The sequence below is a fragment of the Patagioenas fasciata genome, chromosome 2, assembly GCF_037038585.1.
Source record: "Patagioenas fasciata isolate bPatFas1 chromosome 2, bPatFas1.hap1, whole genome shotgun sequence".
In the NCBI taxonomy this organism is placed as follows: Eukaryota; Metazoa; Chordata; class Aves; order Columbiformes; family Columbidae; genus Patagioenas; species Patagioenas fasciata.
In genome coordinates, this window is record NC_092521.1 from 25297074 (window position 1) to 25440423 (window position 143350).

At 43.5% G+C, this 143350-nt stretch overlaps 4 protein-coding genes across 10 annotated transcripts; 3 read left to right on the plus strand and 1 right to left on the minus strand.

Moving 5' to 3' along the window:
- Window positions 1-6645: 6645 nt before the first annotated feature.
- On the minus strand, window positions 6646-39661 carry PTDSS1 (phosphatidylserine synthase 1). Of its 3 annotated transcripts, none has more exons than XM_065831529.2 (13): window positions 39419-39661; window positions 32849-32940; window positions 31272-31316; window positions 28973-29097; window positions 25667-25825; window positions 22049-22200; window positions 19955-20096; window positions 18817-18929; window positions 17179-17244; window positions 13192-13291; window positions 11971-12039; window positions 11376-11445; window positions 6646-10035 (listed from the first exon to the last, which is right to left on the minus strand). In XM_065831529.2, exons 1-13 carry the CDS (start codon window positions 39595-39597, stop codon window positions 9926-9928), a joined length of 1422 nt encoding a protein of 473 aa, XP_065687601.1. In that variant the 5' UTR covers window positions 39598-39661; the 3' UTR covers window positions 6646-9925. The 3 variants fall into 3 exon arrangements, with proteins under 3 accessions (XP_065687601.1, XP_065687600.1, XP_071660026.1); XM_065831528.2 differs by having other exon boundaries at window positions 6646-10038; XM_071803925.1 differs by lacking the exon at window positions 11971-12039 and having other exon boundaries at window positions 6646-10038.
- Window positions 39662-39748: 87 nt separating this feature from the next.
- On the plus strand, window positions 39749-54428 carry MTERF3 (mitochondrial transcription termination factor 3). 4 transcript variants are annotated; one of them, XM_071803926.1, is made up of 8 exons: window positions 39749-39940; window positions 40509-40845; window positions 43028-43180; window positions 44154-44343; window positions 47497-47644; window positions 48882-48953; window positions 51745-51906; window positions 54177-54428. In XM_071803926.1, the coding sequence occupies exons 1-8, from the start codon at window positions 39938-39940 to the stop codon at window positions 54369-54371; spliced, it is 1260 nt and encodes a 419-aa protein (XP_071660027.1). In that variant the 5' UTR covers window positions 39749-39937; the 3' UTR covers window positions 54372-54428. The 4 variants fall into 4 exon arrangements, with proteins under 4 accessions (XP_071660027.1, XP_065687415.1, XP_065687414.1 ...); XM_065831343.2 differs by having other exon boundaries at window positions 39902-40016; XM_065831342.2 differs by lacking the exon at window positions 39749-39940 and adding an exon at window positions 40023-40216.
- Window positions 54429-57151: 2723 nt separating this feature from the next.
- Window positions 57152-61895, plus strand: UQCRB (ubiquinol-cytochrome c reductase binding protein). Of its 2 annotated transcripts, none has more exons than XM_065832733.2 (4): window positions 57152-57264; window positions 58500-58571; window positions 60394-60560; window positions 61663-61895. In XM_065832733.2, exons 1-4 carry the CDS (start codon window positions 57246-57248, stop codon window positions 61738-61740), a joined length of 336 nt encoding a protein of 111 aa, XP_065688805.1. In that variant the 5' UTR covers window positions 57152-57245; the 3' UTR covers window positions 61741-61895. The 2 variants fall into 2 exon arrangements, with proteins under 2 accessions (XP_065688805.1, XP_065688806.1); XM_065832734.2 differs by having other exon boundaries at window positions 57228-57275.
- A 33734-nt stretch (window positions 61896-95629) lies between these two features.
- GDF6 (growth differentiation factor 6) lies at window positions 95630-113087 on the plus strand. The gene is made up of 2 exons (XM_065832483.2): window positions 95630-96066; window positions 105838-113087. The coding sequence occupies exons 1-2, from the start codon at window positions 95730-95732 to the stop codon at window positions 106701-106703; spliced, it is 1203 nt and encodes a 400-aa protein (XP_065688555.1). The 5' UTR covers window positions 95630-95729; the 3' UTR covers window positions 106704-113087.
- The last annotated feature ends 30263 nt before the right edge of the window (window positions 113088-143350 follow it).

The following is a 143350-nucleotide window of genomic DNA, read 5'->3' on the forward strand; positions in this document are numbered from 1 at the left end:
CTATTGTTCTTGAATTAGATATGAGAAAAATAACATTGATCCAATCCTTTTTTTATTTTTACGCAGTGGAGTTGGAAGGCAAGTGGCTTTGTAAGGGGATTACGCTTGTGTTAATCCTCCTTAGCTATGATAAAGTTCTCTGCTTCCTAGTGAGATTGTTTAACCCTCTTCTAACAGCTGCAGCCAGCTCCTAAAGAAAGAAGCTGCAGAAGATGATTTACAGCTTGGCAGAGATGAGAGAAGGGAGGGAGAAAGAAAGAAAGAGAGAAAGAAGGGAAGAAAGAAAGAAAAGTGTCTCTTTTCCCATGCTGAATATTGCTTATCATACTAGTAGGGAAACAGCCTCAAATTTAGCAGGTTCTATAAGAAAGCAGGTGGAACAACATGTTCATTCCAGCATGGATCCCTTCATTTCCCTTTTGATGCTGTAACAGGCTCAGAGTATCTGTGGCATCATAAAAGCACACCATGGGGAAGAGGTGAGACAGTAATTCCTATCCCATCAGATGGGAATTATCCATCGCTTGAGTACAGTATTTCTGCATTTGGAAAAGAAAATCACGCTGTGAGGACCAACACGGAAAAGAGACTGATGGCTCAAATCAATGGAGCAACACATGACAAGAGCCTGGACTCATCCCTTGTAATTCAGGTGCTTCCAGAAGGTGCTGCAGTGAGAATGCTGGTGTAGCTACACACCTGCTGCCCACAGTGGAAGCTCCTTTGGAGGTCACCTGAGACTCCAGAGGGTGATTAAAACACCCACAACCTCCCTTGATCTTTGAAGGTACCTACTGAATAGGCATCTGTGGGGACTCCGCACCTAATTTAGGCTCTTCCATCAATTGTCTCAAGTGGAAACAAACCCAGGTGTCCTGTCCTGCTGCTGGCAAGGGGGAGGCTGGCTGTTGCATGAGGGAAGGTGATATGGCAGCTGAGGGAGAGGAAGAAAATGTAATTGTGAGTGAAGCAGAACAGAGGCTGAACCAGACTGTCACCAGGACACCTCTGTCATCCGCTGAAAGCTGAAGCCTTGTGGGATCACATTAGATGGAAGAACAGAGATGAGCCAAGAACCCAGCTCAGAAACAAAAGCTGTATTTTTTTTTTTTCACTTTGAAATGGTTGGCATCCTCCTGTCAAGTTCCAAACGTAATTAGTCCTTGATGAAAGATCTCTGATGTACCAAGGCAGAAGAGTATGGCTGATGGAAGGAAACACCAGAGCCTGGACAGGTTCAAGAACAATATTTAAACAGCAGAAATTGAAACTTTTTAGCCTGGTCCAAACCCACTTGGGTCGTAATCTCTTTTACTCTTGCTATAACAAAACAAGGAAAACAGTATGATGCCAAAGTGATCACCTCACCTGGCGATTTTGATAAATGCAAAACCATGAGGTCTTTAAGGTCCTGGTATTAGTGGCAAATCATGTACTTCTACAAATTACAGTTTCATCATGCAGGTGCAAGAAGGCAATGTGTGCCTGGCCATACAAACCCACAGCAAACAGGTTTCTCTGCAAAAACATGGAGCTGTTCAACAACAGAAAAAAAGATTTGAATTTACGTGGTGGCCAGACTCCTGCCTTATCCCAGCTCTGGGCTTGGCAGACATCAAGGGCTCCAGAGAAGCAACTGATGTTTGAGTGCTTGGTGCTCCAAGCGATTTACGGCAGTATATTTCTGAGTCAGCAGTTGCTTGGAAATACTGTGGTTGTTTGGTGTGGAGTCATGACCCATGCCAGTTTTAATAGTCAGTGGTGCACAAGGAATATTCATAGCCATCTCCAGAACCAAACTAATGAGAGTTAAATTTTAAAGATTCACTGTTGAGAGAGACACAGGAGGACTGTGTTGCCAGCTAATCACAGCAGCTTTTCTCAGAAAGGTCCTCTGGAAACTTACTAGGGGTCAGATTTCAGATAAGCAAGAATCAAGTGATGGTCATTGTGGAGGACCACAAGAAAGACAATCTTGCAGTAAGCTGAGAGATGAAACTGGCTTGAGCTCATAAGAAATGGACACACCCAAGAGAAACAAATGGTCCAAAATAATCTCACACCCCAAGACAGATGTGGAGCATCTCAACAGAGAGCATGGATCTGCAGGGAGAATGGGTACAGCACCTGCATGTGCTCAAAACAGCAGCAAGGAGCCCATGGAGATCAAAACACTCTTTGTCGTTTTATTTATTTTAGAACAGTTCCAGCTGCTATTTTTTCACGTACATGGGGGAACAGTCTTCCAAAGGACTAAGATTTCCCTTTGCAGCCCGTTCTGATTCAAGCGCAGGATGAGAATCCCATTCCCAACCTCTGGCTGCTGTCCTTTCTGCAGCCCTGGTTCAACCAGGATCACTGGACTTGGTGGACTGTGAAGAAGGCAAACGGGCCTGTTTCACTCCTTGGGAAGTCAGATGTGTTGGACTACAAGCACTGAAGAGAAAAGCAGAGAGCCGCTACGTTGCTTCAGAGCCACGGTGCCCCAGCATGCCTTGAAGATCCAAAGATCTTCCACTTTGCTCCACAAGTGTTGACCTACCTTTAGGAAACCTTAATTTTAAATTAACAGCTGAGGTGTTGGTCATGAAAGCTCATTGGAAAAGGTAAGTAAATTGAAGTCAGCCAGCAAAATGAAATGAAGATCAAAATATATGAATGGGGGGAGGTATCACCTCACTCCTGTTCTCCCTTTCTGTAACACAATATGTTTTCAGTTTTAAGGAGTAAGAGACACAGATAACATTCTTGGATTTACTACAGAAGCCCTTTTTTTATCAAGTCTCACAATAATTTTCTGGTAACAGCATGGGAAACTAAGGTCTGGGATCCTACTCTTCTCTTTGTCTTCAGCTTCCTGAGGAAACGTAGACAAGCCACTTACCCTTTGTCCCCATTTCCAATCTTAACATCAACTTACTGACCATGCCGCCATCAAGTTTTCAACGTCCTATGCATTGTTTCAGAGAAATTCCTTCAACATGGATGCAGTGGAAAAAGAAAACTTCACAGCATGAAAGTTCATTACTGGTAATCGTGTTACCATCCCTGTGAGAAACACCGGGACTGAATGAACAGCATGTGCTTCTGAAACATGAAGTCAACAAGTAGAACACTTTACCCTGAGAGATATTTTGGGATGTTTAGAGAACATGTCGCCAGGAAATTGCAATTCAGCTCTTGTCTGGTTTCTCCACCCCCAATCTCTGTCCTGCTATTCCAAATGCATTTTAAATGTGGGCAAACAGAATGCGCAGATCCCGATTTGGGATCCGAATACAACAAAGTCAGCAAATGGGCAGAAAGAAGACTATTTAAAAAGTTGTAAGCATCATTATGCATCACCTACTGCTCTTGCAACACATACATAAGGGGGAAAAATCCTAAATATCTCAGCTAATTTGATAAAAGGTCCTAGTTTTCTTCCAGATTATTTACTTGATTAATGGAAATATATGTCCTTCAGTGGTATTTTTCACTGTATTCTTTTTCCTTCCCATTAAATACCAAAGTCAGGCTCCAATAAAACCATTACAGGCTTCTACTAGTGGCCACCCTGTCCAGAACCAGATTGAGAAGAGCAAGGACATAGTGTTTCCTCCTGCAAGGAACGAGGGCTGCAATTTCTTCTCTCAGATGGCCACACTCAGAGCTCCATTGCTACCGCCAGAAACTCAGGCAAGCGGGCAGCAAGGAGACTGCCGCTGCTCCAGCTGTTTCTGGGAGCACAAACCAAACAAACTTCTCGAACGGTGGCTGCACCGCCCCACCCCAGTGCCTTGCACAAAGGGCAGTGGGAACAGGAGGGAAGCCAGAACGCTGCCCAGAGCGTCATCCTAAAGATCATCTGGAGAAAGTAACGCTGCCTTCAAATGGGGAAGGTACTTCGCAACAAATTGGTAGTCTGTGTGTTTGGTAGAAACCAAAATAGAAGTCTCTTGCTCTCCAAAGACTAGGGCTATCATTTAAGATTTTAATTAAAAGCCTCCACAAAGCTGCTCATTTGATTTTATTTTGCCTTGGTTGTTCTGCAGCAAGTTTGACAACACAGGCACTTTGCAGGCCTGTGTGTACAGCACATGTAATTAAAGTCAACAGGGGTTATGAAGTCTTTAAAGCCAAGCCAGGATGGCTAAAGCCAGTAGCCCAAAATTAGAAGCAACATTTGAAAATCCAGGTCACGTTCTCTGGGTGTTTGTGTTACAGCATCACCTAGGGGCTGCGGCTGAGATTGGTCCCTGATTGCCCCAGACCTTATAGCGCTACATATAGATTTGAGTGTTTCCAAACATCCAGGCGCACAGCACGCATCGTCACAGAGACTACACTCAACCAGGCCCTGAGCATTTTGATGAGAAAGTTCATCTGGTAGATATATGTGTATATATTCATACACACGAGTATTTTATGCTTTTTTAAAGCAAGAACCACCAAAATACTTAACTGGAGGGTACAGCAATCGTAGAACATACTTTGGATCACAGCCATAGGAATGCTACTGCCATAAATTCCCCTACTCTAAAAAACATTAAATAAGCCATCCAGTTATTTCATGATCATCTGCAAACTGAGATCCATTAAAACTATGAAAATTAAACCCATGTGTATGTTTAACATAGTCTGGCACTTATATTGTTGCTGATTATAGGAATTCAATGTTTACAATTCACATTCTTTCCCAGACTTTTTTTTTAATTATTTTCTGAATTGAAGTTAAAACTCACTTGGTCTTACCATCATATAACTGAGAGCACTGAGGGCAGACAGATGGCTCCTTTGCAAGGCACACCTGCAGCTACAGCACCGATAGACAAGCAAGCAGGCACACAGGTAACAGACCACACATCTCGCTGGGCACAAGCTAGCAACCTGGCTGTCCTTGTGCATTCAGCCCAGAGTATGAAGAGTTTGTGGCTGCCCAGTCCTACTTTCTTTAAATAACAACGTATGTTCTCAATTCCTGACCAGCCACACAAAAAGCAAAAGCAAAGTGAGTAATGTGGGGGGCGTGTGTGTCCAAAACACGCTTCCAGACGATTGTGAAATTGCACCTTTCGGTAACGTAATTTGTTAAAGTAGGAACAGTCCCTTGTCAGGGCTCCAGAGAACAAAACTATGTGGTAGCAATGGGTCAATAATGTAGACTAGACCTAGAGGAGATGTAGACAGAATATTGCAGGCAGCATTGGGAGCATACGAGGCTTAAAATCAGCTCAGAGACCTCCAGTTAAACCTCAGCCTGTGATCGTGCAGCCCTTAGTATTCCAGCACGGCCATGTTTCTCCAGAAACACCGGTGGAAAAACAGCGGCACAGGAGAGCAGTGCCCAGGCCTATGGGCATGTTGTCTGTGTGCAGCTGAATTGAGTGCTCAGGTATCTGAAAGAGAGAGCACTGTGCTCCTCTACCTTCTCCATGCAAAACAGCACACTGAAGCAGCAGTTCCTCAAACACTGTGTACAAGGGAGAACTGGTTTAGTGCTTCCAGGGTAAACAGCCATGACAGTGATAAAAACTAAATGAGCTGCACATGTCACAGTAGGCATGGACACCAATACCTGTTTCAGTCAGTATCATACCAGCTTTTGGCTCTATTATATAGTCCGTGCCAAATCACACTATCAAAATGGTGGGCAACCTGTGTTACAGGATGATGGAGCAGAAATGCAGTTGGTCACATCACTCGACCCTACTCTGATCTTGAAGTCAATAAATTAATTTCCCCAAGTTGAGTCTGTTTTGCCTGTGATGGTGATCACGGAGTGATAAAACCATGAGCCTTTCATTATATTTTCTCTCCCCTGTCCAGCTGAGGAGGGGAGTGATAGAGCAGATTTGGTGAGCACCTGGTGTTCAGCCAGGGTCAACCCACCACACTCAGCTCTCCCATCCAATAGAAAACAAATCCAAAAAGAATTATAGAATAGTTTGGGTTGGAAGGGACCTTCAAAGATCCTCTAGTTCATCACCCCCTGCAATGAGCAGGGACATCTTCAACTAGATTAGGCTGCTCAGCCTGGCCTTTAATGTTTCCAGGCATGGGGCATCTACCACCTCCCTGGGCAACCTGTGCCAATGTTTCACCACCCTCATTGTAAAAAATTTCTTCCTCAGGTCTAACCTGAATCTCCTCTCTTTTAGTTTAAAGCCATTACCCCTTGCTCTATCACAACAGGTTCTCCTAAAAAGTCTGTCCCCATCTTTCTTATAGGCCCCTTTTAAGCACTGAAAGGCCACAATAAGGTCTGCCCGGAGCCTTCTCTTCTCCAGACTGAACAACCCCAACTCTCTCAGCCTGTCCTCACAGCAGAGCTGTTCCAGCCCTCTGATCATTCATGTAGCCTCCTCTGGACCCGCTCCAACAGGTCCATGCCTTTCCCATGCTGAGTGCTCCAGAATAATTAAGATTAAGACAAGACATATCTCGTATACTAGAGAAACTTCAGAAGGCATAGTATAACTGTTTATATTATCAGATCTGCTGCTCTGAAATAACAAACTACAGCATAACCTTAGTGTGCACTGTGGGCTGTTGGGAACCGCCACATTTGTCAGCATGCAATTACATAGAATAAAATGTAATATAGCTTCTAAGGGCAGTATGTAATAATTTCCTACACCTTGCAAGTACAGACAAACACACATATGGTGACATGGGTTGATTTACTGAGTTATTGCAAAATACAATAATTTGCAATCAATACAGAGCAAGTCTATTCAAAAACTATTAAATAGATGGTAACATCTGTGTCCTCTTGTGGTAACAAAGTAAAAAATACAGTTTTAACAGCTGGGACATCAAATGATGATCTTCACAGAAGAGTAACAAAAGCATTGGTTGAAATCACACTCCATATATTTAATTAGATGCAGTGTATGATCTATGCGGCTGCTCTAGTACTGGAATCCAGTACTCAAGGCTAGCTCTGGTTGGCTGTATACCTGCATTTGAAAAACTTGCATTTTTATTTAATCCACTAGTTAAAGTTCTTGCCACTACCCTCTGCTTACACCACGCTGCCCTGAATCAGCCTCCCTTCAATGGCTGACACCACTGATGGGCAGCCTCTGGAGGGCCAACTCCCATCTCTGCACAGCAGCAGGGGAGATCACCAGAGGACAGAGACAGGAAAGAGCATCAGAAGCAGGAAAGTAGAAATGAGAGGCCGTGACAGAACAAATACTTAAAACCAGGACAGTGCCTCTGTTACAAATACTGTTCAAGCAGCAGAATTTGTACATGGATGCTTGTTGCTCAACAGCTCAGTGATTTGTCATTGTAGGTGTTACACACATACAGAATTCAGCAGGAGTGCACTAAATGATAGAATTGGGATCACTAGTTTTACAGCAGCAATCAAAAGCACCTTTCCAAGGCCTGCCTGTGCAAAGCTCACATCCAGACGATGGGGCTGAAAATACAGTTGTCAGTCAGCAGAGGACTTGAGAGAACACATGTGAATTCCAGCCAGAACTGCTGACAGAGGACACAAAGTGCCATTTTCCAAGCAGCGCATTAATAGTTTACTTAAGTTTCCCCTCTCCCTAGCCATCCCTCTTCTAAAGTATCAAAAACAAACAAACAAACAAACAAAAACCAAAAACACAACCCAAGCAAACACAAAAAAATTAAACTAAAAAGACTTCATGGGAAATATTTTTAAAGGTGTTGTTAAACAACACTTCTTCAAGGCCAAGCTGTCGTAATAGCATCCAGAACTCAGCTTCAAACAAGATGACATTTCATGTTTGCCTTTTCAATACTTTTAGGGTGCAATTCCACAGGGTGAGCACCAGGTCTGCATTTATTATACAAAATGTGTGCTTGTCCCCACAGGCAAGTAGATATTGTACTTCAGCATCTGCTTACACATGTAAGCTTTGTATACATAGTGGGTGTGTATACACCTTGCAAGTACAAAACGGGCTCTCACCTTTGAAAACCACAGTACTTAACATATCTAAACCATTAGATTTCCAACCTCTTGCTTTGGTATTGAATCAATAGAAAATTTACAATGCCATTCTTCAGCCTTACGCAGACTGAGTTATTAACAAAGAAAATAAACTTAACAAGTCTGAGTATCCAGAGAAACGTACATTCGTCAACATGTAGTACATTACAAATAAGGAGACAATACATGGAATTGCTATAGTATGAGAAAAACAAGTAGTTGTAGGAAAGCCTGAAAGTCTTCCTAACATTTTTTCCCCTGTACCATTTGATATCACTGTAGCAATGATGATGTAGCAGCTTCTACTAAGTTACTTCCCAAGTTGTAGACTTTATGTTTGATTGAAAGCAGGGTGAGAAATTAAGGGCCTCTGAGGAGTTCAGCAGCAACACTTAAGTGCATTGAAAACATTGATAATCTGTGGCACATTGGAATTAATGGCTTACACAGGATACTTCTATTTACAGTATCATACACTTGTATGAAGTCTCTGCTGCATTTTTTTTAGTACTTAGTCTGTGGCAAATCACAGTAACATTATCCATAGAAAAAGGAAATCCCATTTTCTTATGAAGACTAAGTAACTAATAGGTATTAGTTATTCTTGCTTGAGCTACCTACCCCTCTGAGCCCCATAAATCCCAAAATCTAATTGGCACAAAAACATTTTGATAAGTTAATACGGGGACTGATTGTTCTTGATTGTTTACCTCCTGACTTAATAATTATATTCACTGCTGGAGAATTATCTGCTTTGCTAGATGTCAGAATTAATACATTAAAAAAAAAAAACCAAACAACACCCAACAACCATCACCATACACAAAAAAACCCTGCAAAGAAAGAGTGACTTTGCTGTTGAGTATCTGACTGCATGACAGGAAATACCAAAGCAATGGGGTATATCACAGCGATATCATGCTGCCTCTCAGACACCAAAGACTACAGCAAGCCTCACAAATAATTATGTTTATGGCAGTAGTAAGAAAAAAACTGCCTTATCACCAGGCTTAGTAGGGCAGAGCCTTCAAAGCAGTTTCTGATACCAGTCTGAAGACACTGGGATTTCTGGTTCCAGCTGAGGCAAAGGCAAATTACAGGGAAACAGGAAGGAACATTGTACACCATGTGACATAGCTGAAAAAAAAAATACATATTTCCACTTGAAGATGCAAAACACACTGCAGTAAAGGAGGAAAAACAACTAAATGACATGACATTTGTCTCTGAGGGCAGAAAGCACAGCCCTCTACTTCGTAACAGGTTTTTATGTCAGTATTTTAAATACTTAAAAGAAATAGAATACATAGCAACCAAGCAGAAGGACAATGCGGAAAAAAAGAACCATGTTTGAAGGCCAATTTCAAATACTTTACAAGAAACCTGGACTCATTTCTTCATTGGTAAAACCCTGTCACCAGGTCTAAAGAGCCTTTACATAAAAGCAAGCAGCTGGATACAAATATGGAAATATTAAATATTTACTAACTGTTGTATAGAAAAGTTTCGTTGTGAGACTGATTAAGAAGGGCAGTTGCTCTTAGTCAAAGGATTGTGTACTCTTCTAGAGAACAACAAAAACAGTAAAAAAGAAATCCAAACAACTATGCCAACTGATTATCAGTTTACTGACTTTTGTGTTTAAGTCCTCAACTGAGATATTAAAAATGCACTTGCAACACCTGAACACAAAACAGCGTGTACCTGCTATGACAAAATTATTTCTCTTTCCAGCATACTCTTCATTAGCTTTTGGTGCCACATGCTGAAGAAATTAGATTTAAATCAGTGAATGGCAAGTGTCAGCAGGCAATGATTGGCACTACACTGGTGGCTCCATCTTGATCATCGTTTTCTTCAACACCTCCTTTTTTAAATTTAAAAATCAATCTTCCATGTGGAAATTCAGAGCCAGGTCTGATTTTCTTTGTCACCTCTGGTCACACTGTAGGCTGTTGTCAGAGACCATTCTTATTTCTTGCCAATGCCATTTGTTACTTTTGATTTGGAGTGCCGGTTCCTTCTTCGCGATGAATGGCTTTCACTATTGACTGTTTGTTTGGCTGGACTATTGTCAGCACCTGCTGAGAAATAAATATATATTTTTTCACATATATATATATTTGACACTGTTATGCTCTTGTCTAAAAGACAGTAAGGCTTTCTAGAGCTATAATGTGTTTACAGTATGGACTACTTCAAGCTAATACAAACTGGCTGATACTCGTACGCCACCTAGTGACCTATCTTTAAAAAAGGCAATTCTTAGGACTACTGTAAAATTCTTTCTCTTCCAAAATATTCAGAAATTTGCTAAGACAAAATATAGTGGTGAAACACCCTACATTTTAAATGACATCAATAATTAAACCTCCACATTTTTATTATTGGCAGGCATCACTATCAGAAATTAAGAACGATGGAAAGTCACAGATCCTTGTGAGAGTGCATTTCTTCTTTTCATTTTTACATATGACAGACCATGTTTGACTCTGAGAAAGAAAAGGAGACAATGGGGACTGAAACAAGAATACAAGAGCAAAACACAAAGGAGGATGAAGTTTGTAATTAATGAAGTAAGATTAGAGAAATATTTGCTTGGCCAGATTTCTCCAGCATATATAACTAGGAAAAACATTTTGAGTGCAAACATTTTTTCTCCAAAATATAAAAATCTACACATTTACTAAACTGAGAATAAATTAATATCAGCATCCAGGAAAATAATGTATGAAATACAAAGAAGCTCTGCTGTAGGTATTTCTCGAGCCTACGACAAATAAGAAATATTTTTAGTAATACAAACACCTGGAGCATAAACTCTGACCGAGATAACTTCCAGGTGTGAGATGTGGATCTTGCTATTGGGTCAATAAGCAAGAACCCACTGAAGAGTTAACAGATGAGGTGGGTAACTTGACTGACCTCTAGAGTAGGGAAAAGAGGTCAGAGAATGAGGCTGCCTTTGCTTAGGACAGAGAAAGCTGTCTACGACCACGAGCACTGCATTGACTAGGCAAGCATCAGTAAGAACACAAGGTCCAGGGCACATTCTTGAATGTTTCTTAACGAGTAGGAATAAAGGCACAATTCACTTTCATATGCTTCAAATCAAACATGCAACATTCAGAGAGAGAACCTGTTCGCAAGAGTTATGAAATGCATAATGTCCTAAACTCACAATAATGGCCTGGAATAAAGGCAGAAAAATTCAGGTGCTTCACTGAAAAACAAATATATTTCCAAGAGTTAGAAGAAAAAAAGGCAGTAAATCCAAATAGCTTTGCAGATGATTTATCTGTATAGCTCCTGCAGTGATGTTTATATAAGTCCAGTTGTCGCCAAGTTTCTCAAGCACCATTTCCTAGTACTGAGCCTTAATGCTACCACTTCACGAATATAGGTACAAAAGTGCCAATACCTCTGCTGAATTTAGAATGAAGCCAGGAAGCATCTGGACTGTATGGGCTGTCTTCGCTTTCTGATAAGGTCTGCAAAAACAAGAAAGACACATGTCATTGGGATGCTGATTCTTGTGATCAGCATGTCAGATCGAAATCAGACTTGTAAATTTAAACTGTGGCAGAAGTCCTCATAAAACTCAGCCACTACTGAGGACTTTTCCCTTCCCAGATAGAAGGTGCAACACAGATGATACAGTAAGAACTCACCCCTTGCCATGTGACCTGTTGTGTAACCAAGTATTCTTAATATTCCCCTAGCATTCCACCTGTACAATGGGAACATTAGCTAACCATTCATCCCTGAATGCTTTGCTAAAATTACAGCCTCATTTTGAGTAACTAAGAGGACAGCATTCTTTAGAAACCACAGTGTAATTTGGGATCTGTCCAAGGCCTGCTGAATTCAGAGTTCTTTCTATTGACTTCAGTTAGACTCTGGACCATCCCCTTTCACCCCCATTTATACTACTTCTGGTAAAGAATTCTAATATCTAGGAGCATTGCAGTTTTAACACTGGTATTAAACAAAAAAAAGGCTTCCTAATAAAGTACCTTTTCTCGGTGGCCATAGTATTCTGCGTACCAAACCATACCATATAAACACAGGAAAGTTGTAAAGGCCTAAACAAAGGAAGAAAAAAAAAAATCTGTAAAAGTTTTCCTATATTCCTTGCTGGTTCAAGGTCCCAGAGTACCTGGAGATTCTGCATTCAGAAACTTTCAAGCTCTGTTTCTCTCTGCATCTTTTGTCAGGACAAGTAAGACTCATGTTTCAACTCCAGGATACCATACGCTTTGCCACCATGGGGTGTGCAGAGCAGTTCTCACTGGGAGCATGAGAATACATACAGATCGCTCACATACATGCAGGATACATGTCAGTATGATTCCTGTCATCACCCTGCAGATCAAAGGCAGCTGGTAGGCATTCGCAGGTATACTACCAGGAATAACCAGTCTGGGAAAAAAACAAATTCTTTTCCCTGCCCCATGCTTCAGGCTGGGTTACGTGTTTGGTTTTGTGGTGCTCTGATCTGGGAAGCAATGCAACAATTTTCCCCTCTGAAGTTTTTGGAATAAAATCATCATGTGAAACAGGAGAACAATAAATTCTGACTCCCTATCACCTGTTTGAACTGTGTTCCCAGCTAAAAGGGAGAAGTATTTATCCGCCAGCCCATTATAAATGCCTTATTTTTCACTGACCATTAAAAATGTGTTTGGCATCAGAGCTACAAGTCTGGCAAGACAAACATCCATTTACTGTTATAAAATGGGCATTTCATGCTGTATTTGCAGTAATCACACTGAAGTACAGAAAGTAGCAGGCTGAGTGAGAATGATTTGCCTGATAAAGCAGGGTTGTGTATGTAGTTGTAAGACTTCAGTGTGAAACAACATGCATTACTTACTAATGCTATTCATTAACTTCTGTTCCTGTCAGTGGGCACTATAGTGAGCACCAAAGTCAGCCTCAATTGAACTGACATTTTCTCTCATAAAGCTCCCTGTAACTAGTGTTTGTCTCACTGTTAAGCACTGGTGAAGTTGCTATATTCTGCTATGTCAAGAAATAAGAAAGAAAAGTAATGTAGTCCCTTCGAAACGGGTTCTAAACAATCTAGCATTTGCTTTTCCGAGGTCATGCACAAGGCTCTTCCCCAGCATTCCCACACAATGATCCCCTGCTGCCAGTGTTCCAGGGAGGAAGCTATTGAGATGCTTTCAATGCTTTTGCCATGCTTCACGTTTCACATAAGAAATCTCACTTACCACACAGAGAAGCCAAAACACAACATACAGTATTTGTGTTTTGGAAAAAAGATCCTGTCCAAACTTTATGCACACAATAGCTTCAAGGAAAGCAATAACCCTGTGGTTAAATGAAAGAGAGGGAGGGAAAATGTGGTTACAAATACTAAGGGTTTAACTCACATGTTCCCAATGCAAGCTGTTAGCTCTAAACAAGCACTACTCTCTAGCCAGCACACACCTCCCCAACACCACTGTTAACTGAAATTTATTTTTCTTTCTAAACTTTTCTTCAGCATAAACAGCATACAAGAAGTGACCAACTGGCAGTTCACAATTCCACAAGCCTTTGCTTGTCCAGGGAACAAGCAGGAACATGTGCCAATAGCAGAGAATTTCTGTTTATACCTACTACTGTGTTTCAGTCCTCACCAGATAGAAATTTCTTTTCCATGCTGAACAACCAACAGATGCCCTGTTGGGCAAACTAAAACTGTGCTTTGGATGTTTCTCTACTGGATGTAAATTTACTAAAATTCTAGGTAGGCTTGCTTCAGATGGATTTTAATGAGAAAATCAACATGAAACAGCATTTCAAATTCTCTGAGAATCCATGCATTTGCTCCGGTTTATGTGTAAACTTAAGTCCACACCACAGCATCAGATAATTTAAGGAGAAATGAGAGAGGAAAAACTGCAGTATTTACTTTCCCTTCTGGCATTTTAAGAACAAAATCAAGTATCCTCAGCTCTTTCCCTGTAACCAGATGTTTACATCTTTTCAGGCTCAAAGCTAAGGAGGCTTGCTCACCACTTGAAGTGTAACAAGGGATTATGAACCCAAAGTTTCCATTACCTTCCATGGAAATATATTTAGTTGGTATAGGTCCTGGACCCAAAATTACATATTTCTAACAAATACAAGCGTAGAAACATGACTAGTGGAGCAAAAATGTAGAAAACTGACTCTTCAAGCTAGAGCTTGAAGAAAACTATTCAATTTCTGCAAGTTTAATATTAAACTTGTTCAGTAGTGACTTTGAGGCTGTACATATGAGCACATGCATGAAAACTCCTCGTCAAACACAGGTACACTTAACATCGGGTCAAATGTTCCAGTCTCCCAAGGTCGATGCTGCAGGAACACATTCCCTGCCAGCGCTGACCACAACCAGGGAGTTGTTAAAACCAGCTCTACTGCCTGGCAAACAGGACCCTGCTCCCTCCATCAAAGAGGGAGTAAAGATGCATGCATGACTTAACCACTGGTATTGCAGAGATGGTCCTGGTGTCAATAATAAATTACAGCTTTCTCTGTACCATCTAACATGACTTGCAGGATGATGAGTGGGCCCAAAACTTAGAATTGTGGAGTTAACACCTAATTGGACAATGATGCAGATTAACAAGGTACATATTAGTAAAAACTTGAGAGCAGTGTTAGTCTGTTAGGTCACTGACTATTTTAATTTTGGTTTTGTGTTATTTTTCCTGATCCAGCTGCAGATTAAAACATAGTTAAACTAGAAGTACAGCAGTGGGAACAGAAAGGCCACCATCAGGAAACAAACATCAGTATGAGGGTATGATATACTCAAAGGTCTAAACAAAACAACAGTCTATTTTCAGCAAGGACTCAAAAATCATACAGCTGTTTGTGCTGTATTTATACATTCTTACCATTATTCTTTTCAAGAATACTTGGGTTAAGTGCATTGTACAACAGGACAGCTATTACAGCTACAGAAGTGGTAAATCAAAAGACAGAAGATGCCACCAGTGAAAAGTGTTGGTGTTCTACTGAAGGGTCATGAGCATACTAAACAGAAGACACTGTGAGCTTTTATTCAGTCCAAATGATCTTGTAACATCCTAACACATACTCCTTTTTGAAAGGCTTCATCTTAATGAAAATGGTGCAATTTCCAGCAGAGCTGTTGCTCTGGCCTTGTTCATGCGTTACATCACTTACTGTCCACCTATTGACAGTGATTCTAGAGTATCTGTAAAGTCACAGAGAACACAGTTTCATGCTAACACAAGGCACTAATTTTAATTATTCCTATGGTTTTGCTGTTACATATTTCATTTGTGCCTTTATAAGTGTTTCTTCATCACCATAGATATGAATATTCTATATACTTGCTTTTAATTATTTCAGAAATTAGATTCTGGATAGTTTAGTTACTGGAAGAGTGCTGCTTTTCCAACAGACAACAGGAACTCCTGATGTTGCTCTTTTTTTCTTGCAGACTACAGATGTAAGCAGTATCGAGGATAATACTTCATGCACATTTCCCACGATCAGATTGGACTATAGATTAATATTCTATTGCAGTTCTTGTTATAGGATCATAAAGAGATATTTGGGCTTCTATTTATTGACATATATTACACTAATGTGTTTAGGGAGAGCTTTAAACCAAGGATGATGGTTTCTGTAAACCGTAACAATTTTTTAGAGCCAGAAGGCAAACATTCAGCATCATATTTCCCTTCAGTTTGCAAAAGAATACGTTTACATTGTTTCTCTCAGATGAAACAGGTTACTCTGCCATGATAATAAAAAAAATTCAATGCCCTTTTAACAATTGTGTACGTTACAGACTCTCTTTAGGAATAATAATGCAGGAGGTTTAGGCCTATGGAAAAATATTATCATCTCCTACCAAGTAGCAGTAAAACTAAAGAGAATTACTACCTTTTGTATGTCCACTGGGTGTTACGGTCATGAGTTGAAGACAGTAACAGATCCATTGAGGAAGGTGTTAAGTCAGTGAAAGAGGTGACTATTTAAGTCTAGCCAAACCCAAGGAGACATGTGTCATGTTCTCCAGGGTACATCTAAAACAAGAGTAGAAATACCTGCAATTACATTGCAGTATGCTCTTCTCTAACCTCAAACGCTGAGATAAGGGTATTCTTTATGATGGTGTATTGTACCTGGAAACATGCCTTCCAGCCCAGCACTCCTCTTAAAACTCTGTAACATCCCTAAGCCTAAAAGTAAAGGTGAGATAAGTTTGCCAGAGCACTGTGTCTAAATTAGATCTGAGTATTTTATGGCTCATTTAAATGCTATTCCAATTTAAAACAGCAATAGATTCTTCTATTAAAGATGAAAATGGTTCAGACAATTCTGGAAATAAGACAGACACTGATATTGACAGAGAGAATGAAATGGCTGTTTTAATTTAAAATCATTGCCATCAAACATTAACATCTTGAATAGTTTCTTAAAATACATATTTTTTTCTTTAAGATGTGATTTAGGATCTTTTATGTTTTCCCATTTGTAAGCTTCCAAGTCACAAATCAAAAGAGACACTATTACACTGCTTATTTATAGAAAACTTTTACAACGCCACAACAGGATATGCCTCAAGTTTACAGAACAGTACATTTGAGTCAAGCCATCTAGAGAAGGAAGTCCTCACCAGAATCAGTCATGCAAACTCTTCATTTAAAGGTCTCCTCCAAGAGACTTGTTGAAAGAGATTATAGCCCAGGTAATCATCGTTTATAGCATTATTGTTTTCCCTCTTCGAGAACAGAACAAAAGTAGTTGATAACTATGGCTTATTTCATTGTCTTTAGTCGTGATTTCGCTAACAGTGTCAATGCCACCTTGATGGCCAGGTAAACATTGCCTCAGTGATGGGCAAGAGGTAAAGGCAAATGTTTTATCCCTCTCACCTGACTGAAAACATGGGCTGCAAGGCCAACACTACTTTGAAGCAGCCTAGCTTTATCTTGCAGTTCTTAGTTCTTCCTTCTGTTCTTTTCCTTACTCATTCCACCGCTTCCCGTATTCTACCTCCAAACCCACAATTTTCCTTTCCCCTGAACTTGGGAAAAAAAAAAAAAAAAAAAAAAAAAATCTCCATACTGTTCTTTATACTAAAACCAACACAAGACAAGGACGGGCTTCATGCAAAGCCTGATTCTGTGCTGGACTCAGGCTTAACACTTGTCCAAGTGCTACAAGACTGCAGCAAGAACACTTACCCGAACACCCAGCACTGAGTTCCCACCCTCTTGCACTGTGTATCTGTGAGGTACGCATAGTATTGCCTGAGAAGGGAAACAAGAAAATTCCTCAGCAACCTTTAAAGTCCCCAGAGTATTTACATTTAGAAAACAAGTTTAGGTTACAAATCTATACCTATACTGAAAATGGCGTGCTGATGGTTAAAATCACATGCAATCATGCTGGATGTCTACCAGATGGCTTCAATTCTAGTAGGACAGATTATCACATCGATCAAGTAGCTTGAAGCAACACAGAAAACAATCCTAAGAGCAAGGACTGGGAAAGTACCCAAACTAGTAAAATAACAAAGTGAATTTGTCTCCTGCCTCTCCACTGAATCTCCAATTCTTTCAGGCAAAGTGCAACAGCTTTGAAAGAATTAGAGAAACCCCCACTTTTTCCACAGTTTGTCTTCAATTTATTAGCAATTGCATATTCTTGAGAGGTGTGGGTTGGAATCTTCAAAGAAACTGAATACAGCTATTCCATATCCTGGGTGAGTGCTCTAACTACTGGCATGTTTTCCTCTCAAGAACAGAGGAGATTTTCTCACTATTTTGGAAACAGTCTGGAGACTGTTCTGTTCTTCATGTTCTTATGCTCCTAAATTTTAAGAGCTTTGAGTGGAATTCCAAAGAATCGGGACCAAAATTCCTTTTCTCAGTCTCTGAATTCCACTGTGGGGGGGAAGTCTCTGAATTCCAGGTGGGGAAGACAAGTGTTATTAATCCAACAATACAAGGATTGTTTAAGAATAAAGACTTCTACAGATTATCAAGTGCCATAAAAATACTCAAAAGCTCATCTGTACAGGATCTTAGAAGATGTTTAAGGTGATTTAACTAACAGTGTGGAATCAGTGCACATAACTTCAGACACTAACAGCTGTATTTCAGGAATAAACCAAGGTATGGTTGCCATTTAAGTGTCCAGGTAACACAACTTTACTCATGAATAGTAAATTCCCTGCCTCTGATTTCAGAACTGCATGCATTCTGTCTACCTCCTGCTAGTTCACAAGAATATTAAAGAAAGAAAAAAAAAAATCAAGGGGACTCTGCTAACAATGTGAAACAATGTGCATGACTAAAAGCAGGTTAATATTTCTATATGACTGTTAACACAGCATATATACTATTCAGTCATTCAGAATATGGCAATGCTCTATCTTTTCCTATAACACACTAATAGTGCCTGTAGATAAACAGAATGACAGTCTCAGTCAGAAAACCCAACAGTTATATTTTTCCTCATCTACACTTTTGTGAACACCCAACTCATCAACTTCGATACTTTCACATATAGTCCTTGGGGGGTAACACACACAGCGAACCCACAAAACAGGGAGGTGCTATACAAACAGAAGATGGAACAGACTGATTCTGCATTCCTGTGGAAACACAGATGTTTATATACATTTTACTTTTTTAGTTCACTTGTCAGAGAATACACTTTATTAAAAAGTGATAATCATTTTGCTTTTCATGGTAGAGAAAGCATACACTTCTTCAGATGTGCTATACTTACTCACAAACTAATATATACAGTTCTTGGGTGCCTAGAAGTCAAGCTACCTTAAACTAAAGAAAAAAACAGCATGGCAACAAAATTACCTTACAGTGGGTGCTGTAATGATTCCTATGAAGAGAATCCTCCCCCAACTTAAAGGGTGGCTTGCTTGGAACACAAAGATATGTTTTAAAAAGAAAGTGTTCAACTCAGTCAGCTAAAAAAAAAAAAAAGAAAAAAAAAAAGTCAGTGTTCAACTTCATAACTCTTAACAAGTTACTACAGAAAATGTACAAATATTAATATGAGAGCTAAAACACAGAAGTAGAACTATTTATGCTCTACTATAGCCCTATTGGTTAGATCAAGGCTTGAAAGAGTCTGAGATTTCTGTTCTAGGACAGGCAACAAATATACTAGTAAAACAAAGAATTCTCCCCTACAAACCTCTATGAAAGTATTTGCTCTCCTTCCAGAAACCCATTAAGGGATCAGACACTAATTCACACTTCAGAGGTCTTCTGATAGCTTTAATATCCTAAATCAGGTATGAATGACTAAGGTAAATTTATTAAAGGAGTAGAAAAGATCATATTAAAAATATATATATACCAATATATGTACACTAATAGTTCTCCTTTTAAAAACTAAATTCAGCAAATTAAAAAAAAAAAAGTTTTAGTGAAGTCTGCTAGCATTTGTATGATGAAATATTGAAGCAGTTGAGACATATTATGGAGTCCTGCTGGATCAAGACTCAGACTACCAGTGATCCATCCAACAGTCAATGGAAAAGAAGAACAAAAAAAAAAACCCAGAACAACAACAACAACAAAAAACCCACACACTAAAACCCCACTAAAACAAAATAATAAACAAAAAACCTCCCACCAACCAACAAAAACCCTCATACCACAAAACAAAAAAACAAAAGAAAAACCACCAAAAAAACCCAAAACAAAACAATTAAAAAGCCACTGTCTAGCCATTTAAAAAAAACCCCTATCAATTGCAAAAAGCAATCTGCCACATTTTTTTTTTTTTTTCCCCACAGATTCTGTAATTACACTCCTGAACTATCACGTAACTGTCACGAACAAAGCCCTGACCAATTCTGTATTATCAGTTCACTTAACTGCGTATTTCAATGATGGACATACATTGCATTAGAATATCTTCCAGCCAAACACAGCCAATAAGTAACTGAGCTGATGGCAGCTTTGATTTCACAGACTTTCTTACCTGCCAAATGATCATGAAAAGGTAGATTCCAGCCACTCTTTGAAATGAAGACTTAGGGTCAAACCAGCGGACATAGGTCCAGCTGGCTGGGGTAAATTGTAACACAGCTCTTTTGATTTTCCCTGTGGTTGTGTGAATGTCCCTAGAAAAAGAGAACGGCTGGAATAAATAAAATGAATATGCAAGCAAAAAATAAAAGCAGCACAATAGTCATGTTACTGATGTTTCAGAACAATCACACTTTTTCACTGGACAGCAGACATCTTCACAGACACAACTGTGTAGCAGGAAAGGGTGAATTAAGAAATATAATATAACCTATTAAGCATTTCAGTGAGTGTGCATTCTGCTATGCAAGTCCACCCTCTGCTCTCCTCAGCCAGTAAATAACTACAAAACATATCTATCATTCTCTCCATGAAGGAAAGAAACAAGGATTGTGATTCTGCACCTCCCTTGGAAGATGTAAAGGATATTTCTTCCTAGTCTATGATGCTATTGCTCTTATCCCAAAGACTCTTTGTTCTAGAGCTCACTGACATCAATACTTCAAGAATTTGTGAGATTAATTATTCATTAATTGTATAAGGGGCTGGCTTCACAGGTTTGAAAATACTGCACTTCCAGCACACACAACCCCCGCTGCTCTGATATTAGATGCACACAAATCTTCTGGAGAGATGTGATAGCACTGTTAAAAGCTAGAAAGCTTTTAAATTCCCTTTTGAAAGGTGATATGAATGGAGCTTCATCTGACAGACATGTTACTGGTTCTTGCTTTTGATAACATTAATGCAGATGAGCAACAGCATCCAAAGGCCAGGGAATGTAAGAAAAACTCAGTTTGCTTTTCTGAAGGAAGACTAGGATGGTTACAAGTCAGTTTTCACCCTATTATTTCCCTGGCCCTTCTGGACAAAAAAGGAGATTTAGATTTTATTTCTGATACTTGCATTCTTTTAGGCTAGTGTGATCTTATGTCAGGAGGAACCTTCTAATCTTTAAGACCTGTGCTTATTCAAAAGAAAAAAAAAGAGAAAAAAAAAAAAAAAAAAAAGGACAGAAGTAAAAGCTTCTAATTCTATGCAGCTCCTCTTCATATTAAAGGACAAAAAAATCTACTTTAAAAGAACATGACGAAAAGTTATTCCACAAAGACAGTAAAGACTAGTCCTGACATAGATATTCTGCTCATTATTGTTCCTGAACTGAAATGCAGGAAAATTGAATTGAGACTAAAGGTTGGATGTTTCTCAAAGCAATTAACAAATTTGTGAGTAATAAAACAAAGCAGTACTGAAGTTAATGTAGAGTACAAATTTAGAAGTCAAGATCTGAGCTCTTTTTCCATCTCTCAAGACAACATTGTTTGGCAATTCATTGTATTTGATCCTATTTGATCTATATCATTGGTAACACGCAGATAACCATGCTCGCCACCAGCTGGCAGGGAAGGAGGAAAGATGAGGGCAAAAAAATATGGAAGAAACCATACCTGGACAGCCAGGACCTGACACTTGCTAGGCCGCAAGCCGTTGACCCTTTACACAACAAATGCTACTTTATTTTGCAATTACTCCATTTACTTTAGAAGGTCGGCAATGGGGTAAGGCAATTCACAGCACAGGTACAATCAGCCTAATTCCTCTTCAGCAATTACAACTAGCACTGGCAGATTGCCATGCTAATGCCTCAAAGTGAGCCCAAATCTAGTTCAAAAACATCGTATACTGAGAGAACTATTACAACTTGTTTTTTTCACAGCCTTCTTCAAAGTCTTGCTCATACCAAATAAACTGACAAGGCAAATAGCTTTACTACTTTATATTTTCATTTGGCATCAATGCTTGAAACTTAGATTGCAAAGGAAAATTATATATACATATTTACAAATACATGCTATACAGTCACACTACTATGAGATGGATTTTTATCATTTAACGTAAATTTACAGCATTGTTAGCACATGTAGATTGCATGCTATTTCTATACCACATGAATTTTACATATTCAAAGAAGAATGTATATTAAATTCATTTCCTTGGGAAACAGAACACCAAATATAATGTTTATCAAGCTTTAATTTAGACCTACTTGAAGCTTGCCCAGTGATAGGTCCTCATCTCCAAGAAACGACAAACTACCATGCCCAACCAGATGCCACCCCCGTTACAAAGCAGGATGTCCAAAATGACTTGATCCCACCAGCATTCAGCAAAATTAGGCAGAAGGTGCATGAAGAAGAGCTACAGAATACAGCAAAAAGATTCTGGGTGAGGAACAGAACAGAACTCATATAAATAAACTTTTAAAATACACATTCAAAAATCAGCTTTTCAGTACTTGTCATACTTCGAGGACACGAGCCACAACCACTGATATTTGATGGGGATCCTTCCATTAACTTCAGGAGGTCTTGGATAGAACCACATGAGACAGAGGTTTCCTTCTCATCATTTCCTGTTGGGACTCTGTTGTGTACAAGGATATCACGCAGCTCTTAGCCTCTCAAAGATGCTACACAGAACATTCATAGAAATGCATGAAACAAGCAAAACTACTGCATTTCTTGGAAAAAGGAAGATATCTTGTGCTTTAAGAAAAATAAATTGAAGAGAATCTTTGTTTTATTTCTTGCTAAGTAGTTTTAAGAGATCTGTTTTCTAAACCAGCAACAAGATGCAGTAAGATGAATGGATGCATTTGTAACAACTGTCAGTACTAACGCATGTTGGAGTTCAGGAGTTAACACTTGCTCTATTTCAAAACCCTTTCTTTCATTTAGTATTCTTAGAAAATTTAGTGACCGTAAAAAAATAAAGACTTCACCAATATTTCAGACACCACAAGCTCTGCTGCTATGCTTGATCCAGAATAGCTCAAGAAGTTAAGAGGATATTTCACTCTCCCTTCCTACTTGGTCTCTGCTAAGCACTAATGATGAAGGTACTTTCATGAAGAAGATAATGAAAACTAGGTCAGAAACCAACCAATATCAGACTGAGAAGCTGACACCATCTGGATATATCAAAACATATTCAGTCTCTTAAAGATTTCCCCTGGAAAGTGCACATATCATTTACCTCTGAAGCAATCTTTTCCTTTCCAAATACTCAATTAAGACCATAACAAGGCATTAAGTAAGGCAATCAAATATATTTATAGACACATTTGATGACTTTACACTTTTGATAGAGTGAAGGAGGTCAAGTAGCTAGAGCTAAGGCAAGATACAAACATAATTTAACTGAGAGCTAGAAATGGATTCAGCACCTCTCATTCTCCTTTAAAAGAAAACTGTATTCTCTCTTCTACAAGAAAAATCACAGCAACCCAAAAAATAGACCGAAAAAGTCAGCTGCAGACTGGAAATCAAGGCAGTCATGTGTTAAGCAGTCCTTTTGGAGTATTCAAGAAGACACTTAACAAAACACATAGCAAGCTTAAAAATATTCATCCCTCCACAAAAACAGCACAATTTTTGTCAGTTAATGTACATACACTGTGTCTGTTGAAGATTATTGGTATAATTTTGTAAAGTATCTTCCGTTAACAGATGCGTAAATAAAATAATGGAAAAATCAGATGTGAGAAAAGGAACAAGAAAATGTTGTCTGTATACAGGAAGAATGAATACTGGTCCATTTATAATAACCACAGTTGCTTTGAAAACTCTTGCAGAAGTATATCAAAGCAACTCGTTTTTCTTTGACAATGCTATGGAATTTTCAATGTGGGGAAAATTTGAACTTCTCTTCAGGACCCAAGCTCACTACCCTGCTACATTTTCATGTTTTAAATTAATTTAACCTGAAAGGGAACTAGGCTACGAATCTCAATCTGCAATAATCCAAAGACACCACAGTTACAAATAATAAGGCAGCAAAAGCCAGAGGACCAGTGTTAGCCAGCCCATCTCTAAGGTGCTAGCTGTTTTCTCAGCATGAGAGACCAAGTTCTGTCTGCATCCCAACTTTAATCCGATAGCATGGGGCACGAGCCAAGGGTCCCATTTCAGAATGGGGAGCCAGCTGAAATCCATTAATGCTAACAGTAGATGCACAACTAAATCCCTGTGTAACTGCCTTGATAACTTGGGTAGGTTTCTAATGACTTTCCTGAATTAACGAATTCATTAAAAATCCATTTGAGTGGTGATAACCTTTCTATATGTTGAACCTTACCCAGTGCACTATCTGTTCCAATAACATGCCTTTCAACAACAGGGAATACTAGACACCCCATGCGGTGTCAGGTTGAAGACGATGGTTGTGCGATGATCAACTGACTGATAAAAGTGCGAGTGAAACAAATCCAAATTCATTCTTTTCCAGCGGGAAAAAATGAGTACAATAACTAGTAAAGTTGCTTTTTGTGGATGGGTACTTGTGAAATCCCAATCTTAAAGAGTTTCAAAATAGCTCAGAAAACAGCATAACCTTCAATGCCACAGAACAAAAACATGTTTTGAAAAGGAACTCATGGCACCAGTATTTTCAAACCCTGAAGTTTAATTTTAGACAACTAAATCCTTATCTATGTTCCTGAATTATACATGACTTGTCAGATGAGCCAAGCATTCTCAAGACAGCAAGCTCTACAAAAAACTACGATTTTAAAGACTAAATTCAGGTGTCTATATCTACACTTAGTATTTTAAGTGTGACGAGTCAGTCTGCACTGTTCCAAAAGCTGATACAAACTGGACTTTTTTTTTCTCTGAATTGTCCAATCAAATAATGTAATTAAATTAAACTCATTTTTATAGAAACATATCCTTGGATTTTAGGTGACATATATCCTACTAATGAAGCTCTAGGTTACATCCAAATGAAAATATTTAGAGTAGCAATTAATCAGCTTGAATTCTTAAAATAGATCTAACAATAACGAGCAGCAGTCCAAGCAAAAATCAGCTAAGTCAAGTACCTGTATTTTTAAAATCCAAAATCAGATTTGAAAGTGCCAACTGTCAAATGAGCTAAGCACATGCTTGGGAAAACTGTGGTAAAGCTGGATAACAACAGTAAGTCAGTGGTCCTCCAAAACACGATGCAGGGGACTACACTGTGTGTGAACTAGCTTAGATCCACGCCTAGTAAAAATCACATTTGTATACCAGTGAACATGAATAAACTAGCCTCGTGCAGTACAATTTAACAACAAAAAAGAGGGCCTCATGACAGAAAACAACACACCAAATGGTGTCTTGCCATTCCATTTGGAATTCTCCTCATGGGTTCTTACACCTTCCTCAGGCATCCCTTAACTTCCTTTCACCGTACAGTACGTACAACTATACACAATATGTAATACTGCTGTATTTGGGGTAGGGGGATCGTGACAGTAGATCAGAGATACTACAAAGTGGAAAAGGAGAACAACCGCTCTGAATCAGGGAATATTAGTCAACTTTTGAAGTAGCACAAGCATTGACTCCTATAACAGCAGAAAAACAAAGTATGGATGGCACCAACAGGCTGGCCTAGACTTCTCTCCTATTTGAGTACTAGTAAGCCACTTAGCTAAACCACAGCTTGTTGTTGTCCATTAATGCAACCACATCAATTGCTCAGTATCTGGTTTATAAGGTTTAAAATGTAAATCTATACCAAGAACCAGTGAGTCATCCTTCTAGTAACATGCACACTTCCCCTGAAGAATAATTCAAGTCTCATACATTTGCTTAATTAAGATAAATGGGTGGCCTACCTCAGTGAGTTCCCAGGTGATGCTAATAGTCCAGCACAGCCCATAGCTGCGGATCAGCAAAGCCTTCATAGCCCAGCCCCAGAAATGCCCAAACGCAAATATATCAAAGTGGCTAAGGATTCTCTCCCAGGTGATAACATGACAGTTGACAGCATACTCCTGTTAATACATACACACAAAAAAAAAAAAAAAAACAACCAAACACACAAACAAAAACAAACCTCAATGAAAAGGCATCTTCAGAAAAACTAGAATGAAGAAAACTCTTTCTGTCCAGTGCAACAAGCCTGAAATTATACAGATATTAAAACATTATTCCACTTTTTGTTCCCTCTAATCTTTGTAGAAAACTTTCAGTGTTAAGACTCAGTGTCTTCACAGTACAGCTCTAATTCAAAGGGAGATAGAGTAGACCTTGGTTCCTGAAGGAGCACATATTTCATATGTGACAGAGGAACAGCAGGAACAATAAAATCAATAACAATAAAAACAGCAAACAACACTGCAGAAAGCAGTTATTTGTTTTGCTTTGGAGTCGTGACCTGAAATAACCACCTTTCCTCATTTTCATGCTGTCTGGTGTTCAAATGTGGCTCATGAGTGGCTAATTCTCACCAGTTTGTGATATTATGTTATCATCTCAATGCTCATCTGAGTGTATTTTGTGTCTCATTTTCCTCACCAAAGCAATCTCCCAGATCACGTTCATATTGCGTAAGTTTGGTCACAGGGCTGAAGGTGGAAAAAGAAAAAAAAAAAAAAAGGGAAATTGCAAAAGTTCTGTTACAGATGAGTGGCAGATTCCTTAGGAATATTAATTAGTATTCTAGTCATCAATAACAAAGGAAACATGTTCATAATGTTGTACAGCAAGTGCCAGAAATCACTGCTCAATTAAAAAAATATCTGTATGCCATCAGGAAGCTGTATTTGTGGGGCATCTGTGTCTCATCACTGGGCACAAACTGAACTATTCCCAACTGGAAACACACATTTCTAAAAAATCCCTTCTAAAATATATATTGCCACCTGCAGGTGACAACACATCACTGCTCAGTGCTGTTGAATTAAGAAAGGATTCTCCTTCAGGCCAGAGCTATTGCTAATCCTGTGTAAAGGAACCATGATCAAGTTGAAAAGGAGATGGCAGAGAAACATTTAAATCCTGGTCTCTACATAGAGAAGAATGCACAATGTCACACACACACTCCTCTTATCTCTTATGCTTCCTATCAGGAGGCAGTTAAGTCCTACTATGAAAATGTTAAGTACCCCTTACCGCTTGTGCTCCCTGAAATGAAAGCACAGTACTGCTTCTCACACATGCCAGTGCTGCTGGACATTCCGAAAAAGATGTAGCACCTGTCCTAGGGATGGCAAAGCTGCAGCTCCAGTGCACATGTTCACAGAGATCTGAAAGTGGCACATTCTGCTGTATTCCCAGTACAACTGGTAACACCTTGGCAGAATGGCGGACAAATCCCCACACACTAGAGCTTCCTTCCACATTTCTGCTTCTTTTACCTCATATATAAATGCAGAAAAACATCCATGTTCAAGTCTCAGGAAGCTCCAATTTGAATTCACTACAGGACCTGGATCTACATGTACAAAAAGTGTTATAGCCACTATGTTTAATTTCCTAACAAAGGCATGAGAAGCACTGAATGCACCATGGAAGGTGCAGGCTCCTAGCTACACCATGATACCTGAAATTCTATGATGCGTGAACACAATGAGGTTACTCCAAAAGTAGACTTTTTTTTCAGGACTCTTGCTTTTTTGTTTCATTTTTACTGGGGCTTTTTTTGCCCTCTATCTCATCTTGCCAGCTGCGGCTCTTTCAGTCATACAGTGAAATATGTTAAACTTTGTTTAATATTCAAGGAACTTTGCCAGCCCTGTGCAAAAGATCAAGCTGCAGTCTTCATTACAGTTGCACTTTAAAAATTTACTCCAACTTTAAGTGACAGTATCAGGATGGCAAAGTAATACAGCGTGCTCAGTGTCAGGAAATCTCCTGCACTTTGGTTCTGTGCTAGTAGCAATACCAGTCCTCCCCTGACTTGAGTCTACTTATTTCTAACTTAAACGACAGGAGAGCCAGGTGAATCTGACTTGCTTTAGCAACAGACTCCTCGTGTCAGCTCCCTTTTGTTGCTCAGCAACATCACTAACCCCCCTGCTCATGCTCTACTTAGCAATGTGTCCTCCTACCACCTAACAGCAGGCTGCCCACGCCTCACCACCACTGCACGGCTCCTGTAGAACAGAACATCACAGCCCAACTCTGGATGCTGCAGTTGCACAACACGTACTGCTGATCAGCTGAGGTGCAACACCTGAAGCATCCAGAGTTTTCCAGGCAGGGAGCCCTGACTATCAATCAGCCAATGTAAGCTTACTGCACTACAAATATTGCCATTCACTTTTAGGTGCTACACGGCAGGAGTTTGAAGCCACTGCTGATTAGGTGTTGTGTAGGAGTTTGCATATGCAGTAAATTGCTACTTGCCAAAGATAATCAATTATATTTCCTTCCTCTTGAGGCACGAGTCCAATAACAGTACATACTACACATCAGGTGGCCACAGTGCACTGATGCGCAAACCCAAGGGCAAGGAAGCACGCTGGTCAGGTGGTGGGCAGTAACTTGATGGGATAGACAAGAGGACAGGACTGGCAACTCTTACTTTACCCTTTTCTGCCTGTCTTCCAACATACCTCACATACTTCTCCCAGCCTCCTTTCACTACCTCAGCTTCCTGTGCTGGAGGCCTCTCCTTAAGGCGAAGACCAAGCCTGGCCTTCCACACCACTCCAGATCATGGTCTGTGGAAGTAACTTCCCAACAGCACCAGTACCAGCCATGTACTAAGTTCACAGCAAGAAGGCAAGACCAAAGTTATTTGAGTACAGCATTGTGGCATCAAAAAAAAAAACAAAACACACAACTGATCTGGGGGACACATACTGTACAGACCTCATTTAGATACTACCTTGCTAAGCCTATTTTCAGTATCCAGGCTCATATCTGTTAAAGGAATCCAAAGCCATCCCAGTGCAAACATATCTCACACTCCTGACTGCACACTCATCTGAGCCATCTGCATTAGAAAAAAATAGAGAAGACTGTTTTCCACACCAATTGATTTCCATGTAAAGAAACAGTAATTGATACAAAAGGCTCATTGAATCTGTCAAGTAGAGACACAAACTTGCATCACTTATGATTTACCCCTTCCCACTCATGTAAAACACGCCTGAAGTAGCCAAAACGTCCCATAAAGTGCCATAGATACATACCATGATATCTGCTTCCCTTGTGGCATATCGAAGATTAGGATCCAGCCAGTACATCACAGCTTTTACCTGCTCGAAGTTAAGGAAGAGCACAAACACCAGGAACAGAAAATAGAGCACACTGAGACCTGCAAAAAGAAGAACCTTTTAAATCATGTTCACTCACAAATCTCCTTGGGACACAGAGAGTCCAAAAAGCTGGTTTCAAACTGTTGCTCCATACATGCCTGGTTTGCACAAACAAGTTTTCCACATATAGTGGCTACATGCAAAAATGCTCAAGAGACGCAAGTCACATGACAATCTCTGAGCACTCAGCCCTTCATATCACCTCCTGTTTCAAGTGATACATGCTCGACTGCATGAACTCAAGACACAGTAGCACAGGGCTGTGATCAGGAAGCTCTTTATTAAGAGATACATTAGGACTCTAGGATTGCATTAGCTCTTTCCTTTGGCTTTTAGTATTCTTCGACTCACTAATGCAGGTGCCTATGCCTATATGCAGATTTCAACACAAAGATCAATTTAATAATCCCGCCTGACAATTCTGAACTACGCTGGCAATAAAGAATAGTTATAAATATAAACTAATGCATGCTTGAATTACCTGTGAGCTAGAATATTTACTGTTGGAAGCTTTTAAAGAGAAAGACAATTATGATTTGTTTTCACACCATTATAAATTATGAAACACTTCTGCATTTGGGACTACTGCCTCTCTCCTCCCAACATCTGAATATGGATTTTTTTTAAAAGAAAACAAAAACTCATTAGAAGATGAGTAGATGAAACTGCTGTTGGGAGCATATCTTTATACTATTCACAAGTTTACAGATATCGAAGACCACATTTCGAAGAGGCATGTAAATACTTGTTCCATACTCTAGCACTCAAACCCACTTGTGTCCTGCCGCAACGTCAAGGAAGGCAGAAAGATTAATGTGAGTAAACTTAGAATCTGCCATCCAAAATAAACTACGGCAATTCTAAAAAGTTATTTTAAACTATAACCAGAACTCACATGTTATCAATCTACAGTGTATGCTAGAGAACAACTTCCGTTCAGCTACACACACAAACAGGAAGTATATATAGTGTACTCGGCAGTACATCCTAAAAACACATCAGGTAAACAGATGTCAAACTACTACAAGTACGGCCTGCAGGCAAGGGTACATCCTGAAATGCTGAAAACACACTACTCCTGCCTTCCATCTACTGAACAGGTCCAAGACCTCAAGCATGGCTAAAAAAGCAATGCCAGAAGAAGCACAATTACACAGGGAAAATGTGGCTCTTGATTTTGCACGCAGTCTTTGGTTGAAAGTACAGGGGGGTCCAGCTCTAACAGTATCAACATTGAAAATGACCTTTTAATTTACATTTGCTGAAACGAGCAGTAGGACCTTTGTTTCCCAAACTTCACAAGGAGCAGGAATCTTTAACACGTACTATCTAATCAACAGTATCTTCTCAATGTCAACAGATGAGTAATCAGCTACTTTGGGAGGCTACTTATTTTTAGCTATATAAGGTGGCGGGAGAGAGAAACATTCAGTCCCCCTAAAAAGAAACAGATCAGCTTTTAAATCAAATGTACCTAGTTCTCTGTAAATGTACTTGAAGTCTAGGATATGCTCTGTGAACACTGAATTATTTAAAAATAAAATTCCTCATGTTTTTGTAATGTAATTCAGATGTCTAAGAAGCAGGATATACCTCAGTAAGTTCCATAGTTAATAGAACTATTTTCCAAACTATTAATGCAACTATTATTTACAGGTATTTTTGCTGAAATTATAAATTACGAATATGAATATATACACTGAGAATATCAATAAATATATGTTAAGCTACACAATGATACAATTTAATAAACAAGCAATAGAATATTTTGCCAATAATGAAAAGAAGCACCCTGCTAAACTGGACTTAGTTAGAATTCAGACAGTAAATGCAGTAGCTATAAAAAATTTTTGGGGTGGGAAGAGATGACAGCAGGAAGGGCATGGGGGAGATTAGGCAGCACAAACACAAAACAGAATTAAAATAGGGTATCAGAATGAATGATCCCTTTCTGCTGATTTAATTTACACCATCTTGACACAGAGTAACTACAATGTCATTCTCAAACATAATTAAGAACAGATTATTAGCAACTGCTCAAAAGTGGGAGGGAAGTGACATTCACATAAGTCTGACATACAATTATGTTTCATGACAATTCCATTAATCTGAAAGTTAAAATGGTCAGCCTTGCAGAAGCACTGAAAAAGTCAGAAACACAACTTAAACTTACCAAAAACCATTCTCCATATTGCAGGGTGGGGGCGTGTAAAGGGTCCTGTGGGCAGTAAACAAAAAGCCTATTAGATGACAGTCACTAAGAAACACATAATCTATTTTTGAGTATATCTCATACAAGGATTTGGCATGGATCAGTTCTCCATCAAACTACGTAATACACCTGAAGACTGGAGCTCTGTTAAAAAAAAAATATATATATATGGTCATGGCAGATTTCAGAAAGGAAAAGAAGGCTGCCAGTTAGTAAGGTGTAGACAAAATTCTCCATTATTTTGATTGACTTGTTTCCAGAGCAGTAATATGCTGTTTGCTCAGCAGACAACATCTCAGTTGTCACCTAAGGATCTCCTGATCTGGTTTCTGGCCTACAGCTCACACACACCTTGCTTCCAACTAAGACATAAAATACAAATTTAGGTGTGTTAGCAAAGCAGCATGGTGCTAAGCCTTTAGGTGACCATGATATGTTAGCAAACAGGCCTCCTAAAACTTCCAAACTGAGTATCACATATCTGACAAGAAGCAAGAAACTTGTGCTCTTTACTTTAGAGCCAGTGATTAAACTGACTTTTTAGATTAAAAACCTCTCCGTTAGTGTGAAGAGCAGAGAAGGTAAGTCTGGTGAAACTGGAAAACCTCTAAAAATGAATCATATATTTAGGTAGCAAGAAGTGGCTGAACAGATATTTTCAGCAGACACTGTACACCGCTCTTTCACCACTGTGTGTATAAAGCTCATTCTTCTCTGACACTCTTTTCCAGGGATTGCTTTTTGAAAAGTAATGTATTTTTAATTTTCTTTTAATGATTTTTAAACTATGAGAAAAATATGTCCCAGCTCTGAACTACAGAGCTGACATGAGCACCATCACTATCTTTTCCTGAACACTGCCAATCCTGACATAGTTCATATTTGCCCCAAGAACTTTGCTCTTGCTGCCACCAGTAAGTCAAAATTAAAAACGAATAAATAAATGAAAATAGGAAGATGGCATTTTCTCCACAAAATGAAGTGTCACACATGGTTTTTTACCTTTTTGCACTTTCTGCTCCTCACACAATTACCAGAACTTTCGTTCAACTTAAATTTCTACTGAGCAACTGTGGTTTTACATTGTAATGCAACTCAGAACATTTCTAACTATCACTAGCTTCTGGTACGGTGATTTATGTAAGATGTCACATCTCTGAGAATTTGTAGAATGACACTTTTGTTAAAACACACTGAGAAAGACTCCTTTTAAACATCATTTAAGGATCTGGCAGTATCATTACTTAGCAACCTGTGCTGAAGCTGCTCACCTGTCACCTGCAAATAGAGACACTGGTTTGGAAAACCTGACTTCCTGGTTAGACACAGACAAGCTATAAATAACTCGCATTTTACTGTTATCTCTGCTCAGTATGATTGCAACCCATTTTTAGACTGCTCCTTAACATAAAGGAATTCAAAAGCATAAAAGAAAAAACACATTTTAAAGTAGTACTTCAATAAAAATAAAAAAAATATAGTGGCAATAAAAATAAATTCAAATGAAGTGAAGTTTAAACAGTATAAACCTTACTTACCGTTAGGAAAAGCTAGAACACTGATGATTAGAAAGAAGAAAATCACAGAAAGGATACCCCTCCAAATATTGTCCTCCGGGACAGAATCATCCCTGAAGAGACAGACAACATCAAAGTATTAAAGACCACTATAAAGATGGAGTTAAAAGGCTCTGAAGATATGATGCTATTTAAATAAAGACTACACAGAAATAAGTATAAGAAATAAGCATGCTGGTTGTATAACAAGTCAGGATAGTAGCTGCACTGAATGATTTTCACTCCGCACTTCTGGGCATCCCTTTCTTATCAGAAAGATAAACATATCATCAATACACACAAGCCATAAGCATTGTTAGAAGTCACAGAATCACAGAATGTCAGGGATTGGAATGGACCTCGAAAGATCATCTAGTCCAAAGATCATCTAGTCCACCAGAGCAGGAACATCTGGATGATGTTACACAGGAATCTGTCCAGGCAGGTTTTGAAAGTCTCCAGAGAAGAGACTCCACAATCCCCCTGGGCAGCCTGTTCCAGTGTTCTGTCACCCTCAACGTGAATAAGTTTCTTCTCATATTTAAGTGGAACCTCCTGTGTTCCAGTTTATACCCACTGCCCCTTGTCCTATCATTGGTTGTCACTGAGAAGAGCCTGGCTCCATCCTCCTGACATTCACCCTTTACATATTTATAAACATTAATGAGGTCACCCCTCAGTGTCCTCCAAGCTCAAGAGGCCCAGCTCCCTCAGCCTTTCCTCATAAGGGAGATGCTCCACTCCCTTAATCAACTTTGTTGCCCTGTGCGGGACTCTCTCCAGCAGTTCCCTGTCCTTCTTGAACTGAGGGGCCCAGAACTGGACACAATATTCCAGATGCGGTCTCACTAGGGCAGAGTAGAGAGTGAGGAGAACATCTCTTGATCTACTAAACACCCCCTTCTAATACACCCCAGGATGCCATTGGCCTTCCCGGCCACAAGGGCAGAGTGCTGGCTCATGGTCATCCTGCTGTCCACCAGGACCCCCAGGTCCCTTTCCCCTATACTGCTCTCCAACAGGTCATTCCGCAACTTATACTGGAACCTGGGGTTATTCCTGCCCAGATGCAAGACTGCCCTTATTATATTTCATTAAATTTTTCCCTGCCCAACTCTCCAGCCTGTCCAGGTCTCGTTGGATGGCAGCACAGCCTTCTGGCGTGTCAGCTACTCCTCCCAGTCAATGGAGAAGTAATGACTAAATTTAATATAAGATGGGGAAAAAAAGAAATCTTCTTGCTTTAACATTCACATAAACATAATCAAAAGTACTTTTACACAGTCAACAAAGACCTAGACCAAAAACTCTGGAAGCCTGGCTTCAATTCCTAGGTTTTCCTCTGCTCTTTTGGTGCTACTTGCAATCCTTTTCCCTTCCCTTGGCTTGGTCCCAATGCCAAATACCTGAAGTGAGTGGAGAGAGGGGGGAAATAATGATTACCATCAGCCTTTGGAAAGTATGATTACACAGTTTAGAATCCGTGTGTAACAGAGAAGCCAAAACTTAAAAGAGCCAGGGAAAAATACGGACTTGCTTTCAGACCTATTAAGCTAAAGCTCTGAATAAAATACAATGTATTATTTGTGCTGCTGTCATATTATGGCCAGAGGAGAGACCTAAGAATTCAGTTTGGAATGCCAAGACAAACATGACTGAGCTTTCTTTTCAGGCAGGTAGAATATAGTGCACAATGGTGAGATTAACAGAAAAGCCCAAACAAGTCTTCTAACCAGCAGTCAGCTTCTAGGACACTTCAGTAATACAAACAGAAACAAACTTCAGACTACCATAATATGCACAGCTAATATTTCATAATGTATCTCCCACTACAACTCAAAGTTTTACTATATGGGTAATCTTCATGTACTTAAGACCAGTTTATCTATTTAAATATATTCCTGTATTTATTCCCAGTCCACGATACCAAAAAAATCCCATCAAACTTCAGAGGGATAAAGCTCTTCCTGGCACAGCATGTCACATTTCTAGATGGTTCAGTAAAGAATCTGTGACAGCATAAATGCACTCCACAATAGATATTTGCTGCACTTACAAAATATTTCTCACTCTGCCAAATTATTTCCCTTTCCTTCAAAACTGAACCTTAACAGCTCCACCACAGACTTTCATAATTGAGAAGCATGTAAGCACTGTGTTAGCTTAACTGTATGGCAGGAAAAAAGTCCACTAAACATGAATGGTTTCTCTGCAGGACTCAAGGGCCCCCCACAGCAATTGTTTTTAAACCAGCTCAGCACAGATTTACCAATCATTTCCCAGCAGGTGTGCTGCACCGGCTGACACTTTACACCAGCTACAAACCCCAAGTTCCAGAGCTTGACTCTGGCACCTCTGGCAATCTCAAGAGCCTCATGCCATCCTGTGCACTTCCCAGCGAGAACCTCAGGCTGTGATGGCTCAGACAGCAAAGCCAGGTTCCTCTTTTAACATGTGCAAATAACACACACGCACATGCTGCCATGAGTGCTACCAAGTGGGCCAAAAAAGAGGACACCATGATCACATCACTTAATTGTCACACCACCTGATGTGGGTCCTCACCTTTGCACATCAGGATTCTTCACTTAGCTTCAGGAAAGCTGTTCTAGTCACATCAGCACCAATTCTCCGCAAGATCAATACGGACGTATGCAGCGTTAAACTGCACTTCGTTCCAAGTGAGTGGTGGAGACATTTCATTTTGGCTTGCAGATACCTTTCAAAAAGGATAGACATCCAACCTTCTTGCCAGAAGCAGATAAAAACAGGTGGGGGCAAGAGACTCACTATTGTGCCCTACTTAGGATAAGAATTATAGTGTTTGCCTGGAAGAGCTATTTTGGGGAATGCGAAAAGAAACAGGGAAGCAAAATAACTGTTGGAGGAAAGACACCATCACAACAAGCTGCAATGAGGAAAATGTGCTAAATCATCTCCTCACTCAGCCTTAGGAACTTTGATGCTGACTTTGAAATATAAGCAATCATGCAGTAAAAAGATTTCTAATGCTTGTGTGGGAGGACAGATGAAAATTCTCTCAATTTAAACGCACTTTACCAGCACACTTTCCAATTTTGTGGCATTTTGGAGAAGAAATACTAAAAACAACAAAGCACATAATAACTGCATAACCTTTTTCTCCCTCCTGCTCCTCTCCTTGCTCCAGAGCACTACATTACACTGGTACATTACAAAAATGTAAACTAGTAAGTTATTATACCATGAATAAAAAAACATGAGGATAATCAACTGAGGAAAAAATAGTTAGGACACTGAATTTAGAGTGTGTTTGGGGAGAAAAACGTTCCATAAACTCCCCAAATCAAACCTAAATGCACAATAATCCAGTTTAATCAACTCCATTAATCAGGGAACATGAAAAACAGCCCTACATCTTCATAGGTCTTACTCCTGCATAAACCCCTGCAACTTCACACCAGAAGTTACCAATCTGTCACCCTCCTCCATTCTGTTGTTGGCTGTACAAAATATCCCCTCCAGCACCCAGCTGCCCTCCTGCTGGCTGCCTCAGGCTCAGAGAAGGCCACGTCCCTGTCTGTGGGAAGGAAGAGGACAGGGAAAGCTGAACCCGCTCCATGCCTCTGCTCCAGGGCACAGCCTGGAAGCAGAGCATCCTGCGTCTGTCTCATTTAGCAGGAAATAACCAAGGCAGCTGCAGCCATTGTCAAAAGCACTACAAGGATGTGCTTTAAAAAACAGAATACCCTCTACCACCCACTTTAACATGGAGAAGTTAAACACACTCACGTTTCTTTTTCTGGATAATTATTATTACTGCTACTTGAAGATTACTGCTATCTGAAGTTCAGCTTCACCCTTATCTATCAGCTCCAAGACAGCATCAACTGCTCTCAGTGATCCCAAGGGAGACCCTACCTTCTGGCTTGGTACATCCACGGGAAAAGCATTTTCTAAGCTCATTTGAACCCCCACATATTTCTGACATAAAACAATTATAGAAGAAACAATAAAGGCTTTAGGGGAAGTAGAATTTCCTCTGCCTATGCTGAAGTTCCTGAAAAAAAAAATTATTTAACAAGATCAGTATGAATGTATCATAGAAAACCCCCTGCTTAACAAATTGACCAGCTACGGAACAACTGACAGCACAGGGGAAGAAAATAATCACTTGTCACACCTAACTGGCAAGTCTACAGTACCTTGTGCCCAAGAGGTAGAAATATGAACCCAGTCGCTAGAGACTCAAAGCAATAAACTGATGTGAATAGAGGGACCAGATCCAGGACCACACACTGTAAGCATGTGGGGAACTAGGTCCTCCCCCAGCTTCTCAAAGAGTACATATGGTTTGGGTAGCATCCCAAATAAGACAACAAAGGCAGCACTCTGGTATCACCCAGGAGACTTAGGAAACTTCTGCAACAGTTGGAAATAGCAGAAGGCAAGGGGGTGAGGGAAGAAGAACAGGAGAAAAAAAAAAAAGTCAAAATAGCTTCTACAACCTGAGAAGATGAGAAACCAAGAAGCTAAAGAGAAGTCAACCAGTACTTAAACACAGGAAGTGACGCAGAACAGAAACAGTCAGAGGGAAGGAAATGAAACTGAAGAAGTCAAAGTCAGAAAGCTAGCAAGACAAATGGAAAGAAAAGCTAGCAGTCCTCTTGGAAAAATGCAAACAAATGCCTCAGAAGTGAAGCAATGTTGCTTGGGCCTAAAAGACCCTGTAATTCTGAAATTGCTGCTTGGCTTATCCTCTGCTTGAAAGAATTAACAGCAAAATTACTTTCCACCCCCAAAGGTGAGCAATCAATTCCGTTAATCCTTCAGAACCATACATAGATGACAATTCCTTAGTAACTCACAAGCTTGACCTAAATTAGCCCTATAATGACAAAAGTGATTGGGCACCAGGAGACAGGACAAGTGGAGCACTTGTAGCAAAAGTCTCTAATTAAACACTGTATTACGAGCACAGAAACACAGAATCATTGAACTGTTTTGGCTGGAAAAGACTCTTAAGATCATCAAGTCAAACTTCTAACCTAACGCTGCCAAGTCCACCTCTAAACCACGTCCCTAGGAACCTCATTTACACATCTTCTAAACACCTCCAGGGGTGGTGACTCCACCACTTCCCTGAGCAGCCTGTTCCAATGCCTGACAACCCTTTCCGTGAAGAAATGTTTCCTAATATCCAATCTAAACCTCCCCTGGTGCAACTTGAGGCCATTTCCTTTTGTCCTATCACTTGTTACCTGGAAAAAAGAGACTGATACCCTTGTCACTACAACCTTCTTTCAGGTAGTTGTAAAGACTGATAAGGTCTTCCCTCAGTCTCCTTTTCTCCAACTAAAGAGTTAAGAAGGGATCCCTGGGATATTCTACCTTAGCTTAGATCTTGTTACCTAAGTAGAACAAAGGATGTGTTCACCAAAAATATCTTCCTTGGGGGTCATACACAAGTTGAAACAAGAAAAGTCACACTTCAGACCATTTGAAGCTACACTATTTTAAATTTTCTTATTCTCCTTCCTCAGCTCAAGACAGGCTTGACCACTATTGTCATAACGGTGACAAAAACCATACATTTGGATTTTCAGAATAAGATAGAAGATTACATACTGAACTGTACTTCAGGCCTAGGGACAAATACTCTTCTGTCAAATGCACAGTTTAATCAACAAGGATGTTGAAATCTGTCATTGTGTACAGACAATATCACAGAAGTGTAAACGAGCCCAAAACACTAGCACAGCTCAGCTAAAACCTCTCAAGAATCAGTTTGCTCAAGGACTGCATGATTTAGCCTAAAGGAAGATGATGTCATCATCTTCTTCACAGCCCTTTTCAGCAGAAGGCAAAACAGAAAAAGTATGCACAACTTAGCAAAATACTGCAAGATACCGTTCAGACTGCACTGCTATACCCTTTGTTTAAAAATAAGGTTCGTGGAAATAATTGTGCCCATTCTTAGCTTTATTTCCATGAATGACCGCAGTGGCAAAGTCCACAGAGCTGCTCCTGCGGTGAGGAAAGGATGTGGCTAAGCATGTCAACACTGGGGTCTAAGCCAAGGTGTGACGGGCCTCAAAGCGTGTCGTAAAAAACGATGACACAAAACAGTCACTCCTCGTAAATTATCTACTTGAGTGATGTCATTGTTAAGCTTTTTGATAGCCTAATAAGAGCTATTGTTGGCAACTGATTGAAACACACACTCATTTTGGTAATGCCTTTAACAGAGAGCCACAAAATGATCAACAAGTTCTCAGGAAAGGCAGCAGAGGAGGACAACGGCTGTCCGAAGAGAGGGCGCCCGGGCAGGCTGTTCCCCAACCCGCAGCGATGCAACAGTCCTGCCCGCAGCGCCTACAGAGAGTCACGGCCCCACACCAGCCCTGCCGTTAACCCGACCCCAGCAGGAACCGCCGCCCGCCAGCGCCGCGCTGCTCGTCCTTGACCCCAGGGGACCGACCCCGGCCCCAACCCCGCCCCAGGAACCCCCTTCTCCCCGGGCCGCTGCGGGCAGCACGGGGGAACTCCGTGGCGGCGCCAGAGGCCGCGCACCTGGTGAAGGCGAAGGCCATGAGGCTAAGGATGGTGAAGCTGAGGAGGGTGATGGTGTGCGGCCGGTAGAAGAACTCCAGCGTGATGTCCTCCACCTGCTGCTCATTGATCATGCGGAAGTGCAAGCGGTAGTTCACGTCGTCCTTGCTCAGGGTCCGGCTCCCCACGCACGACGCCATTTCGCCCCCTTTCCCCTCAGCTCAGCTCAGCTCAGCTCAGCTCAGTTCTGGCTCCCTTGGGGTGGGGTGGGGTGGGGTGGGGTGGGGTGGAGTGGGACAGCGCGGCCCAGCCGCCCGCGCCGCCGCCCGCTGAAGCGACGGCGCTGTGGTGAGAAGCGCCGCGCCCGCCTCGCCGGGGGGCGGAGCTTTCCCTGCCGCTCCCGCGGCGCCCCGCGCCCACGCGGTGAGGGAGGGTAGAACGGACAGAGGGCGGAGGGGGGAAGCGGAGCCACACCGCCCCTTTCGAACAAGCAGTGGGAAGGAACCTTTTCAGCCTGCTCCTCCCTCTCTGTACTCCCGAATGGTCTCGCCTGAGTTGGGGCGGGGAGGGGGTACACGCACGTGGGCTGGGCCGCGCGCAGGAGCGGCGTGAGGAGCAGGTGGGGGGCTGGCGGGTTCCTAGGACTGGCCGGAGAGGCCTAGCCTGGCCTGCGGCCGCGGTTGCAATCGCCTTCCCGCGGGCCGGGCTAGTTGCCTGTGGAGCGGTGTGCTCTGACGCAAGCCTGTACGCAGAGGCTGCCGGCCTGGGGAGGCCAGCAAGGGCTGGTGAGCACGGCGCGGCCCTGTGGCGGCATGTGAGGTGACGGCTCTGCGCGGGGCGCCCCGTCCCTCCGGGAGGGTTTGGGTCCCGGCTGGGCTTCCCCCGTGCTCCCAAGGGAAGGGCTGTCGGACAGGGCAGCGAGCTGTGGCGTTCGGAGCCGGCTCCTCAGTTATGGCTTTTCTGTTTATTTAAAGTCTTAAGGCAATTACTGAACATTTTGAAGGGAGTAATCCCCGCTTTAATGCTCAGGGATTTATCGCTCGCACTCCCAGCCCCGCGGGCGCGGTGGAGCAGCGAACTCTGTCACCCCTCAGCCGTTTCTTTCCCGCAGGATGCTGCGCTGAGGTGCAGGATGGCGGTGTGGGCTCGGCGGGTCTCCCGCTGGCGCTGCCTGCTGCGAACGGGATGTCCCGGGAGGCCGAGGGGCCGCAGCTCTGCAGAGGCGGGTCGTGGGTTCGCCAGTTCGGCTCTGCTGCCCTCTAGAAATGACGTTCTTCCGTGGAGACTGCAGGCGTGCAGGCTTGTGTCTGTGGGAAGTTGTTCTCCACCTGACAGTGCCAAGGATGGATCATTTTCTTCTCCTGAAAGTAACTTGCTTTCACCAGTAAAACAGGAACAGCCAAAAGCAGAAATGTTACCTGATCTGAATGCGAAAGTACTGTATGAAGGTAAGAGGCTTTAGGGATACCATTTCTCACAAATCTCCGAATCATGCTGTCAGTATTTATATTGGTTCTCCTTTTGTGGCCTGTCTATCTAAAATATTTATCTGAAGTTCCTGACTTTCACTTGATTTTAGTCCCACAGTTAAAGCAGAATTCCTGTGGTCACTCTAGCATATAAACAATACCTTTAAGCGAAGATAAAGACATAATGTTTTGGGTAGAAATGTCAGTCTGGAGCTGCTGTTTCAAGGGCTTTTCATAACTCTACCTGCAGCAGGCGAGCATGTGCCTTTACCGTCATGGTTGCACTGGTACAAAATAAATTGTTTTGTTTGCTGAGTTTTGGGGTGGTATTTTTGAGTAGGGGCAGGGAAGGCCAGCCCTGAAACAGCTCGCAGGACACAGCAGTGTAAACTATCGAGATGAACAACAGGAGGCGGCAGAGTGTGAAGCCTGCTTAAGCACTGCCTTGATGAGAAATGCCTGTCAAACTGTTTTCTGAGGAAAGAGATACAAGGTCACCTGGGTGTTGTTGCTTTGAGGAAATTGCCTCACTTTTCTCTACTTTTATATCTAAGGGAGAATAAAAAAAAAAAATCATCCTCTGAAAATAATTCTAATATGCTGAGGAAATTTGCTCTGGATTACCAAGCAGTCTTGTATGTTCAGTTTCATCTTTGAGCCCAGCCAACTTGGATCCTGCAGAGCTTATTTTTGGGGTGGCTCAGAGCTGCAACTGAGATCCGTGTGTTTGTGCAGCTGGTTCTGGAAACAGTGCTGCACCAGAACTGACAGGTCAGCCAGCTTGTATGTGTCTGCACCTGCGGTGCCTGTATGTGTTTGCACATGCCAGATTTTTAGCTGCCAGCAGGCTTACTGTTGTGTATGTGTGTGTGGACCATTTTGCCCAGTTGGCAGTGTATATAATGGAATAAACATTATTGCTAACTTTTCTTTTTTTTTTTTTTTTTTTTTTAACTTGAGGTATGTTTCCTGATAGGTCTAAAGAGTGGCGAAAGGAGGGCATCTATGCCCCTGGAATGGACATTGGTATATATTGGTTTCAGTCCTCAACAAGTGGAAAGAAAATACTTGATATCCGTACAGATTCCTAGAGAGTTCTTATTACTGTTTAAGGTGTAAATGTTGCTGAAAACATTTTCTTGTGCTTTTGCTTCTGAGGCTTTGTGAAAAAGAAGCAGCAAGACCTTCAACAGCTATTGAGCTGGTCTGTGCAACTCTTCCTAAAATATTAGGATCATCCTACTTATTTTGGAACCAGACTTGGTAGTTCTGGTGTGGCTTTGTTTTCTTGACATGGAAAAATGTTATCTTAGTTTCTAGGAAGTCATTGTGTGAAGGTTCAGGGCACAGATCCCCATGCTGAAGAATTTATAATTAGGGCTGTTGATCAGTAATCAGTTTGATAATTGAGGTGGATGCTAGCAGCCAGCCTGCAAACGGTAATCTTGATCTAGCTGCTGCAAGCTTCTGTCAGTGGAAAAATAGGTCAGTTTAGAGAAATATTTTTTTAAAAAGACATTGAGCTCTGTGACTTGGAACACTTAAAGGGAAACAAGCATAATGATGTCCACTTGGAAACCTTAATGAATGGGAAATGGAGCTTGATTTCTTTAGCTGTGAGAGGTGGTGGCAGTCAGCAACCATTCTGTAATGGATAAGACATGATAGTTTGGTTGGAGCTGGCTGTGAAATGCCTTGAAAATTAAAACAACTGCAGTTCAGGTATCATATTCAGAAGAGGCATGAAGTAGTGGCCTTGTCTGATTAAGAAAAATAGTCTTTGCAGTAGCCTTTGATCTGGATATGATCAGGCAAGAAGCCTTTGTGAAGACATGAAAGCAGATTCTTTTACAAGAAGGTGATGTGATCTGTTGTCTGCAGTGATCAAGGCAGCAGACTGAAGGCAGGCTTGCTGAGTTCTGTGCTCAGATTGACCACATAAGCAAGAGCTGATGTGCAGTGACAAGGAGATGGAATAGAGACAAGAACTGGGAGTAGAGTTTGTTTTCATACATTTTCAAATAATAATACATTGGCTGTTCATCTCATGCACAGTGTTCGTGTGGTTTTAAATGGATTTTAAGAGATCTGTGTAGCGTTTGGTGGGAGCAACTTTTGTCTTTCACAAAATGCATTTGGGTCTTCTATATTTGTTTCTTAGACTGGGATGATGTCCCACCTTCATCTGCTTTGGAGGAGATTTCTGAGGAAGAAGCTGTAAAGATCATTGCAGAACCGCTTCTTCCCCTTCATTCATCCACGCTCCGAGATTATGTTGATCACTCAGAAACCCTGGCAAAACTTGTCCACCTAGGTATGTGTGATTTTTGTTTGTGTGGTTTGCCTGTGTCTGGAGCTTTGTAGATTCTATAACTTGTGTTTTGATCTTACTGGTTGCTTTGTAAACTTGAAAGCAGGAACAGTGACCAATGGCTAAAAGAAGTAGAATGTTGTCCAGGGTAAACAGAAAAAGAGAGAGGACTGCCTGACTCACTTGCAGTGCCATATTACTTGAAGATGAAGCTGACTTGTTTTACTCCCTTAGTGCTGTAGATGTTAGAAGGAGACATCTCGCACAGCTTCCAGAGATGGGGAGGACTTTGTGTAACTTTATTGATCTTTGTTCTTTTGTGCTGGTTAAAGATGCTTTAAAAAGGAAGGAAGGAGTACAGAACCGTAGAAGTGGGGACAGTAAACTGGAGAGGCAAGAAGAAAGGGATGGAAGAGAACCTTCTCATCAAAATGCACTTGGACTGTGCAGGGATAGCTGAGCTTCAGCTTGCTGGCCACCTTGTTTCCCAAAAGTGCAAGGAACACTAGAAGGGGGTTGGAGAAATAAATATTTCAGAGAAGGACATCTGACCCCACGTAGTAACCAGTTGCTGTGTGTGAGCCACTATCCAAAGGCACTTCACTGCAAAATTGTCCCTTTCCCATGTAAAATGGAGTTGGGAGTTCCTTGCATATGGACTTCTATGCAACAAGAGCAGGTTTCTATGTGTGGCACTAGCTAGTATACTTGATTCCTCACATGCAGGATTCACTGCAAATGTCTTCCTTAAAAAAAAGCAGTCATTTTACACTCTTCTGCTGCATTTATTTTTTGATCTGGAATCTTTCCACAATATTTAAGGTGGTGTGACCTTGCTGTGTTGAGCAATTAAAGTATGCTAAATCAGTCCAAAAAATTAGTAGTCCTATAAATTTCAATGTGCCTTCGTGAAACACTTAGAGGAAGTAGGGCCTGTGTTTTTAATTAAAACAATTTCTAATTTTGTTTGCTATAGGAGTTGACTTATCCCAAGTGGAGAAACGTCGAAAGGCTGGTCAACTCTTACTGACCTTGGACTTTGAAAAAGATATAAAAAAGATACTTCTGTTTCTTAAGGATGTGGGTGTAGAAGACAATCAGCTGGGACCATTCCTAACCAAAAATCCATACATTCTTGGTGAAGATCTAGAAGCTTTAGAAACCAGGTAAGCCTTTCAAACAGAAATTCAAATGACTTGAAGATCTAGTTTCCCAGTTGGCTTAACCTTGTCTGAACCTGTGCTCCTACTCCTTCTTTTCTCACTGGATCCTTGGCTCTCTGTAATGGTGTCATGAGTTGACACTGATACACCTGAAAACTGACCCATTAACAAATTTTACTACTCATCCCTGTTTCTCTGCCACAGAGGGAGCAGTTTGCTATCCTAAGCCACATGCTTTACTTGTGTCAGCTTAGATTCCAAAATGTCAGTCCCTGAGGCTTTACCTAAATTTGTAGAACAATGTTAACCTCTTCAGTCATGCTTTGAAACTGCTCTTCTAGATGATATGTCTACCCATACCTTGTGAATTCTGCAGTAAAAGAAGCAGAACAGATCTCTTCTGTGTTTACATCTAACAGTAGCAGAATGTTTTGGTGACCTTTTTGTTCCCTGTTGTCCAGCTCAAACTGAACACAAGACTACAATGAACTAATTTTTGTGTGTGTTCACACTTGCATGGACCTATACTGTTCCTCAGTCCATAAAATTGGCTTTTATTTGTGAAATTACTCCAGACAGGCTTGCATTAATGCAACAGTTCTTTTACAAAACTTGTGTGTGTGTGTGCACACTTTGTAAAGAACTCAAAACGTCTTGGTATTTAAAAATTCCAGAAAATAAAGTCTTGTCTGCTTGGTTCTTGCATGTAGTAGCTGTCCAAGACAGAAATGTGAAAATATGTCTTTTTGGAAACAGGCACATTACTAGACTCATGTCTAACACAGATCCAGTTTTCTTCTTTCTCCTCTCTTCTTCCATCTTCCTGTTCAGTAAGTGGCCTTTCAGAAACAATATCTAAAAAAAACTTGTGTCATTTTTCAGCAGTAGTTTTGAGTCTAGATGTCAGAGTTGCTTATACTCTTCTGAAGAGACTGGTTTTTGCTATGATAAACATTCTAACTGTCCTGTGAAGTCAGATTAGCTTTTCAGTGAGTGTCCTGTGACACTGCCTGGTAGTAGAGGCTGAACAGGACAATCCAATTTCTTCTTCTTTTTCTGCGGCTTGATTCTTCAGTAAATTTATCTCTGGCACTGGTGAATGGTTTTCTGCAAGCTTTAAAGTAAGTGTGCTGCAGAGGGTGTATGGCAGGCTGTGAAGTGAATGTGTCTCGGATAGCTGTCTTCTGAAAGCCGAGTATCACCTTTGCGTAAACATTTCGGTGCAGATGGACATGGTATTGGTTACATCACTCTGGAATGTTTTATTGGATTCCACGTTGCCAGGAAACAAAACACAAATTTCAATAGATTTGGCGTTTGACTTCAGATAAACATTGTAAAAGTCAAAACATTCCATAATTCATAACAATTCTGACAGTTGCAAATCAGCGTCTGTACTGCAGCTGCACCAGATGCTTTGTTTTACGGTATTGTTAATGATGACTTAAAACTGTTAACATACCACATAGAACTGCTGACCCCTGTAGTAGACCAAAGGCTAACCTTGTTGCCAACACTCACAAATTTATTTCAAACTTTGATCAGGTTGGATGATTGTACTTCTTTAATGTACCAGTTTCTAGAGCCAAGTTATTACAATTTTGCCATCCCTCTTTTAAGCTTCTTTTATTTCCAGGATGCAAAGAAATGCTCCAGGTGTGAATCTTAAAATGACTTGTTAACAGAAAACAAGTGGAGAGGAGTCAGGACAACCAGAAGGTTTTGGTTTTTATCTGCTCAGTTAGCTATGTTTCTAGGATATTTGGCAGTTGTGCCCTTGAAAAAATGAGTGTCAGAAGCGCAGTGTAGCCAAGCTGCAGCATTCAAAACATGATGGGATATTTTTTGAAGGGCCAATTGTTTATTGTTGTGTTCTGCATTTTTCTCTCTCTCCTAACCTCTGCTTGTCTCTGAGGCTCCTGCAGTAAGTTCCCTCAGTGGAACTTGTCTGGTGCCAAGGCTGTTACCTTCTGTGTTGGCATACCTGCTCAGTTAGGAATTAGTCCTCTAGAGCTTGTTCTTGCATATTCTGTCTAGAGGTTTTTTGCTTGTAGTGACTTCATTTTCGAGAGTTTGTTGAAAGAGAGGGAGGTTGTAGTGACTGGAATGCATTTTTATTTTTTTTTCTCTCCACAAGACATGATTGAACAATATAGCCCATCTTGTGCTGAATATCTGCTTCTGCAGGATATTCTGCAGTCTATTTGGTATCTTAATTACTGCCATATAAGTCAGTTCTTGTATACTCTTAAGTTCATCTGGCAGCAAATACTTTGCATATGCTTATCTATAACCAAAGGAAACCTCTTCAAATTGTAGTTTAGTTTTGGATTTTCTTTGTAAAAGGTGGCATGTGGGTTAATTATGTCTCTTTTTATTTTGTGTGCCATATTTCTCCCCCCATTTGTTTTTCTCAGAGCTGTGGTAATATTCTACTGCACTTGAAATAGGATTTCACTTTCACTAAATTCAACAGAGTTTGGGAAAAGTTTTGAGATGGAAGGAAAGAAAGCTCTGTTAAACATAAAAACTTTAATGAGCTCCTTCTTCTTTCTGACAACCAGATGTTTTGTAATTAAATCCTTGGACCAGTGACTGAAAGTAGGGACCTAGTAACAAAAGTAACTTCAGCTGATTTAGAAATGTCTTTTTGGACAATGTTTCTACAGATGGCATTCTTGTGTGATATTTCTACTCCAGTGCTATTGGCAAAACAGGGATGTATGAGGTATAGTACTCTGTTCTTTCAGCAGTAGAAATGGAATTCATTAAAATAGCAAAAAGCTGTGTATATCTTCTTGTCCATACTCTGTGATGATCTATTAATGTGTTTGCAATCTAGGAGACAGGCTGGTAGTTAAACATAGGTTAACATAGTTATCTGCTTAAGTACAGCTGGAAGGAATTAAAATCTGTCTTCAGTATTGACATTCTGCTCTGAGGTTTATTTTACTTCTAATTAATTGGAAGGGATGGTATTTTGCTTTTATGATAACTGCAGATTTCCCCCTAATTATTTTTGGCAAAGTTGTATGTTAATGCTAGAACATCTGTCCGTTTATAAGATATCACTGAGGAATTTAAGCAAGTACTGAATAAATGGAGGCAATAAAATTTTCATCACTGGATTTTATTTTGTTTTTGTTCTCTTTCTAGAGTGGCTTACCTAAAATCAAAAAAATTTGGTGAGGCAGAAATTGCTCAGATGGTCTCAAGAGCTCCATATTTGCTGTTGTTTTCAGTGGAAAGACTGGATAACAGACTGGGTTTCTTCAAAAATGAACTTGGTCTTAGTATAAAAAAGGTAAAGATACTGAAGTCTTTAGGTACTTTGTTAGTGACAACCATAAGGCCTTGGAACATGAATACTTCGAGTATTTCAAGGTTATCCACAAACAGCAGTGACATTACTGGTGGTAATACAGAGGGTTACAGGAGGATAGCTTGATTTTTACTGTGTGTAGAAGTCATATGGACATCTAACATTCAGAGGTCCTGAAATACAGTTCTTGAAGATCTGCTGCAGATTATTGTCAAACAAGCATGTGAGTGTCCAGTTTTATTATCTGAGGTGGATCAGGCGAGTGAATCCATTGTTGAAACTTTTAGAAAATCAATTTGCTCTCTTCATCTCTTCAAGATCCTGTAACATACTTAACTCATTGGTGAAAAATTGTCTAATCTGCAAATATCATATCAAACTAAATGCCAAATCATACGCTCTGCTCACCAAGAGTAACTCCTGGGTTTGCTTGAGAGTTCTTACCATGTTACATGCTTGGCAGGTATTTGGCACAACGCCTCAGGATCTTCAGAGGAAGTAGTAGTTAGAATTTCCTGGAATAAGTGGGCAGTGTTTGTTGTTTCCTGCAGTAGCTGGGGATTTTAGTAAATGTCCAGTTCCCAGTGGAATCTGGTGTTCCTCTGTTGGCTTCTGTCAGCTGCACAATCATAGCTGTCACAGTGCCTGTTGCTGGCCTTGCAGTGTTTGAGGTGAGACATCTCTCTGGAAAAGGGTTTAGTCACTGCCTTGTACTCAAGGCAGATTACGAGTGATCACATAGCTTAGAGGATGTGGAGTAATTTCTTGTATTACCGTAATACTATGGCCTAACCAGATCCTGAGGTAGACAAATTCCTCTGCAGCTGAAAAATCCTTTTAAAGCCTCCATCAGGTAGTGTTTTGTTTACTTTTTTAAAAATAGGCAGGAAGAAAGAACTTGAGCACTGAGAGAGACTGGGCACTTGAGCATGCTTTCTACTTCTGGGGTGTGCTTTCACTCCCTCTTCCTGTCTGTTTTACAATAACTGTTACTTTTTGTTTTCAAAGTGAATATTTTTGAGTAACTTTTTGCATCTTAATATACTGCTACTTCATGCAAACTCATCTTTGGGGTAGAGAGAAAATGCAAGTGACAGTGCATCCCTCTTCCAACTAAGGAAAAAAAGTTTATATGAGATCTCTGTCTTTCTTTCACAGATGGATATACAAACAAGCTTTCTGTAATAATCTTTCCTTTGTGTGTTTTCCCTAATTGTAGACAAAGAATCTGGTAATCCGTCTTCCAAGGCTACTGACTGGCAAATTAGAGCCTGTAAAAGAAAATCTTCAGGTGAGCTTATTAGTAGATACTAAAAGTGTATTGTGTATCTACATAGTTTAAGAGTTGTCAAGAGATAAAATGCTTGGAGAATCCTGCACAGAAATAATTCAATGATGTCATTTCAGTGGAGATAGAAAATAACCGAGGATTTTGTTAAACAATTCATTTCCCTCTATAGCTTGCAAGCTTACAGCATATGTGGAGCAGTATCTTTTTCTGTCATCTACTCTGATGTATGTTAGAAACTGCATCTGGGTCCCTTCCTGCCAAAAGTTGCTATCTGATGACACAAATGGTTACCCATTTCTTTACAACAAGTGAAAAATAGTGCCTGCTCCCTCCTTCCTGCCCCCCCTTAATTATTATGTTTTTTTGCTAACTTGGATTGTCCATGAGGATTTAGGAACAAGAAATGTGCAGTTGATTATTTTCCTCTTGGCAGGTAGCTAGTCTGCCAAAATGTGCATTTGACACCTATTGTCTGATAGCAGATGGTCGTTATTAACAACTGTTGAGTAAATAACTTCAGACCCACAGGGACTCCTTTCCCTTTTGAAAATGTAACTGTGTATTGGTTTAATTATTGTGCTGTAAAGCCATCTAGGCCAAACAGCATGATGTAGTGTAACAATTTGAAAAATCCCATTATCCTATAATACATAACTATGAATTAAAATATATGATTTTCAGACAGACTCACTGCTCTGAAACTATTCAACACTGGAAATCTTGCAATGTGAAATGTGTGTGTGGTAAGGGAGGAGACTGGAAAGTAGCAGACTGTTTCAATTAATAGTGCTTTCTTTTTAATGAACATTGTTTCCATGAGCTAGGGATTCAGTATATTATAATGGATGTGTTTTTAAGATCTTCAGTTCTATGTGACTATCTTGCCTAGCCACCAACAAGCATATAGTGTAGCATCCTTATCTTTAACGTGCTCTAGAGAGAGAAAGGATTTTTGGGTCCTCACTATTAGAATTTATTGATACTTAGATGCCTCCAGCCTTTCAGGAGGTTGGATGCCTGGGTTCAGATCTGTATGTCCTAAGCTGGTGGTGGACAAGTAGTACTCAAAGTGGAACCATGTACCAGCAGTTCAGAAGTGATCTGCTGGTATCCGTCATTCTGAGTGGGCTGTTGTTTAGAAACGACTGCTGCAGCTGATACTGGTTGTCAGAAGGTACCAATCATGGACTAAATGAGCAAAAGGATGGCTTATTCCATCCTCTGAAGGTTTCATCAAGCACAATTAGAGATTCACTTATAGGGTAAAACTGAAAAGCTTGCATTATCACTGCCTATTGATGGAATCATACAGAGTATGTTGAATATTGCTTGGGCTTACACAGTAGGGATATTAGCATATGTGTTCTGGAGAGTTACTGGGTATTTAATGTTTGCTGTCAAGCTGAATGCAGTCAAAGCAATTTACACTTGAGCTCACCGTTCATGTCAAGAGAGAGCTGTTCCACTTCACAGAGTAGAAAAGAAAAGCTCAAGATTCTTGCCAGAATTACCTCTACAGCAGGGCCAGCTATACATCTCCACTGATTTAACATCAGACCTTACTCTCAGCTATGCATCCTAATGCAGTAAGTTAACACTCCCAACTCAGATCTGTGGAAGACACCACTATAGTGCAAACACATCTCTTCATACTTGAGTGCTGTCTTAGTTGATTAGTATTTCTTGTGATATGCAAATATTTATAAAGCAGATAAGGAAGAACCAGGAGTTGAAGGACTTGATTATAGACACCTCTACAAACAATTCCATGTAAGGATCTGGAAGTCCTGAGGTACAATAGCTTCAAAATGCAGATTCTAAGCTCTTCCCTTTGTATTTGCCAGGCAGTTTTGGAAAAGAACTGCAGTCTTAGCACTTTAAAATAGAAAAAATACCACCTTTTTTACTAGCTGAAGAAGTACCTGATTTGGATTTTAAAGTCTGGTTATGTTGACTGGCAAGCACACCCACTTCATGAGTGAAAACAAGCTGCTTGTAAATGTCACTGGAGGACAGAAGAAATGGCTGAGTTACCAGACACTCTTGTATGCTGAATTCCTTTCTCAACAACTCAATGAACTGCTTGTCATTCTGCACTTTGGGAGGAGTGCTCATGATTTTATTGAAAAAATGTGCTTTGCTTTCCTTTTGGGAAACCATAATTGAAGTCAAAGCAGTCTCTGAAAAAGACATCTTATTTTAGACATTAAGCAACTGTAAAATAAATTGGAAACACTGCATATTTTACATATCTTTCAGGTTCAACAGACTTCAGGTGAAGACTACAAAACTGAAATTATACTCCCCAATATAAAAATATAGCTTGGATATGTTAACAAATAACACATTAATAAAAGTAATCACTAGCTATTTGGTTGCTGTGTTTTACAGAGCTCAACAGCTCCACAACTAGAAAGTCAGTCTCTTTTGACAGCTTCGTTTTGAAACTGATAAAAGACTCTTGGGGGAGAATTTTTACACTTGTAACTGCCATGCATACAGAGACACAGCTTTTTTGTTCATATCTCAGACAAGCTGAAAAATGTGTTGCATTCACAGAAGTCATCTTTACTTCAGGGATAAACAAATTACACTTTAATCTTGAATGATAAATAATTTGCACTGTCTAACTTAACAAGAACTGGAGTGGCAGATATTATTATGGGTTCCATTCTTGTTGCTGTGTGACAAAAGACAGAAGAATTTTGCATTCGTTTATTTCAGTGGCATGTTAAAAGAAGCTAAGTTTGCTGTAGCTGACTTTTGAAGATAAAATTGTGCTCTTTTTCAGGTTTGTCAGATTGAACTTGGTTTTCAACGTAATGAAATTCAACAGATTGTATTTAAAACCCCCAAGATTTTAACTGCAAGTAAAAAGAGACTCAAACAGACATTTGACTACTTGCACAACATAATGGGCATTCCCCACCACATGCTTACTCGTTTCCCTCAGGTGAGCTGTTAATCTGGGAATAAACTGTAGGTGCTTTTTGCACAGCTGTTTCACTAGTTCAGTGCTGAAGGTGGGGTCTTATGCAGTTTACATGTGAATTTTTCAACTTGTCTGTGTCTTTACTCTAACTGGGATAACTTTTATTAGCAATTCAGCAACTATTGAGGATGCCAGTGTGGAAGTGTCCTTCTTTTCTTTCTGACATGTGTGGCTCCACTATACCCAGTCTTGTGAATTTTTAAGTTTTTCAGTGAAGTAGTCATGCTCACCTCTTCTGGAGTAATGCAAGAGAGATGACTGCCTGTTTAAGGATTCCTTATCCTGAAATCTTACCTAGTTAAGAAACACATAGGAAGACAGATCATGCAGAAGATCTGTTCATTAGATAACATACATATAAAAACATTTATTTCACATTTGTCTAGTTTAAAAATAAATGTTATAGATTCTAGGATCTGAAAATGTCTTTTAAAAGTACAAGTTCTGTCCATTAGGTAATCAGATTGTCATTGAACATATTGTTGCTGCAGCAATAGCTAAAAAATCAGAGGGGTGAAAATAGATTAGTTTCTTGATGACTATTTTGCTTTTTCCCTTTCTCCTTATTTCTGTTATTTCCTCACAAGTTCAAAGTTGAAAGCATTAGTCACATCCAACACTGACATGGGGTCACACCAGCTTCTTAAAAGGCTAAAAAAGAAAGCACATACTACAACTTCTGAACTGCAATGATTTTCTTCCTAAAGCAAGTCTAGTAGGGAATCTAACTTAAAATTTTATGGGGAAATAAAACTACTCCCCAGCATTTTGCTAATTCATCTTGCTATTTAATATATTTTTACTTAACAAGGATGCTTGCTATAACTCCTGTCTATATGTCACTTTTGCCCTTCTTGACCAGTAAGTGACCACAAGTCTTGTTCACTTCCTTCTCAGTTGTCATATTGTTGGCTTTGTGGTGGTTCACCTCATTATTTCTCTTCCCTTTGTGTAGAAGCGGAAGTGGAGAGTTTCCTCTGTTACTTGTTCTTGGTACAGTCACCTATTTTCCCTGTTCTTCTATCCTCAAAAGCTCTGAGTTCCAGGATATGGCTTAGTGCAACTCAGTCTGTATGTAGTCTGGCCATTAATTGGCGCATTCAGAATTGCCTGCTTATCTCAATCTGTTCTTGCTTCTATCCTGAATGACAATAATGCTGAAAATAGGAGGCATATAGAACTTTTTTGTCAAATCCTCAGTGATGTTACAGCTGCTGTTGTAACTACCCTTCCTGTCAGCTAGCTCCATAAATGGTGGTTAAGGTTTTTTCCCATCTTCTGACTCCTCCTTAAAATTTAAGGAAGGCAGAGGAGGGGACCAGTAGGTTTGCTTTCTGTCCTAGTTCAAATTAATTTGTATCCTTATGAAATCCTTCAGTAGTTTAGTCTCTCCTTTTTAGTAAAAACTCTGCTCACTTTTATTGCTTTAGCATTAATGTTTTCACTATTATCTTCTCTAAAGCAGTGTCTCTCTTCAGTTGCACTGTGCAGAAATGCAGATCTCTGCTGTTAAGACTAGAATGTACATCTCTTGTTTTCCCTACTTCTCTGTTTTTAGATGTTCCAGTGATTTCTTTGATGTTTCCCTTACCATTGTTCTTGCCTTAGACTGCCTAGAATTCTTTTTATGACAAATATCTTGAAAGGTAGGCATTGCTGTGTAGCAGAAGTGGTTGTTTTGAACCACTGCACTGTGCCTTTTGGCTTTGTTAATGACAGGAGGTGCAGCCACTCACCTTTTCTATTGCTGCTGTGCAATTCACTAGTTTGTATTATGCCATGTGGTCACCTGCTGGTTTCTTCCTTGTAACAATGCTCAGCTGAATCTGACTGTGTATATAAACACTTCTGATAGTATAGGGGAAATACTTAGATATTCCTTCTCCCTGTTTCTGAATGGCTCCTCTCCACTTTCTTTGCTATGGTTACTCAAAAGTGATGCAGTTACATAAACAAAAAACCTAACATGCTTAAGACAATTGTATCACTCCCCTATTTCCCCTGTGCGTGTACCTCAGCATATTGTATTGAAGCATTTATTTAGAATTTAGATAGTTTATATATAAATGTAACCCTACCTGGTGTTTGATATTTAAATGAGAAAGGATGCAAATCAGTTGTTTTCTTCCTAGATCTTCAGTTTGTCTAAAAAATGTTCTTCTTTTAGATTAATGAGAATCTGAAATTTAAGCAGCCTAAAACATTCTTCCCTTTCTTTCTTTTTTTCTTAGGTTTTCAACTCAAAACTATTACGAATCAAAGAGAGACATATGTTTCTTACTTTCTTGGGAAGAGCGCAGTATGACCCAGCACAACCCAGCTACATCTCTCTGGACCAGCTAGTATCCCTGCCCGATGAGGTGTTCTGTACAGAGATTGCCAAAGCTTCTATACAGGACTTTGAAAAATTCTTAAAAACACTTTAATTAGTAACACATGTAAAAAGGAATAAAGTTATGAAATAAACATATTTTATAAAACTACTCCCCTTTATGGTCTCCTAACGTCTTAATTACTAGTTTAAGAAGTTGTTGCTTATGAAACATTTGTAGGCCTTAAAGGCTCACAGTAATATTCTTTCTGGTTACTTAAAAATATGTTTCAAAAGGATTGAGTAAATATGTTGATTGCTACTGATGCAATCCTTGTAATTAATTGCTAACTTAATTCAGAGTGAATGATGCAGCACACTAACAGAAAAGTGGATTCTTCTTTTATTTTTTTTTTTCTTTCAATAACTTCAGAGTTTTGGGAAATGGAAAAACTGGCTTGTGACTTATTGCCTGTCTCGCCCTCTGTCTTCTACCCTTACCCTCCCAAAAGCTAGAAAAACAAGCTAATGCAGTAGCGAAGAAGTGACGTGTTTACCTGCTTCTATCTTAAGAGCTAATAATGTTATGGCAGAATGAAGTACTCTGAGACATATGTGAAGCCTCATACAACAAGGCATTTTTCAACAGTTTACAAAGGTGTTTCTTTGTGAAGATGGCTGCTGAAGTTAATATGCTAAAGGTTTTGCAATGAAATTTTGTTTGAAATAGCAAAGGAAATCAGCAAACCGAATCTAGGCAAATTACAAAAAGAAAATAAAACATTATACGTGCCCCTGAAATCTAGAAGGAGCTCATTTTAGGTCATTTTTTGCTTTTTTCCCCACCCCAATGAGATTTGTATGGCTTTAGTATACAAGTAACCATATGAAAAGATGCTGTAGTATATACTTAGTTGACGGTTATCTTGCTCAGTTATAACAATTGAAATAAATTTTAATATTAGGAATTGTGGGATTATTAAAAGTACTTAATCCTATCAGTAAGCAAGTCACATTAATACAGAATTACCAAATGCTTCACAGTGTATTTGAGCAAAGTAAAGAAACTGACTAAACCCAAATGCAAACTGTCCAATAGTTTATTGTTTAGAAGTTTCCATTCTTTCAGTTAAAACAGTTCAGGAAACTGAAATCCAGATGTTTTATTTGGATTTAAGTTTAATGAAAATGTCTCAATGTTTTGAAAGCTCAGTGTTGGAGCTTAAAATACCAATTTGTATGCAGATACCAGAATAAAATTGAAAACATTTAATTCCCCTGATACAGGGAATTTAATAGGTGGGAAATATAAGTAAGGTTAAGGAGGCATTTAAAGAATGAGAATAGTAGTGATCTCTGTATTACAACTTGGATCTTTTATCCAAAATAAAAATTTGGAATTCAGATTACAACACCCAAGAAAAAGGAGTGTTGTCAGAACAAGCAGGGTGCAAAATAATTTACTGGGGCATCTTCACTTGAAACCCAGTAAAAACCCACATTCATTGTCTGCAGTACATATCTGAGATGCTCTCTTTTGTCTTTCGTTCTCATGTTTCCCTCTCCATTGGTCTGGGAAGATCACTTGAAGTCCTCTAGTAAGTCAGATGTTCTTGGTGGAGATGCATGACAAAATTTATCTGAAGTGTGATGGCGAAGTACTTTCCCCCATTCCCTCATTTTAAATAAAAATATCTAACACAATATACTTACTTAGATTTTGAATGTATTAGATGCTAATAAACTATAATCTTCAAACAATCTGATAAAATTAATGCTTACAGTAAAAATTAATGTTAATAGAAAATATGCCAGTTCATAATGCCAAAGTAGAGTTTGTTTTTGCAGATTTACTCTGCTGTCCTTATGATCTATATTACTATGTGACAAAACCATTATCGTATAAATTATGTGATAGAATGTGTATATTTTGAATGTTTCAAACCTTGAGCTTTTAATTCCTTTAATATTTTTAATGCAAAATTGATTGCTGTCAGAGCTGAACTAGTTTCTTTGAAATATTAAATGAATAAGCTTATGCCAAAATAGCTTCCCAGAAGTACCATGAAGAAAGGAAGCAGAAGATTTTATGGGAGTGTTAAAAGGGGAGCGAGAAGAACTTCTTGAGGATTGTGCTAAATAGTGTTTTGGATTTAAGATAAAAATCTTTAGATGAAACATTTGGCCCAGAATTACACAATGTACTGTGGTCTGCTGTTCTTGATAAGGGCTAGCAGCCTTTGGTGGAGCATGATGATTAACTGAGGCATGCTGGGTATGATATGGCCAAGACCCTTTGCGGTCTGCGCACACGCACTCTGAGCTGTGCTCTTTGCCTGCGGATCACATTCAGCTGCGTGCTCCTCTAATTGAAATTGCCTACTGTGACAATATTTATAGAATAATTCCACATATTTTATTTATTTAAAATCGCAGTGGTCTGTGTGCGAAGAACTGCTGGGGAGAGGCAGGATCTGTGCCTCAGAAACCAGCCCTTCACCCGGCAGCTGCGGTACCTGAGCAGAGGTTCCTGCTGCTTTCTGTGATTGACTTTGTGCTTTGCTTACTGTGCTTCACAAACGTAAATTTATTCTTAGCTAATATTCAGTTTTACCCCTCAGTTTGTAGTTGCTGAAGACTCCTCACAGCGCAACCAGTTAGGCGGATTCAGCAGCTGTGATTGACAGTGATTGACAGCAGGATGATCTTACGCTAAGCCAGTGTTCGCATCAGCTCTCCGAGCCCTGAGCTGCGGCCGTGGCCGCGCAGGGGACAACATGGGCACCGGCAGGAGAGGCAGCAGCTCGGGGTACGGTGGCAAAATATGCCAACGATCGAGCCTCTGCAGGGGGCTGGTGCGGCGGAGGAGCCGCCTTCCCTCGCCGCCCAGGGGCGCATGCGCCTGCGCTGAGGCGGCATTGGCGGGCTCGCCTCCGCCCCGGGGACGCCGCGGGTTACCCAGGAGGCCGCGCGCCGCTCCGAGGTCAAAATGGCGGCGAGGGCAAGCGGTGAGGCGGCGGTGGGTGGACAGGGTTGTGTGTGGGGGTTGTGCCACTCGTATTTGCGGCTCTGGGCTCGCCTACCTTGTGCTGGGAGACGGGCCGGGCCGTGAGCCGATGCGCGCTGAACGCCCTTGACGGGGGTAGCGCCTTCAGCTCCTGTCCCGCCGGCCCCGGCGGGCGGGTGTCCTCCCGCCCTTGCCGAGCGGTGCCCTTCGGCCTGGGCCTCAGCGGAGGGAGCGTGGCTCCAGTACCGACGTGTTTCAGGAGCGGTGGGGCAGAGGGTGCTCGGGAGCACTGGAAGAGCCCCTGGACTGCTCCACACAGGCCCCGGGGATCGTTGTTCTGGTACTGGTTCTGGGCTTAGTTGGTTTAATGTTCTTCCTTCTCAAGTCCTAAAGTAGGGAGGAATAAGGCCTGACGAGGCAATGTGCCAGTGGGGTACTGGTATCACACGTAGCACTGGTTTTGTGGGGTGACTTAGTAAGACAACTTATGTAAAGTCATGTTGTGCTGGTTTTGGATTTCTACACCCCTTGTTGAGTAATGATATTTGATACTGCATTGTCCTTGATTACATGTAAAAACACCTTTGCTATCCAAAATCACAGTTAAGGAAAGATGAACATTCTACATGTGGTGTATTTATTTTTTCCTTTTAAAGACAATGGGTTTTTTTGTTTTGTTTTGGGGTTTTTTTTGAGGGATCAGTGTTGGCTTTCCAGTTGATTTTGGCAGTTCTTTGGAAAAGGAGGATCTGAAATAATATTTAAGTGACTGGAGAAGACAGTAGAAGGTTGACAACATAATAATATGCTGGTCTTTAAATTGACTTAACCCGTAGTGGAGCAGTGGAACTTAGATGAGTGATTTGAAAAGCATGATGATTTTGCTTTATGTAGAACATAATGTTTTTAGTTTAAATAAGAGTTATGGAGGCTAAAACTGCTGGTCCTGCCTTTGACAGTGAACTGCTAGCATTGCTCCAAGTCTTAAAGCAGTCTAATGTTCAAATTGAGTGAAACAGGTCAAATTATTGTATGTCATAAGCACTCATTCTACCTGTTCAGTGTCAGTTCAGTGATACTGAAAACCAGAAAGGCCAAGTTATGTATGTTCAGATTCAAACTTGATGTAGTGTTGCAATACTGCATTTAAAGGAGGCCAGCAAATGTTTGTGTACTGTCATAGTGTGTAAGTGTTAAATTTTATCTTGTTCTGCAACTGATGATGGTCATGTTCAGTTGCAGGAGGTGGTCGCCTGATAGACAGGATTCGCAAGTGGTATTATAATGCAGCTGGATTCAACAAACTCGGTAAGTGTTTAATTGAGCTTTAAAAACTCTGCAAATGTAACAATGCTCAAACTGGTTATGGTGCATAACTGATGTATCTACATGCAGTTTGGCATAAATCTTTTTGATCAAAATTAGCTACTAGTTTTGTGGGGAAAAAGTCAGCAGTAGCTTCAGTCATCGTGATTACTACCTGGTAATTAATCAGTAATTATTTCTGTGTTTGCTCTTGTTTACAGTGTCATAACTTCTAACAGCTAAGGTTAAGCAGGAGCTGATTAAAAAATCTTTCACAAAGCAGCCCTGGAAGCTTGCTTATTTGCCATTACCCACCAAGTCACTTTCACTGGCTAGTATCTTCTAACCCAAAAGCTGCTCTTGAAGCTGGAGAGATTCTCACTGATAGCAGTCGGTCTGTCTGCAATACCTATGCAATGTGCCCAAAGTGCAAAAAAGGACTTAGTTAGTTCTACCCTTTGTATCACCATAACTTCACTTGGTGTCTCTCTGGCCTGCACAATGGTGAAGTAGGTGTAACAATAGTGTTTCCTTGAAGAGGGGAGGTTGCCTCAATGGTATTGTCTTCATTTTGTTCAGAGTTGTTACCAAGTTTATTTAAACTACTTAGGTGGTGGAATTGTTCCTGAATGAGAAGAGAATCTGGATGTTCAGAGGTTGTAATTCACTGCTGACCGCAATATGAGTAAATCATTTAAAGGAAGTTAACACACGTGCCTTGGGGAAGTTAGGAGAAAAAATGCAAGACAGCTGTAGAGGAATAAGCTTGGGTCTTTCCTCCAGAGATGCAGTGCTTACCCCCTCTTTATATCTATTTGCTGAAGTTCTTAAAGGCATTAATACTTTTTGCTGCTTTTCTGGTAATGTAGCTAAAAACTGAGGAGAAACACAGAATTTAATCTAGTGATTAAAATAGCAGCCATGCTCCCTGTGCTTTTGAAATAAATTACAAAACTGAATTCAAGAATATGAGCTCGAAAGAAATTTCTGCTTTATTGGGACACTACTGCCAACTGAGTCACGTGAGATCAAAACCTTTAACCACAAGTCGGGAGGTATAGTCTTGTAATCTGCATCAATCTTGGAATGTTACAGAAGTGACATCTTGTCCTGTGTTGTTAATACTGAAGCTTAGAGCAGGACTGGTTGAATTTCAGGAATCTTTTGTTCCACAAACAATGTGGGGATGTCCTTGGCTTTGAAAAGATGAAGTACTTTTCCCTGGTTTAACTTCTTATTTGGGACAGCAATGCAGGGAATCAGCTTGGCCACAAACCTCTAGGTTCATGTTTCCATAGCTTAATACAGTCAATGGAGATCTAGTAATTATGCACAGTGGAATTTAGAGAATAATTCTTCATTACTGAAGTAGCCACTTCTGTGGTTGACTGACTAATGGATTTAGAGCTCTTAAACCTTTTACCTAGACAGTCATCATTAATACAGATGTAGAATTAGATGAGCTTAAGTCCACTCGTCAAATCCAGAATAGTTATTGTTCTGTGTATGTATGTGTATATATATGTGTGTGTGTATACTCTTGTGAAACACATTGGATTAAATACACATTTTCCCTCTTACTCCTTAAGAAAAGGAGTAAAAACAAGTAAATACAGTATGTGAAAGCCGGTGTTTAGTTTTTGTTCTCTGTGAGCAATTAGTGGTTCTCTTCTCCTGGATTATTTTGTTGTTGTTGTTGTTGTTTCTTTCTTCATAATTTTACATTGGAAGTGTTTTGCCCATGTTATGTAGAAACACTTGTGTCAATCCTAAATCTTATTTAAGAACTTTTAGTCCCTCATATTGTAAAATCTTCTTGATACAGGGTTAATGCGAGATGATACATTGTATGAAGATGATGATGTAAAAGAAGCACTGAAGAGACTTCCAGAACATGTTTACAATGAAAGAATGTTTCGCATAAAGCGAGCCCTCGACTTAAGCCTGAAACATCGCATCCTTCCAAAAGACCAGTGGGTGAAGTTTGAGGAGGTATGTGTACAAAGTGTTTCCAAGGTGGACATCTTAAATAGTGCTGCTGTGACCAGTCTTTGGCATTTTCAGTCTCTGAAGAGATACGCGCCTACATGTTTTTTTACAACGAGTAAATGAGCTTTTGATCACTGTTTGAAAATCTCTGGGTTTCAGTGGAAATTACAAAAATCTTTCTCAAGATGACAGCAGCTTAAACTACAGCTCAGAGCACATCATATTTAGACAAAATATTTCTTCTAAGCCCTCAGGTAAAGAAATATGCTCTAACTAGCTTGGAAATTCTTATAAAGGGTCTCTTGTTTTGCTGACGAGTTTATTAATTTTATAGAAAAGCTAGAGCCAAATCTTCTATTCATGAAGATGCCAAGAAGAATAATTTAAAGGGAAATCTTGCATTAAAGTAAGTGATGTCTTGTAATTTGAAAAACAAACCACACCTTCCTTTTCAGATGTTACTAAAACTTTTTTTTTGTTAGGGGACTGATTCACAGACTTTACCATCCGTCTTTGCTTTCTCCAAGTTACCAGGCAGAGAGGAATTTTATCACTAAACTTTTGACTATATGATTGTCTAAGGGTATTATGTTTCAATATGTAAGCAAAAGCTTTCTTGTGGTCTTATTAGTCATATTTAGGTAACTGCTGCTTTGAATAACTGGTTGCGTAGTCCCTTAAGCAGCGGGGGTTTTTTTAAAGTGTTAAATATGGTCAAGGTGTTCCATTGAATCCAAGTTTACAGAACTGCTTAGAAGTTAAGATCAAAATTAGTTGCTTCAGAGTATTACAGTTGGGCTTTAATCTAATTAAAATGCATCTTGTACATTTGAATATCTGCCAAAATAACATAGTTTCTAAAGGTATAGCTGGAAGCATCACTTTGCTTGTTAATGTGGGTGATGCATTAGGAATTAGTGGTTGCTGCAGTAATTAACTTTTCATTGCAGAGTTGGTAGATAAAAATTTTCTTCTTCAGAGTAAGTAATGTTAGGTTGGCTTTCAGTTGAATCAGAGGAGGAATGAGAGGTAAGTGATCTGTAGGAATGGCTTGAGATGTTTTTGGACTTCCCTATAAGTTCAAATGTATTCTCTTCTTTTTCAGGATAAGCATTATCTTGAACCGTACCTAAAAGAAGTAATCCGTGAAAGACTTGAAAGAGAAGCATGGAACAAGAAATAACTGTTGAACTGCTTCATGCAAATATCCACATACTTCTGATATTTTAAAACGTTTGGTCTACAGGGAGGCAAATGCAAGGCTGAGGAATACTGTTTCAGCTTGTTCATTGAATCTATTCATCCAACTAAAATAAACATGTCAAAGTATAAAATCTACTTGGAAGAGTTCTTTGTAAATGTTAACAAGCTAATGTTCAGATCTTTCCTATGAGCTTATACATTACATATTAGCTTAGTGGTATGCAACCTTCATTCCAGGGTTTTGATTCTTACTATAGTACAGCTGTTTTCTGCAGTTTTAGGATTAGGTAGGAAGCACACAAGGCTTTTGGTGCATTTACTCTGTTAAATTTAAAAGGGGTTCTTTATTTCGTTCATCACTTCTCCCTGGAGACAGCAACATCAAACCAGTGCTTGATGCTACAGTGGCACCATGAGACAGCAGAATGTAATATTCTGTGCATCTAAGCACATACATATTACAATAATGGAAAATATAGATGATTCCTTAATCACAAAATCAGGAAATGTTTCACTAGGTTATTATACCATATACAATATTAATCCTTAAAGCCTATTTTAGTATAAACCACAATGACTGTCTCACTTAAGCTTTTCAAGGGTTTTTTAAACTGTCATGCTAAGGACATTAGAGATACACATGGAATTTGGACTCTGCTTAAAAACAGAAGGAATTCAGTTGTATCTAGAAAATACTGATCCTTGCTGGCTGAAGAACTTGAGTTTAGTCTGACAGTTTAATAGTTGTGTTAATTTGAGACAGATTTTGGTATTACATGCAAAATTCAAAGCCTATCATGTAGCTCTCTGTATGAAGTACACAATCTTGTGTGGTAGTCCCATGGTTTGTTTTGTTTTCTTTTGTTTTGTGTGCTTGTCTGCCAAATACACGGATCCATTGACCAAAAGCTCAAGTAGTTTTGGAAAAAAAAAAAACACACACAAACTTCAACCAACTAAACAAAAAAACCATGAACATGGAGCGAACCATGTCTGTACATTGAATTGGTATGACCAGGTAAATGGAATACTGGATTGGAAGTTAGAATGGAAACAGTCTTCTAGCTTTGCTCATCACTGTTATTTACCTTCAGCTGCTCGCTTCAGTTGTTTGCATCTGTAGGATGGACACAGTCATCTCTAGGTGAAATATTTATTCCAAAACTTCACAGCCTGATATGGTAAAACACAACGCTGCAAGATTATCTGTATCACTGATATTTCTTAAAAGTCTGTGGAGAGATTGTATTAAGAATGTGGGGTTTCTTTCATCTTCTATAGTAAAATCTTATGATTGAAGCATGCATAATTTGTTGTATTTTTGAGAACTTTCTAATTTTCTTTCAAGAGACAAATAGAATCTGAAGTTTCACACTTCTGTTTATGGAATTATTAGAATACTTAATAAAGCAGTTCTAATTCCATTAGAAAAATTATGTGTTAGAACAGTATTAGGAGTCTTAATTAGATAATGGAAGCAGCACTTGAAAGACACAGCTACGATTTTGTAGAAAGCTAGTGTCTTCTTATTTGACCATATGTTTGGATTAACATTAATGTGGTTCAAAAGTCTCAAAAACCACTTGGTTAGAGAAAAGGGTTTTGTTGGGATCAGGTGCTTAAAAATCAGCTGACCTTTTGAGTGGCATGCAAAGCAGCCATGCTCCAATTGGGCTGACACACCTGAAATCACTGGCCTCTTTATGCTCAAATTTAACATCTTAAGAGTCAAAAGCAAGTAGTAGAATAAGAGAGTCTTTCCAAGTGATCTTTATAGCATTTCAAGGGGAAGAAAGAGAAGGAATCCATGTTAAGAGATTGACAGTTCACAGAGGTTGTTTGACAGCTTTCATTTAGACATGTTTTCAGATGCTTCTGACCCAGGTTGATTGTTTTTAATTTCAAGTTCCCATAATGTGCAGTAGTCTCCTGTTGAAGTGTTTTGAAAAGGTTTAATGAATACTGTTTAGTTGTATCACAGAATGTTAGGGATTGGAAGGGACCTTAAAAGATCATATGGTCCAATCCCCCTGCTGGAGCAGGAACACTTAGATGAGGTTACACAGGAAGGTGTCCAGGCAGGTTTTGAATGTCTCCAGAGTAGGAGACTCCACAACCTCCCTGGGCAGCCTGTTCTAGTGTTCTGCTACCCTTACTGAGAAGAAGTTTTTTCTCAAATTTAAGTGAAACCTCTTGTGTTCCAGTTTGAACCCATTACCCCTTGTCCTACTGTTGGTTGTCACCAAATCTTAGGATGATATTAGTAAGGAAAATGTATTTGTTTTTTTGGCAAAGATGGATCTGTATTCTTTGAGATGTTTAGTAGTGAGAAACAGAGAGGAAGGAGGTGCATGTAAGAGAGGGTTATCTGCTGCCTGGGAACCAGGAACTGTAGCAGCTTTGTGTTATTCATATTTCACCCTCTGGTCCTCCCCTCTGTGCACACTGAGCTACTAGCATTAATCTGTAGCTAGAGGAAAGAGAAGTTTTCTTGTATGAAAGATCTGAATCCTGCTGCTATCAAGTTAGTGGATCATGTGATTCCAATTTTTTTTTTGTTTTAATCCTTATATTTATCCCTTTAAAAAAAAAAAAAGATTGGGAAGGAATGAACTTGGAGAAATTAGAGATTTTCAGATCTGTAATTTCTTTGTGATGCTTCCATCCCACCTGTGCAGTTCTCTGTGGGATCCTGCCATGTTCTTTGTGCAGGCCATGTGCTCCTCTGTGAATGATTCAGGACTCTGCAGCCATGAGCTTGCTATCTGCAAAATTGCCTCATTTTAAGGAAAAGCTTAGTAACAGTAAAGGAAGTTAAATTGCCAGAGGTGAAAAGATAGTCTGATGTTGAAGGAAAGACCATTCTGGTTTGGAGAACTGCATTTTTTTTTTTCTGCTGCTGTCATGAGGTTCTTTTGTAAAACTGAGAGAGACACTTGGTTCACAGAAACTCATGAAGTATTTTGCTAAATGCTTAATATGTGGTGCTTGGGGCTACATGTGCAGAGGTGCAGTGTAATCACATCTATGTCTAGGTTCAGTAGATCTGTTTTGACAATATTAGGTGAAAGTGTCAGTTTTCATCCATGCACACAATGGATACTACAGGTGGTGATACCAGGAGCAAATCTCGCAGGGACTCTCACAGAGACCTCACAGTCCTTATTCCTCTGATGGTGAGTGCAGAAATACCTATGGAGAAACTGATAGATTTGTGGTGTGTACGGAGTGCAGAAAGCAAGTTTGAGCTGTGTACTAAAGAGGATTGAAAAGAGTTCCTGAATCAGAGAGGGCTTCCTACTGGGGAAAAATGTAAACCTGCAATTTAATATCATAATGCACAAGGCAATGGTGCATCTTGCATTTCCCAACTTGACTTCAAAACTTTATCTTGATTAATGTAGTTCTTTGGATGTAAATTCTATACAGATGCCATAAATTACTGAGGTCTTTGTAGTTTGAGTTCACAACATCTTGGGCACATCTAAATTATGCATGTCAAATTAAGAGAGAGTCTGAGTTGATATTGCTAATCCTGCAGTTTGATGACAGTTTTAGCTTGAGCTATTTTTCATCACTTTTAAGCAAACCCGCATTTCACTTGGAGTTCTTTTATTAAATACGTAGTGAAATATAATAATACATTTTGATTTCTGAAGATCATATTTGTTATGGCAGACTGATTCCTTTAAATTTTGAACCGGTCAACCCAGAAACAATAGATTTTTTGCAGCTCTGTAACAAGAAACATATGCTTGTTTTACATCCAACTTCCATCTGAAGGAAAGCTAGAGCAGATATAAATTGCTTAAGAATTTTGATGAAATATCATGCTTGTCATTATAATGGAACTGTTTTAGCATTAATATGGTAAACACATTCCCATTTGAAGCGTTTTCTCTCTAGATAGCAAAGGTCAAAGATTATCTGCAGGATTTTCCCGTGGTGCTGTTGCACCTTTGGGGTCAGTTTTCATGGGCTGAAGCTTGGGCCAGGGTCAGGGCTGCCCTGGCTGTGCTGAAGAGAGGGAGGCAGCCTGAGCCACTGCTGCTCCAGGGCTGGAACTCAGCATCCCACCTGGGGTGCAGCTGACCTGAGTGCCTTCACTTCTCTTTGCCTCTTTTAGCTTCTCCAAGGCCCAAAGGGCTAAGACCTTGGGAAATCTCTGGGTGAATATCTCCACTGTAAAAAATTTGGATTAGCATCTAAGTACCCTTGAAGAACTGGGCCTGATAGCAAATCAGGGATGTTTTCTCAAACATCCCTGCAGAGCTGTAAGCTCCCACAGTGCAGTTTTGTAAATCTTTCGGTGCCAAATAATCCTTGATTCACCCAGCATCTTGGTGCTGGGACTAGGCGACAGGCTGGGGTAGCAGAAATCAAGTACACTTCCACTTACCTGGCAAGGTGGACCTTCTCCTGGCATGTCTGGAGAAGGAGCTTTCAATGCCTTCTGCTCACCGGTGATTTTATCATGGGCTCAATTCTTTTTTCTTTATGAAAAGGTGTGGATTCACAGTTCCCTTTTCTGCAAATGCTGTAGTTCTCTAACATGTTTTCCAAGTAGGGCCATTGATCCCTTTGGCTGACTCTGTTCTGTTTTGAAAGGTGTAGTTAACTGCACCAGGGAGAGACTCTGTCTTGAGTAGGTTGGCTAGAGCTGTTTCCTACTCTGCTTTGGAAAGTGCAGTGCCTGACTCCACCTGCTTGGAGGCACATGCCTGCTTGGACAATTACCACCCACCAGCTGATTGTCTGCAGTGACGGTTTCTGTCCTGCTCAGCTCTCTCCTGTGGTATCTGAGCCAGCCCTGGCACCTGAACCAAGGAGCTAAGCCAAGGGCTTGAGCAAGGAACACAGGATATGTGAGAGATTGGGATACACCCGGGGTTAGGAAACCATGTGCATGGATTTGGAAGAAATGTAGGGAAAATAAGTTAACCTCAGTCCCCTTTGCCTGCTTTAGGGGTGTGTGGTGAGGATGAGATGAGATTGAGGAACTTATGTGCAGACAAAAGGTGGCTGCTGGGAAGGGGGAGAAAAAAAAAAGGGATTGAACACATTTTGGGAAATGGGACCGCTGAGTAGGATGGTGAGGAAGGAACAGTGTGTGTTGACTTGACAAAGGCCAGGGTGCTCTGCAGGCCACTGCAGAGGGTGATATCCATGTGTCCCAACTTTGGGAACCCCAAGTTCGTGGCACTGACTGAGACTTAAATTTTCCCTAAAGAATACTTAAGTATCATCCATTGAACCAGATCATGAGTGGAGCCCAATCTGTCCTTCAGAATGCCTGGATGTGACCTGAATGTCCATTTCCTCTCACCCAACCTCATCTGTTTCTTTCCATAAAAACCAGAATGGTTACCAAAGGATGCCCTGAAAGCTACAGGGCAAGTCTGGGTTTGGGGTGTTCAGATCTCTGCAGTGAAAGAGCACTGGATCTGTCTCTTCTAAAGCCTAAGCAAGTGCTGGAATTGCTGTTGCTGTTTTATGAGAGTCTGCTACTCCAGTTTCTGCACTGGGAAGGGATCTGGGGCTTGAAACCTGATCAGAAAGAGGTACCTCGGCACAGCTGGGCTATGCTCTCCTTGGCAGTTCCTAAAGTGGTTCCCCACTGGCCTGTACAGATCTGGTTCTTTGTGTCTAAATCTTCTGGATTGCACAGGAAGGCTGGATAGCGAGACATGGAGTTAAACGCTGCTGCGCTCAGTATTACAACACCTAAGCCCTTTTATGAAGCCTCATACTCCCACTGCGGCCCAGCAGATTGAAATGATTGTTTATAAGCAGCAAAGTTCAGAGTCCAAAGCTCAGATCTCTTCAAGGCACTTCAGAGGGGTTTTTTGTCTGCAAGTTGTGCTCCCCAGTGGAGTATTAGCTTAAAAAGATACTGTTATGAAATAGTCATAAAATCAGCTAGATATGTTTGGTTTACTTCAATTAACTAAAAATTGTTCAGATTCTAAATGTTTCTCAGCTGCACTCTTACCCTGAAGAAGATGGAAGAAAACTCCTTTAATTTTCCACCAGTGTATAAGCAGGCCTCCAGCGATGCTCGGCGCCCAGCCTGCCTGCTGGAGCTCACCAGACTGTCACAGCAGTGTGGAGGTGGCTCTGATAAAAAGCAACATGTATTCTGCTGCCAGGTGAGGTTTGGCTCAACTCTGTGCATTGCAAAAGCTGTGGTACCAGAGGAGGGGTGAGATCAGCATTTCAGAGCTTTATGGAGGCGATTGTCCCTTTCTAGGATAGATTAGGGTGTAGCAGGGGCAAAGTCAGGACCTGGATCTGCACTGGCAGCAGCCAGAGATGCTTTATTTTGTTCAGGAAAAAAAAAAATCCAGGGAAAAAGTAACACAGCGTATTTCCTTTCAGAAGTACAGCTGTCTTGGAGAGAGACTGCTATTTCCATTATAGGACTGGTGATGTAATTATGACAGATTAGACATTTAGATCTGTAGTTTAATGTTTGCATATGGTAGCTCAGGTTTGCCTGGTTTACCCCAAGGAGCATTGTTATTCCATGAGTCCGTTCCCCAGGTTTTGAGGACAACTTCTGCTGGGAGCAGCATCTTTTGCTGGACAACTCGTAGGTTTGCAGCTGTTCATTAATGCTGATCTTCATGCAGAACTTGGGGTGCAGGGTGCCTGACTTTGCACAGCCTTATTCTTATCTGAGCACAGGCTTCTGCTGTTTCTCATGGAAAGAAAGGGTGTAACCACCTCCACCTCTGAAATTTCCAGATATTTCTTTGATTCATTTTTATACTTAGTTTTTCATATGAATATCAAACTCATTGGTGTGGCTGGACACTTCCAAAACAGCCGTTAAAGCCTTGATACTTTATAGTAATTCAACAAGCTACTCCAAAAAGAACACGAGGGGGTATGCTTCGAAAGGGGACTTCTCCTCCAGCTCTTCCATCCAGCACTTTAAAAACACATAAGACACAATAAAGCACGTGTTGACATAAGTGAGCTTCAAAAAAACCATTGGATTATTTTGAAGGAGTATAAACACACGTGGGGAGAGTTATCATCCTTCACCGAGCAAAACAATTACATCAGTGCAGCTTGGACTGGGATCTGCCTTAAGATCTCCCAGATGTTGCAAACGGCACAGTTGCTGATCAGTTGCTCTGGGTAATTATAAACTGTCAAATGGAGGAGGGGAGGTTTGTTCTCAAAGAAAGAAACATAAAGGCCTTTTGGAGAATCAAAGAGAAGATTCACTGTTTATAGCTGATACCCAGAGCAACAGCAGCCTCTGCTTATGCCCAGCTTTGTTGTGCTAGTCTCATGGACGTGTCTTAGAGCCTACATTATGCCTGAGCTCTGGTGTTCTGCATGTGGTGGATGAGCCCACCAGCAAGGAGTCACTGCAGGGTGATCCCAGGGATGCTCAGAAATTGTGCTGGTGGCATCTCCCAGCCTGGAGTGAGAGACCTGCCACCCACCTCACTAGCAGAAGCCCAACTGGTCCTGAAGCAGGAGATGCCAGCTCTAACCCTCAAGCAAGAAGGGGGACCTGGAGGGAAACAACTCAGCTGGACCCCGGGCTGGTCTCCTGCTTGGACCTGGAGCCTCAGATGAGGTGTTGGTGCTGTGCTGCAGCATGAGTGTTCGAGACTTGTGGAAATACAAGTAGATGGGGAGCAGGTCCCTGATGCTGTAGCTGGACAGTCCAAACACTTAGTGGAGTCCATCTTGAGCTCAAAGTTGTGGTTTTGTGCAGTTTCTGTGAAGTATTTGCTCTTCAGAGCACAGAAGGAGCTGTGGGTGTGGGGCACAGGCGACCTGGTTGAGCTCGTGTCAGGAATGAGCCTCCACTCCTTTCTTCACCAGGCCTGGGTGTGCTTGGGCCACCAGCAACCTTCTGCTCAGCCCTTTGGAGGACACTGGAAGGCACCAGTGCCCTGAAGAGCTGTCAGGACTTGGCAGTGCAAGCATTGTGAGATGCTTCAGCCTCAGAAACAGGAGGGGTTTCAGAAAGCCCCTGTGCTGGTGTTTCCATGGGGTGACCTGGGTTGGTGAGCTGTCTCTCCAGCATCTCTTCCAACAGCCCCAGCCCACGATGCTGCTGGGAACCAGCCACGCCACCCTCACTGTACTCTTTGCCCCCTACCCGGGCAATGAGGCAGCTGCGGTGACTCCGCGCAGCCCAGGGCACGTGGCAGAGCTACCGGCTTGCGTCTGCCATCTTGCAGCTGTAGGTCAGGCTGTGAACAGCAGTGGGTGAAAATCACAAGTTGTGCTGCGCTGCTGCAGTGACACAGCCTCTGGCAGAGGGCATGGGTGGGCAGTGACCCCTTTGGGCACCTTGGCTGAGGCAGTGAGTGACAGCCTCACCAGCTAAAGCTCGCAGGTGCTGTGGCAGAGTAAATACAGGCACCCAGCCCACAGCTCTGGCTTCTATTCCTGACACATCACTGCTTTACTGGCACTAGCCCAGTGGGACTACTGACCCCTGGCACAGAGCGGCTGTGGAGCAGGGTACTGATCAGACAGTGTGCTCATCCATCACCCTTGTAGGAGCTCCCTGGTGCTGGAGACAGATGCTGCTTCATCAGCACATGGGGATAACAAGCTAACTAGCAGGTCAGCTACACAGAAATGAACCACTGGCAACACCAGGCACCTGCATCAAGGGGCTGTTTTGTCCTGGACACGATGGCAGCAGCGGGAGGAAACATCGCTCATCCCCAGCATCACCCGTCAAGGCCCGCTTACCCTGACACAAGGTGGGGCTGTGCTGTAACAGTACAAGCACCACCAGAGCGTCCTGGCATTGTCTTCTTCTCTATTTTAATTTCATTTTTCAGGATGACAACACTTTAAAGGTTTATGACCAACGGGAGAATTTACTACTAAGTCATATGCTGATGTAATGAAATCTAATATATGCTGTGTAATGAGTTATGAGATGTTATTTAGTTTCAGGGTTTTATTACTTCAATCAGTTATGACCATATTTCCTTTTATATGATTGCTCACTCTTTAAACATACCAGATGACTGTATAAAGAGCACCTAATAAAGTCTGGAGATGTTAAAATATAAATGTTTTAATTTGCCATAAATTTGTTTTAATTCTACCAATTGCGGCTTTTGTGCTGGAAGTGGTGCAGTCCTTGCTAGCAGCGCAGACCTTGGTAGTGTTGTCTCACATCCTTTGTGGGAAGGAGCTGAGTAACTCTGCTTCATTGTAAAGCACAGTTAGTCACCAATGCTCACCCTTGGTGTTTATACATAGAAGTTGAAAGATTTTTAAAATGAAACTAGAAAGACAGAAAACATTGATCTGTGTCTTAATTATCCTCTCATACTTAGCAGTGTAACTGCAATATACTCATCTTGGTTTCTGTCAGTCTTCAAGAGGGGAGAATCAGGCTTATGATCTTCAGCATCCAAATCAAGTATGTAAGTGTTCTGTCCATGTGCCTTTTGGCAATCCAGATTTTTCCACATTTATGCATTGTATTTTAAAGTAATTCAGGATAACGTCATAGCAGTGGAGTTATATAGCTATGAAATAAGATCAGAATCAAGTCTTTAATAAATCTATGTTTAAATAAGTGAAGGACTTAAACTACTGAGCAATTGCAGGAACCAAGTGGTGTCAAGTCCTGGTCGTGATATGTTAATAGTGAGTGTTGAGTTCTCAAAAATTATTGTAGAACAAATTTTATGATGGTTAAAAACTCTGCAGTAAGACCTTGTGTCCACATTCATACAGATTGTGGCTATCGTGAGGCTTCAGGATGCTGCTGCTATCCAGCAAACCACCTACTGTGAGCACACTGAGGTCTCCAGCACTGCTGCCTGTGGTCCTGCCTGGCTGTCACCTGCAGCCGCAAATACATTTAACTACGGCTTTATAATTTCCTCCCCACCTCTGCAACAGGCTGCACTTGTATGATTTATTTAACCCGACTGAAGTCCCCACTGCCCCGCAGGGACTGGTTCTCTCCAGTGTCAGGCTGCGTATTTCTGCCCAGGACACGTGCTGGTCCTGGTGTGAGGATGAGGCACCATTGCAGAGCTACTGCAGTGGGGTGGTGGAGCAGGGAACGGCCCCCTCTACCTGCAAACTGTTATTACAGAGGCTCAAAAGCAACAGTGAACGAACTGGTTCATCTAAGACCTCAAAAACAGTCTTTGCAACAGAGGATGTGTTTCTTCTGTGCTCATACAAGGCACAGGGCTCTGGTGCCTGGGCTCGCTCCTGCTGCTTGGCAGCGTGGGGGAAAACAGTCTGTGCTGGGCTGTCTGGGAGGCTGAGCTGGGGCTGCCATGGGAGAGAGGTGAGCTGGGAGGAAAGGAGCCTGGTAAACCTGAGCATGCTGTAGATATTTCCCTCAACAGAGGGAAATCTGCCTTTTAGTTACAGTTTCATCTAGAATTCGCAGCAACCAGAAAAAATTTTAACGTTTGATCTGCTGTGGCTGTGGCTACTGCCTATATCATGGCCCAAGGATGACTTTGTTCAGAGTGATGATCCCTGCTGCACTATTGCCTGTGACAGAAAGATGCCAGAGGCCAAATTGGGCAGAAGTCCTCTTCCCAGCCCCATCCCAGTGTCCAAACCCTGTTCCTGACCAGCCTATGCCTTGTTTTAGCTGTGGTTAATATTGCTGCCATCTGTAGACTCCTTCTGGTTCAGCAAGGCAGGGTGTCATCTCAGGATAGTCCCTCTGGACAGTTGTTTATCATTTCAATTTTTTTTTTTTTAATTGTGCGTACATCAAGAAGCTGTACTTCTAGGATTTATTGAATTATTGATAGAGCTACTCACAGAAGGGAAAAACTTCTTAAAGTCCCATCTTGCTTCTCCATTCTATTAATATTTCTGTCACTAATTGGATAAATTTTAGAAGAATTACAGCAAGTAATGAAATAAAGACCTTAGTATTCACAAATTCAGGATAATAATTCATCCAAAGAGAATAATATATCAAAGAAATTGCCAAGCATACTTAAAATATGTCTTGTACACTAGCAAGGCACAATTTAATCCCATTTAGAAAATGCTGGCAGTAGCACAGTGTTGGGAACACGCCACTGAACTGTCCTACTGTAACCCTGGATGCAGGAAAAGTTGAGACAAAGCAGCATACTCAGTTTGACACGTCTATGCCCTTTAGGTCCTTAATGATGCAATGAATTACTAAAACATTTAATATTGTTTATCTGCAGAAACTGTCGTACATGCAGAAGCTAAGTGACAACACACTTGCTGAATGTGCCCTAGCTGCTACTTCGTATTCGAAGTTTATTTGCATCTCTGTAAAACACAGATTCCTGAGCTATCTCAAAAGAGCAAGCCCACATATTATTTTAATTTGCAAAAACCAAAATCTTTGTTCTATGTATCTTATTTAAAGAATAAAAAGACAGGTGGTTAGTTTCTCAGTAACCAAAATTTAAGAAAAACATTGGAGTTTTTTCTCAGGTTTTAATTTTCACCTGGTTTACTCTGCTTTTACTTTGTCACCAATATTTTCAATAGGATCCAGAGTACTTTTCTCTGGGTACTTCATATGTGGCACTCAGCTGACGAAACAATTGATTTCTCTTAGTTCTAATTAAGAAGGATTTCAATGTACTGTAGAAAAGATAGTATGGGTAGATGCATTTCTCATGGCCACATATTATGTCCTTGGATTTTCAGCTACAGATCTTGGAAAAAAACCCTGTGTGAATAGTTAAAGTATTAGATTTTCAAGACGAATTCACAGCTGATTCAGTATAGCCTGAGACCAGCGGTGTGCTTGGGGGTCAGTACAATGAGGGACCCACAGATGCAGAATGCTCCCCGCCTCTCTGCAGCTCAGCGGGGTGTTGGCATTGCTCCCACCCATGCACACAGCTTTCTTCTGATCGGTTCTTGTGGCACTTCCCGATTTCTGTAAGAATGGAAGGAGAACAGGTGCTTTGAATGTTATTAAAACATGCAAACATTACGAGTCAGAGATATCAATATTCAGTGCTGTCCACTGATTCTCTGTGAAGGTCTTGCCTTTAAAATATCAGCTGTGTGGTTTTCCTTTGTTGTTACTTGCAATATCATGTTGTTGTGCTGAATGATTCACTTGACAGCTTTGTGTCTCTTTGTACTGTAATAGCTTCTAGAAAAATTCAAACTGATAGTTCCTATAGTAAGGTATTAGAAAATATGTTTGAATAGTGCTTTTTTTTCATAATGTGAGGTCACAGAGTACACATACATCACAGGCTGCGACAGGGAATAAGAGGGTAACTATAGATACACACACACCACACACAAATATGAGTGATTATTTTTCAGCTCTTGATCCATCCTCTGGCATTCACTGCCAAAACAAAGGGAAAAAAAATGCTGTCTCCTTTCTATGCAATTGCAGGAGGAGTATTCACTACATGGAATGTGGTTTGGAAACTGCAGAAAGAAAACAACATGGCCCATAGAAATGGCATGGACCCATTTTTCTTGCATGAGTCATGGTGCCAAGCAGCTGGCATGGATGCTCAAAGGGGCTGTTCTCCCGTGCCAGTGGCCCCACCATCATGGCCGGGGTGGGGTGACCTTGCTGCTTCCAGTGGGTTTCCTTCAGGGAGCTCAGGAGCAGGACAGCTTAGTAGGTCGGTGTACCCTAGGTGGGCTCAGCACCAACACTGGCTCTGAAGTGGCTCTCTGCCACCGACAACCTTGCATTCATGTTTTAAGGGCAGCTTGCTGACAGCGTAAGCAGTATGACAAAAATTAGGTAGGCAAGAGGGATTAAAACATGTACAGTTGTGCAGAATTTGTTAAGCTCAATTACATGAGTCAGGAACTAGTGAAGTGTTTGAAGACCTGGAAATAATTCCAATTTGTCATATCAGGAGTCTCTTTCCCAGAAACAGGCTGTGGAAGCAGGGGTAAGTCCACCATATGGAGAGCAGATGTCTCAAGGGAGCTGAAAAGAAGATACCCTGCTAGTACTAAAAATATTCAGTATGAAGAGGTGATAACAAGTGCTTCTCGAGAAGAAGCAATTATTTATCACTGAGTAGACAATTTTTACTGTTTCCTAGAACACAAACCTATATGCTCAAATAATCCTGGACTGTCACAGTGAAGAGGCGCTCATTCACAGCTTGGGGCAGAAGCTATAATACTAAGCAGATTGCACATCTTGTTTAACCATCTGCTTTTTAAAGCACATTTTATCACAGGCTGTATCACACTGAAAAAAAGGGTAGGGAAATAGGAAGACAATGAGTTACCAGTGTACAATTGGTGTGATGTAAAAAGTAGTATGGTTACCTTTGCCATTTGCAGCTTTGTTTACTTTTTAGTACTTTAATTAGGAACTGTGTCAAGGAGATTGACTCAGTTATCACCTCAGTACTGTGGTGTTAGATGGTTCCTGTGAGAGCTGCCTCCAAGTACAAAACCTGCTTAAGCATCAGGAATTAAGCTTGAGAAAAGAACTTCTTTGCTGCCTTTGGGTGTCTTAGGAGACTTGCTAAGGAAGGATCCCATTGAATGAAGAAGCTCAAGGACAGCTTGAATTTAAGCAGAGCTCTGCGATGTCTTGCTCTGTCAGCAAATTTATGCAGCTGTAGCTAAGGCCTGTGTAAGTACCAGCCACCACATGCTCACGTTACTCATGTCCCAGGTAGATGTTCGTGTTTTCCTCTTTCTGGAGCTGCTCTGCCTCCCAAGCACCAGATCAGGACCTATTGACACAGCTCCCCCAGCTCCTGCAAAACTCCAGCAGATTACTGCAGGGAAAGATAAAGCAAACCCAGCAAAGTAGGGCCATGTGGATTATTCCCTGGTGCTGAGGTGAGACAAGCTGTAACAGACCATCTCCGACAAATGTTCATCTATTCTTAAAAACTTAATGACTGTACTCCCCCAGCCTACATAGGTAGCCTGCTCCTGAGTTTATCTTTGATTGTAGTTGGGAAGTTTGTCCTTATATCGAATCTAAATCTCCCTTGCTTCCAATTAAACCTATTACGGCTTGTCTCACTCTCAGTGGACATCAAGGCAACAGATTTTCATCCTCTCTACAGTGATCTTTGAAGGCTGTTATCCTGCTCCCTCCAGACCCATCCATCTTCTCTTCACTAGACTAAACAAGCCCAAGCTTGTTCAACCTCTCCTCACAGGTCAGGTTTTATAAACCTCTTAACACCCTTGTTGGTCTGTCAGGGCTTTCTGTTTCATTTATGTTTTTCCTAAAAGGTGATTCCCAATGCTGGATACAGCACTAAAGAAATTCCCAGAGCCATGAAGTTACCAACAACCCTTGGCTTTCTCATCACCATGGCTATCATTCATGGGTGTCACCATGGTCACCCAGTCTTTGCTTACTCGAACTCTCTTCTGTCATCTGGTCACTCATGCCCTGTTTCAATACGCGTCCTTTTGACCACTGTTCTCTTTGGTTCCATTTGTTGATTCTGGAAAACCTCTGATTTTTCATAGCTATTTTGAATTTTAATCCTGGGCCATAATATGCTCTCAATCCTTCTGGCTTAGTGTCATATTTTATTCCATTATCCAAGTTACTAGAAAGCATATCAAACAGAAACAGGCCCCGGGCAGACCCTGGATGACCCTATTAAAAATGAAGTTTCAGTTTGGTGGCAAATCAGAAGTTCAACATGTTTTTCAACCACTTGTGTATCCACTGACTAATAATTTAATCTGGCCTGTATTTCCTTAGCTGACCTTATAAGAATGTCATGGGGGACACATTCAAACACCCTGCTGTAGTCAGGGTATATATTGCTGCTCCCTGCCTGTTTCCAAGAGAGAGGAAATATCTCTGTTCTTCTGAGTCAGATTTGCCTTGGCCATGCCATACTAGGCTGTGAAGAGGACTCTTCCCGTGCAAGTATTTGCAAGGCATCAGCTGGTGTTGGGAAATTTTTTGGCAATTACTATTTTAAAACTCTAAAACCCCCCGTTTTGTTAAAGACAGTGTTTCCTACTGCTGCTAAATGCTGGAGTCTGCGGTGATCATGAGGTGTAAGGCCACTACCAGGCACCCAAGGAAACAGCTAAGAAGGGAAGAAGGAGAGCAAGTCAGCATCCCTCCCTCACCCTGTATTTGAACCCAGGTTCATTCACAGATCCCTCCAAACCAATATCCAACATTTCTGGCAGCCAACAGTGAGAGGAGCAGCACCCACAGCCCCAGAAAGGCTAAGGGATGTCATACTGTTGCCATTTTCAGGTAAAAAAAAACAAAACAAACCAAAATATTTTTCATTGATTCAACGCAGGATCAATATTTCCATGCAGCCCTGGAGAGGTATTGTTTTGCCCAGACCAAGAAAGGCAACCACTACAGGAAAGGAAACCTTGGGGAAACCTCCTTTGGTCAAGGATCCCTCAGAAGGAGGAGAAAAGTCCTACTGAGAGAGCACAGGAGAAGACTGGCTGTGCTCCTCAGGCACAAGCTTGAAGAAGATGCTTCAGGAGTGACAGGACTCTGTTATTCATCATAAAGGAAGAGACAAATATTTTTTAATACACATTCTGATTGCCCAGGGCTGGTTGTGCATTGGGTGCCACGGTGGCCTCTGCAACCATGGGATCTGGAGCAGAGTCTTTTGTGCTGGTAGCTCTGGGCTATGTATCTTGCACCTTTACATTCAATTTGATACTGCCTGTAGCCTACTGGCCTCCTGCCAGCACAGCTGCAGAAAGGTTGGGAAAATTTGCCATAATATGCTTGGGAATTCTTGTGGAAAGCAAGTTTCACCTACTACAGTGGAGGTGGATAGGTTTAAGGAGCTTGGGTTTCTTTTTGTCCTGAAATGCTCATTGCCACTTAAAATCAGAAATAAAGTGGAGTTTAATGTTAAAATATTCCATCTTGAATATACGGAACCATTGGAAATTAGTATTTAAAACTGTTTAGAAAATGCACTGAACTCGTACCCTAAATTAAAACCTGTGGAAGCAAAGCATTACTTCAATCCATTTGATGTTGCTAATACCAGTGAAGACAATGCTCTCAACCCAGAGTTGGATGGATGCCTTCAGAAAGCGCAGAGGTGGGTATCCCAGCCACTGCTCAGCCAGTAGCACAACCCCAGCCCACCACAGAGCTCTGGGCACCTCTTCCCATGCACTCCGGCAAGGGAATTTCAGAACAAAAATCTCTGCTGGCACCAGGCGCCCTGACTGCTGCACCCTTCAACTGCAAGAGGGTTTTATCAAACCTAGAGGAAGATGATTGTGAGGGCACGCATGATTAAAGATACAGACACGGCAGACTTTTATCTGTTTCATATCAGGAAAAGCATAAATGATGTTTTAGGTTTTCAAGAATACCCTAGTTCAGCATTTTGCTGCAGCAGGGTGGTCACTGGGCTTTGGACCACAGCCCAGCCAAACAGAATAGAGCTTTTCATCAGTTAACATCCAAGAACGGAATAATGATCTCAGAATTTTGTATTTATCATTGGATTTGGCCTGCTGACCTGCCTAAGGAAAGGCAATGGCTTGAAACAGTTTTCACAAAGCCAAGACCTAAATGGCTGCAGTAAAAATTCATTTTATCCTGGTCTCTTTTTTTTTTTTTTCCCCAAATATACACATTTTCCTAATGTTTGAATAGATCCTGCCAATCCTGCCCCCTCAGTTCCCTCAGAATGGTCAATGCATCTCTCCACACTCCGAAAGTCTAGACTGGCCCGAAGATGTCACTATCTTGGCAATGACTCACACAGCCTATGTGGAGTTATGTATGATTCAGCAGCAACAAGTGTGAAAAGGCTGAGACTGCTGGTGCTTACCCTTCATCAACCTTTTCATACTCCTGGCACTTGCCATGAGCATTGCTGGCTGCAGATATTTAAAGAACAAAAAGAGCAAATACTGTAGTTACCTATAGGTTTGGGGTTTTTTGTTTGGTTGGTTTTTCATTTAGCATTTTTCCCTCCTCTTTGTTCATTTAATCAGATATTTATGCTTTTATGGACATGAAGAGCTTCCTCCAGCCCTCTTAGCACAAGCATGGGCCCTCTTGTTCTCCCAACAAGGGCCAAGTGAGTTCTGCTTCACAATGATAGGAAGAGCCGACATCGAAGGATCAAAAAACGATGTCGCTATGAACGTTTGGCCGCCACAAGCCAGTTATCCCTGTGGTAACTTTTCTGACACCTCCTGCTTAAAACCCAAAAAGCCAGCAGGATCGTGAGGCCCCACTTTCACAGTCTGTATTCGTACTGAAAATCAAGATCAAGTGAGCTTTTGCCCTTCTGCTCCGCGGGAGGTTTCCGTCCTCCCTGAGTTCCCCTCACGATGCTGAACATGCTCCCATCACATGATGGAAACCCCCTGTGCTTTCACCACCCAAACCCTACATGTTTTGCTGGGTAAGGAGGAAAAGTGCCTGTCCTGAGAAGAAAGGCTGCCAGGACAAGCAGTATTGCTCATCACTACTTGGCCCTTGCTGGGAGTGACAGGGCATTTTAGCTGTTCTCCCTTACAAGCTGCCCCATGCCAAGAGATCTCTGGGTTTCTGTCAAAAGGCTGGACATTCCTGCTCTGTGAGAACCTGAAGATCTTCACATTAAAAAAAAAAATAAATAAAATTTAAAAAAAAAAAGGCATAATGTAAAATATCTCTGAGAAAACACTATGGGATTTTCAGGCTTCTAAATATACCTATGGAAAATAAAGACGAAATTCCCTGAATGCTACACCTACCAAAGCATGCTACAAAATCCCTTTGTGCCCACTACATCTCAAAGCCCAGTGCTTCTTCCTTCTAATATAATTCTTCTGTTATGAAACATGGGCAAGACCTAGATGACCTGAAACTCAACTAAACTGGGAGTTAAGACTCAAAAATCCACCTAGATCCTGGGTTGTGATTTAGTACCCAGGGCTGTCTCCTCCCAGGACGTACCCACATTCATTGGGCACTTCCTGGGTCCCTAGCACCTAACTTCTGCCATCCATATGTCCCTCAGGCATGTTGGCAATTGTCAATTGATGTTAAATTAATTTGGTTGTGAGTGAAGGTTTTGAGGAGGGGTGTTCAGAGGGCCAACACCACCATGACAGGCAGCATTACTTTACACCTGCATTGGCTGCCTCAGCAGAGCTGATGATGGTGAAAAAGATGGAACCTGATTTACCAGCCAAAAATGGTCTCTCCAGGTTCACTGTGAGCAGCATTGCTTGCTGCTAGATACAGAGCTGAATTCACTTTCAAATGAAAGCAAATTCACCTACAGTTCTGACAGCAAAAGAAATCACATGCTTAAAGACAAATGAGATGTATATTTGATTTTGTTCTTCTTTCCCACAGCATATGTGATTGCTGAACATTCTTTCCTGTGCACAATCTTTTTTTTTTTTTCTGTTTATTTGTCCTGATTCACAGCTAACAGCTGGTTTTACCTATGACGACCAGCTCACAGATGCACTTCAGGATATAAAGCACATTTATGATAGGACACCTGATAAATCCCTTTACGTTACGTATCTTTCCTGTAAAGCTGGGGGTGGAGGAGCAGAGAAGGAGAAAAGACCTGCTTTAGGATGATGTCATAGCTGTTGGGCACATCTGCCCCAAATTAAATTACCATCTAAAGGGCTTATTTCCCAAACATATTTCTTTTCGGCTTGGAAGGAGACACAGAGCAGTGTATCCCTTCAGTTTGCATTTCAGGAGTCTCTGAAAATTCAGGATCACCCTTCACAGTATGCCAGCAAGATTTACTAGTGCTGAGTCTCTCAGGTGATGATGCTGTATAAGCTGCATGAAAAATGAATCTTTCTTGGTTCCTTGATTAAGTTGTGACTCATAATAAATCTTCTAGAGACAATCAGGACTGTTTTGCTAAAAGCATGAGGGACCTTTGCAAAGCCCTCTAAGAAGGTGTGAGAAAGAGATCTCACCTTTAAGAAGAAAGCTTGCGAAAGTGAACCTATTTGAATTTTAAAATATCCATTCTCCATCTTTAACAGAAAACTCTGCATGCATGCCAGAATTTGAAGACAAACTGCAAAAGGTAAAGAAATAAACAGCAGTGTTTAAACACATCAAAAATAAAATACTTGCAAATAGGCTGCTTTGCCTACTGCAATTAAAAAAAATAAAATAAATAAAATAAATAAAAAGAAGATAAAAAGAAGGAAAGGAATAAAATGCAAGAAAACTATTTTTTTTTTAATACCCTCTATGTGATCTCTCCCTACAAAGGCACTCAGACTGTATAGGTGATAAAGAAGATGGAAATGCTGCACTAGACAAAAACCCCACCTTGTTTTCTACCAGTGCAAACTACAGGTGTCCCCAATGTGCCCATCATGGCAAAACCCCATGTGATGAGGACGTTGTCTCTTTTGGCTTTGATATCTGTTTCTGAGCAGACTCCCTGGGCCCAGTGGTCATGACAAATTCGCACACGTGTGTAGCGCGTGCTGCATCAGAGGGACAGAACCCAGTACTCCCCGGGCAGCCTGGACAGCTCAGGCAACCAAGATGCTGAACACAATCACACTGGCATTGTTTTACAGGAGCTCCACTAAAAATCCATGAACCTGTCATTTGCCCATGGTAGTTACTAAAAATGGAGTAAAAATGCCCCAAAAATGCTTCTTTCAAAGCACCTGACAAATAGCATTGAAACACAGCGAAGCCTTTCAGCCCAGCTATAATGCATGGACCCAGTTTTATGCTGATGTGAACCAGCACGGTTGGTGGAGTTATGCTGATTTACACCAGCTGAGGAACTGTTCCTATATTTTCACCTGGTTCATGAAGATTTATATATTAGTTCCCTGCAAAGCACTATAAAGGAAAAAAAATAATTGCCTAGCTGTGTCCATAAGTCCTATTTCATAACTAAGTTATCTCCGCCTTGCTGGGTCAGATCTTACTGAGAGGATGATACATCCAGGGCTGTCATGTAAATCATTTCCTTTTGAATACTTCTGTGTAATCAACTTCAGACCTTGTTTTGGACACATTGTACATTTCATAAGCTGAAGAACTCTCTCTGATTAAATCCTTGCCTCCTGACCCCGAAATACATCTGAACAAAATTGTCCCATCAGGAGTTTGGATAATTGCTTGGCCTTTCCTGTCAGTCATAAACCAGACTGATCCAACTTTTTTGGACACTTCCCCACACTTTAATGTGCTTTTCAAACACATTCCGAACAGCATAACAGAATAGGAATGGTTGCTTTTATAAATGTGTGGTACTTCATATACTACAGCAAAGAAATCAGACTCTCTTTGCTGGTGCCATATGTCTTATTGTGTGATAAAAATTTACCAGCATGTAGTTCTGCAATTATTGTTCTTACAGCTCCATTAGTCTTAAATCTTATTTATGTAGTGTGGGCTTTGTTCTTTCACTGGAACTCCCAGGCTCTCCCTTTTCTCATGACAAAGCTTACAAAGCACTGAGTAGCCCCGGCACAATTTGAAGACTCGATCTTTCTTATGCCCAGAGTGAGTATGTTTAAGAGCAATGCCTTTCTGCTCCCACCCACAAACTTCTTCAGGGTCCACAGCCACGCAGCTCTTAGAATCTGACAGAGAAGGCTGGTGGTTGACACGGCAGGGTGCTGGCACTGAGCAAGATCTGTGCTCACTGCTTGGCCGTGGCAGCACCTGTCACACAAGGATGCAGATTACAACAGGGAGAAGCCCAAGTCCTCACTGGGGTCCGAGCTGGGATGCTGCCCGAGCACTGTGGGGGACAGCAGGGCGAGATGTCCCTGTGGAAGGGATGGCATAGACTCAGCAAAAGCCAGCAGAAAGTTTTCTGCTGACTGCTGAGGGGGTCATGGTTTTCTATCCCCAGCCCTCCTAGACAGCCTGCCGGTGTGTGCAGGAGAGCTTCAGGAGGTGAGGAGGATTTGCTGGAGGAAGTGCGGCACATTTCTAACAGTGAATGGCAAGCCGCCCTGTGCACTTGGACGGTTCTAAATCCTGAACAATGAAAAGTATTACAAATATTCAGACATCACAGACAAGGGTTTACCGAGATCATAATCTCGAGTTGAAAGCCTGGGAATTCCTCAAGGAGAAGGTGTGGTCTGGGGCAGCACATGTGAGCCGAGGGCTTTCCAAGCGCCTCTGCAGCCCTCAACATTTGATGAGAAGATTAAGTTCACAGGCAAAACACATTATGAAAATGGAAAGCAGGCTGCTAACATTTATCAATAAGTTGAAAGGACAAAAATCTATGTGAATGCTAGAAAAGAACAATAATTCAAAGGCCATTCTAGATCAAGAAGAAATCTTTCCAAGGAGTGGAAAACAGGGGCCTGCAGGGCTTGGGTGCCATGAAGGAACTACATTTCTGCAGCTGAGTCCCAGCTGCACGCGTGGAGCTGCAGAACCACACGTCACCTCACAGACCATTAGGATGCTGAGCCTGTCTGTCTCCTGGTTCCTGCAGACAGACAGGCTGCATTTGACATCATCATGCCTGTTTGAGTTGTCAACCTCCTGGCGGTTTGCTGGAAGTCATTGCTACCTAGCCATGGTGACAAAACTGAATATAATGTGACTACGGGCCACAATTCGCAGTTTAGCACTTTACACCATCGATGAAGAGTTATCTGGAAACACAAATGGTGTTCCTGACACAGGTGACTGATACACAGGGCAGGGGTTTGGCTCTGGCAGAGCTTCATGAGAATATGTGCTTATGGGTTTCAGATCAATACATGTTAAAGAACTGCTCCTGGAGCTCACGCTGGCTTGATCATTTTGCAGTTCACCTTTGTTAGCTTGTAATCATGGGCAGAGCTCTTGCAGGGTTTCTAAGTTGTCCTTGAGGGCATAAAAGCATTAATCTTCAGAAAGTTTGCATTCTCTGCAGAAGCACTTGCAGCAAAGGCCACAGGAGTCACTTGGGCAGCTGTTGTACTCATCAGGTTGACAATGCCCATGGACCAGCACATACTGAGCTGCTTTGCCCCAGACTTGTCACTATTTCAGGACCTACTTATACTAAGTGTAAGAAAATAACTTTCAGTTTTTCATAGCCCTGCTTTTCTCCTCCTCATTAGTGTGAGAAAAGCCCTTGTCTCATCATTCCACTGTACTGCAAAAGGCTTGTGTGATTTCCAGGTTGGATTCCTGTTGTTTCAACCTTTAACTTTTTGTTTCCTCAGCTCAGATGCTCTCTAGAGCTGCTTCATGTCTCTGACGTCATCCCTGTTGGATCCTCGCAGTGCATAGGGCAAGCATCATAGGGAAAAATCGGTCAGTGGGCTGCTTTTTTGAGCAGAGAAGTGAGCATACAGGGCAAATGAACACAGAAATGAGGTCAGAGATTTTCGTGAAGTCAGATCAGTATGAACAAAATCACTGAACCGTCCTAGAAAAGCTCTGTGTGACTGTCACAGGGACATTCAGGAGACACTCACAATGGCGTACGGGTGTGTGCCTGTGTGTCAGGAGCACACTTGACTACAAGCGAAACCCACCGCAGGGCGCTGCCGGGGGCTGCTCCGGGGTTCCCCCCCGGCGCCACAGGGCCGGATCCGGCGGCAGCGGCGCGCCCGGCTCTGACCGCCAGGTGGCGCTGTCGGCACGGGCAGGGCCCCGGGGAGCGGAACGGGAACGGGCGCTGCCGGGGCGCCGCGGTGGGGAACGGGCCGCCCCTGCCCCCCGGGAGCACAGCGGGCAATCCGGGCCGCCTGGGTGCGGAGGGTGCGGGAAGGAGGTCAGAGAGCACGAGAGGAGAGCCGCGACACCGTGTGTGTTTGTGTCTCCAGGCTGTCACCTCTCGGTGCAAGGGGTGGTCGTGGCCTTGGAGAAAAAAGTCTGTAACCCCCTGGAAGGATTTATTCACAGGCCGCCAGAGTTTTTCACTTGGGTTCTGTTGGTTCATTTTGAATGCTGCATGGAAAGGCTCCCTGATTTTCCCAAGGACCCTCTGAGGTAGCAATTTCTCTTGGAATATAAGGAAAAATCTTCACCCTGCCCAGAGTCTAGTACTAACCTCTGAAATGCATCACTTAGTTCAGCCTCTGTGGTTTGGTCCTACTATAAACTGGTCTATAGACAAGTATGTTTCTTGGCTCTTCCCTCTTATCATTTTAGTATGTGCTGGTGCCTCTGAGCTCCCATCTCTGCCTAAGACACTTGCAGTAGCTTCACAATATTGTTTAGCAACAGCTCACTTTAATTTAGAGATATTTGATATTGAAGCAAGTGCACAATTCAGAAGTCTGTCACAGTCCAGACGTGTTCCCCCAAATTCAGAGACTAGATCCCTGTCCCAGCTCTCAGCAGTCACCAAGACCAGCCAGCATTTTGTTGGCCACCTGTTGTTTTCTCCACAGCTCACTGCTATGGACACTGTCAGGTCTCCCTGTGATGTGCCAACCTCCTTCCTCAGACACCTGGGCAAAATGGGCAGCCCATGGCGTTTTCCACTCACCATCTGCTGGTGTCTATTTTGGCCCTCCTACAGGTGTTTCCAAATGACTTTTGTGGGAGAAACGTGGATTTAGGGCAACTCACTGAAGGAACTGGGAGACTGAAGGTGAAGACTCCCCAGGATGACATCTGCTTTTTTTGCAGCTTCAGCACTCTGTCCTGCCTTGCTCTGAGCTCTGGTACGAGTGCACATCGCCAGGTCCCTTGAGAGAGAAAAGTGCCATCCACAGTTCTCAAAACTTAGAAGCTAGTCCAGAACCCAACCTCTGCACTGGGAAACTTGTGACCTCAGAAGCAAGTGAGGTTTGGACAGGCTGAAAATGCAGCAAAAGCAGCAGATTTTCTTCAGATGCCTGGATGCTGTTGTAGGATTCATGAGGCATTGGTAAATGAAAAATGAAGTTATTTTAGTAAACAAATATTCGCATGTGACCATTGGAAGGTAAAGTCGGAAGTATAGAGTTGATTTGCATATTAACAGATGTAGAAAAACAACAAACCGAGGAAACATTCTTGCTTGTAAGGCTGCCTGAGCAAATACATATGAATCAGACTGAGAGACATCGAACTTACTTATGCTGAATAATATCCTGTTACTCCCTGAACGAATAAGACAATCCTCAATGGAGCTATCAAGGAACAGGATTCCAGTAAGTTATATACAATTCTGGACTTATTTTCTAAACACATGCTTGCTTTTTTTTTTTTTTTTTTTTTTTTGGTAAGAAGACCATTGCATTCTTTTTGGCCACCGATTTCCTTTTCTATAGCTCTGATAAAGCTCAGTCTGTGAAATATTTCTTCAGCTACCTCAAAGCAAGTGTTGACATCACAAACAAGGAAACAAAAGAAATGTATGTAAGGGAAAGCCCAGGCTGTGATTACATGTGACAAAACGGTAGATGCCCAGCCAAACAGTAAAGTGTTTCTATTGACTTGCCCTGGAACTCAGTCCTTTTGCTGAAGAACTGCTGTGAGATTTCAGGCACAAATGAGTCTTGATGAATTTTGAGGCAAATTTTGTTGTCAATTAATTATTTGGTGAGTTTTGAGAACAGCATGCACACCAGGGAAGTCTCCCTATAACATGCATTTATCTGGTTTCTATTCCTTGTCGTGCTCCTGTTGGGGATATTGAACACCTCCTGCTGTGGAATCCCTGCCCTGGGAAAGGGATGGTGTCAGCCGAGCACAGGCAGTGCTGAGATTTATAGGGAAGTAAAGACAACTTCTGATATTAAGCAAAGAAAGCTGAGCTGGATAAAGAGCTTGCTTGAGTAAAATGAAGCGCTTCCCCCCCCCCCGCCCCCCGCCTCTTTCTTAAGCTTAACCAAAAAAAAAAAAAAAAAGAAAAATGGAAAATGGAAAATCCCCGTTGATTGCATCCAGCTGTTAAAATTTTATGATACCGAGATCCCCAGTTGTCATGACCACTTCATGTAGTTTAATATGCAGTCGTATTCTTTTCAGTTTCATTTTCTTCCCCAACTTCAGTTAATAAAACACCTTTCAGACAGTCTGTTCTTAGCAGCTACAGAGTGTCTGGTCTTCTTTTATAAAAAGGAGAAATGCGTGCACCTTTAAGAACTAATTCGTATACACACACCCAGACTGTTACCTGTGGGATACCTTGGCACGTGAGGAAGTTAAACTGCAACCATAATTCCCGTTAACATCAGTGAGAGCAACATTTGCGTGTTTCTCCGTGCGGAGGAGACATGGGCTGAACAGCAGCAGCTCTTTTCCAATCACCGTAGATCAGCCCTGCCATAAAAAGGTTGACCCCCTGCCCCAGCCAAGACTCCCCTTGCCTGCAAATGGCTCTGGGCTCAGGCCCAAAAGGAATGAATCTCTCCAAACTTTGGCAACTCAGAGGCAAACCAGCACCTCACGCAGTATTGCACATTTACTCTCTGTTTCATCCGCAGTGAACATGAGGGTTGTTATCCACCTTGTTTGCACAGTTCCAGCTTGAATTTCCTAAAGGATGTATTCACCCCTCAATCGGCATAGAGAAAACACTCAGGATAAAAGCAATGCCCGCGTTTTCTGCTTTTAAATGCACTGATGTTTTCAGTTTGCTGTCGCTCCCGGTTCCCTCCTGCCTTGCTGGCATTCGGCCATCCCAGCAGCCGTGCACGCGTGGTGTGGGAGGGGCAGGAGTGTCACTCCCTGTGCCAGGGCAGCGTTGGCATCGGTGGGGAGCAGTGGCGCTCCGACATCCACTTCTGCTTCAGAGATCTTTGTTCACTACAGCACACTGATGTTTCACTGGCTTCCTACCACTGCTCCTACATACAGGAAAAAAAAAAAAAAAAGAAAAAAGAAAAGAAAATTACATTAAGAAAGAATAAAGGCTGAGCATATATATCGGTCTGCAGCTCCAAGATCAGACCAGCTGCTTTAATTAATCCCAGAACAAACATTTCAAAGAAAGGAATCCAGAATTACAATTAAGCTGCAAAAGAATCGGACTACGCTATGAGAGAGAGGTTTTTGCTGTGCTCCGGCTGGTGAACGTTTCTTTTCCAGCCTCAACATTCTTTTATATTAGTCTTTTGCCTTTGTGGTGTTGAAAATTGTTTGGGGAATTTATGAAATTATGCAGTTTAATGTAAAAGGTAACCACATTACTGCATTAAATATGAAGCAGCCAGAGGAACTGAAAATAAAACGGTTTGGTTTCCTAAGAGGTAGCGCTGATAAACATTTTGGTCAGCCAATGCATTTTGTGGATGATGTTTAAGGAAACACTAGCTGCTAACTTGCTTAGCTTGAGGAAGCTTTATCCTCCCTGTGCCAGTATTTATAGTCATAGTTTAATGGGAAGCCTCTAACGATAACATCTTACTGCTTGTTTAATCATCCTTTACTCAGCAGAATAACTGAGTTAATTTGGGACCACGAAAGGATGTGGACACCCGTTCAGCATGGGACTGTGTGCCATAACAATGTCCTTGGAGAAAGAGTTTAACTGTTTCCCTGGGGAAAGTCAGCAGCTTCTCCTCGCTGTGCCCATCTCTTACACTGTGCCAGGGCTAGGAAAAGTGGCTTTTTAAAACTGCACAGAAGCAAAAATGGAAATGCAAAGGGAAATAAATATCTTCAGCACATGGGGATGTTTTCTGAGATGGAGGTGAATTTTGCAGTGAGGGTTCCCCTCTGTTTACTGGTCTTCTCAGTGATAGGGAAGATCCAGCCGACAGCTAACCTTTTGATAGAAAATTACTGCCAGCCTGTCTTTTCCTCTCTTTCCTTGATCCAACAAGAACCAGAAAAAAAGTGGCATTATCATGAGGGCTTTCACCGTCATGCAGTTCAGTCTGTGCCTCCCTTTCCCCGGTGACCATCTTTGAGCAGAAACTCTACAGATCAGAAAACATCCCCAGCCTGGGGACTGCTGCAGCACGGCTCCTTCTGACACCAAAGCATTAACAAGTGTCAGCATGAATTTCGTACTTCCCAGAAGTGGGTTTCCTTTGCCAGAGGCTGCTTGGTTGGCATCCCCTGGTTTGGGTCTGTACACAGGGAGACTCCTACGCTGCTCCTAAAGGGATTTCTTTAGGGGAAATGGCTGTGGAGCACCATGGAAATCCTTGCCCAGGACAGCAATAAACAACACCCAGCAGGCCTGGCAAAGCTGGCACTCGCAGACTGCTTTGAACTGAAGAAACATAAGGAAAAGCTACATTTTTGCTACCAAGAAAAAAATTAAATGGCAGTGGTATGTTGGGAAGCGGCCCCTGTCCTGAAGCATTTGGAACTGAAACAAAGAATGAGGCAGAAACAGCAGCATGGAAAGATGGAGTGAAACTCCTGAGGTGATGTGAGTACAGATGAGGTTGGTACTCACATCTTTGGAGTCTCAGGTAAATTGCTCACCTCCATCCCGACACTGGTAACAGGACAATAACTAAGACACCCTAAAGCTGTCTCAGGGCTGGCAAGAAAATCTGGCTGCCATGCTCAAAGTGCCCATGCAGTGCTGAAGTTACAAGAGAGAAGCGAGGGAAATTAGAGGAGCAAGTAAGGAATTGTAAAATAAAAGAATGCAACTAAATTCCTTTGTTCTGTTAGACCAGACTGTAATGATGCAGTGTTTCATGCAGACTCCTTCGTTTTCTTAAAAAAAAATACAGAATTTGTTGTATGTCCCTGTCCCTCTCTAGGCAGAACGTGTGGTCATGATGATTCATGACAGAACAGCGTTTCATAGCACCAGCCTGAGCAAAGCCAAAGCTGGAAACCTGAGTTGGGATATTCACCCACCGCAAAAAAACCCCAAAACCTACAATTAAACCTAGCTTATCAAAACTGTAAGTAACCCCATGTAGAATATAAAAGTGCAAGAAACGTCTGCAAATTATTCCACATTTTTTCTAAGAACCGAAGTTAGTCTTCATAGATGAGTTCCTGCACTCATAGCACTTAAGCAAAGACCAGCCCTACAAGTATGGCCACTAAGTATTAAAGACAACAAATAGTATAATTCAGCCCACAACCGGAGGGCTGGATCCTGCTGGGGCTGAGGTCCTTTTGTGTCCTACAGAATGAGGAATTAGGATACTCAGCCCGAACAAGAAATGTTGAGTGTCCTCCGGGGTGGAAAGTCAGACTAAAAAGAAAACAATAAATTAAAGTGCCACCCAGCTCCTCAGAAAAGCGAAAACTGAATTGAAGCAACAGCCTTTCGCTTTTAGCCCCCCAAGAGCTGAAATGAGCAGGCACTGAGGCGGCAAGCGGTTCCCATCCTGCCACCAGCAGCAGGATATACGTTATTTAGAAATGACAGAAATTGTCTGAGCTAGCAGCGTAGCTGAACAAATTAGAAATCATAGTAAAACTGGGGGTTCAGTTTATATAGCTAGAGCTCCGAGACAGAAATGCAGATTATGACAGGTTAATGGGGACTGTGACATTCCCTGTACATGTAAATAAACACTGAATTTGAGAACCTCTGTTTTCCCCAAGCACTAGTAAATAAAAGTATAACAGAGACCTCATGTAAAGTAACCATATGCTTATAATTATACAAACATTGTAGATCCCCTGTGTGAAATTTCACATCTTTATTACTTCTATTTTAATGTTTACAAAGTTAGCAGTAATTTTTCAAACCCAAATCTATCCTAAACAGGATAGATGATTTCCTACATCGTTTTAATTTTCTATGCCAGACCAAACGAAAACAGAACCACTCTTGCAAGCCTCTTCCCATTCTTGTGCTCTATACACTGCAGTTTGTTTCCCTGACATCAGGATGTGCTTTGACACACCAAGAATGCAGGAGTGGCTTCACTCTTCATGCCTATATATTAAGTTTTTAACTGTGAGTGAAAGACAATATGGTTCTAATCTAAGACAGTGACAAAAATGCAGAGGGCTTACAAAGAAGCTATGTTGCCACTGGTTCGTGGCAAAATAAAACACTGTAAAAAAGAAACAGTGGTGCATAGGGTTAGCCCTGCTACTTCTCCCGACTTTTCTTGTGAAAAGAGTAGCCGCCAAAAGTAGGACCAAAAGGAAGTGAAATGGGAAAACCTGACCCTGTGCTGTGGAGCTGCACAAGCCTCCGCCGAGCCGGAACGTGGGGGACTTGCCTGGAAGAGCCCTGCAGGCTGTGAGGCACTGGGAGAGGCGCAGATCCCTCACGGGATGCTTGGAAAGTGAAACAGAACTTTCCTTGGAGGACCACAATGTGGGAGCTGATTCTGACTCTAAAGCAACGTATTTATTTGGGTATGCTCCTTCACCTCCTGTTAGATCACATGCCATGGCTTTGACAGTTAAAATTCTTAGTACACTTAGACTTTCAAGGTCTACGTTGACAGTTTGGAGAGTGGGTAGGCTGAAACAAATATTGCTGTATTAAGCAAAAAATATATATATTTGGCTAATTTGATGTTCCAGAATGCAGGCAGCAGAGGAGTGAGCTTGGTGCTCCCTCCCTGAGGATGCTCTCAGCTGAGAGCAGGACAGCCCGGCTGGGAGGGAGGCAAAGAAAGGAGCTGGAGCGTTACCCACCAGGGAACATCCATCTAGGAAGGGGAAGCAACTTCTGGGTCAAAATCTGCCTTCTGAAAACAAATATTCCTGCTAGTATGGAGCACTGAAAAAACAGTATTTTCAGGAGCACTGCAGCAAGGAGGCAGGAGTGCTAAAAAAATTGCAGCTAAAAGCAACGGGAGTTTAATACCTCAGATTTGGGGTCTTTGAAATATTGTTCACATTTTCGAAGCTGAGGTTTGCGGAGGCTGGTGTTTTGCTGAAAACCAGCACATATGGACTATGCGGGCATTTCAGAAATGGTTGTGCTAACTGTTCTGCCAGTAGGACTTCCTACCCCTTGATTATGTGGTGTGACCACAGCCTTTTCGGAGCTTTTTGTGGTAAAGGGGGAAAGAAGCCTCTACTTTGAGTGGGTGCATTTTCTAGTCAGCCTAATAGGGAATGAATTTGGTTCACAGGAAAAAAAAAAAAAAAAACAAACCAACACCCTACAATGGATCATTCATGTTAAAATAAGCCACAATCTAGCTGTAAAAAATGTAAAAGATTAAGAGGGACTGTCTACAAACGGATCAGCTCTGTACTAATGCCACTCACGCACCACAGTAAGTCTTCTGAAAGGCCACAAACCAGAGGTCAGATGAGGGTTGCTTAGGCCTTGGCTTGGCCACTTGTGGAGGGTTGAATTTTAACCTCTGACACTAGTCCCCAACACTGCTGCTCATTTTAGAGTAATAACAAGAGAAATTTACATTAAACTTCCAGGGGAAAAAAATTACATGTGCTTATCAGTTTCTCCTGGCTTTCAAATTTTACCTCTAGTGATATTATTTTTTTCCCAGAATAGTAAATTCACATAAATAAATTTGAAATATGTGAAATCTGTGTCTTCTAGTGCAAGGAAATTAGTGAAAATGCTTCTAAAAGTGTAGTTTAGAAAACTTCCTCAAATTGCTTAGTTTGCAGAAATATATTTGAAATAAAAAGTTCTTACAAAATATTTATAATGTAATTATAAACTGAAATTCTGCCAACTTTTATTGTTGAGAAAACCGGAAAGGAAATAATTGTTTAAAATGCTATTCTTCTTTCCTTGTGGCTGTTATTATTTTACTCTTCTTATTGTTGTTACTGCCGTTATTATGCCCTTTGCCAAGCTCTGAAGCTGCAATCCCAAGTGTTTCACAGGCGCTGATTCATTCACGCGCTGCCCACAAGATGCCCACTCCTGCCTGTGGTTCTCAGGTCTGGTTCCATGCGGTTTTCTCAATGCCAATCAGAACCAAAACTTCTTAAGATGATTTGATATATTCAAGTCCCTCACAATGATCTGAGTGCATAAGGCACCGCAATTGCTACAGTTTCTCAGTTTCCCTATGCTCAGTCGTTCCCTTAAGTGATTGTCCTGGCTATCAGCTGTATTGAACAATGGCATTGTCTTCTGAAATGGCATGGGGACACCCTGAGCAACAAGGCCTAATGCTGTGAGAAAGGTTGGAGAGAAGCGTTGCCTACTTTATGGCTGTTACTACTAGCTGTGTACACTATCGCCTGGTTTCTATCGCTGTTTTGGGGCGATAACAACAGGGTGTGAGCTCCCCTCAGCCTCCATGCTGCCTGAAAGGTCCCCAGAGCCAGGGGAACGGCCCCCGTTGGCTGCAGAGGGCCTTGAGTCAGGCCTCTGATTAAGAAGCAAGGGTGGAAATCAGCCGTCTGAGTCAATTTGAGAGAATGTGTTAAAACTTACAAAGGCAGCAGGTAGAAATGAAATCAGGCTGATGGAAGTTGCTTTCGAGACCACTCGACCCTTGCAGCTTTGCATTAGTATGAAACCACCTTCCCTAGGGAGAGGAGGAGGCCAAGGGAGGAAAAAGCTGAGAACAAAGAGAGAAGAGGAGAAACAGACTAAGAGACAAAGGCAGGAAAGGAACAGACACTTCAGGAGCAGCAAGGGGACCCTGGAAACCAGTGGGGTGGGAGTGGGAAAGGGCAGCCGTGCAGCAGCAGCACTGGGAACCGTAAGGAGTGGATGTGGGAAGTTGAAACAATATCAGAAAAGGAAAATAGGACAATGGAATGCATCAGGATAGAAAAGAAAGAGCCTGGGGGACTTGGGTTGAGCAGAAGCTGGCAAAGAAGAAACTGGAGCTGGGCAGCTGATTGGAGATAGCAGGCAGGAGTGTGGAATAAGTGAAGAGGGCACAAAAGGGGCAGAAGAAAACAAAAAAGTGATGATATGGAACTGGGTCGTGGCAAACAAAAAAAATAGCCAAAGTGCTAAGTACAGACCAGAAAGGGTGAGAGCGGGAAAGGGGGACCACAAGTAACAAAAGTGAGGCAGCGGAAAAGTGAAACCAAAGGGACAGGAGGAGGGGAGAAGGTCTCAGAGCAGAAAGCAGCTTATGAAAAGGGAGCAGAATGGTCAGTAGGGCAGCTGTGAAGCCAGGAATTAGGCGAGAGGAGTAAAGGCATGATAAATAAAAGGGGATGAAAAAATGGGATGGAGCAATGTGGGAATTGGTTTTGCAGAACACTTGCCTCATTTCTACGCTGTCACTGATACTCTTTTGTAGCCCTGTTTCTTCACAGTTCATCTGCCAGCACCTCGCAGCACATCTATCCTAGTAAAAAGAAGCCAAAGCAATGACGGGCGCTGTTCTCTCATCTGAGCTATGCAATGTGTCACATATCCACCTGGTCAAATCCAAATAACCGTCTAGGGGACAGCCCTGGGCATAAGCTATAACTTGTAACAGGCCTGGGCACTGTCTGGGAAAGTGCTAGCTGGAAGGGGCCAAAACCACATGTGGAGGGTTCCAGGGCAGCACGTGAGACCCTGCCTTGGAGACATCTTCTTCCCTAGTGGAGATGCAGCCTGGGTTACTTGGAACCTGAGCCTCTGTTTTGATTCAACTCTCCCCTTCATGGTCCTCATCTCCACTTCATGGTCTGAATCTCCCCTATCTTTTCTCCCAAAGAGCTGAGAAGCACAGTGGGACTGAGCTCACTGCAGGCAAACTGGGACCTACCAGGATAGTTGCCTGCTCCTTATGTCCTGGCTGGGTCTGCCTCATCCCACTGATGTGTGTGTTACACTGGAAGCGATGCCAAAAGCCCAGGCATGAGTTGCCCTCTCTTGGTGGAAAGGAGAAGGACTAAGAAAAAGACAAGAAAGTCCAGTGTATGACTGCATGGACATTAAGAACTGCTACTAGTGAAGAAGTGTGGTCAGGGATGCCAGATTCAACTTGAGCTGAAAGCCAGATTCCCTTTATTTTTGCTATGGAATGAGATTTCACTGGTGAACAGGCTGCAGAATCTCTTGCTGCAATGAGAGGAAAATCCACCAGTGGCAGAGCTGGGACAGATAGGAGAGGTAGAAAGAAGTGAAGAATGGGACACAGTGGAGGAAGATCAGGAGAGGAGAACAGGGGAGCTCAGAAAAGGGCAAAGGAAAGCAACATTCAGAAGCAGAGGGGGGTAGCTTGTGGCTGCCAGCAGTGCCATGATTCAGGTGGAAAGATGAGAAGAAGGTCAGGAAGAAGCAAGGAGGGAACAGGTCAGATAGGATAATGCAAACTTGTTGCCGTCTTTTGTCCATGGCTATGAGCCCTACATAGGTGACTGGATGAAACCATTTGGAGAGCTGACACAAGTCTTATGTTGGGGGATGCACCTCTGAAAAAAACAAATGAAGAGGGCTGGATAAATTGTCTTGCAGAAGACAGCTCCAATGCAAGGAGGATCTGTGCCCTGCTTAGGGGAGGTTTTCTGTCTGTCTTGGGCTGCCCCATTTATGTTGCTGGTGCTATCTGCCCATCACTGAATTTTCCCCCGTCCTATCCTGGCACCGTGCTTGCTCTCAGGCTGGTCCTCTCTTGGTAGCTGTGCAGATTTTGAAAGAACTGTCTCTGTCTCTTTGCTCCTGTGCTTTCCTTTCCCTCTCTGATGAGTGGCAGGGTTTGCCCCAAGGCTGCCTGCTAGCTGGGCCCTGATGCATCCCAAGGTGCATTTTCCACCAAATTCTCCATCTTGAGAGACCCCTGCTTTATGCCAAGTTCTCGACAGGCACATAGCTGTGGGAATACAGACAGCATTACAAAAGACCATTAGCTTCACCGAAGTCTGCCCACACTCGGAACCACAGCACCCTCAGCACCTGAATGCACCGAAGCGTTGGCTGGTTGATGAGAAGCGGTACCGAAGGGTGGCAGCGAGACGCTCGGCAGCTGTCCCGGCCCTCGCGTCCGCTTCCCGCCTGGAGTCCGCACCGAGGAGGGATCGAGGGACCCCCAAGCACCCGACGGCGGGGTGTCCTGCCCCGCCGCGGACCGCCCCGCGGGGGCGGGATGGGTGCCCCCACGGGGCGGTCCGCGGCGGGGCGGTACCCACGGGGCGGGGCGGGCTGCTCCGGGCCGAGCCCGCCCGGGTGCAGTCCCAGCTCCGCGCCACGCCGCCGCGCAGTCCCCGCGCCGCTCCGTGGGCCGCCGGAGCCGCACGTCGGGCCGCCCTCCTCTTCTTCCCCACCGCCGCCGCCTCTCGCTATGAATGCACGCTGGGCCCTGCTCTCCGCCGCCTTGCTCGCCAGCCTCCTCTGGGATTTACCTTGCTGCCTCCCGGCTTCTCTCCCCGCCGCCTCGGAGCTCACCGCCTCCTCCAAGGGCGGACGGGGCCGCAGGGTGCCGCGGACTCCGCGAGACAACCGCCCGCGGCAAGGGGGACACGCCGTGGGCCGGGCGCTCCCACGAGCGGAACCTCACGAGTACATGCTGTCTCTGTTCCGGACTTACTCCATCGCGGAGAAACTGGGCATCAACGCCAGCTTTTTTCAGTCGTCCAAATCTGCCAACACCATCACTAGTTTTGTAGACAGGGGACGAGGTAAGTTTTGCTCCCCCCCACGCCCCTCACCTTACTCTCGGGGCTGCGGGCGTCTCTTCCCGCGGCGCTCCGCAGCTGCCGTCCCGCGGAGCCTAGCGCTGGGGAGGCGGGGAGAACACTACATCGATCACTGGTGTTTTTCGCCCCCCTCGGTATTGCAGAAAGTGGATCTTTCCGTAAATTGTGGATCGAGTTGTTTTATTTTAAAGCAAACTGCCCCGCGGCGCTAAATCCGTACTGCAGCAGCCGTAAATGCTGCGTGAGAGAAACACGCGTGTTCGCCCCCTGATCGTCACGGGGTGGTGCGAAATACGTCCCAGCTTTGCAGGCGCACTTCGGGTGTAAACGCAACCTTGGGGAAAAAAAATCGCTCTTCTAGTTTCTTTCTGTCTGCAGAAGAAAGGATCGCTCTTATCGCTGCGGCTGTAATGCAAATATTAAGTTCAAACTGACCGAGGGCAAACATACGCTGCCTGAAGCTGCTCTCGCGTAGGGTCGCTTTATCGGGTCCACCTGGAAATTCACCAGCCCCGTTTGAAAGAGCTGGGTCTGGGACACAGCCGGCTCCGCATGCAGGGGGCGCAGCCTGAAGCCCAGGTAACTCCCGGCCGTGGGGCTCAGTGGGGAGCGGCCCAGAGTCGCCCTCCCCTTCGGGGCCTATCCTACGTCCTTTAAGCCTGACGTGTGCGGAGCTGGTCCTCACCCATCACGGGGCCGGGAATGACAGCGGGTGTCGCTCCCTCGGGCCCTCGGCTGCCCCCGCAGCCGGGAGAGAGGACGGGGCGGGCGGCGGAGCCCGGGGCCGGCCGGGCTCCAGGCCTTGTCCCCACTCATCCCGGGTAGCAGCGGTGTCGTGGGGCTCCCGAGACCCCTTCGCGACCTGCAACCCCGGCCGGAGCTCCGCTTTACTTTTCTCTCGTTTTATCGCTCGTAGCCAAGGCAGCGGGTGGAGATTCCTCAGCGATCCAGAGGAAAATAGAATTTATCTTCCCTCAAAACTGTCTCTATCTTCCCCCGCCCCCGCCCCCGCTACATTACTCGTGTTTGTGAGCCTTTAACGAGATTAACAGTTTCTCAATGAAGGTTGTGTACTCTTTCCTTCTCTTCCCCTCTCCGCGATTCGAAGATCCTCCCCTCCGTTCGCGCTCCCCCGCCGCGGTACCCTGCCCGTGTACCTGCCGGCGGCTGGCAGCGGCGTCCCATAGCTGCCGGCAGCCGGGAAAGCACGCCGGCCTCCCCGCTTCCCAGCCGTTTCAGGGAAAAACGCAGCGCCAGGAAAACCGCACGGCTCCCTGGAGCTACAGGAGCCACTCTCTCCCCAAACCAACCCAAACCCAAATCAACTCTCTCCGCTGCCTCCACGGTTCTACAATCTCTCCTCCCCGCTGGGCACCCACGGTTCAGCCCCTTGCCCCATCGCTACCCCCGACTCGGGGTCCTCCTCTGCACAGGGGGCTCAGCGAGGCTCTTTCCCTCTAGCCTCGGCGCCCGTTGAGTTCCTCTGGGCTCGGGAGGATGCGTGGAAGCGCTCACGGTGGGTGCCCTCCGCGGTCGGAAGCGCCTAGTGGTTTCCGTGGGGAGAGGGAACACGGGGTTTTGCTTTCCGCTTTCACCTTGTGAGGGTTGTTTTCTTCGTCGTTGCTAAACGGGAGGTGGGGGGAAGAGGACACGCTTTCTAGAAATACTGTTTCGAAAGTTCAGCCGTCAGAAACGCGCTGTCCCGCTTTCCCCCCGGAGAGGAAACAGGGTGCTAATTCTGCGAGCCGCAGGGAAATAGAGACGCGCTCAAGATCATCTTATTCTTGATAACCAGAAGAAAGACAGTTAATTTAACGAATTTAGCTCATCTCGCTGCATGGGAGATTCTACTCCGGGGGAAGTGATTTGCTAACAGAAGTCCTGGTTTCATTAAGGAAAAGCCTCACTTTTCCCCATTGATTTTGATTTGATGTGTCACAGGCTGTGACCTTCTGCTGGACCTTCTGAGGGTTGCTTAGCATCAAGCCACTGATTGGAGTATTTCAACTCAGTGATCTAATTGAGTGTTCATGTCATAACATATCAAATATTGTCTAGTCTCCCATAATGAAGCAGACCAGCCAATGGCACATCACCAAAAAACTTCAAGAGAGCTTCCGTTCCTCTGAAGTGGTAGCTATTTTACTGCCCACCTCCCCGTGGGCTCCTAGCCCAGTTAATTGGCGAGCTGGAGCTGTGCTGCTGATGAACAGTCTCAGGGAAAGCGGGGGGGCGGGGGGAAGTTTCTGTCAATTCATTTGCAGACAATATAGCCGCCCAAATTGACCCAATTAGATGGGCTGCTCTTTACCTAAGCGGCAGCTCCGGGGGGAGACAGCGGTGGCCGTCCCTCACTCCCGCCCGCACGGCATCCTCTACCGCAAAATTTCGGGGGGACAGCAACTGGGAGAGGGAGCGTGGAGCAGCTTTTAGTCCTGCCGAGAAATGTCCTTCCCATAAGGCGTGGGCTGCTGTGCCCGCCAGTCCGAGGGCGTCCCGCGGGAACGACTGCTCGACATCCCCCGGCCGCAGCAGCCGGAGCGGCTGGGAGGGGCAGGGAGCTTCGATGCGGACACCACAACCGCTCCTCTCCGCCTCTTGTTCCTTTTCCTTCTCACTTGAAACTAATAAGATCGCTTTCAGCCTGGATCGAGAGGACGAAAGCCACACTACTTCACTGTATATACATATATATATATATATATATTTTTTTTTTCCCGCCGGAGGTAGAAAAAAAGTGCAGAAAAGGGGGAAAGGGTTTGCGATTCCCCCTTTTCCACTCCCTCCCGCCCCCCACTCGCTCCCCCTTGTTACGGTCGCAAGATCAGACAAGACTTAGCTGAATGTAGGAAAATTACTGTTGGCACATGAAGTAACTCATTAAAACGCAGATGGTGCTCTCGCTGGCCTCAGGACCCCCAGCATTGGAGCTCCACAGTAACGCAGGACAATTAGGAGCTGCAAGGACTCCACCAGGCAGGAAAAAAAAAAAAAAAAAAACCAAAAAAAACACAACACAAAAAAAAGCAGAGCAGGAGGGAGCTAGAGAAGGGAGCTATAAACAAGCAAATCCACAGCTAACAAGAAATGCAGCACGGCTCGGAACAAGCCGAAAACAAAAAGCTAAATATCGAGGATGCGAGGAAGCGCGATTTTCAGAGAGATATCCCGTGGGAAGGGAATGCCACAAGGGTCGGCTGCCGTGGGTTCAACTCGCCTTTTCCTTTTGTGTTTGCAGAGCTGCCCGCAGCCGCGACACCGCGGCCGGGCTCTCCCATACGAAATGTTGAGCTCCGCGCCTAAGGGAGGGGGAAATCAAAGTGGATCGAGATCGTCTCCTTTTCCCTCCTCGTTTTCTTTGTGCAGTTTTGTGTTCCAGTTGAGAGACAGCTGATTCAGACGGACCAGGGTCCGACCACCGTTATTTTGCTCTTGCCGTTAGCGTTGGGAGGGGGGTGAGGAAAGGGGGCAGGAGGAAGGGGGGATGCCGTGTGCAGGAGCTGGAAATGGCCGGGCTGCGTGTGTGGCTGAAGAAAAGAGCGTAAATCCCACTTGAAGTTCATCTAGTGCAACATGTTTATGCAAAACAGCGGGTTTCTGGGTGGACCGAAAGCTGCAATGTAGTGTAATCTGTGCAGCGCCTTTGCCCAGGCAGTGTTGTAGTTGGCAGAAGGAAAATGAAATATAAGCAGGGAAGTATTTTAATGGGGAAGGAGGGAATTCACAACTGTTAATTATTTGGTGACCTTGTATGCGATTTGTTTGAGCCCCTTATAAAAGCACTAATGCAGACCAGACGGCTGGAGCACGGCATCGAGCAGCCGGTTCCCATCCCCACCGTGCGCCCGGGGAAGGAACGGGCGGCCCGGCTGGCCTGGCCCGGCGGCGGGACCTCCGCGCCCGCGGAACCAGCAGCGCGGGGGCGGACGGCGGTGGGCGAAAGGGCTGCGGCTCCATGCTGCCTGCTCCTGTGGGATATTTGGAGGTTTGTGTTTTCCCCCGCGCTGCCGGAGCTGCGGAAGGGGAGCGGAGAGGGCAGCGGCGCGTCTCCTCGGAAGCCGCGGCCGCACCGCTCGTCTCTCCCTCCTGAAAATCGGGAGTTTCTTTTTGTTTCGTTTGTTGGTTTTCTTTTGCAAAGACGCGCACAGAAGCGCAGCGGGACGGGGAGCGCGGTCTGGGAAAAGCAGAACCCTCAGGCACCGGGAGACTCAGCCCGGCGGCCACTCCGCGGCTCAGACGCCCCGGCGAGGCGGTGCGCGGCCGCGGAGCCACTCTGCTAACGAGAAGGTATAAAACCTATCAAGGCACTCCGGTGGCTCATTTCAGACCCGATCCTGATTTTTCTTTTTTTAATCCAGCAGCTGCCTTGCGGGGCTTGCTAAGAGGCGGTGTTTGTGTTTTTTATGTTTTGGTTTTGGTTTTTGTTTTGTTTTGGTTTTTTTCCTACGAGGGGGGTAGGACCGAGCTCTCCGCTTCGGAACTGTTGAGTTTCCGCCGCCCGTGGGCGGTGCTGTGCCACAGCTCGGGCTGGCCACAACCAGGAGACGAGAAGCCCGTGGGGAGAAAATCCGGCGCAACCCGGTGTCAGCCCGGCTCGGATGCTCGCAGCAGACGGCGGCATGGCCGTGCTGTCCGGTGCTGGGCACTGCAACTGGGCGTCTCGTCCTCCTCTTTTTCCTCCTCGCTTCGTAGTTCTACAGGAAAAAAAAAAAAAAAACCACAAACAAACAGACAAAAAACACCAAACCATTGCGATTTAGAATCAGGCTGGAGCTGAGGTTGGTCGTCCTTGCGTGCCTGAAATCTGGTTTCTGAGCGAAAGGGAGCGTTTCAGTCCTTGCTAGTTGTGGCCAGATCCGTACGTTGGGTTGCTCTGTCCTGGTGCTTCCACATATATTGCTCAGGAATAGCCTCCAAAGCGTCCCCTCGCTCCGTTTCTTAGTTCCCAGAGCTGGGAATATTCAATCCAATTTTCTCAATACGAATAGTTTTGGAGGAATGATTTATCGTCGATCGAAGTATTTCAGGTAGCAAAACGACCACAAACGGGCAAAGGGAAGTGGGCTCGATTAATGCTTGTTACAGCAGGTAGGAACCCCACAGGGAAGCCCCTCTTCGCTTCCGCGCAACTCCTGGGGCTATGTCGACCGATGGGGGGCCCGGAGCCCCGTGGCACGGCCCGAGACTGTTGCGGCGATGTCTCTGTCCCCGAGGGCCGAGCGTCGGTCGTGGGAAGCGGGGAGGTGGTGGGAGGCGGCCACCGGCAGCAGCGAGCGGGGAGAGGGCGGACAGCCTTCCCGGCGCAGGTACGGTGAAGCGGTGACCAAAGGTATATTGCAGCCAGGTGCCTCCCCGCTTCACGGAAAAAGAAAAAAGCCGACAACAGCCATCCATCACCTCTCTGGGGTTTCGGCAGGATTGGGAAGGATTTGTCCGAGGAAGATGTGGTCTTTCTCGACAGAGGAATGAACGAAACATTTAAATCTAATCACTCGGTGTAATAAAAAAACACGACAAGGCAGGCGCTGCGAGATGCGGAACCGAGAACTGGAGAAATACCACACATGGAGAGTCAGCCTCTTGTTTCCACAGCTCGAGTAATGCTCCGAGAGAAGTACCTGTCACCCTTGCGACTCTGCAGACAACGTGTGGGCAGCCTCTCGCAATTACGGGGGATATATGTTTTAATTTCCAGATTATTGTTGAGCGAGCGCCTGCATAGGGTCTTTAAACTGCAAATGTGCTTTTGGTTTGCGAGTTTAAATATGGCTTGAAAGAGAATTTGGGAATGGGAAAATTCTTCATGAATGTGGTTTGGGTATAATTTGCAGTGATGTAAAGTTAAGATCTGAGCCCTGATGAATTGGCTGGGAGCCCAGTACCTGATCTGCCATGAAAAGGGAAACTTTGTATAGCCTTCCTTAACCCCCGGCTCGCCTCAAAGTCCAGGCTGCCGGCGAGAAAGCGAACCCGGGAAGCGGGAAAGGGTTCACACAGGGAGTTAAAGAAAACGTCCCAACCCAATAATTCATTTAACCTTGGGAGATGATAAACGCCTCGCAACCGCAAAACGGAGGAAAGCGGCGGCAGAGGCGAACGGGGGCCCGGCGCAGCCCCCCGCGGCCGGCACGGTGCACACCGCTGCCCGGACGCTTTGGGGAGGGCAGAGCGGAGCAGGGCTGCTCTCCTCCCCCGCCGCCGACACATTCTAAAATTCCGGGTAGATCTACTCCCTTCTTCCCCCCCACCCCCGCCGCTTGCAGCTCCCAATATTTTATCTTTGTTCGGAAAAAAAAAAAAACAACGGGGAGTCGAAATAATACTAATACTCACTGCGTAACTAACATTCATCTAAGTTAACATTACAAATATAACCCCCCCCTCAGATGCATTTTCTGCAATGTGGCTTTCCCCAGCCTGGCTGGATGTGAGATGACCTGGCTGCTCTCTCCAAGTATTACGGTAACGGGAATAACGATAATGAGAATCTCGACTGGCCTGGGAAAAAAAGGCAGATCTCGAACTGTCTGCTGCAAATCCCGGACCTCACCACAGCCACTCCTGGGGTTTAAAGGCAAACCAAAGAGGACAAGCTCTGATCCGTGTGTGTTCTTCACAAGGAGGGAGCGGGACAGCCAGGCTGCCTCCACGCCGTCGCTGCTGCCTCTCTTTGTGTGCTGCAAACGGTAGCTTCGCTGGAACAAAGGTTCCCAAAACCAGACCCATCTCTCTCCAGTTTCTGGAGGCTCCAAAGGTACCGCTTTCCCTCCCCACTCTTCGTTGCTTTTCCCACCCTCTCGACCGTGCTGGGAGCGAGCCAGTACTGGTTTAGGATTATGTATTCATCTGGAATTATTAGGTTACAAGAGTGAATAAATAGCGTTTATCTGATGGGATTCAAAGCTGCTTATTTGAAACAACCCGCAGCCCTGCCCCTTTCTAGGAGCGGGAGCCGGCAGCTGAAGGAACCAGAGGGAGTCCTCCAGCGCAGAGTTGGTGCTGCCTAAACCCGCCTCGGAGGCTCGAGTGCTCGGCGACACATTTCTTTGCCTTTCGGCCGTGTCCCCAGAGTGCCATGTCACCGAGCTAGCCAGACTGGCCGTGCAACGCGTTCAATCTCCGCGAAGCTGGAGCGTCAAAACATGCTGCTGGGGAGCGCGTTTTAGGCGCACCCCGCCGCATGACAGGGTTCTGCAGAACCTTTGTAAACCGCTTGCAGCACAGGGCATCTGCGAGGAATTCAGCCTCTTCCCACTTCACTCTCATCTAACCCCCACGCCTGGATGCCACACTTGAGGCGGCCGAGTCCCTTCGCCGGGGACACCGGCCAGGAACAGGACGGGGAAGGGGGTGAGTGGGGTGTCTGCTCCGGAGGTACAGTGCGCTGGCGGCAGCCCATCCCCCACCCTCAACCCATCGCAACAGGGAGTACCAAACCGGGCGAGCATCTATTTGCCTTTGAAACCAAGTCCAGCACCCGCCCTGGCAAAGAGGTGGCTTAAAAGCAGAGCTGTGCCCACGCTCGGCTCTGCCCACAGCCTAAGCCAGGAGAAGGGCTGATCTGGTTTCCTCGACGGTCGCTGGAGCCGTCGGAGGAAGATGGAGGCAGCTCGACGGGGCAAGGACAACCGCCTGCGCCGTGCCGAATGCTCAGGCATCTGAGAAATGCTGGTCGCAGGGAAAGCCAAAGGAGAGGAGAAGAAGGAGGAAGAGGATCTGTGCGTTCTTGCCCGAGGGATGCACGTCCCTTTCTGGCTGACGTCTCCAGTTCTGCCTGGGACCCCCCTGAAGAAGGAGACGATGGTCCCTGAGCTCTCCTGGGTTGCCAGACCCTTCTCCTGCAACCCAGGCCCACCTCAGCCCCCAGCCACACCGACCCAAGTGTGTGAAGGGCAGAAGAACACTCCCAGATTTACAAGCGAAATCGTGCTCCGTCCTTGCAGCGCTGCCGAGACCGTCTAGCGCCTGCAGGCAGCTCCCTCTGCATTTAACTTTCCTTTTCAACAGATAGACAGAGATGTTGTCGTCACCTGGGGCTGTGACGACATTTTTCGGGCTGTGTGTGTTTTTTACAGACTCCCCCCGGACCCTTCCGAGAGGCGTATGCGGCCGGCCGAGCTGCCTCTCGCTCCCGGCCGTGCACTCCTCTCTGGGGAAGAAGCAGGCTTGCCGTGGGGAAACCGCAGAACCTGAAGCGGGATGCGGGGACAGGGATGCGGCGGGCCTAGATCCAAATTCCCCGGGATGAGCGAAGGGCCTGATATATTTTGGCACCACTCCTCTCGGAGCGCAGCCCCCGCGGAGCGCAACGCTGTCAGGGTGAGGGGGGCTCCGGTTCCCTCTCCCCGACCGACCATTCATGACGTGCTGGGGTCGCGGCGGGGTTCGCAGCCTTGCACCGGCCTCCTCGCCCCGGGGGCAGGACAGGGGTATGGTGCTAGGCGGGCACCCAGCTCCGCAGTTGGGGGTGTTCTGTGGGTGCGCAGCGCAGCGCGGCACGGGCGGGCGGCGGAGCTTCCTACGGCAGCTCAACACGGTGCGGGAGGGACGTGCTCGGCCGGCAGGCAGCCTCCATCGTGGGCTCCCGTGGGCTCCCTGTCCACACTCCATCTCCCTCTTGGTGTCTGGAGGAACACGCAGCGACACAGGATGACTTTAGAGTATGCTAATCCGCACTGATGAACTGCACGTTAATCCGCATTGATTTTTACATTGCGATGGTGCGTCTGAAGATCTTCGATTGCATAAATCATCGCGTCGTCTCTTCTGCCCCTTCAGGAGGTCCCCTCAGACCTGTCAGGTAGGGCCGAGGTTATGAAATACACTGATTAGGAATCGCAATGACCTTTGATATCAATAAATAACACGGGGCTGTATATATCTTTAGTCTCTGTTTCTGCTCCTGGAGCGGGCTGAGTTTGGAAAAGCGGTGAGGGGTTGCTGAACAGAGGCTCCAGTGACACTTTTACTATTGAAATCTACACAAGCTTTACTAGCTTCTGGGGAAACCCAAGGGCTTTGGGAATTTTTGTATTTGCTGGGTTGTAAACATTTTATTGGAAAGCAGCTCAGGGGAATCTGGTTTGCTTTCCACGCTGCACTTCGTACACCAATGTGTCAAAAAAGAAGTCCAGGTTTTTCTCTTGAAGGAGAATATATATGTGTGTATGTATATATCTGTGTGTAATGTACATGAGCACACAAACAGCACCATTCCCACTTTGTTGATGGGGGTGATGGACAGAGGATGTGCATGGAGCAGGGACTGAGTCTGGTGTGGTAGAGCAGTCTCCTGCCTGGTGTGGATCCTTCCATAAGTCTCCTTCTCCTTCTCCTTCTCCTTCTCCTTCTCCTTCTCCTTCTCCTTCTCCTTCTCCCTCTCCCTCTCCCTCTCCCTCTCCCTCTCCCTCTCCCTCTCCCTCTCCTTCTCCTTCTCCTTCTCCTTCTCCTTCTCCTTCTCCTTCTCCTTCTCCTTCTCCTTCTTTCTCCTTCTCCTTCTTCTCCTTCTTCTCCTTCTTCTCCTTCTTCTCCTTCTTCTCCTTCCTGCTGTCCCCCGGGCCTGGCTCGGGCCTGGCTCCCGGCGGAGGCCCTGGTCCCGGTCTGGGGGCGGCCCCGGCTGGGGGTCAGGGGTGAAGTGGGCAGGAGCGGCCCCGGCCGGGCAGCCGAGGGCCTTGTCCGCCCTTCCTCTCGTCGGAGACCTCTCGGCATATCCCCCTGAGCGCAACTGACTGTAATTACTTTTTTATCTCGCAGATGATCTCTCGCCCGCTCCCTTGAGGCGGCAGCAGTATGTGTTTGATGTATCGACCCTCTCCGAGACGGAGGAGCTGGTGGGGGCCGAGCTGCGGATCTTCCGCCAGCCCCCCCGCGGCCGCCCGCTGCCCGCCGCTCCGCTGCACATGCATCTCTTTCCCTGCCTCTCGCCGCGGCCGCTGGACTCCCGCGCCCTGGACCTGCGGGCGGCCCCGGCAGCAGGCTGGGAGACCTTCGACGTGCGGCAGGGCCTGCGGGAGCAGCGACCCTGGAAGCGGCTGTGCCTGGAGCTGCGGGCCTCGGCGGGCCGCGGGCCGCCGCGGTGGCTGGACCTGCGGGACCTGGGCTTGGGCCGCCGGACGCGGCCGCCGCAGGAGCGGGCACTGCTGGTGGTCTTTAGCCGCGCCCGGCGGCGAAGCCTCCTGGGGGAACTGCGCGCCGAGCTGGGCGCGCCGCCGCCGCCGCCCGCCGCCCGTCGCCCGCCGCCCCGGCGCCAGCGCCGCACCGCCTTCGCCAGCCGGCACGGCAAGCGGCACGGCAAGAAGTCCCGCCTGCGCTGCAGCAAGAAGCCGCTGCATGTCAACTTCAAGGAGCTGGGCTGGGACGACTGGATTATAGCCCCACTGGAGTACGAGGCCCATCACTGCGAGGGGGTCTGCGACTTCCCGCTGCGCTCCCACCTGGAGCCCACGAACCACGCCATCATCCAGACCCTTATGAACTCCATGGACCCCGGCTCCACGCCGCCCAGCTGCTGCGTCCCCACCAAACTGACTCCCATCAGCATCCTCTACATCGACGCGGGCAACAACGTAGTGTACAAGCAGTACGAGGACATGGTGGTGGAGTCCTGCGGCTGCAGGTAGCGGGCGGGATCCCCCTCGGCGGCAGCCGGGGCTGCGTCTAGCGGAGATGCGACTAGCGGGGACCGCCCGCGTTCGCCCAGAGCGTGGCTGGGGCGACGGGGACCGGCGGGCGGCGCGGAGGGGCGTGTGGCGGCGGCGGGCCCGGCGCCGGTTTGCTGCGGCGGCAGCTGGGACTCGGGCAGCGCCTGCCCGCGGCTGCCGTGCGGTGAAGGGCGAACGGGCAGGGCAGGCGGCGAGGCCACCGCCGGGTCCCTTCCCCGCTTCCCTTCCCGCCCCCGGGGTTTATCTGGCGATCTGTCCTCCTCTTTTCGAAGGTGAAGGCAATTTACCAAGTACAATAAGAGTCGGGGGAGGGAGAGGGAGCAGACTGAGCCCTCTCTCTGAAGTTACTCCGAAAAGAGCTGTTTCATTTCTTCCCTCTCTCTTTCACATTCCTGCAAGATTACCAGCCAGAAATAGCCTACGGTCCCCCACCCCCCAAAGGAAAAAACAAAAACAAAAAAAAAAAAAAAGAAAAAAACCTCAAGATTTTAATTACCAGTTAGGTTTTATTTTAAGACAGCGATGAAAAACAGTGAAGAGCGAAGTGTTACAGAAAGCACAACCTGGGTGGATTGGAAAGGAAACTCCTTTGGATTTCACAACTAGTGCAAGGATGCCATTGCCAGATCCCTAGGTAGCTCTAGTTTGGCAGCCCTCGAAACCTGCAGCAGTATTATACACAAATGTTGTGCTGGAAAAGGCATTTTGTGTAAGACTTCTGTTTCTTTCCCACCTTTGGTCTCAGCTATGGCTTCACCTGAGGAAAGTACACTTCGAAGCATGCCTAGCCCTTTCTTAATATAACTATTATGTTATTAGTTTCAGGCTTTTCCCCACTGATTTCTAGAATTGTTGGCTTATCTGGTTTTGCAGAGCTATAAACTGGTGGAAAAAAGGAAAAAAAAAAAAGAGAAGAGAATAATAATATAAAATGGTAATAAAAAGACTCGACCAGGAGCAATAATTTAAAATGCACATTCTGTTTTGGATGCACTGTTGTTCATATAAAAGTTGTAAATATTTGTTTATTTAAACAGACTGAAAAGTGCAAAATGGAGATGAACAACATGCATTTCTTTTTTTTTTTTAATGTACAAAACATTATATGCACTCGAAATGTTATAATTTTTAATATTTTTAAAAGTTTATATTTGAGTTGTACAGAATTAAGCATTAGTCAAATATTTCATCCCTACTTAACATTATCATTTCCTTAAGATATTACAAGATTTAAATTCTGTGCTAATAATGGAGAAAAGAACTTTTTTTTTTTTTACTGTCTACCTCACTATAATGCAAGTATTTACAACTCTAAAGTTATCTGAGGTAAATTAATATTCAGAATATTTTTACAATACACCTTTACTGGACGATACTACAACTATTACTGTATTATTAAACATTTTTTTTCCCAAAAGCCAGCTTGCTTTTATATGTTCTATTATTTGGTTAAGTAATTCTGAGTTCTCAAGTAAACCTTGGCTCCAGTTCTAAAATGCTGCAGGACTGAGTTGGAGCAAGTGCCACTTTAAGATGTACCTAAAGCCATTCCTTCTATCCGAAGACTTTTTGTATTCTCCTAAGATCTTTAGTTTCATCTTTGGTTTATGCTGGCGGCATAAAGCTGCATTATGTTTTTATGCATTTTATGCAATGATTACTGTAAGTGGGAGAATGCATTAAGGGGAAAAATTAAGGCAAACATTTGTAAATCTCATCTGTACTGGGCACATTTATATACACTGTATGATGATGATGAGCAAAAGACAATGAATGTTTTATAAATGATATTTATTTTGAATGGGTAATATATTTATTAAATATTTCCTGGCTATCTCTTAGATAATGAAGAACTATTCTATGAGTAGCTGTTTCAGCAAGAGAGGGATTCCCCTGCTCTCTCACAGCAAAGCATGTGGAGAAGGTGGTGCAAGCAGGGTAGGGGCTGTGAGCCCCACTCTGGGGGGAGAAAATAGCCTCATCTTAAATGCAGAAGGGCTGAAAGAGCTGCTCACCTTGTGGAATGTGTTTGAAAACAAGGTTCTTTTCATGGAAAGTGGAATTTTCTTACCATATCACAAGATCTGATCTCACACGTTTTTCTCTGGCCAACTTTCACCCCCTTGGACTGGTGCTTGAACAAAGGATTGCAGAATCAGACTGAGTGTTTGAATAGCAGCAGCTGAGAGACCTGAAGAAGAGTCCAGCCTCAGAGTTGGTACAACTTCCAGAGAAATGTTTCTTTTGTAGTACTTAATGTTTCAAGTTCATGGCTAATAGTAGATTCGGAAATAGCATCTTTAAAAAGAGCGTTTACTTTAGAGCTGTGTTCACTGTTTGCAGCCGGTGGGGTTCTGACTGGTGTGAACTTTGGTTGTTGCTCCGACTGCACCAGTTCACTGTTCTGCTATGGATGAAGCTCCCACTCTCTTAATGAGGGAAAGCAATGGAAAGATGATATCTGCAGAGTCTGGAATATGGTCTCTGAGGAAAGGTGATCAAGATACACAAGACACTGTCAACTGGAAATGAACACAATGTAAAAATCTGAAATTTTACAAAATTCATACATAGTGAAGGATGAATTGTTTCTTTATTTGGATGTCTGTGAGCAAACGAAATACCACATATACAGACAATGCTTCCGCTAAAACCAGACGCTGAGATTTTTGTTGCAATTTCCTTTCTGTGTAAAAAACAACATTGCTCCTATTGCAAGCCTGTACACTGCATGCTTGGTAGCACACTGTCCTTTCTGCTCTGCCTCAGATGTGGCTTTGGGGAGCTTCATCAGACAAAGTTCAACTATGGAAGGCCTAATAATCTCTCCTGAAGGGATGTCCTCAAATAAGTAACATAGAAGATTTTGCTGGTTTGGATATACAGTGTAGAGCAGTTTGCACCTTCTCTTACATTAGCCGAATTTTTGGTGACATCTTTAATGGTCAGAAAAGGTTTGAAAGCCCTTTTTCCCAAATGTCTGGCCTGTGCTTGTTGGCTTCAAGGGAAGTGAGGGGACCCGAAAAAAAGCAAAACCAGTCAGAATCTGCAGTATCTGCTTTGGAGACAAATCTTTTGGATTTTACCTACTAAAACAGAAGAAACACTGGCCTGCCTGAACATGTGCTCTGGATACTAGAGCTAATATACCATTATTTGAGCCCATTTTGGCAAGTCTACTATTCCTAAAGATGGGATCTCTGCTCATTTCCTTTTTTAGGCCTGCAATATTCTTTTGCACAAAACTGAGAAGGAGCAGTACAGTGCCAAGAAGGAGAAGGGAAAAGATAGAGCAAAGCTGATCTATGGTCTTTCCTCCCTTGCACCTCCTTTCCGCTCTCCCACCCTTGCCCCAAGAACTAACCAGTCAACTGAACAAAAAATACTAGTAATTATTTTTTCAGCTTTTACCACAAATGCTGCAAGCTTTTGTTAGAGAGAAATCCAAATATGGAAATTCAGCGGATGCGCAACTCAGATCTCTTTGTCTTGCCAAAGTAATATGAATTTTCTTTTCCATTTCTCAACTCCCCATGCTCAAAACCATATTTAAAAAGGGGAAATGATTTCTTTTATTATGTTGCTGGCCAGAAGAGGGAGCAGCATCTATGAAGTAGTGGTAATAGACACCAGCGGACAGAAGACAGCTGAAGCCAGTCTGGTTGATGGTGTGATACATATCAGTAGATGTTACATGATTCACCCATTGCACTGGTTGTGTTGCTCAAACACAAGAAAACCACTGGCTCATCTTTGAAGTATAGATATGCATCAGAATAATTAAATTCTGAGTATTTGAATGAACAAAAAGTAGCACGGGCTTACGCCCTTACTTTGCAAGGCTGCTTCTCTTTTTTTTTTAAGACTTCACACTCCATCTTACATTGATTTATGGGAGGGTTGTATATTTGCAAATGATTTTGGGAGAAGAGTAGATCCAATCTTACTCTTCTTATATTCACGTAGATGAGAGGTCAATCTGTTCACTGAAATGTATAAAATAAGCATGTTTATCCTTTACACCTCAATGTTTAACCTCAAATGTTAACTGAAGTACAGAGCTGATTGCATTGTATAAAACATCTTTCTTCGTAAGCCCTTAATCTTTGCTTCAGAAGCACATCCGAAGCTTTGAAGAAGTTGAGTGGCTGATCTTCACTTTGTCAGTCATTCAGAGGCTGGACAGCAGGACAATACGTTTCAATAGCACATAATTTGTTCTTTTGCAGAGTGACCATGTGCTATAAAGGAGTATAGTCCCTGTCCTCTTGTCAGCGTTCAGCTAGATTATACCATTAGATTTCCAAATATTTGTTCTTGTTTCTTTTCTGTATCAGACCTGTTGTAAACTGAGGATGTTCCAGCTGTTCATAGTTGTGAGGGAGGAGAGTCAACATATTATCCCTGCTGCACTCATCATCTGCCTGTTCCTTGATGACTGCAGCCTTGAAAAGTACCACTGTCTTAGTTAATATACATGACTGTGTGGTGTATTGTACCACTGGGAATTAGAAAGGGTTCTCCCAACGTTGTAACCAGAGCTAATTTTGCACATCAGCTTTACACAGGGTGTAAGACTCCATATTTGCCCATGTGCTAGCATTTTGGCAAAACTAGCATTTATTTAAACTATGCACACTGTCAATCCTCTCTCTGGAACTGATAAGTGTGGAATAGAACTGGGGACTTCTATTCCAGATCACTTTCCTACTAACAACTTTCTGCGCTATTTTTTAGGAAAAGCCTTAGGAGAATTGCCATCCTATAGAGCATCGTTTAATTAGTGAAAAAAACAAAACAAAACAAAACACCAGTCTTTTCAGAATGTGAGACTTTTATGACTAGAGAAGAACGAGTGAGAAGACTCCTAAGACACCAGTTTTCACCTGGGTGGGCAGGAAGGACCTCAGGTGAATAAGAAAACTGGAGGTCTGGTTGACAACTAATTTCTAGAGTGGAAGTGGGAAATTGCAGGAGGGCCATAGAAGAACAAAAGGGATAACGTAAGGGCAAACTGCCAAACATCTGAGATGTCTTTACGCTAATGCTAAGAGTATGGAGAATAAACAGGAAGAATTTGAAGTCTTGGGACACAACAAAGGCTACAGTTTAATCAGCATCACACAGGCTCAGTGGAATAAACTGCAGCACTTCAGTATTAGCAGAGAGAGTATCATTTGTGTAGGAAGGACAGGCAGGAAAAAAGGGAAGAGTATTATCTGTTATATTAGGAATGTGTAGAAGGCCAGAAAGAGGGGAGAGACAGAGCTGTTGGAGATAGAGTAGAGAGGAACTGTAAAGCTCTACTAATGATTACTTAATGAGGAGGAGGAGGTTGATGTCACCTTTTTTGAGCAACTACTGTGAGTGTCCTGAGGATATGGGGTAGTGGTAATTGAGGACTTTATCTAACCAGATATCTGCTCTAAGGAAAGAAAAAACCAACCAAGCAAAAACCAACAGCACAGCACAGACAGTTCCTCAAGATTTTGGAATGTGTTGGGACAACTTCTTGTTTCAAAGAGTGGAGGCGGTTATGTAAGACACGGCCAGATAAGACTATGATAGATAAGACTAATAAAAAGGAACTCGCTAGAATGCAACTGGAGCTCATGTGTCTGTGGAAAAGGAGGATTGAGAGGAGGAAAGCAAGACCAAAGGATTCCTGTAAGGCAGATTTCCTCCCTTTCGTGAATTAATAGGAAAGGTTCTGCAGGGAGGAGCTGAAGGGAACTTAAGGAAACAGACAGTTTTGAAAAAGCCCTTATTTAAAGATGCCATAGGAAGCTATCCTGTTGGCAAGGAGGACAGTGTTGGAAGAAATCAGGGGTACTGAGTCAGGAGCCACTTGCTTATCTGAAAACAAAAACTCATCACACAAAAAGTGGGCAAAGACACTATACTAGAAAAAGTAAGAGAAGGGCTGCAGTAAAATAATGCAAAAGGGACCAGAAAAGGAGATGAGAAGAAAAACAGGAAAAGGTTTATCACTTCATGGGGATGGTGAACAAAAGACAATACAGTAGGATGATGTGTGGAACACCTTTGCAAGTAAGGGACACTTGGTACAAGAGACCAAACACACTTAAAACTAGCAAGGGAATAGAAATGCAGGCTACAGAAAAGAACTGAAAGTGCATTTGAATTAAGTGCATATACTCAGAGCAGGAAGTCCTGGGGATGTTTTCGCTGGTGTAATTAAAGAACTAACCACAATTATTTCTGAAATATTAACAAGTGTGTTTAAGAACACACAGAAGAATGAAGAGGTGCCAAAAATTACAGACCAGCCACGTGTCTCAGATATCTCAAATATGTGAATAATAATGCAAAAAAAAAAGTTCTTAATGTAATAGCAACTGCAGAATGATAACATGAAAACATCTGACATGAATTTATCTAGAATAAATCATATCCAACTAGCCTAGTTTTTTTTTTTTTTTTTCTTTTATATGAGTGAAATGTAACTCGAGCACTTAAGAAAACGGGTTTCCAAATGACCTTGCTACATTAAAAGGATGGTTTGACATGAGTACAGTGAAACAGAATAGTAACGAGTGCAAAATATTACACTTAAGGAAGGATAACTTCAAGCATAAGATGCAAGACCTGGCTAGACAGTGGTTCTGCAAGAAAGAATCGGGGCTTTATAGTGGAATGAATTCTGAATATGAGGTAATAAATGCTGCAGTTGCCCAGGATATTCCAGGTTATAGTAACTGGGATGTTAGGTGTGAGAAATGTTTCGTAGTGAAGCACTCTTTGGACTGATGAGGGCTCAGGTAAAGTTCTGTATCCAGTTTTAGCGATCACACCCTTGCAGATCATTTTTCTGATGCCTTCTGGACAAAAGGTGGCCTCTTGACCACAAACTGAGTAACAGGACCTGGCACCTGAATATATTTGGGCATGACAGAAATGCATGTAAGACTGGGCAGCTTGTGATGCACAGACTAGGCATTCTTTGCTTTCTTTATATGCTTTGAGAAATATTTTAAAATATATCTGCCAGGATGGGCCTTGCTTGGTCCTTCACCATTGGAAGAGGAAGAAATGGAACTCCCAGGGGCTCAGTGCACAGAGCACACTCTGCAGTACCACAGGGTCCTTTCATCATCCTGAGACCCAGGAGAACTGGTTGCCATGGTACTCATAAAAACTCTGTTGTGCACTCATCTGCAGTTAGGTCCCTTGAGAAATAAAGGCCAGAATTTTGTTCTTAAAATGGGAAAAAGGGGATTTATTGCTATGCCTATTGTGGCACCTAAACTGGACAGTACTCTTGCTGGGACATCGTTAGAACTGAGCAGAGTGGAATAGATGTCTTCCGTAACTTCATATAAGGTATTCTGTTTAATACAGCCAGCTGAATGCTTCTGAATGAGAGTTCGCTCCCACTCTGGTGGAGTCTTGCTCTGGGCAAGAGTCTCTTGTTGGCATCATAAAACAGATGACAGCTCATGGCAGGATGACAATGTGCTGTTTTGAAGGGCTTCTGTTAATTCACTAGGCACGATATGCTGTTGATTGTTATGCTGTCCAAAAAAGTCCCAAACCTGACTCTGCCTAAAATCAGTTATCTCCAGTTTCCAGCAAATATTCTGCACCTAGCACTGTTGTGTCCTGCAGCTGGATCCCAAATACTCTTCAGAGACTGGGTTTTATGTCTTCAAGAGTTTTAATTTGGTTTGCTGCTCTGTTTGTCATTTACTATTCATATTGGTTCAGATGTAGATCTCTGGAGAGGAGGTTTGGATCTTACTGTGATCAGCTAGATAAAAACAACAGAAAGCTCTGCCCTGTCTTAAACCAGAAATCCTTCAGACCTGAGAGGAAGCAGTTCTTGGATGTGTCTGCAGGCCATTGGCACAGCCGTGAACTGAATACAGTGTACCTGCTCATCAACGTCTTCACGTATGTCCTGTGGCATACTGGAGGCTGATCTTCTATATTTGCTTCGTTCTGTTATTTTAGACTGAAATAAATGACTACCATCATCCAGAACTGGAATTCTGTAAAATATACTTCTGCCCCTTTTTGTGAATACCTAAAACCAAGCCCTGTGAGCGGACCCTTTTCATTATCAGTGCTGAAGTTCTGCTGACCCTTCTCAATCATTCAGTTGCTGTTTCTTTTTATTTTATTAGACTAGAGTCTAAAAACCTATTTAACCTGGGATGTAGCTCTGCCAAAGGCCAATCTACTGGGAGGCAATGCAAACAAATCCATCATTGAGAAACAGCCAGCAGAGCTATCAAAAGTAAAGCAGCTACAGCTACTCTGACTGAAAGGTTTTGAGAGAGAAAGAGGGAATAAAAAAGTGTTCATCATTTCAGGGCTTCTCAAGTATTTCTGATTTCGCATTTCTTCCTAAGGAGGAATGAGCCTCCTTAGGAGAGGATGAATGCCTGAGGAGATAAGGCAGATGGGATCACCCTGGGGCCACTAGAAGTGTGACAAACAATTTGAGAGCTTCACATTTTCTTGAAAAACAACAAAAATCACTCTGTTTTGCCTGATTGACTTGTCATAGTAGTTAGTCTGTGCAAGGAGAACTATCTTCAACACGCATGAAAATATTCTGAATTTTTCTATACTTCTTAGTGCTATAGTGTTAGAAATTGCTGAGACATCTGCTCTCTAGCTGCCTTGTAAGTGTTGCACTGTTACAGACATGAGTGGGCTAGAGGAGCTTAGAGAAAGCCCAAATGATGTACTCCTACATTTCGTGCTTTGTACAGCTTGGTAGTCCTAGTGTGTCTGCTAACATATTGTGCTCTGCGTCTTGTTCTGTCTACTCTCAGCAACAACTGCTCCTTGTTATGAAGGTGGAATTTGTTTCAGGTGGCACAGCCCAGTGATAATGCCTTCTCCCTGCAGCTTTGGTGATGGCCTTTTCTGCTTGCGGCACAAGCTTCACTAGAAACTCCAGAACATTCAGACTCATAGCTTAGCAAGAGGATTTTGTTTTGTGCGAGGAAGTATATGCATTCAAATTCAAAGCAGATTGTTTTATGCAGTGTCAAATTCTGTGCAGATGGAACATGATATGATACGTTGATGTGGGATATGTAGCATATGGCCATAATTCAGGGAAACACGTTTCTCCAGCTGGATACCTGCTATTGAGTTGGAAAACATGTGTCCTGCATTCTGGTAGGCTTCTACCAGAACACTGAGAGGACATAAGAGACAGGTCATTCTTGGTATTGAGTATCAGCTAATACTTACATCTATCTCACTGGTTTCTTAGTGCTGTTCAAAATTAAGCCTCCTGTTGTCACAGAAGGTGAAGTACAACCAAAAAAAGAAGTTACTGCTGAGCTCTAAACTCCCAAGTTCATGTTGAGAAGGCAATGCATGCAAACAGGCTAGACTGCTTTGCACAGCTGTGACTTTGGTCATGCCTTCTCCTTTCCTGTCCCTGGGGGAAATGAAGCCCATGCTGCTGCAGGGCTCAGTACTTCTTCCAGGCACCAACCCTCAACTTGTGGGCTCAAGGCAACCCCCAGCTCATCCCACTCCTTCCAGCAGCACCCACCCTCAGCCTGGGTCTTGCTCAGCCTTGCTGGGATGCTGCAGTGAGCACCTGGATGGGTGTATTTGGGCAGAGGGGCTGCGGTTCTGCTTGGCTCCCGTATGGCTTTGCAAGGTGCGGGCATCATTTTGCAGTAACCCTAGGCTAGTGGGAGCTGAGCTGTATGTGGCAGACCTATTCCTCAAGGAAAACGGGCTCATGGAGATGTGAGTTGTAAGTGACTTAAGCTGTATTAATCATCAACTTATGCCTCCTGCCAGGCAGAGGTAGGCTGTGCGTGCAGCTTCTTCTGTGGTTCAACTGCTAAATACCTCGTGGTCAGACTCATGAGTAATTACCTGCCTCAGTCTACTTTTAAATAATGAAACAAGTATAAACCATTGCCCTGGAGTGATCCATCCTTTTCAACACTGCTATTCCCTGCCTGCTGATCACCCACTCTGCTCCCTTGCACCCGTCCAGGCTCTGACATTGCTCTGCTTCATCCCAGCCAAGCACAGCTAGTAAATAAACCATCCCTCCCCTTTGCTTGGTCTAGCAACACTCCACTCTCACACCCTTCCCTCTGCTTTTTCTTTTCAGACTCTGCTCCTTTTGTACTTGGTTTTAATTTCAAGACCTTGTACAGCTCCTCACCAGGCTGGATGTTGTGGTTTTGCATGGCACAGTCCCTCAGCCCCCTTGGAGATGATGGTATCTGCTTGTTCCTCCTGCTTCTCCCTCTCCCAGTTGTGGCTTTTTCCAAGTTAGTCACCCCTTCCTGCTCCCACATCCCAAATCTCTTGTCACTCTCACAGCTACAAGAATTGCGTTTTCTTCAGAACTCTGTACCCTTGAAATCCTGCTAGTTCAATATCTCCTCCCCAACATTGATCTGGCAAAATGCTGATAGTGAAGGTGAAGGCTGTCTCTGGTGTGCAAACAACCTGTTTTTTTCAGTGTCTTTTTTTGCTTTCTCATTTTTACATAAAAATGGCTAAAATTTTTATGATGCAAAGCTCTTCCCTCCCACTGGAAAATAGAGATTTCTAAGCAGAATAAAAGGGATTTTTATGAGGGAAAAATATCACTGGAAAATTTTCACTGTTGGTATTAAAGAAGCTTTCACAGGGATGGAGGTAAAATCCCACTTTCTGTGGCTTTTCACCTCCTCCTTCCATATTTTTTCAATACCAAGTGCCAAGCAAAATAAGAAAAGACAGAGCACTAAAGACTCAAAGTTATTTTTTTATAAACAAAGTAAGCATTTTCATTTCATTAAAAACTCAGCTGCTTAGCAACCCTCCTCACCCTAGCATGGTTTTCTTTTATTTTTGTTTTTTTGCAGAATCAGTGACTATTCCCCTTTGTGGCAAAAGCTGCTGGGGCAGCTGGGGTTCTCTGCAACCCAGCGGTCTCAGCACTGCAGGAATCAGGTACAGGTGATTGTGCTGGTCCCTGCTGCACCATGGGGCACCCCGGGAAGTGATGGTGGCCCGAGGAGCAGGGACTGTACCTTCCTGTGCTGAGCACACTTTCCTGAGCCATAAACCCAGGCACCACGCTTGGCCACCCTGGCTTTTCCTGAGCGTGCTGATGGCTCCTGTTTGACCTAACCTGACACAACTTGCACAATGCAACCCATCCCCTGTTTTCACAAATTCAAAGAGATTCCTTCTAGAAGATAGTGGGAGGCAGAGAAATATGTATGTGACCTGAGGGCAGGCAGAGGTGGCTCCTGTGCAGGAGAGCTCTGGAGCAGCTTGGTGTTTCGTTCTTGCAGATAGCCTGTCAAGAATCTTGATGCAGGAAATACTATAACTAAGCTGAATATTTCTAAAAGGTTTTTCATGTTGCAATATGGCCTGAAAACTGTAACACAAAGACAGGCATTCTCCAGCATGGAGAGTGCGGAAATTGTAACACACTTTCTATCATTACATGTTGCAGTTCACAACAGATCCAATGTAGCTATATTGCTTTGTGCACAAGTATTGCAAAGTTTGGGTTCTGCGCACAATAAAAATCATTAAATTTTAAAATGTTAATTTTATTAACAACAACAACAACAACAAAAGAAGAAAAAGAGCAATAGAAAGGAAACTGCAGAGTTTTCACACTTTGGATTTGTATTTTTGTGCTGGGATGAGAGAGGGTATCATGTCACTTATGTGACACCAGTAGTGGCACAGCCCCAGTTCTGAATATTTATGATCAAATCAAAACATAAAAGCGGTGGTGGTGCTCAGAGGTGTGTGAGGGAACGAGCTGCTCATAAACACTGAGTGAGCAGAACAGGCACAGCATTTGTTATCAAGTGTAACGAACACTCTGGTTCAGGTTTTGGCTCGGATGTGCCCCTGAGCAATGCCCTGGGGTAGCTGATGGAAGTGGTCACGGCTCTCCAGTGTGTCTTTTCACTGCATGCGGCTCTTGCTCTGGTGAAGGAAGTTCAAAGAGCTGGTTGTCATATTCCTTTCCTGGCCTTCTCCACTCCTCTGACCTTGCAGAGGATATCTGCTCATATGGAGCAAGGAGAAGCTGGAAGGAGGCAAGTGGTCAGAGAAGAATCTAATGAAGTTTAACAAGGGCAACTGTAGGGTCCTGCACCTGTGGAGGAATAACCCTAGGCACCAGTACAGATTAGGGGAAGGCTTGCTGGAAAGCAGCACTGCAGAGAAGGCCTTGGGGGTTCTGGTCAACAAGAAGTTGACCATGAGTCAACAATGTGCCCTTGTGGCCAAGAAAGCCAACAGTATCCTGAGGTGCATTAGGAAGATTATGACCAAGAGGTTGAGGGAGGTTTTCCTCCCTCTCTACTCTGCTCTGGTAAAGCTGCATCTGGAGTACTGTGTCCAGTTTAAGAAGGACAAGGAATTACTGGAGGGAGTCCAGTGGTGGGCTATGAAGATGATTAGAGACATTCAAGCCAAACTTTGGAGAGCTCTGTCTCTCCTGAGCCATGTTTGTGATAAGTAAGTAATGGCCCACAGTAACTCTGCAGATCTAAATATTTGGCTGCCTGTGTATTTCACAGAAAATTCCCCTGATTTTGAAAGGTCACACAAATGCAACAGCTTGGCCCAGATGTGAAAACCAAAGATCCTCCTCTGAGTGCTGTGGAGCAGCAAGCCACCAGTCACCTTCAGACATCACAGCCATTGCTCATCTGTTTGTTATATGGGCTGTAGGCTGGAATTATCTCTATGGAGTTAGGAAGTCTGGGGCAATACATGCTTCTGTACCACATATAAGCTGTTGGGGGAAAAAAAAAAAAAAGAAGGATCTTTTTATTTTTCATCTCCAAGCTCTTTCTCACTGAAGGACGGATCCAGAAGGAATCTCAGCCAAGGGACCCGATGCTGGCTGTGAGTCTTATATAGAGACAGTGTTTTTCATGCAATATACTTGAGAAGTTCTCAAAAGGGCATAAAAGCCAGTTTAACCAGTCCCAGAGGAATGACCTGACATGGGGGGTGCCCTTCTGGACACAGCAGGCGATGCGAGTGCCCTCTGAGGCCGGCCATGGTCGGCCCCAGGTCATGGTGTGTTGGAGTGCTCACAGCTCCTCTCTGGTTGCCAGGTATGAGACCTTCAGTGCTGCAAAGACTACTTGACCCTTGTGTCTGTTTAGGCAAAGCACCTTGCTGTTTGTTGTGCCTGACCAGTGGAAGGTGCCTGTGGTGCCAGGGGATCCTTTTGTGTCGCTGGAATAAGCTGTATAGCTGCCCCTTCCACTCTAGCATGCTTGTGGAAAGGGCAGCAGCAATGCACTTCCTACCAACATCTCACAGGGCCCACCGAGCTCTACAAAAATTACCGAACAAGCGACAGCAGCCTTCAGGTAGCTCAAGATGACATGACAAGTGACCGTGTCCTGCAGAAGCCCCAGAAAGAGGAGGACCGCTGGGTCTTGGCTTTCCCATCGCAGCATCAAGCAGTCCTATGTGGGCAGTGCCCTGTGGGTGAAGAGCCCTGCCTCTTCACCACTGAGCTTCAGGAAAGATGGTCCCTCGGCAGGGCTGCCAGGACCCCCATGAACCTGCAGGTCTGACTCTTAGTTCCTGCACAATGGGGTGTAAAATTATAAGGAACTTCTTCCAGGGGTGGCGTCTATGTAAGACCACATGGATTATGCTTCTGCTTTCCTAAAACAATGAGAGATGAAAACTACTCCCATGTTTCCTTACAGAGGTAGTTGTCTGAGTAAGTGAGTTACTGACAATTTGGATGCAATTCTGGTGTGATTATCTTTCATGCATTTACCCTGGCACGTGAAGTCAGACAAAATGTCAGAGTGCAAAGACAAGGCACAGATAGGGAGCTACTGAACCTTATGTTTCATTTAACATAACTGGGAGATCTCAAGCATGGTCTCTGTTGGCCTGAATCCACAGCAGCTTGATTTACTGCAGCTGAGGATCTGACTCTAAACAGATTTCTTTCCACTGTAGCTGTAGTCAAGTCCATTGGTACATGCCTGTGCAAATGAGCATCCTGTGCAAAAGCCAGCAGAGAGCAAAAGAGGGAATAAAATTTCAAGCACTGAATGTCAGTCAGCATTCAGGTAGCCCTTGCCCCTAGCCCAAAGTGCACCAAAGTGATCTGCACCTTGTAGCTCTGGATGGTTCCCTCTCAATAGCCACAAGACTTGACCTAGATTTTGTGCTGCTTCCCTTCTTGAGTTTTTTACCTCCTGTCCCCCTGAAAATAGCTCCTCAAGCCCCCAAGCCTTGGCCTCTCAACCTCTGCTTGAGCAGCAGCTCCTCTCCTTGTCCCTGGCAGCAGCAATATGTCTTAGCGGATGATGGGCTGCATTCCCCCTAACAGAGTAGCTCCTTCTGCCTTCTTGTGTTGTCAGTATGCTCCTCAAACAGGGTCTTGTGCTGACGTTGGAAACTGGATGGAAGAGTCCTGCAGGTGGCTTTCGCACACAGCCTGCCAGTGAAACCACGTCCACCTACTTCAACCTCAGACCAATTTCTCTAATTTCAGCTTTGCGTGGGAAGACCAAGGCCCTATCTGGTGTAAAAAGATGATTTAGAAGACTTTTCTTTTACAGAGGATGAGAACCAGAGACATGAATATATTTGTCCAGGCTGCAGTAGTTTCAGGTTTGGGTTGAGAATCTAAGAATTTGCGGCTTTGAACTCACCAAAGAAGTACCTTCTCTGGGGCATACCTAGATGGGGCACGAGTTGTCAAACAATCAGCTTGTCTCCCAGGCTGCAGGTCAAGAGAAACTCTGCTCCACAGGCTCTATGGAGACAGAGCTGCCCAGTGAGACTCCCGGAGCTGGGTCTTCTCCCTAGGCCAGCACTGAGACTTCACAGTGTTGCCACCACAGACTTCAGTTTCTGTGGGAAATCCAATCCTCTTTCCAGGAAGAGTGATACTAGCTTACGCTGGCCATCACGTTACACTTTGGGCTCTCTTATCTCTATGCAATGTTGTAGCTGGCAGCATATACACATTTTTGTCTTCCATGCAATGACTTTGGCTCTGCATGAATTTAGAAGAGTCACAGATTTTCTTACAAGTGTCTCACCACTGATAGCCTTCAAAATTTCTTGCCATGTGTTTTTTCTGTTTAGCTGTCCACCATTTAAGTCTCCCCTTAGCGTTATGAATATCCATTGTGTGTCCCACCTGCTGTACACCATAATCCTTCCAACAGCATAACCTGTAGGAAGTAGACATCTAAACATGCTTCTATTTTCCTCCTGAATCCCAAGAGATGGATTCCTTCTGTGTCTCAGCTATGTGAGGGTAAGTTGCCTCCTTGTGCATCGTGGGAACTCAAATGTCCTTATTTCAAATTTCCTCTGGATAACCTCCAATAAGAGCACAGTGATGCCACAGTGTTCTGCCTTTGGCATAGATCCTCTTTGGGTTCCAGACTGGATGGCTGGCTTAAAGAACAGTAATTTCTGCCCACAGTGGAGATCTCACACATTAGCACTGGAAGGATCTTGATATGGGCCATCCGGTATTGGACATTTCATGTGCTAGAGGACAGGGATGTTAACTTGTATATTTTTTTCATCATGTTTCTCACATGTAACATTGCAAGCACACAGCAGTGATCCCCAGATGGGAAAAAAAGAAAGCCTAGTAGGATTTTAGCAAACTTTCTCTTTTAATTCATTTTCAGGTTTACTTATGTAGTCTGAAAAAAGGTACACGATCTAGTGAGCTGTTTTCTGAATATCATCATGGACAATGGAGGTTTCTGCCTGAATGGACTGCTGCCTTCCTTTCCCTTCCATATAGTCAGTGTATAGTCAGTGGTCTGATCCCACGAAAGCGTCGAGCCTCATTCATCATGCCATGTAAGGCACTATAAGACACATCTCACTGGCTCCTCCTGGTACTAAATAGTTTTTTTATCAGTGAAACAAAGTTTTCTTGCTCACCTCCTGGCTATCCCTCCTTGGGGTAGAATCACACTGGAGTTTTACCTAGTGACAGAAGTTGAGTGCTTCCTGCTTTTAATGTTTATTTAATAAAACATTTTACATTCCTGGACAGATACCAGTCTGTCATTAATGGATTCTTGGCTTGATGCCAGGAGCTAATAGTTTTATTTGCCCTCACAGAACAGTTATGTGATTTGGGTAACTGAGGGGAGCTGTGCCTTCCTCTTCTTTGATTTTGATCCAAAAAAAGTGCATCGAAGGAGGGATGGCCATCAGCGTCTGGGCAGGGGGAAAGAATGAAAGACTGTGCTCTACCAAGCTTTTTAATAGCTATAACATGGCTCCTGGCAGTCAGCCGTAGCCCTCGGCAGCCCTGGTGATGGGCTGGATGAGATGGAGGCTGTGCGGGCCTTGGCTGTGCCATGATGCACACTCCAGGTTTACCCCATGCCTTGCCAGGAGTTTTCTCCTCTTACTGGCCCTGGCCCTGTTGCACAGGGATGCTCTGACCCCCACATCCCTGGTGTGACCCCCCCGCCCCACTACTCCTGTTCCCCCGTCCCCAGTACATTAGCACAGGCAGAGCTGCCTGCTGGCCGGGGGCTGCAGGCAGAGCTCCGTCACTGCAGAAGTGGGAGCTGCACTCACAGCACGAGGGTGTGCTTAAAATACCTGTCTCATTCAATCTCATTTTCCATCAGTAATTAGGATCAAGCCACTTCTTTCTTAGAGCCTCTTCCTCCATTAGTCTCTGTGACAAGAGGGAAGGTGGGAGCATCATTATTGTTTAAAAGGGGGCTTGCATTTGTCTTTCAGCTGGAGAAGTCAGGGTGTTGTATATGTACATATGCATTTCAAGGGTATGATGTAGCTGGAGAAAAATGAGGGCTTTGGTGCTACAGATCAGGTTTATTTGACACTATGATGTTTTAAAACAGGGTGATGCCATTTCAATTAAATGTCCCAGAATGTTTTGCAAGGTAATGGTTTAAGATTCTTTTCAGAACTACTTTCGCAAATCAGGCATTGTCTTGCATAAATCGCCTTGGCAATAAAATAGTATGTGTTAGAAAAATGAAGCTGGGGACTTTACTAGAAATGAGGGAAGCAGTAATATTCTTTTCAGGACAGTCTGGTTTGTAACAACATGTTATTACATAAATCAGCATTACAGCCTGCCCCGTATTTCTGTTGCAACATTTGCATTTTGCCTCTCTCTCTCAGCAGCCTTATGATACAATCATAAGGGACAATGAAAAGATGGGAAAAATCAAAGAATGAGGGAGCATTTGCATTTCTAGTGCACATTTGAACCTGCCTGCAGCTCTTGCCCTTTCATCTGCAACATCTCTGTTCCTGCTTTCTGCATTTCCCACTCATCAAATTCAGCTTCACAGGATCAGCCGAGACCCACAACTGGCTTTGCAGCAGATACTTGTATGGGCCAGACAAACAGACAAGGACACTGAAAACTTCAAATCTGGCTAGTTCTCTTGGCATTTCAACCTCTAGATTGGTAAACTTGTGAGATATGATTATTTAAAATTTCACAGGGGATCTTACTCCCCCCAACTGTTGGTTATTTGATCCTTTTTTGTAAAGACATATTTGAAAAAGCTGTGGCACAACAGGGTCTCATTCTGTTTCGAGGAGGAGTGGAAATCAGAGGAAAGAAGTTTCCAAAGTGAGTGTTAGATTATGATCTCTTTTACAGAAGGGTAAATCCAGAATAATTCAGTGCAGTTATTTTAGATTTATGCTAGCATAAATAAGATAAGAATTTGGCTCTGGGAATCTCTGTAGCTCCCCATTTGCTCATCTAACAGCTGGCAGCTTGCTTCTTGCTATTTCTCTTGCTTTCTAGGCTGATTTGTCTTGCCTGGTGCTCAAGTCAGGGCCAAATGGGCTTGGGAGTTACTTAAATGAGCAAATGTGTTTTGCACAACACACAACTGTGAATGGCTCAAGATCCTTCACATGATCGTACATATTCCAGATTTCCCAAAGGCCAGAAATTAATGGCTAGTAAATGGATAGAAATATTACTTCACACAGTATGTAGTCAACCTGTGGAATTTGGTACTACAGGAGGTCACTGATTCAAACAATGAGTCAGGATTTGAAAAATGGCTGGATAATTTCATGTCAATTAATTACGCTTGGAGCTGGGCAAGCAAAGATTGAGGTAAGTAGACCTCTTGCACCAGTGTACACATGAACTTCCCTGCAGGGACAAAGGAGGAATGTTTCCCTCATACATGGTCGTGGCCCATTGGCAAAGTCAGTGTTCCTCGCTTTCCTCCACTGTTCCATGGTGAAGCTGAGGTTTGCAGGGCTCTGTCTTCTGCAAAAACTCAAATCTCATCACCTCCTGACTTTGAAGGAATTACGATCTAAATCTAGAGCCAAGCTAGACTTGCACTATCTCCACCTGTTTTTGGTGCTTGTTGAATGTCACCTGTGTGCTGGGATGGGTATATACACACTCACTGACAGATACATATACAGAGAATAGAATATACATCCACATATGTAAGCCAATGCACTCGCTACTGTCTGTATTTGCAAATAAACTCAGACAACAAAATCACTTCCATACCATTTTAGAAAACGGGTAGCCCAAGCTTAAACCATGACTCTCTAATTAAGCATTTAGATGCGTGGTCTAACCCCACCTCGGGAGTTTCCTAGGGAAGGCACCACCCAGCACAGGGCAGCTTCCCAACCATAGGTGTCTAGTGTCATTTGAGGGTCCTGGCACACCAAAACATCTACTGGTGGTTGATGGTGAGAGGGTTTAAGGGAGACTCTGCTCTCCAGCTGCTTAGGGCCAGGTGAGACTGGTTGGGGCATCTCAGATAGCCCTAAATACCGATTCTGAGGCAATTGAATCCTACTTACTATGTTAAAAAGTGACCATACATCCTATTTGGTATATCTCTAAAAGGGAGCTGAGGTTGTTTTCAAGGACTGTGGAGGGCTTCCTGGTACAGTGCTGATCACTACCTAGGGCATGGCCAAGGGTAGTTAGTGATAGATGTACTGTGAGGACAGTCCTACATTAGATCCAGTCTTGCAATATGGATAGTACTGTCTGCAGTCCTTAGGACTGGGTCTAGGTCTAACCAAGAGGGAAGGCATGCCCTCAGAAATACAACTTTTTGAAAACCTGCCCTTCCTAAACCATCTGGCTAAATCACAGAGCAAAGGAGAAAAATTGGGAGGATTCCCACTAGCAGTGGTAGTAAAAGACATGAGCTCTGGGAAGGTATTTCAGTGAAGTCAGCAGGTAGGTGTGATTAAGAATCCCTGGAGAGGACATAATCCCAGATTCTTGTTTCACAATGCTCACTTTCTGTGGAGGTCCTTAGAGAGGTGAACTCTGCAGTAAATAGGAGAAATCTTGTCACCGTCTTCAGGAAAAGCCACAGACAAGTATATTTCATAGAAAAAAGACATATATTAGAATTGCACAGCAGAAGTGCACAGATTTGGCAACAACACATGGAGGAAGCCTGTGGAATGCACAGAATTGCATAACACTGAATTTTGGTCTGCAATACATACATAGAGTCATTATTTTTTATTACTGACTGCTCTGACTGCATTAAACACCTGAACAATAAAGACATCATGATTTGCTGTCACAGCCGGGAAAGTGATGTCAATGGGAAACCTGTCTCTAGCTCCTCAAACCAACAGCTTTAGCTTTGAGACATCCAGAGGAACCTGGGTGAGTCTGCTGAGCAGTTGCGATGCTCTGATTTGATTAGATTCAGATCAGAAAAAAACCCCTCTTCACACACAGAAGGACTTCCAAAGAGGTTTATGCAAATGGCAACTCTATCACCTGACTTAGGGAAGCTGTGACTTAGCAGGTTTTTAGAGAAAATCCTCACTTTTCTATCTGGAAGCTTGTTAGGAGAGTGTATCACAATGTGGTAACTATCAGTTCTGAACAATCTCTGCCCTTACCTTATTTCGATTCAGTTGCAAATGAGTCTGCAAAAAACCTCAGCATTTTCAGAACTCCTTTGAACAGCTGATCAAAGAAATAATGACATTTCTGCTTCATTCAGTACAGCTAGGGACAACTAAACACTCTGAGATTATCTTTTTGGCAAGTAGGAAAACTCTTTGTGCTGAAGTTGCCCATGATGAAGCTTGCAGCTGTGGTGAATAATCTCTGGATTCCCAACCCTTTGCAGATGCAGACACAGGCCTCCTCTCTTCTGCAAGCAATAATCTCTGTTTTTCTCTGCTCCTTTGTCAACTGTGAACAGAGACCTGCCAGCAGCTGCAATATACTCATAAAAAAAAGTGCAAAGGTCTCCACTCACCTCTGTCCCTCAAGCAGCTGTTTGCAAACGTCCTGCTCTTTATCATATTCAATATATTGAACTACCCACGAGTTAGTATTTTGTCAGCTGCTGAGAATCCAGAGTTCCTTCACCTGGTGGGGCTTGGAGGTCCATACTGGCAGTACATGGCCAATGGACTATCTCCCTGGGAGCATCTCCCTGGTCTTGCAGAACCTGGCTTGAGAGGGTGAGCTGCACCAGCAGGCAGATCCACTTGCAAACTAAGAGGTTCTCATGCACATTCAGTTGATTTCAGACATCCAGAAATTCACATCACATCTCTCCTGTGTTTATGATCTTTCCTCCCAGAGATGTACTAAATGGAGGTGGAGGTGGTACCCATGGACAGAAAAACTGTGTCTCAAATGAGTTTGTCTAAAAAATAAACAGAATACAGCATTTGCTGTACAGCTGACCAAGGCTTTTCATGTGAACTGCTTCACAGAATCACAGATTCATCAAAAAATATTATTGTGGAACATTTTGCTAAAACACAGCGGTACCTAGATGAAGCTGCTGCCTAAGTTTCTCACATCTAGAAGGAATTATGCTTTTCCTTGGAGAGAGCTTGGGATACCAGAGACTGAGATTCAAGTCCCTCAGCCAAACTAGAGAGTCCAGGTCACCCTGTGGGGCCACCAGATGTCTTGTGAGTCTGTTTTTTCATGAAAACTTTAATGGAGAAGGTTGTATTTTTATTTTATTCTACAGAGAAATGAAATACGATAACCTTCATGTTTCACATGAAATGAAGTCCTGGTTTTCTGAACAGGCCTAGCTAGTAGTGAGTAATAAGACTGAGCTTTTGGGATACAGTATTCCCCTGCATATTTTGGACAACTTGCAATTTTTTATGAATATTTTGCAGATCTAGAAATATAAGGGAGTATCATAACTTTTTTTTTTTTTTTTTTGCTATCCAGCCATAAAGAATACATTATTTGTATGAGTCTATATGAGTGTGTATGTGCATGGGTGTGAAAACATTTAAGTAAAAATTGATATATGCAAAAATGGTAAAAAAAAATGATTAAATGGCTGTCTGACTTCAAGTCAGCCTTGAATACAATTAGACATTACAGTTCTAGGGCAGGGACAGGGCAACCTTTAACTTGATCAGTGTTAGGTAACCTTTCAGACACACATTCTTTATTAACAAAAACTTGAAAAAGTCAGGAGCTTCTGTGGCTGTATCTGGCCCTACTCTTTGGTTTCCTTACCTGTTCTAAAGCCAATAGGTCTTAACTTCTCACCTTGCCATGTGGGCTTGCAGCATACAACCTCCAAAGCCTCACCTGTGCAGTGTGATGGGGCTGGGCGTGATGATCTTAAGGGTCTTTGATTCTATGAATCTATGATCACACCCTTACTGGTGCAGCAGTACTACTGAAGCAAGAATAGCAAAGGGTAGCTCATTGCTGGTGGAAAGCATGGCTGAAGGACCATGCTTTTACCCAACAGACCTGGCTTCATAGGACTGCAAGAGCAGCCTAGAGCACTGTTGTGGTACTAAACTGTGCTCAGGTATATCAGACAACTTGGACCTTCAACTGAAATAACTGTCCTAATAATTTCTGACCAAGTATAATTAGAATAAGATTTTCTTTCTTGATCTGTGTTAACACTTGGGATGACTATGCTGTGTATGTCAGGGTCCCTGCAGAGCTGCTGATAACCCCACATTAGCCAGCCTTGACAGGGTGCGAGGGCTGACCCTTAGAGGGGTATAGTTCATCACCAGAGTTACAGCCTCTCTGGGGTCTGCTGCAAAGGGTTGTCATCCACATGATCTTCCTCATTTTGATTGCCAAAAGCTGCATTTGGACTCCAAGGACATCAAAGTGTGATTCATTGTATGTTACAGAATGTCCAGTCCTCTGGACAGTGATTAAATTGTCTTTGATGTGGGTCACCATGGAAGGATGATGGCTGGATGATGTCACCAGTTTCCCCCCGTCCCTCTCACGGACCCGTGCAGTGCTGCCAATGTCAATACGGCGTGATGGTGCTGGCTGGTTGCGAGAAGTACTGTGCTGAGTCCTTCCAACCCTACAGGAACCCCCAGGGCTTTATCAGCCTGCTTGGCTGCTACAGGCAACGTTTCACAGGCCCCTGCAGAGAAGCAACACAGGCGACTGTCCTGTAAGTCGGTGCAGAGCTGAGCTATAGCTTCTATTTTAAAATAAATATTTCTACAGAGCTTTTTATTGCTCCTCCTGGTCTCTGCTCTTGGTGTGCATGTGTGTGCTTGTGTGGGTGGAAGAGTGGTGTTTAAGATCTGTGTGCGTTTGACACTGTTTTTCTGCTATTCTTGTAGCCATGCGAAACTCAGTGCTTTCTTACTGATGGCTCAGAAGAAAAGAAAAAATTGGGTTCTAACTTGTCTGCAGTCAGCGTCTGGTATCCCAGGACAAGACCAGCCAAGTTTTAAACTTTTGAGATGGTAGGAACAGTGCTTAGGGTAAAGCAAAAATGCAGATACTGTAAAAATGGTGAACATTGGGCTATGGAAATATATTTATCTTTGAAAGACTTTAAAATAGGTTGCTGGGAAGCAGAGGGTCCCAAAATGATCCCTAATTTGCCCCCAAGCACTTCAAAGTAGCATATCTAAAGCCAGTGACAGTGGATGAGGTTAACTCTGATATGGGCTCTTACAGATGCTGTGGGACAGGTGTCTTTTACTTCCAGTGAAAATCAGTGCCTTGACGGGGTCCAGAGCTGGTGCTGCTGTGTGGACCTTCAGAGGTACAAATATATCAAACTGAGGAGAAGGACATGTTGTTTTCAGGAGCTAAAGCAAGACTGTAGTAGTCAGGAGGCAAGAGGTGAAGATGGCATGAGAAGATGTGATCCTAGCTGTTAGGGGAGGTGAGAGGGACAAGTGTAGGACATGAATTTGGAGTCCCACCTTGGCAGGAGGCAGTAGGAGGATGGAGAGGATGGTGCCTGTACCAGGAGTACATGCACACAGCCTGGGTGAAGAACTGGGAGCTGATGCTGCTGCCCAAGATAGACCCAAGCAAGTTCAGCCTGTGCTGCAGGCTGTGAAGAGGGCCAGCATTAAGCAGCCCTTGAGGGTGGTGGACAGAGAGTGACCCAGAAGAAGTGGTTTGCTGTGGAAGGCTTCCATGTCATCCTGTTGCCTGACAGTCTGCCCTTGAGAAGCAAGTATTGTCCCTATTTCACTCCCCTGGAGACACACTCCAGGACTGGCTGGACCCAGACTGTCTAAAACCAGCCCGGTGGTAAGAGTACACCCCAGTTCTCCCCTTTTGATGTAGGAGGAAATAGAGCATGTTGGGTACAGCTGTTTGGTGTCGAAAGTACTGCTCACCCAGGGACATTCCTAAGCTTACTCACAACACAAAACAACATGAATTATCCTATAGGTTACTTATAAGAAATTCTGAGGGTCGTCGTAGGTATATGACAAGCAACAAAGTAAAATCCATTCATGAAACCGTGGACAGCAGGCAGAGTTGGTGGGAGGGAAGGTGTCCGGGGTGAGAAGTTTCACTGGGGACAGGTAACCAGCAATTGAGTGTTACCTGTGATAGAACCATGACATGAAAAATGAAGCCAGATCACCAGAAAAGTAGGTAAAAAGGGCAATGTTCAGCTAAAGACAGCCAGAGGGAAGCATTTGTAATGTGATCCTGAGAGACCAGAGTAGAGTACTGCCTGGGATAGGGGAGAGAAATAGCTAAGGAATTGTATTTTGCTACTTTGAGAACAGATGTGTTTGTAGAAAATGTTTTCTCTTTTGATTTTTATAACTGAGCAGGACCATATCAGTGAAATCCCTGATTCTGCTATTTACTTCTGTTACCAAAAATGAGCAGGTCTCATTGAACTGAGAAGAACTGAATGACAGAGATATCAAAATGGCTTGACTGGAGTTAGAAAAAGACTTGAAGGTCTAAAACAAGACCCATGGACTTTGCAGTAGGAATTAAGACTTGAAGCAGCTGGAGACTTCAGAGAAGGAATTAAAAGAGGGCGTAAAATATTGGGCTGGAGGCTTTACAAAAAAATGAGAGCAGTGTCTGGAAGTTTCCCAGAAAGGCAAAGAGACAAGCCTTGGATAGGAAATCGTTGGAAGGCAGCATCTCCAAAACATTGTCCCCTTTTGGGAAGACACCCAGTTGCATCTATTTTTAGCCTGCAAAGGCTTCGCCAAGGTTCTTGGTAACCCGAGTGTCATATTCCACAGGAGATTTTCCACTAAGAAGAGGGAGCCCAAGCAAGTTGTAACTGAATGAAGCTTGTAACTGCTTGGAAACTTGTCCGTAGAAACAGATTGAAGTGAGGACTCCAGAGGGTGTACTATGGCTCTGAAAAGGACACTGGAGGTCACAGTGGTCATCTAGTACCTGGATTTTTCTGTGATAAATAGGTAGATTTTTAGCACTTTCTTAACTTATAATCTAGTGCCTTGAGGAGTCAGCTGGTCTAGCTCCAGTGATATAAAAAATAATATCTCTAAGGAGGAAGACTCCACAATGCTTGCTGAAACAAAAATCATCCTTAGGTGTTTTTGCAGATTATATCAAATTCAAATCCCTAAATTAATGGCTGAGAGTATGAACAAAAAGGGAAGTTTGAAGTGGCTTTCTAGGGTCCAGCCACAGTGATTCAGACCTACCAGTGTACAAAAGACTCAAGTAGGCTCTAAAGAGCTGCTTTGCAATGGTTTGTCCCAGAAAGCTACTATTTCCCAGTCACTACAATTTCTCGTGGCAGGAAGCCTGTGGTTAGAACAGCACTCACCACGATCGTCTGCAACCACATGTGCTGCTTGGGGGCTGTGTGGGAAAATGACAGTGCTGTAGGGCTGTAGCTGTGCACAGCCCTGGCCATCAGGTCCTACCAGTGCCTGCTTTCCAGGTTCTAGCTGTGGGCACCAGAGATGAGTGAAGTGTTGGTGTATACACCAATGCGTGGAAAGGAAAGGATGCCTCCTCTCTTTCCATGACCTACAGGACAGCAGGTGCTGCTGTCTGTGGGGAATGCACTCTCAGGGGTGCTGCCTCACAGCACAGTGGAGGACATTTTCTGGCCACAGCAATATGGTTTGGACTGGAGAGGAAACATTACATTAAAGGTGGGAGGCACACAGCAGGAATACAGTGTCTGAGGGTATCCCGGGAGGCACAGAGTCACAGGATGACAAAATAACTGAGGTTGGCAGGTACCTCTGGAGATCGTCTGGTCCAAAACCCTGCTCAGGCAGGATCAGCTGCGGCGAGTTGCCCAGACCCATGCCCAGTCAGGCTCTGAGTAGCTCCAAGGATAGAGACCCCACAACCTCTCTGGTCAGCCTGTGCCAGTACTTGACCACGCGCACTGTAAAAAAAAAAATTCTCTTACGTTTTAAGTGGAAATTCTTGTGTTTCAATTTGTGGAGTCAGTCCACAGTGCCTGGTGGGCTGTTTCATAAGAAGTCCAGGTTGGTGCTTGCAGGAGAGGAGCGAGGGAAGGAAAGAGGGGCTGCCTGATGGGTGGGAACCTCTCCTGCAACCCACAACCGTCAGCCCCATGACGATTTGGTGTGGTGATGTGGAGATTTACTTTCTCTTGAGATTTGGCAAGGCTTTTGCAGAAGGACACCACTGGACACAGACATTTCTGTGCTAGAAGAGCATTTGCCAAGAGCAGGAAGAGGTGGTGGGGAAGGACAGTCCCTCCAGAACTCCATCATTGCTCTGGACACCCCCTGCCCTCCCTCGAGCAGCCCCTCTCTCTGCCTGGCTGATGCAGGTGCTGACGGTGGGATGTGGAGGATGCTTCTGCTGTGCTGGATGTGTATGTGGGATTTGAGTGGGAAAGGCTGGAGATGGCTGAGGTTTTAATGCAGAAGTTGCTTGTCTTCTTTTCCCAGAATGTTCCAGGGGTGTATCTGCATTGAGTTGCCTTCCCTCTGTTTTTGGAGTAAAAAATAAAAACAGTGAAAACAAAAGGAATTCCTGATGCTGACAGCGCAGGCTTAGATGTTAAAATCAGCTTTCCTTTGTGTGTAGGAGCTCATTTATACACATGATTTATGCTTGCTGGAATGAGAGAGGGACAGACTTAACAAATGACAGGTTTTGAATGGTTGCAAGGTAACGTTATTAATGTCTGCTGACTTGGTGCCCTGCCCAACTTTGAACTTCTTTCAGTTGCATGGGACTGAACAAGAACTGTGTGAGTTTTGAAATATTTCCACATAAAATAAGCTCTGAGACAGATGAAGAAATGTGAATTTACTAACGAGGCCTAGTAAAAAAAGCGTAGGATAGAAAAAAAAAAAAAGGCGACAAGAATCTTCCTCAGTTGAAACAAAAACAAGGATTCAGAGGGAATAAACTCCAGTGCCAACCACAATCATCTGAGGGGTTACAGCACTGCCACCAATTAGAGGGCAGAGTGTTTTAAAAAGGCATTTGTAACATCTTTTACCCACTTTACAGGCCTGGCAGGCCAAGCAGCACTGCATCCATGCTGCAGGCAACAGGAGCCTCCGGGGCCAGCACCACTGAATCCCAGCCTTAATTTATTTAAATGCATACAAGATGATTCAGTAGGTGCTAATGCTGCTAATACAGTAGGTGTTAATGCGTGAATAATTATAGACATATTTAAGCAGCTGGGTTTGTGCCTTCAAAAGTTTCTGTGCATGGAAATTAATAGCTCTGTGGTTGCATGTGTGCTTTACATATTATAAAATGAAGATGTTGGTAGCAGCTCCATGTTAAAGTTTGAGTCAAGATTTTCACTTGAAGTAGAATGAAAAGCCTTTGTTTTACACTTTGGTGTCTCCAGACAAGGCACAACAGATCCCCAGAAAATAATTGGTTTTTTCTCAGCATTATTTTTAAAAAATGCTCTTTGTTTTCTGGTTGTATCTGTTAAGAATGTTCCGTGATTTTCTCTCATGTTTCTCAGGTTCCCCAACAGCACAAGCTCAGTCCCTAACAAACTTCCTCCACACATGTGTGCTGATACTATCTGAGAGCCAGGCCAGCTGAAAACAACACACACAAACAAATATTCCCCTTATTTGCAGTTGCTGTTTAGAGCCATGTGAGGAACAGATGATGGAGCTGCTCCTCACTCAGCAAATGTTTGATTACATAGTTGCAGGTTAATGCTTTGCCTTGAGCAGACAACAGGGCACCCCAGATGAGAACCCACCACAGAAAATATAGGTAGATGAAATGCAAACACCACAGAGTGACAGTGAAAACAGGGGCTATGAAAATGGCAGTTCATTTTGTACCTGTTGATTGCAAATAATACTTTCTAATCCATTTTGCTGTCAGGACAAAAAGGTTTCTAGGGGATTGCTCAGGGGTGCTCAGCACCTTGCAGGATCAGCCCCTACAGAGACTTGGACCGGCCCAGGCTTTGGCAGCTAGGTTTTGACTTGTCAACGGTTTGGTTTTGGGACAGAAAACAGGGTCAAGCTGATGCTGTCTGGTAGATCTCCCTGGGTCATCCTGACAGCTGTAGAAAGTGTTTTATTGCTTCTACCAGATAACCGGAGAAGCCTGTTTTCTTTCTTTTCCCCTGCCCTCTTGGAAAGGAAGCATCAACGCTGCTTCCCCTCCGGCTGCCTGGCTGGTCACAGTGCCCAGCAGAGCCTTGTAGAGCAATGGTCCAGCCAAGCAGACCTGCAGGAGGGCTACAGACCCATGTATTTCCTAAATAAACATACACTGTGAGAGTACAGAGCTGCACCGACGAACACCACTGTTATTCCAGCATTTTTTGCCTAGAACAGGTGATGAGGGCTCTGCTATATATTTGTTTGTATTGCTACAGTGGCCACTCTTGAAAATTGGCATGGCTTTGGACAAGAACCGGTCTACCAACACCTAGGATATCACAAAGGTTAGATTAATTAAATAAGCATTGCTATAGCAGCTGTTTTAAATAGCTGTACATCAGTCTGATTTCCAGTGCCTCAGTTTTTAATAGATTAATATCATGTGAAAGTTTCACATTATCATTTGGATGAAACTCAGATATTTGAAGATGTAACAATATCCAGTACTTTTCTGTATTTCCAGAAATTTCTTGTTAATATATTCTCTGTTCCTCAGCAAAAGACATAAAGCTCTCTCCCCAGTGTCAGACATACTGCACCAGAATGGCTCACAACTGCTAATTAAAAAAAGTCCAGAATGACAGGCAACAAAGTCCACTCTCAGGTGCTTTGTATGAAGGCAAGGAAGTCTTGGAGCTCATGAATGGTTCATTTATACTGCACTTTAACTTATCTGCTTCTTGAGTGCTCGCAGTCTTTTAAAAATGTTGGATAAATTTGCTTTGGGTACCCCTCGCCTAAACTGATTATCAGTATCAGATCCAAAACTAATTTAACTCCTCTAAACATTACCTGTTGCTTCCTGTCCCACTATACAATAGCTTATTGTCTGTCTCTGTTGTGCCACATTTTGTCTTGTCAGCTGAAGCCACAGAAGGGCTGAAAGGGGAGATGAAAGTGTTCTGCACTCCTTTACAAACCATAAGCCAAGATCCAGGGAATGCACTTTACATCAGATGCCCTCTAGCCATGTAGGTAATGACTATTTTACCTTCATCTTTGTACAGATACCTGCCAGTTGTCTGGGGTTCAGAAAGTATGTACAGTGCATGGGGCGAGAGGGACAGCAGGTATTCATTAGATAAAAGCTATCTTTTCCTGACTTGTCAAAAATGTCCAGTGTAAAGGAACAAGCAGACCCCAAGAATTTGCTTTTTTTGTTGTTATTAGTTACAGAAAAGGTGAGCACTCTGTGTAACCTACTGTATTTCACTAGATACTCCTGCAGCAAGAGAAACATGAGGAAAAGCGACGTGTTTCTTCCTACTCATGAACAAGTCTTTCTCCTCTGCCCTTTTGTCTCTCACCTGGTGGGGGGGTGTCTGGTATTTCTGCTCCTGGGAAAGGCACCTCTTGACCTCACCAGTCTCCTGGAGGTGCTGCTCGGGGACACCCAGTGCCCAGAGGTGTGGCTCTGCCTCTGCTGCCACTGCCACTGCTGGGGAACTGCCCCCAGCCACACTGCTGTTGTCTCCTTGCTGGGGAAACCATGCTTCTCCCTTCCCTGAGATGAACCTCTGCTGTTGTGAAGGTAACTCAGGTGTGAAACTCAGGTGTAATGCAGGTATAAAACCCTTTACTCAGTCACAGTTTCTCACTCGATTGAGTATTCATTATAGCCCTGATATTTCTTTGGACTTTCTCCTTTCCACCTTTTCCCTGCTTCAGTTTTCAGCCTCTTTTGAAAGAGGAAAATTTTTTTCTGTACTTAGGTACATGAAAAGGAGAAAAGGGAAGGAAAGGGGAAGGAAGGGAAGGGCAAGGGAAAAGAACCCCTGACACTGCCTCCTCTTCCCCTCCCACAATAAAACAGAAAAATAAAAACCCACCAAACAAAACCACCCCCCCAAACAAACAAATGAACAAACAAACACATAACCCCAAAAGAAAACAAAAAACACCACCGAAAACAACAAAAGAAGAAAGGAGAACAAGGCTATGCAGGGCCCTTTGCATATGCCAAAAATGCAACCACAACTTACCAATAGGAACACACCCATGAGCTCCCCTCCCAGAATAAATCCTGAACAGCAGGAAGCAACCCCTTGCTCTGGTCCAGGCCACAAACACGTCAGGCTGCCCTTGAAGTCCAGCCTGCTGCATACCACTGCCCAGCACGCACAGCATATTGTTGCTGCCCAAATCACAAGGAAGAGGTGTTGCCTTGTTACCCAGTCTTGAGGACTATGTATCTGGCTGTTTTGGCTCCAGAGGAGGCATACATTTAAATTAGCTGAGAACCCTGCAAGGAATGTTCTGCCAACAGCTCTTTCTTTTTGGTCCTCTTTGGACTCTGACTGACTGTGCTGGGAATGGCAGTCCTGTATGGTGTGGTAAGGAGAAGGTGCAATTAGGTTGGAGCACTTTACCCACATCAATCCTGCATGCAGGAACAAATGAGCTGGAAGATGCTTCCCATTGTGAAACAAGCTGGTACTTATCAATTTGTTCATTTGCATCTCCATTTTGGAAGCCTGCAGCAGCTCAGCACCTCTCCTAAGTAGATGGTGTTCCAGCTACGTGGTTCTGCCTGTGCCTGATGCTGTGCTCTGCAGGAATTTGGCCAGAGAAGGAAGATCGCGATGGTGCCCTGATGACCAGTTAATTGTTGTATGTTAGTCATTTCAGGAACTATACAAATAGATGTTGGAGCAAGAATGAGACCCTAGTGTCCTCCTTTGGGCAAGCGAGTGAGTTCAGAGGTTGAGAGTGCTCTTGCTCACTATTTGCCTGTGGTCCGAATGACCTTTAATACCTCCTTGTCAAGCGGAACAGTTTTGGCAGGAGGGGCTGATGTTGCTGCTTTTTCCTCTCTGGAAACTGCTGGGGTTTGAGTCTTTTTGGGCAGAAAGAAGCTCTGAGCCAGCTTAACCCCATCATGGGTCCAAGTACTGTCAGTGAAACAGAGATAACAGCACCACCCAACTCAAAAAAGTAGTTGGGGACGAGGTATAAAGAAACTGCAAGGGCACTCATTCTCACAACAGTGGGACCATATAGAGAACTGCAGCATGGCTGAAGTAAAAATGTGTCTTTCTGTTGATTTTGCTGGGTACTTCAGTATGTTACACAAAATGGAGGTGTCAGATAATTACCTTTATTAATCACTGCAGGAGCGCAATTTGCCCAGGGCGTTTGACACTATTGATGCTATGTATGATTCTGCATGGGTCATTTAAATGTTGCAAAGCAACATTTGTTTTACAGGCAAAACACAATATAGAAGTGATCTCATTTTACAACATTATACAAGAAAATAAATGCATTTGAACCCCATAGACTATAAAATAGTTGCCTTACCTACTAATGAACAAAGAACATGAAGCTTGTTTCATGAGTTGGAAAAAATTATTTGAGAAAAACAGACACCCAGGGAATTTTTTCTGTGGTAGAGAATTGTTTCTGCTAGAGCCAGAAGGGATGCAGGCTTCATCTTGAATTTTAGATTACAGAGACACTTACAATGAAGAATTATTTCATAAAATGTACAAGTAGAAGACATGTGGGCTCTCACCCACAAAAAATCCAGTTAAGGTCTTATTGCTTGAAAATTAAAATTCACAAAAATGAAAAACTTTTTTTTTTTTTTTTTAAAAAAAACCCTTTTCCCATTAAACTGTACAAATCTTACCTGTGCTTGTAGAACACTCAGAGAAGGGAAAAGTTGCCAGACGTGGGGCAGGGTGAGGGGCTCAGCTGGCCCGGTGCTGACAATGACCGCTATGTGCCACCACGTGCTAGTGCTGGAGCTCGGCCTCAGCTGTGTTTAGTTTACTAGAACAGATGCAGCCCGCTTGCCCAGGGGTGCCTCAGTATGGGACAAAATCACAGCTGTGGGAAGACGCCACAGATTTCCAGCTGAGGATTTCTCCCAACAAGATGCTGTAGTAGCCCTCAATTGTTGGTACTCATTTGCTCTGTGTGTACAGCAAGTTAGGTCTTCAGGGGTTCAGTGCACCCCGAAAGTACAGAGACAACAAAATGGTCACAAAGAATGTACCCGCTCTTTGACCACACTCAGCGTGTATAAACAGATGGGAAACCATTGACTACTGGCTGATTCCTCACAAATCATTCTACTCTGGGAATCAGATTCCAAGTAAATAAATGGTAAAAACAGCAAGGAAAGCAGATCTCAAAATGTGCGATGTTCACCTACAAAAGAAACACAGCACAATTTCTGTTGTGCCTGATGGTGTTTCAGAATCATCTAGCAAGTACTTGGTAATACATTTAATCATAACTATTACCTTGTAATATTAAACTTCCTTGTCAAATAAGTTTGCAAGGATAGTACAGAACAAATACACTACAGTGGGGCAACCCATGAATTTGCTGCTAGAGCACAGATGAACACAGAACAAGCTGACCAAAGCTCACGAGGTTGCATAAAGTCTGGAGATGACCTGCCTTTGAACTGCTCAGGGAAAGGTGCATCTCACTAGGGACTCCAGTAGCTCTGTGGCCACATGCTGTCTGTCTCAGGACAAACAGTCAGGAGGTGTTTGCAGGGCTTGGCGGAAGGGGCGCATGGGGCACCTTCATCACCGATGTGGCAGAGGTGTGATGTACATGGGCAGGGAGCTGAGGAGGATGGAAGTGTTGTGGGGACAGCCGTGAGCAAGCATCTCTCTGGGCTGGTGGAGAAGAAGAATCCATAGACATAATGACTTCTTTTATTACAGTGAAATATGTGGAGCAAGGCAGGTTTTCTGGGCTCATGTTAATGCTTCACCTCAGTGCTGCCTCATACCAATCAAGAACCTGGGAATCCTCTCTGAAGTATGAAAAAGTGATTTTTTTACCACTTCTTGTTTTCTCATGCAACAAGGAAAATTGAAGCAGAGGAAACAGGACATGCTTTGGACACCTGTGCTTCATGGTAATGCTGGGCTGTGTTTCTACCTTCTTAGTGCTTGTTTCAAGCCTTGTACATGTGCCAGACAAGATGGGTGGCAACATGGTTGGCTTCTCACAAAGCCTGCTCTTGAGTGGGAGATTTGCTTTGGAAATATTGTGTTAATGGCAGTGGAAGAAGCAGTGGAGCATGGTCAGGGTATGATCATTGATTTGAAAAAATGTGTGTTAGTGCAGAGACACATTACCTCCAAGGAATAGGAAATAAACTTCCAAGAAAGCCAGAAAAATGTTTCATTTTATAACTGGGCTGTGAGAGATCTCCTCGCATTTGGTAGGTAGTGCCTTATGTGCCAAATAACTAACAAATATCTGAATAAAGGAATGTAAATACAAATTTATGTAACATGGGAATGTTAAAATACTGAATTACAGTTGGAGTTTGGCAGGAGTGGTTTTGAAAGACTCTGTCTACTTTTTTTTTTTTTTAATTCTACAGAAGAACAGAACCCATTGCTTTTATGGTTGAAAACAGTATGGAGAGCAGCAGCCCAGGCTCTGGAGAGGAAGTTGTCCCCTGGGTAATATGGTGCCATGGAAATTCGATCTGACGACCAAAGTCACCAGATGGTGCTATTGTGCACACTATTTGTGTGCATGTATGACCATTGCACATGCTTGGAAGGGACATTGTAGGGTTTCTCTTTGGGATCAGGGTGCTGAGGTGGTTTGCTTTCTCCCTCCATGTCTACCTGGTCCAACACAGATCCTGTGGCTGAGCCCTCCTGGGACTGTGCACTGCCTTGCTGGCCCCGACTCTCAAGATGGGGACCACCTCAATGCCACTTGAGCCACAACTGCTTGAAGTAAAAATGTAAATAGAACAAGTTATACACAGAAAAACACTTATTCTGTTTTACTGATTTCTTCCCTATGGGAAATCCCAACATCACACAAGAAGATGTTAAAAAAAACCAGGGTCTTCAGTGATGCCCAGGGAGACAAGGAGCACAACTACCAATCCTTGATTAACTGAAGCGCCTTCTGGAGCATCCCACAGCAAAATTACACTGCAGCCAGGAACAAAATGCCTGGCCTTTATCCTATGATCCTACAGAAGTGAAAGGTACTGCTCCATGCACCAGGAGAGTGTTTCTTTCTGGCAAGGCTCTGCTTTCCCTTTTGAGTGAACCCTGTACATCAATTCCTAATGTCAGGATCATAGCCTGAGCAGCTCTGCTGGGCTGAGGCATGACGAGAAGAACATGAGCCAGATTCAGCGAGATGTGGCTCAGTCTCTGTCATCTGCATAATAATATTTATAATATTACATACTTACACATTCTTAGCTATTCAAGTGTTATACCTTATATGCATATAGGCATATATTCATATGAGTGCATATTTACATAGGAATATAATATCTAGTTCTAATTCTAATTCTAATTCTAATTCTAATTCTAATATAAAATGCATAATAGACAATAGATAACAGACAATAGATAATAGATAATATGTGCTATATAGCATATAACATCTAATATATAATATGGCATATACTTCTATAATAATACCTAATACTTAGAAGCCACCTACATAACATTACCTCTGTAGGTTCTTCTCCCAGGAGGGAGCACACTGCATGCTCAGTCACCCTTGTTGACCTCGGGAGCAGCTATGGGAACCACCTTCTTTGCCCCTCTCTGCCTGGAGTCTTGTTCATCACCACCATCACAATAATGCTGATAATCAGAGTAGGTGACTGCGCAGCAGGAGGACATGGACCTGGCCCCAGATGTGCCTTTGCAGAGCTTTGTGCTCAAGCACTAATTAAATGCCACAGGACAAAACCTGAGCTGCAGGGGAAGGTGTCAGGTTGACCAAGCCATGACCTGGAGCTACAGAAGGTAGGAAGATGCATATCAGCTGGGCATGTAGGAGTCATTGTGGGGACAGTTGTGGTCCTACCAATCCTTGTGGAAAATGTGGGAAAAATGTAGAGGAAAAAAAGATTTGCATTGGTGCTCCAGCCTTGGCTACTGTGAGGTCTGTAGAGGGAAGGCTAGTCCAGCAAAGACTGTTGCCAGCATCAGAGATCCAGGTAAGGCACAGGATTATGTGACATTCAAGCTTGTGCATTATACGTATTTCGCTTTCTGCCCATTCTGCAAGTCTCTTAGTGAACATGGTTTCTCTATTGACTGTCCTTTAATTCTTTTTAAAAAATGTATAAGCAGTAATCCCACTGATTTGTAAACAGTATTCATATCAAAAATGTGATCCTGAGATCCCGAGTTACAAGTGAAAGGTATTAATGGGCCTTTTAAGAGTGCTATTGCAACAGATACATCTTTTCATGGACCATTTGGAAGTTATTTCTGTAATTTTTTTTTTTAAGACTTGTCTTTAAATCAAGTAGTAAATTAAGTAAAGCAAAATGTAAAAATATAAGCGATGTAGTGTACTAACCTTTTTAAAGATCTTGTGGTTAAATAATGTTTTACAGTGTAATAACATTTCGAAGGATAATGATATCCTGTGTGTACCTGATACGAGGTTCAGCACCTTCCACTCACAGTCACCACAAGAGGGATGGAGGCTCCTTGCCCAACTTATGAGGCTGTTCTGCGCCCCTAAGGCTGTTCCCCTAAGCAGCAAGGGTGATGGGGGCAGTTTGGGCCCACCAGATGCTGAAAGTCAAACTGTACAGCAATGATGGGAGCAGAGCTCACAGTAGGATCGGTCCTGTGCAAACGTGAGTAGACTCCTTGAAGTTAGTGGGATTACCCTGGTGGCCAAGTGTTGCCTGCTGGAAGTATGGCTGAGAGGACCAAACTCACTCTGATTTCACCTCCTTTAGTTAAAACCTTGCTGCCACGTGAGTCGACCAGGTTGAGGAGCTGGCTTTGCTCCAACTCTGCTGCTGGAGCGGGAGTGGATGGTTCTGGCTGGTCTTTGCCCCCAGAGTGGGACCTCCTCTGAGCAGATGGTGATGGAACGTGTTGTAAGGAAAAGTCTGGTCTTCCCCAGATCAACACCACTGGTCTCCCTCCAGAACTGCCCCAGGGCCATGGCAGGACCCTGCTGTCAGAGGGTAACACTCTCCAGTAGGCATTGTGAGTAGGGGCGTCCACGCCCAAACCCAGCAGCTAAAGCTCTTTTGTCCCAAGGCATCCCCACTGCTGACTGAGCCTTCTTCCTCAGTGGTTAAAACCAGGGCGGGCATCTTTTTGACTCAGAAATAAGGGCAGTAGCTCCCCCTGAGTGGATGCCACTTGCCTGGCCCTGGCTAGACCAAGCCCACCAGTAAAGCAATGTGAAAAACCCTTAGGGGGAAGCAGTGCTGTCCTGCAAGGGACCCCACGCAGCGACAGGGATGGGGACGGGTCTGGGGCGCTCCCCTGAGGGGGTACAGCTGCTGGAAGGGGATGAAGCAGCATCCGTATGCTTTTAGTGACAGACACAGGACTTGAATCAATAATAGAAGAAAGCCTGTGGTCGGCGGCATTTCTGGCCACAGCAGATGGACCACCATTCAAGGAAGGGTTTGAGGCTTCCTCTGCCTGAGGGGATTTTAAACCACATTCCCACATTTCAGGCAACTACCCTCATCTCTCTCTGGCCTGTAGGTCCCTGTAAAAACTGCAGTGTTGCACAGCCAGGAATCACAGGGCTATAGGAAACTGAGCAAAAAGCATGACTTTTGTAGGGTACTTGGCTGGGAAGGGGGTGTCCTGGTGTCTGCACCCAAGAGCATCTCTGCCCTTGGAGATACTCATACCTCAGCTGGTTATGACCCTGTGCTACCTGATCTAACTGGAGGCTGGATTTCACTTTGAAGTTGGCCCTGCTTTAAG

What these genes read in the sequence shown, in the direction of transcription:
- MTERF3 (XM_071803926.1), top strand. An exon ending in TGCGAAAGTACTGTATGAAG is followed by an intron (nt 40,846 to 43,027) that starts GTAAGAGGCTTT and finishes TTTGTTTCTTAG; the next exon opens with ACTGGGATGATGTCCCACCT. An exon ending in CTAGAAGCTTTAGAAACCAG is followed by an intron (nt 44,344 to 47,496) that starts GTAAGCCTTTCA and finishes TTCTCTTTCTAG; the next exon opens with AGTGGCTTACCTAAAATCAA.
- PTDSS1 (XM_065831528.2), bottom strand. Translation starts at nt 39,597, where the DNA reads ATGGCGTCGTGCGTGGGGAGCCGGACCCTGAGCAAGGACGACGTGAAC. An exon ending in AATATGGAGAATGGTTTTTG is followed by an intron (nt 29,098 to 31,271) that starts GTAAGTTTAAGT and finishes TTCTTTTTGCAG; the next exon opens with GTCTCAGTGTGCTCTATTTT. An exon ending in ATTACAGCACCCACTGTAAG is followed by an intron (nt 17,245 to 18,816) that starts GTAATTTTGTTG and finishes TTCCCTTCTCAG; the next exon opens with GCAATACTATGCGTACCTCA.
- UQCRB (XM_065832733.2), top strand. An exon ending in AGCTGGATTCAACAAACTCG is followed by an intron (nt 58,572 to 60,393) that starts GTAAGTGTTTAA and finishes TTCTTGATACAG; the next exon opens with GGTTAATGCGAGATGATACA. An exon ending in AGTGGGTGAAGTTTGAGGAG is followed by an intron (nt 60,561 to 61,662) that starts GTATGTGTACAA and finishes CTTCTTTTTCAG; the next exon opens with GATAAGCATTATCTTGAACC.
- GDF6 (XM_065832483.2), top strand. Translation starts at nt 95,730, where the DNA reads ATGAATGCACGCTGGGCCCTGCTCTCCGCCGCCTTGCTCGCCAGCCTC. An exon ending in TTTTGTAGACAGGGGACGAG is followed by an intron (nt 96,067 to 105,837) that starts GTAAGTTTTGCT and finishes TTTATCTCGCAG; the next exon opens with ATGATCTCTCGCCCGCTCCC.